Below are 114,309 nucleotides of genomic sequence, written 5' to 3'. Positions count from 1 at the left end.
CGACTGGTGTTTAAATTATTTTTTAACCTGTTACCTATGGATGGCTATTATTCGTGTGTTTCTATGTCCTATGTTTTCTCCCATTTATCTGTTCATTTATTGTAACCCTGTCGTGTAATGTTGTAATTTTAATGTTATAATAACACTGCCATTAAAGCGGGAGGTTTGGCATGCCACAAAACCAGCTTCAACCCACCATTTTTTTCATAAAATGCCATGTACCAAGTCAGGAAAATGGCCATTGTTACATTATAGTTCGTTTCTCTGTGTGTTAAGTTTCAGTGTTGTGTCTCTGTTGTGTCGTAGTTATCTTATATTTAAAACGTTTCACTCAGTTTTAGTTTGTAACCCGGATTTGTTTTTTTCTCTATCGATTTATGAATTTTTAACAGCGGTATGCTACTGATGCCTTTTTTTAAGATATAAGATTTGATTGGACATGTTGGGTAGACGAGATGTAAGTATTGCGAAGTATATATGATGACTTTATTTCCAAGTGTCCATCGCAAGTTGCCTTTATGGCTTCTCACTAAATATGTTCCATCCTTTCAGAGGCTTAAGCTTCATACTAAGGATTCTATATTTAAAAGAAATAAACTGTATTATCATCTTTAGGTTTTATGGCTGTTAATTGAATGTATCCCATCAAACTCGAAATGACTAATTAATATTTCAGTACTAATTTATTCTAATATAATACTGTTTCTTTATATTTTTGTTAACAAACAAACAATGTAACGTACTTCATAATATTATCATTTGATCTGAATAAATGGGTTACTATGCCCTTGCATAAGATATTATCAAGTTGGTTCTTCGTGATTAAGACATACACAGAGGTATCATTGACAATAAAAATCAAGAATATGTCAAAGAGAAAACAATCCCATCAAAGAGCTGACCGAAGTCAACCAATGGTTATTAAATGCAGCGAGACCCCTAAATTCATTAAAACAATAAGAGTTAATTGATTGGTTAATATACACAATTAATTGAAGACATGTACAGGCCAAAATTAAATGAAAATCAAATAGAGTTACACCATCACACGCCATGGTAATCCAGACTCATTACACGATGTTGAAAAAACCAAATTAACCAATCAGACCACCATTTTATTTAATTCTAATTCTAAATCAATGAGTTATAACAAGATACAAAAGATAAACTTCAATTCACACGGGCATTTTAATTGTTCTGCTGGTTATATTTCTCGAGAAGTGTTTGCTTAATGAGAACCAAACATATCCAAGATATCAATGATGTCCATATAATTTGAATATACACATATGTAACGCATCAAACGAAATGAAATCAAAATTCAATTTGTATAAACTATTTTAAATATTATTTGATAACTTTCATCATTGCATATTCAAATTACACAGACGTTTGCTTGATTGTTGATTACATACTTTGAGGGTCTGTATTGAAGGGGCTGGCCTCGAATTTGATTAAAAGATTATATACATTCTCTTGTCCAAAGCCGTGATGAAAGAATCCTCATATATTTGTGTCGTTTCTCCCGATTGTAATTATACAGTGGAAGCATCAATGATTTCCTCACTCAAACAACACAAATGAACTGGCCATCAAAGTTGCCTTGAATTGAACCCAAATAAACATCCAAGACACGAACTTAATAGAGGAGTATATCAACCACATCCAAAGTATTGAACATTTCACAATCATAATTATTTTATAAGACAATAACAATCAAAACCAAGGAGTAATTAAAGACTCACAAAACCAAGTGACATTTACATCAACAGTTATAAATAATAAATAAGAAACAACCCGAACTCCACTAAAAACCGGGAGTGAAATCAGGTGCTCCGGAAGAGTTTTCAAAATTGTTATTTTATAGTTTGAAATAATCTTGTTTTAGTCTTTTATATCTTTTCTACTTGTCATGATATACTATATTAATATTTAAATATTGTCCGAGTCATGCATTCTGTCCATTATATTCACTGAATGTAGATAATAGTCTTATAAAGTTGGAGGAAAATCACGGCATTTCGACAAATATTGAACGGAGAAAATGATTTTGCAGTGGGAAATTGGAGTAGGTCTCGTTGTTGCCTACATTATTGAATGACAAACCTGTTTATCACTATGTTAAACAATTATGTGCAATGTTTGGTCCTTTTCCTTTGAAACATGTCTCTCCTTCTGGTTAGGATAATTCATTTCAGTATTACATAATATTATACTTAACATAATTGATGTTCAAAACAGTCAACTGAGTTGAATAATAATAAAATCACATTGCATTTTCAATTTAAATGAGGTCTGGAGCTGGCATTTTAGTAACTGCTAGTAGTCGTTTGTTAATTTATATATCATAGTCATTTTGTTTAGTTTCTTTTGGTACCTATTCTGACATTGAACTATGACTTCTTTTAAACTAAGTTTAACTGTACGCATTGTTGTGTGCTTCTTTTCTATATTGGTTAGAGGTATAGGGAGAGGGTTGAGATCTCAAAAGAAATTCCGCATGTCCCAAGTCAGGAGCCACTGGCCTTTGTTAGTCTTGTATGATTTTTAATATTAGTTTCTTGTGTATAATTCGGAGATTAGTTTGACGTCCACTACCACTAAATAGTATATTTTTTTTATTTAGGGGCCAGCTGAAGCACGCCTCCGGGTGCGGAAGTTTCTCGCCACATTGAAGACCCATTGGTGGACTTCGGCTGGTGTCTCCTCTTTGGTCGGGCTGTCTTATCTTTGACACATTCCCTATTTCCATATTCAATTCAAACTTGAGATACGTTAGATATCCGAATATTGAATCTTAAAGAAATGCCACCTTAATGCTTTTTCATAAAAATAAATGGATAATTAGATTCTAATAATGAAACGAGGTAAATTCTAATCTTCATGCATTCATTCAGAAAAGGTATGCAAATAAGAATAACTTCAATATCCTAAAAGCAGGGATCTAAAAATACTAAAACTATAGGTGAAGGCAAACAAATGGTAGCTAAACACAAGAAAAAAACATATAAGGAAAGCATTTATTTCTCTTTTTATGCTTTGAAGCAACAACTAAAACATGAAATATAAAACATGAGTAACTAAAGACACCCAGGATTGTGAAAATAGCTTATAATTTCAATACAACCATTTCTCAAAGAGTGTTTCGAGTTAAATTTTATAAATAAAAATCAGTCTAATCAAGGAGCGATACGAAAATAATATTTTCTACCGAATGTTATAAATGCCACAATGTTCTATCCCTTACTTTTAAAAGCTGCTACTCTGTCGTAGAATTACATACCCGAGTTCTTCCATGCAAAAAAAGAGAAAAAAATATGTATAGCATTCATCTTGTAATGTGTATCTGTTTGCAAAATCATTTAGCAATCGCTTAAATGTTTTTTTCTTGATAAACATTATATATTATAAAAGTCTAACACCAGAGAAAAAAGAAAATGAATCATCATCTCTATAGAAAGTAGGTAATATTTTGTCATCGACTTTTCTCTGTGGCATTTAGTGAAAACTAGTTAGTCAGAAAATATGTTTTTCGTATCTCTACTTGATTATTTCAGCAATGAAGGCCTCGTAACGAAAACGACGAAATCATACGAGCTAGATCAGTAACTAGTATTAGAAGCCTGTTTTATTAGTTCTAATATAATGTATTATAGTACATAACAGCAGCACTGTTACAATGTTAAAATGCAAGTTAAAAGTTTGGTAAGGTTTAAATGCATATTTTACATACATTTCTAATGATATGAACTATATAACTGTGTAAAATGTCTTTGTTTAATTTTTTTAAATTACAGTTGTGTTCAACTCAAAACAAAGTTACAATCATAACAACAATCAAAAGATCAAAGAAATCTAACAAAATGTATGTAAGGATAATAATGTTAATGATAAGCTGATATATGAAAGACTTTCAGAAAGTTTCCTCTCAGTAACAATTACCCAAATAACAATGCATTACAATAGATGATATATACATTTAGATAAATAACAACAAAAGTAATTCACCTCATCCTTCCTGAAAGGGTGAAGCAGAACAAATAACGGTTATCACAATAATAACTTGTTAATTGTAAGCACTGACCAGTCAGGCTTTTCAAGGACAGTTGCAAGAGACAAATGTCCATTATATGTCATATGGTTTCATTGCACAGTTTCGTATTGCCTCAATTTATGAAAACTAACCCTAATCAATAGAAAAGAGCTGTCACGGAATAAAAGTTCCTTCATAACATAAGTTCCAAAAGGAAAATATATTCTGGAATATTATTTCCACAGGAATAAATATTACAGTATATGTTCTTAACGGAATAATTGTTAAAGAATATTTGTTCCAACAGGAATAGATATTATGACAATGTTTATAACAAAGATTCCATTGGAACTTCTGTTAGGCGGAACAAATATACGTTGACAGCGCCACGTGATTTCTTTTTGGGATAAAAAGAAATACCTTACCCATAATAATCAAAATTCTTGAGTGGCGAATTGAATGGAGCTTAATGTCTAAATTGATTGATTGATATTTTTTTCATAAGTAAAACCATTAAATGAAAGACAGCAACAGTGATAATTCAACATATTTCGAAGAACTTATTCCTTCAATTTATGTTTGTCATTTCAGATGTATTGGAAAACTTTTGGGCATAACATTAATGAAACCTAAAATAGTCGACATAATAATATCAAGGTCATTGCACTAAATATTGCACGAGCTTGAGAGTGCAGTTCATTTTCAAATATTTTTGATGTTCGACATTGTGTAAACACTCTTTTTGTATGCAACACAATAAAAATTTCCTTAATTTTTGCTATTGTTCACCAGGCAATAACAGGGAATATAATTTACAAGTTTTCATTTATGTTCTTAGGTGAACATTATTTTTGCAAAACAATAATAAATAAAAATTTACAATAACTTAATAAACAGTATTTATCACAAAATAAAGAATGTACATATAATTCAAACCAACACTATTTCCAACATCATCCAACAACTTAAGTCTTGTACTTAAACATTTTTTTTCTATTTACATGACTGTGGCAATTGATTCTATATTATGTACAGTAATTATATAAAATTAGATAAAGCTATATTTTTGCAAATAAATATATGTAACACTATTAACAACCTATTGCGTAGAATGAGCATATAATTATTTTCTTTGCTGAATACTGTACAATAAAGTTTATCTTATAGCTTCCTAGATTTATGCTTTGCAGATCAACATCCAAAGGACCTGAAATTCCAACCGATCATTCGGATAGTTGGTGTAGCTCAAGCTACATATTTTAAGGAGTGTTCATCTTTTCTTTTCCGTCCTTTTTTGGACATGGTTGTGTCTTTTTCTATTCAATATTTTGGGTTTTTATAGCTACCTTGGTAGCTCTTGATTTGATCTTAAAAGTAGATTATCTCAAAACCAAACATTTGATTCTTCACAATCAAAATAGATAAACCAAAGAATGAAATAAATTGGAAGACTATTAATTGCACTATTGCGTAATGAAAATTTGACACAAAAATATTAACAATATTTACACCAAGTTCAAAACAATAAATGCTTGTAACCGACCCATGTATTACAATACTAGGTCTCATACCCTTCATTAGTCTGAAATATGATATGTTTACCAGTTTAAATAAAAATGATATTTGTACATGTGTTACATTTAACAAGTGTATGATTGATGCACATAAATATATGTATATTCCAAAATGTCAACGTCCGCAGCATGCTCTTTTGTCTTCTGGTTTTTCATGCAGCTGAAGCCCAACTGTCTTGACCTCTAAGTCCTCGTTTGCTCGCATTAACCTAAAGAGGAATAGTTATTCAAATAATATTTTACTGTGATGAAATATTGCATATTTGAAAGAAAACATATTTAAAAAGAGTTTTGATTATAGTTTAAAAGCTAATATAATGTGCTTCTGGTCATTTTATCATAATTACCATTCAACGTCAAAAACAATTATATCCTTTTCACAAATCATTCAAGTTAAATTCAAATGACAATTTCTTACCTTGTTAATTCGGTTATTGCCTCAGTTATGTTAGAGCCATCTTTAGCACTAGTTTCTATGAATAAAGCACTGACATCCTACAACATAAGATTTTATGAGTGAAAAAGTAGGTAACGAAATCATGTACACTGAATAATTATAGCTCAGTTTTGTGTACTATCTCATTATATATGATCATCTTAAATAATGTATCTACCCAGTTTTGAAAACATATCCTAGCAAACATGTATGAATTAAAGGCAATGTTGGGTTCTCGTAAACGAAACGGTAATCCACTATCGATTTTATAAAGACATCGCTATTAAACTGCAGGAAGCCACAAACCCTTTTCCACAATAGGGTATTATATACCTAAAAAAAGTAACATTCATTCTCCCGGATGATATTATCGGAGCACATATACTAAAACTTAATAACATCCACGGGTAAAACAATATAAATAAAGCTCGTCTAGAAGTTCTTCTAATAAAATTGAGAATAGAAATGGGGAATGTGTCAAAGAGAAAACAACCCGACCATAGAGCAGACAACAGTTGAATGCCACCAATGGGTCTTAAATGTAGCGAGAAACTCCCGCACCCGGAGGCTTCCTTCAGCTGACCCTTCAACAAATATGTATACTAGTTCAGTGACAATGGAATTAACCCATTTGGAAGATCTACTTTTTCTCGTTAGACTTTTCTTTTTCTATCAAAAATGGAAATCGCATATAAACATTTTTATCTTAAGGTTATTGAAAATCTCTAGGTTTAATGAACAAAAACAATTTTGTCGGAGAAAATATTACTAAAATGCTCGACTTTATGATCCACAACATATATGTCGAGTTTGGTAGATTGTTATTTCAATAAACTGTCAGTTGTCAAAAAGGCACTTATTGTGCCTCACTACTGGCTGACCTACTACATTCATATACAGCAATAGTCATATAAAACCCTTTCTATACTGTTGTTATAAACTAAATTAGGAATATGACCATACAATTGACATTTTTTTAAACTTTGAATTTAGGAAAGTGGATGAATTTGATTTGTGTATTTAAACACATCTGAATTATAAGTAGAATACAATTCGTCTAAATATCTGTATGTATCATTGAAAATACTTTAAGGAAATCAACACATCATCGTGATCAGCCGTAGTATTTCCTGTCTGTCAAACTCTACATTTTTCTAACCATTTTTTGCATCTTCATCAGAAATTATTTGTTTATAAAATTCATTAGCATACTCTCTCCTCTTAACTACACTTTGTCCAACACCATGAGGAAACATGTTTTCGTGTCCGTTTTTCTTACTACACAGAAAAAACAGGTTTCCAGCAGGTTGAAAACAAAATTAACAAAATACTGAACATCAAAATATATTGACAAGTTAAGATGTCGATGAAACCTAACAAAGTCAAACGCTAAGCAGTATAAACCAACGGAGCAAATGGAAATTAGCTGAAATATTCCTGACTTTTCCCGAAGATTTTTTTTGTTAAACCTGGTTTCATTGCTAGTTTAACCTCCCACATACATGACAATTATTTGCAGTAACATGTATTGACATAATTGGTTAACTTTTCAATAATTGGGATCCAGCAACCAAAAGCAGGCATACAACACAATTGCCTTCAAAACTCCATTAAGGATTATGTACCCTTGTGTTGCTTCAATGATAAACATATGGAAATATTATAGAAAATCCATAGCCTTCATCCTTGTTCTATCATATTTGGCAATTAGATGACCGATAGATATAGGGTTATTGCATACAGTGCTAGCATTGATTTCCTTAAAACAAAGTTTATTAATGTAGTTATTGGTTAGAACAAATAAAAATATGGACCAAATCAAGTACACCTTTTAGAGTGCGCTCGACTTTAGTTACTCTGCACGAGGTATTTTGGAATTTACAGGTTGGTTAGAACTTTTTGTAAAAAATAAACACTAGCACATCATAGAAAAGCAAGTGAGTAATCTATGTTTCAAATTTTATAACAAAAATCTCTTTATTAAAGGCTGTGGATTTTCTATAAAAATCTTGGTTTGTTTGCCACAAAGTACTCGTTTTCTATTAAATGCAATGCAACAGTAAATAATAATGCTTTGCATCAAGTTTCCCCCTAGTATATGTTCAAAATGGCCTGTCTCTATTATTCATTATATCTGCAGTTTTGATGCAATTGATGTTTAAAAAATTCGTACAAAAATGGCTACAGAAGGGTACATAAACCTTAATCATACAAATAAATCTAACCAAGACACCAACAATTGAGTGTTTGTAGTTGAAAGTACATACAGTAAAGTAAAACAATGGCATACAAAAACATACAAAAGATTATGGCAAAATTCAAAACAACAACACCGTAAAATACTTGTGTGCCAGCAGTTTTTTTCATGATCAACTTCGTCGATTTTTGTTATCCTTGTCAATTTATGTAAATATTAATCATGGCTAACCATTGACTACTCTTTACTGCTAATTTACCTTTGCCAACTTTTGTCCAACACTGGTAGTTACCACACGTCTTCCCTGTTTTTCTGCTTCTGGTCGCATGTCTGTTTTATTGCCAATCAACATTATTGGGATTTTCTTTTGAGCACCATCCTATATGTATATAAATATAAATTACTTTCAAAATAATATCATTATTTCATCAACTTAGTGCTTGAAATTTCCATTTTTAATTTGATAACTATCTTTTAACACTTGTGTGATAAATCTTAATCAAAATTTAAGAAGTTCTACTAATGAAAGCTTCGTGTTTTTTTCACAAGTAAAAACATAATTTAGAACTAAATAGTTTCAGATATCTATAGTGTATCAATTGTATTGTTACTTTTTAAAATACACTTTTACACAATTGAATTCATAACTTTACAAAGACACACGTACCTCGATTGCTTCAACCCACTCCCTGATACTAAGAAATGATCGCTCATATGTGCAATCATACAGAAGGAACACACCATCAGCTCGACGGAAATAAGATTTAGCAATACTTCGGAACCTGAAATAATAACATTAAGCTATATTTATTTCTTTATAATAAATAAACTACCAAATCAAGGAAATTACTGGAAAAGTAATTTAGATTAGAACTGCTGCTGCATATGAACATATTTCGATGTAACTATTTTCTCATTTATTATCCGCCTCACTATTGCCATTTTATCTAAATCTGTTGACAAAAACTCAACTTCTTAGACCTTGTTACTTGTATCAGGATGTGCAATTTCTTATTTTTTATACCTTTTAAATTTGCATGCGACTACGTTAGTAATGTGATATCGTCTATATATTTGTTCTTTATGATGATATTTTACAATGCAACTTTTGTAATTTGTAATAATCATAAAATTGACTATATTTTTACATTACCTTTTTTTTAAATATTAAAAGTGGTTACCTTTCTTGGCCAGCAGTATCCCACAGTTGTAAAGCTACAGTTTTATCATCTACCTCTAGAACCTTTGTCTGAAAGTCAACACCTGTGAAAAAGGATGTCCATCAATTATAAGTTAATGTATTTGAAATAACTATTATCTTTTTAAAAAATTACTTATTGAAACATTCAAAATACAGGAATATTCAAACTTTGTGTATAAATATACATTCAAAATACAGGAATATTCAAACTTTGTGTATAAATATTTAAGATCTCTTACAATTCGTTCCGTTGAAATTTGTTGTAAGATTTTAAGTATCAAAGAAAGAGTATAAATAAAGGCAACAGTAGTATACCGCTGTTCTAAATTCAAAAATCGATTGAGAAAAAAACAAATCCGGATTACAAACTAAAACTGAGGGGAACACATGAAATATAAGAGTAGAACTACGACACAACAGAAACACAACATTAAAAAGTAACACACACAGAAACGAACTATAATATGGTAAATTTTCCTGACGTGGTACAAAAAATGGTGGGTTTAACCTGGGTTTTTTTTGGCATGTCAAACCTCCCGCTTTTATGGCAATGTTAAATATAACAATAAATGACAACATTACATGATAAGACTACAATACAAATAAATGGGAGAACATATAGGACAGAGAAACACACGAATAATAGCTAACAAAAGGTGCAAGGTTTAAAATTTCATATGCTAGACGCGCGTTTCGTCAACACAAGACTAACAAGTGACGCTCTGATGAAAAAAAGTTTGAAAGCCAAAAAAAAAGTACATGAAAATGTAGAGAAGTCGTTCTGTGAACATGCTAAAAAATCATAATAAACATATAACACCCATCTTACCATTAAAGAAAGTGAATCTTATATTAATATACTTAACCTCGGGCAAAACATATAGACACAATCCCCCAAGGGTGACTGGGGTATAGAAATATGGTCACTTGGTCTTCTCCCGACCGGCAGTAAAACGCTGTCCGAAGTGGGGCGTCCGTTTGGCTGTGCGGGATGTCTCAAGTTCGCAGTCACGTCCGGTCAGAAGGGGGACGTTAAATCCGATGCCTCGTGTAAAGAGAGTGCCACGCTCTTTGCACGTTAAGAAACCTTGCAACAACTCTTTGAGGGGTCCGTAGGTGGCCTGTTGCAAGGCAAAATTTCTGTCTCTATCCAATATACCCTCATTTTCCAGTAGCAGTCCAAATTTCCCAGACCATCATCCCAGATGGCCTCTATTGTATCAACCTACCTATTGTATTTATTGTGAACTTGTTCTCGTCCTGAATATGCATGAAATATTTGCCACTGGACGTCAAGCAACCAACAATCAATCAATCAATATAGACACAAAATATAATGGAGGACGCGAGTAATCTCCAAACATAGAGCATTTATAAAACAAAAGCAAAATGTTTATATGTTTTGTTGTGTTACATAACCATATCAAATAATGAATACGATTTACTTACCTAATGTAGAACTGAGATTACTAACAAATTTTCCTTTACACAGCCTCATTATGAAACAAGATTTTCCAACAGCTGCATCTCCAGCCAACACAATTTTATACATTCTATCTGGGTCTCTATTTGCACTTCTCTGTGAAAATAAATAAAATAAAACTATAGTATTTAACACCGAAATGTATAATATCTATGTCATTAATTGTCTACTCATAACTGTTGTTATGTATTGTTTGAGATTTAAGTTTTGGTAAAAAAGAGTACAGAAAAAATGCATTTCATTTAATTTAGGTACCTCTTGAGAGCCGTTGCTGGTTTTTCGTATCAAGCTGTGTCTATGAATGGCGGGTGATGATCTGCCTCCATGGTCTGCATCCCTATCCCTATCCCTGTTCTTTGACCGTGTCCGTGACTTCCTGCTGCTATTACTTCCGGAACTTAATCTGACGGGATCGTATCTTCTTATGGGCTTAGAATGTAACTGATCCATTTCAGATTCTGTTTCGACCTCATCATGTGAATCATTTTCCTATTAAAAATTCAGATGCTTTTGGTTATATCTGAGGGTTATATTTTTCTTTTTAAATTTTCATTTTTTAGTTTTGAATTCTGAAAGCAACAGATACGATTTAAAGACAAGATCGTCATATGTAAAAAAAGAAATATGAGAAATTGTAAGCATTGCTGTACTTGGGTTTTGGCATTTCCTCTGCAATTCAATGAATTTGAAAAATAACAAGAAGGTTCTTACAATCCAAAATCATTTCACCAGTTATAACTCATTACTGTCAAAAATATATGAAGTAACTTGTGTTGTTCAGTAGTAACGGAGAAATTTGCGAAGAAAATAATAAGTTCGTATTCGTTCAACATATTGAAAAAAATTGAGCAAACAGTTAGTAAATGTGTTACGGACAAAAATTTCTCGCACTTTACAATTCATCACTGTTTACCAAATATAAAGTCAAATAGTACCTAGCGGTCTATTATATATTTAACTACTTGATTACCTCATTTTTTCGTATATAACTAGATTCTCTCCGATGTCTTCTATTGTTATGTGATCGTCTATAGTAATCGTCATCAGGATTCTGACCTTCAGGATCAGAATCATCATTTAGATCTCGAAGGGTAGAATGCCCACTGTCTGCTTAACCAGATAAAATATAAAATAAACAAAAACTTGTACCATACGTTTATTAACACTTGTCGTTTCATTTGTGTTTAGTTTGTTTCCTGTGCAGTATAAATTATTCAAATTGTCTTTGACTAAACATAAACTCATCACATTTTTTTCTATCTATTTTTTCATATATTTGGTTTTAAAATGCTTTAAAGAAAGATTATGGGTTTTTTTTTCAGAGATAAAAGTCACATTTTTTTTATTTGAAAACTATTGAAATTCATCAATTATTTGTATGGAGGACTAATATTCAATTACCAATTTCATCCGCATCATCATCCTCACAAGTCTCGTCACGTGGTAATATAGCCCTGATGACACGTGGTGACTGTCCTGGTAGTGAGAATGCATTTACTGATACGTTGTTTGTTTGTTGTAAATCCTCGGCCAGCGAGGGTGTGGGGCTTATGTTTAATGATCGTACTCTGGAAAAGAAAATAAACACGGTGTATTGAGTTAAACATATGGTAAGAACGCTATTAAAAACTGACATGGTACTGGTTTTCTATAAGAGTAAATGAACTTAGAAAAGATTGTATGCGTATAAATCTTTTTTCTATGAAATGTATGATTATAGTTTTCTCTGCTAATACATCATATTACCTCCATTTTTATTGATGGCAATTGTTATCATATCTGAAATTTTTAAGGAATATTAAGGACTAATTTTTAATCTTTATGATCCTTTTAATTCAAATAAAACATTTTCTTCTTCTAGAAAAAAGTATGTCCTTGTTAAAGTAATACTATTAAGTAAGACGATAAATGATGTGTTTAAAGGAGATGGCATGTAAACTGTACCATTAATAGCACTTGACAAGTGTTAATAAACTTAATCACTGTGGTTCAGGTCAAAAAGTCGGAGTATGTGATGTTGAAAGAATAACGGCATGAGAAATAACATGTTCAATGCATACTATTATGCAAGAAAGTCTAAATCAATTTCATCTTGCTTAAAGACAAACTCTCTATAATTGTTAAAATCAAAATAAGGGACTTATTTCGATGTGCAAATCAGGACTCATCTCTTGATTTTATTTTATGTTTTCTTATCACAAGTTACTGTATATGTAAGTTTGATTAGTATGAATAAAGAAGCAAATATTCCAACGGATACAATTTATAAGCATATTATTAATTTAAAAATTGCCTTCAAATTATAAGAAGTTATAAGTATCTACGTAAATACATACGTTTTATTTTCTATGTATGATAATATGCTATATGTCAAATAACCTGTCATTGTGAGATGTAGGATTTCTCCTAGATCTGTTATATGTGAATTATCGTTAGTTTGGACTAAGCTTGTTCCTTGCTCTCTCTTTTTAAATTTTCCTAATCGTACTGTTTGTCTTTTAGCTTAACTTTGATCATTTACATCCTCCACTAACTACAATTCTCATCAATAAGACTACTATTCGTATTTTAATCACGAAAACTAGTTTACAGTAATCAAATGATCGGTGTATGTCAACGGAAATGATTAAACCCAAGGTAAAAACAAAGCCAAGTCGAATTGACTACTGGAGTTAACGCAATCTGAAACTGTTTTTAAAAGGCAATAAGAACGATAATGGTAATTTGAAGACGTCTGCTTTTTGTAATCATCTTATAAATATGAGTACTGACAACTATTCTGTTATAACCGAAGAATTTGAATAAAATAGCTAAGGGTTCTTGTTCAACGAAGTTGAAGCGGCGATCTTTTAACCAGAAGAAGACATCTGAAGACTTTTTATCTAAATGTCGGAAATCGCCTAGTAAAGACAGTTTATTAAACGATTGTTATTTTTGACATTATGGCGATAAGTGGTTAGAAAAGGTAAATGATAAAATACTTCAGAAGTGATACAATCTTGTATTTTTTATCAAATCATGTCTTCGGAAATATATTTTAATTGGAAATTCTGAAAAACGTTTCAAATATAGAATAACTTAGTTATATTCCCGCTTATCTCCACGCACTTTCCATATACAAATGGAAAGATGGCATTTGCACCCAATTAAAGTAAACAAAATTGCTTAACTCCGGTATCTATACACTTTCAATATCATTACAAAAGGGAAACAGCACTCACTTTAAGTTTTAATACTTTTCTTATTTAGAAACCACTACCGTTTAATTTATTAATTTACCGAGTAAATGTATCACTTTGACAATATTTTGACATAAAACGAAAGACTAATTATATTCACTGTTGGAATTTTCTGGTAACGCATTGTCCAACGTAGGCGTATAAAATGCATGCCCACATCATATTTTTAACCAGAAAAAACCAGCCAGGATTGTGTTCTTTACTTTTCTGTACATTAGGTTTATGAAAATAACAATAGATATCAATTTTAATCGAGCTGTTGCGTAACCACAAAATATCATGAGATAGATGGAAGAAAAAGATATGATAATTGACTTTGATTAACTTCCCGTTCAAAACATAACTTGCTGTTCAAAGCAGAAAATATATTTCATTTGATATATAAAAGCAGATTATCAATATAACAAAAATGCCTCGTCTACCAATGTTATGTGTATATGTGGTTAAATGTCTATAAGCAGTGTTATTTAGTAAATATTAATCCAGTACATTAAAACATTACCGATAATCATAGCGGTATCCCATTAAGTAATTGTGTCTGCAAAAATAGTGTTCAGTTATAAACGAAAGGCTTATTTTTTCGTGTTATTGGCCGATAAAGTATTGTAATATATGCTCACTTTGATTTCATGGCACGACAGATGCTTTAATTGTTTAACATTCAATTTTTAATAAATATTTCGGATTAAAGAAAAAGATGTACTGCTGTTTTATAGATTATGAAATGCTTTTGACCAACTAAATAGAAATCTTCTTTCTTTGAATTTGATTGATGTGGTATTCATTGTAAACTATTCTTAATCTTAATTTCTTTTTTGTAAGCTGCTGTAAAGTTAAAAGAAAACTTTGCTAGCATTTTCCCTGTACAAAAAGGTGTGATACAGGGAGAACCATTATCACCCATATTACTTTTATTGGTTTTAAGAAAACTAATGTCATGTTAGATTCGAAATTTTAGAACTTTCATTACTTTTATTGATGTATGTAAACGCATTTGTTCAATGATTGTCAACAAATGAGAAAAGGAATTGTCTATATTAGGAAAAGATTTAAAATATGGTAAAATTGGCATGATGATGTTTTTAATTGCTTTAGTATGTCAATTTGAAGTCTTGCCTCTGCTCGTATTTGAAATAAATTGTTATAGTTTCTAAATATAACCATAGCATTGCTATTGGTTTTGAATAAACTATTAAATGGCTAAGACTGATACTCGTAGGTGTCATACCACCAATTACTCCCTCAAATTTAGAACGTATGTGAAAGTATGCCTACTCGGACAAAAAAATAGTGCATTTGATGTCATTGTTTACTTACACTAACCAACAAATTGGCAGAAATGAAACTTTTGGTGAATGAGAAATATATTAAGACCATTTTGAGCTAAAATTTACTTGTTTATGAGTTTGAATTCAAAATTGAGGATTAATGCACTCCATAGTAGACTAATTTAAGATTTAAGCTGATACATGTACAATTCAGGATATACATGGTTTCTATGAAGTTAAACTTAAGGTAAAATATTTAGAAAGCTGTAAAAATTGTAAAATTTGGTTGAACAGATAGGGACTTTTAATTGGTGGTATGACACCTCGTATCCAAATAGTAACGACAAACTGACATGACTGGTGTTTTAAACACAGGTATATAAAAACGCAGAAAAACTAAAAGCGGACGACTTTCTATGTGTGATTTTTGAGAAGTGAGATAGGTGTGGGGAGGCAAAAACTAAATTAATTAAAAAACAAGTATTTGTAATGAATACATACGATGATGGTCCGCTAGGTAGATAGTCACTCATTAATGAGCCTCTTCTGTCACCTGCTATTGAGTTAGGTAATGACTGAAAAGTTCAAAATTATTATAACCACTACACAATATATTTTTTTAATAAAAAGTAAGAAATAAATCATTTTACAAACGTCCTTTACAAGTATGAAACTATTATTCAGAATCAACTGGAATTTACATGAACATTCATGATTTCCGAGCTACTTGCACTTTAATCATATTTAAATACAACAAAAGGTAATTTTTATGATTTGAACATTTTGAAAATATACCGCCATGTAGGTTTGCACATACTTAAAGAGAATGACACGAAAACATAGTACTTTACATGAACAGAACAAAGCGTTATTATTTTAACTATCACTATATTTGAACAGAACAACGCACGTTTCTTTCATTATCATTTTACTTAAACAAAAAAAGACTAATTTTTGTTGAGTGGAAAAACTTCAAATATCTATCAATCAGTATCTATTACTATAGACATTAATTGAAACAATGTACGTAATTTTACTTACTACAGATGACAGCTGTCTGTTTGGCGCTCGCTTCTCGAAAGATTCGATTAAATCATCGTTATGGTCATGTAGTTGTTTGTTAGCATTGCTGAAATGTAGTTGAAATATCAAATAATATGTAATATAACTGACTTTTGAACTTAGTGTTTATAGAAGTAAGAGGTAACAGGGCCATCAAAAACAGTCAATGAAAGGACAGACCATCAATTAAACTGAAAAATAATACTATACTCTGAATATGTATTGGTTTATGTCGCCTACAATATCGAAATCTAGCGACAAATTAATCTCAATTAAAATCATTTGCAAAACAATAGGTATTTTTTATGTAGAAATGTAACAGAGATGTATAATGCAAAGGGCTTCTGTGTGACCCAACAGTAAACTATACAATATTTCATTGGAAGGAGAATTTAATGAAGCCTATTTAGCAATTCAAGCGGTTATATGTATCATTGCTTTCTTTAATAATAAACTCATCATAGATGCCAGGAGAAATTTTGTATATACGTCAGACGCGCGTTTCGTCTACAAAAGACTCACCAGTGACGCTGATATAAAGTACGAAGTTGAATAGCATTGAGGACCAAAATTCCTAAAAATTTTACCATATACAGCAAAGGTAATCTATGCCTGAGGTAGAAAAGCCTTAGTATTTGAAAAAAAAATCAAAATTTTGTAAACAGTTAATTTATTAATATAACCATATCAATGATAATTCATGTCAGAACAAAAAAGTGCTGACTACTGGGCTTGTGATACCCTCGGGGAAATACATCTCCACCAGCAGTGGCATAATAAGTGTCCCTCTTTAAACATGAGGAGGCCATACTTACTGTAACAAGTGTAACTGTCGTGTCAAGTTGTCTTGTTCTTTTATAATATCTGCTACAGTGGCTTTTTCCCTTTAAGACAAAAAAAAGCAGATATGACTCTTCACTATATAATCTTAATTGTCATAATAATTAACGATGGACTTCTTCTTGTTTTCAGGCCTTTATCAATCTGGTTTCATTTATTTTATGCTTTATGCTTAGCATGTTTTACTTGTGTCTAATCCTTTTTGCTTTGAGAACATAAATATGCCAAAACATAGTTTTTAAAATAAATAATAGATTACTAAAATACTGGGTTTTTTCAAGCAGATGTTCTCCACTTGTGATAAAAACAGTGTATTTGGATTTTAATACTGCTGACCCAAGTGAATACTTACAAGTGTAGTTCTCTGACTTTTTCATTGTATGACTGTTTATATGTTGACAACTCTGTCCGCACCACAGCCATATTTGTTTTATTGTCTGTTAATTCACTCCTTAATTGTCTATTTTCCACTGATATATCATTTAATGATTTCTGTAAATTCAAAAGTTGTTCTTCCATTTCTTTGTTTTCTTTCCCAAGTCCCTCCTGTAAAGAAGAAGTTTTCATGTGCATAAATTCCAAAAATATGGTAGGTTTGGATACAAAATGAAGCTTTATTAACATTGTAATCTGTAATCAACCCTTTAATATCTAAAGCATATACTTACTTGCTTCTTCATAATGATATTGTCTATAAGTGAAATTACCGAAGTACAAGTACATGTTAATAAAATTCGGTATGTAATACATGTTGACTATTCAACATAAAAGTTAGGGAAATAAAGAAAACACATAAAGCAATATTACAAACTGTAAATTTCTGCACTTTCTTATCGTTCTTTTTCATTTAAATAAAATGTATATTAAAGAATATTTATTTTTGAAAGTAAGAATGCTGAAACGAAAAATCCTATTTCATGAAATTCAAACCCACGTTAATTGGTTCAGTATATTAAGAAGCTAAGATTAATTGCCTTTTTCACCTGTTGCATGACATTGTAACTTTGTTGACATGTTAACAATTCTGTCTCTAGTTCTTTCTTCAGTTGAGCTTTTTCTTGTTGCACTTTTCTTTGTTCCTGTTAAAATCAAACACTCATGTGTTATATACATGTTTGAGGTGCATACCTATATATTTTTAAGCTAAACTCTTATATATGACTTTCAGCCGGGTAAGATGTCATTATTTATTAGTTCTCAAACTGTGAAGAAGAAACTGATCAAGCTCATTACAGTATGACAATGATATCATTACCATACGTTTTCTACTACCTAAGCGTCGGCGACGTTACCAGTATACTATCAATCCCTGATAGTACTATCTGAGTAGTAACAAAAAGTAAAATCACTCCGAGGAGTATTCAAAAAGGAAACTCCATAATCAAATGGCAAACTCAAAGCCCAAACACATCAAACGAATGGATAACAACTGTCATAGTCCAGACTTGGTAAAGGCACTTTCTTATGTAGAAAATGGTGGATTTAACATGGTTTTACCTCAGGCATAGAATACCTTAGCTGAATTTGGCAAAACTTTTAGGAGTTTTGGTCCTCTATTCTCTTCAACTTCGTACTTTATTTGGCCTTCTTAACTTTTTTGGATTCGAGCGTCACTGATGAGTCTTTTGTAGACGAAACGCGCGTCTGGCCTATATACAAAATTTAGTCCTGGTATCTATGATGAGTTTATTTAAATCTAGCTAATCCTCTCACTTTTATGACAGTCGTTTCAAATTCCATTATATTGACAACGATGTGTGAACAGTACGAACAGACATAATAGGTACAAATGTCAAAAATAGGGGTTCATAGTCAACATTGTATTATAATCTTAATCGCTATAAAACAAACAAATATGTAACAAAAAGGCACAAAACGGTATATACACCAACTACTTCGTTCATGATATAAAGATACTTGGAACATAAATTATGTAAATTACTAACCCTAATCCAAATTAAGATACAAGACCCATAAGGAATGTCGCCTTAGTATCAATTTTTTTTCAAATTGTCATTTTCAGATAATTTCTGAGATTCTCAACTTTGATTTGTTTTCCACAAAGACGAGACAAGATAGAACAACAACTCGATTGTTTTTGTGACAATACTATAATTCAAGCATCAGTGCGATTAACAGACATTTTGTAATACAATTAATTGGATCCTTTTTGTACTCGAAAATATCTATGTTCTCTCCCCGCTTGTTTTATTTTAATTTCAGTAGTATCAATATCTAATTTCATTCATTTATATAAAAAAAAAAGACACCTCTAATAATATCTGCTCCTGAATTCACAGCTTTATTTTAAACTTACAAATGACAAACAAATTTTTTGATTCAAATTAGAAAACAATCATATAAAATCAATGTTATACATATTCCATATACAATGTACTACTGGTTGTTAGGTAACATGTGTTTCAAAGCTTATAAAAGGTCAATTGCAAATTTTTTTCTTACCTACGGATAGTTTTCCTATGAATCATAGACGCCAGCTTGCAATGCAATAGTGTTGATGTTTTGATAATATATATGAATGGCAATTATACATGTAGTGTACGACAAGATAAATAGCTAATTTCTTTTATATAATACCAGATAAGGCGAGACTGTTGTTTAATGGTCCCATGAATTTTAGCCATATTTAATGTGCATTGTACATAGTTCCCTCTGGTACTGTTTATACTGATTCTTATTGTAAATTCTATATTCAATCTTTTGGAAAATTGTGGTATTTTTTTTTTTGATAAGACACAGATTTTCACACACTTATTCGTATGAAATGAACAAATTTAGGCATCATTGTGCTAAAGAATCAATATTTATTAATGATGATATGCATAAAAGATATGAGGTACACGTAAATGAGATTCAGCACACCACTCAAAATTCAATAGAAACTTACTTTTTCCCTTATTCTTTCTTCCATTTTTGACATTTCTCTTTCCATTTCTTCTTCCAGTTGTCGTAGATGTTTGTCATGTTGGATTTTTTCTCTAAAATGGAGAAATTAGATAAAACATTAAAATGCAAATCTCATATGCATTTTAGGTTTGAAAGACAAATCAGAAGTTTGAAGCGTTCATAGATATTCAGCGTTTACTGAATCTCTTACTTAATTTACTTTTCTAAACGTGTAAAGACCTTTCAACGTAAGCCCAAGTTAGAACTACATGTGTTTGTAATAAGTAAAATAATGACTATATGCTTGATTTTGTAAATGGGTAATTTTTGTTAATTGCCAAGCAGTGTTAACTTAGTTGTTAATAAAATTGAAATAGCTTTAACTTATTGCATGTGAGTACTCTTATACGAGTTCTGTTTGCCTATCGTCTTCGTGTGAATAATTTATGTGCCTAATACCAATTTTTTGAGTCAAGCCATTTCTAGATAATTATTACATATGTTCTGATGTTTTTCTCGTTGTAGGAACTTTACAGTGAAATAAATGATAACTATAGAAGATGCGGTATAATTTCCAATGAGAAAGCTATAAATTAGAAACCAAATGACGAAGACGTTAACTTTAACAAAAAGCAAGTTGTAATGGATAAAATCCGCTTCATTTGGCCTCTTTTGAATAGCTGTTACATTGACGATCATACCGCATCATCTTATGTTATATACATGTTCAAAAATTGTTAAAAAGTCTTACTTGAACTCAAAATTAATTTATCATCATTAATAGTTATCAAAGGTATCAGGCTTATAATCTAATTCGCCAGACGCGCGTTTTGTCTACATAAGACTCATCAGTAACGCTCAGATCAAAAAAGTTAGAAAGCCAAACAAGTACAGAGTTAAAGAGCATTGCTTAACAGTGATTTTTGCTCATCTTTCGGTATTTATTTAAGGGGAGGTGGTACAAATATCTGGGGTTTTTTTTCGTGTGTAGTTAGAAAAGTAAATGTGCGAAATAGTATTAATAGGATATCTAAGCTGAAAGGTGTGGGTACTATAGGAATGTTACAAACTTGTTATTTTAGTCATTTAATGCCATGTCTTTGGAAAATTAAGAAATCAGATATTCGGGAACACTATCAAGTCTACAAAAATTAAGTTATATTTTCTCTCAACTTCTTGCACTATACATATTTCATGGAGGAAAGACCATATGCACGCAATTAACGCTTAATTTATTACGCAATTTTAAAATAAGAAAGCACAATCGATCAATTTGTTAACTGTACAGTTATCATTTATGATATTGGTGCTTTTGAAGCGTTTTTACAGTTGGTGATTTTTCTTTCTGAATATATGCTGCATTTTGAGTATCTATGACATAAAAAGAAACCCTAATTATATTCACTGTTGGATTTTTCTGGTAACACATTGTCGAATGTAGGCGTATAAAATGCATGCCGATTGAATCATCAAATGTATTTTTATCAAGAAAATACGAACGAGGATTGTGTTCTACCATTTTCTCTACATTAGGTTTATGAAAATAACTAAGTAAATATCAATATATATTATATATCACTAGAATTGTTACGTAACAAAATATATACGTAATGCTTAAGATGAAAGAAGAAATGACAATTGACTTTGATTAACCTGCTGTTCAAAGCAAATAGTATACATGTATTTCAATTGATATTTGAAGGAAAAAAATCTCAGTAGTACAAAAATGTCTCGCCCTTTGATAAGAAAATCATTTAGTCATTTAGTTATAAGTAGTCGTTAAATACATTTAGTATCTCATAAAGTTGATTTTTATTCAAATTCTCCAGAACTCTAGTACTCTCGTCACTAGTACAAGACTTACACGGCTACATCCATGTACATTAGGACATCTAGTTCATATGTATCTATATTACAAGAGTGCCCTATCAAATTGATGAATGCATTGACAAATACTATACTACCATGATTATCTGTGGAAGGTAGTTTTATAAACGTCTGGCCTTCTTAAGTAAAATACACACACAAACACTCACTACATACACGCACAAAATCGCAAAAAAAAATCGTATAAAGTTTAAATATTGTCTATTTACAATTTTGTTTTTCTTTGTTGACATATTTGTTTGGTTTTGTAGTGACTAAGATTGTGAATATCCCTATTTTTGACATTCGTATCCATCTTGTCTGTTTGTTTTGTTCACACATAATTGTCAAAATAATCGAATTTTATGCGACTTTCATACAATTGACAGGTTTAGCTAGCTATAAACCAGGTTTTTCCAACCATTTTCCACATAAGGAAATGCATGTTTCAAGTGAGGAATATGACATTTATCTTGTTTTCCATACACTTGATGTGTTTGAGCTTATGATGTTGTAACTTAACAAGGGATTTTTGTGATTTGAAGTTTTCTTGGAGTTCGGTATTTTCGTTAATAGTACCTTACGCTTAAGTTAGCGTACGTCAACAAAATGCATGATGAACTAATCATCGTCGCAAGATAATTTCAGTTATCTCTACTCTTACTTCTTTTGTTTTTTTATACACTACATTTATACTATCATGATATTAACAATTACGAAGTGTCGGCGCAGAATTTGATTGTGCTATATACTTGCGCACGCATCTTACTTTTTAAATGTTTTCTCCAGTCGTTGGTTTTCCACTTTGTACGTACTGACATCTTTTATAACACCGAGGATGATTGATTCGAAATGTTGGAGTAGCTCTGGATTGTCTGAGGCGTGCAGTTGTTGGTAAAGATCACACACTTGTTCTTGGCTGAAATAGAGAAAAGCATTTGTCACGCGTTCATTTACTTAATAGAAATGTAAGATTGAAATAAATGGGAAAATCGAACAACCCTAAATACCTTTCAACCTCTTGTACAATGACCTTTACTGAAGCAATAGACAATGTGTAAAACATAACATATTCAGCACCTGTTGTGGTTATAACGACAAAACATGTACAATGATTGTATTGTTCTAATTTGATCATGAAAATCTGGAGCAAACATTAAATGTAATCATTAAAAGAGAGACGAAATGTACCAAACGGACATTCAAACTCATAAATGGAAAACCAACTGACAACGCCATGGCTAAAAAACAGATAAAGAGACAACTTTAAAAACTTAAGACTGAGCAACACGAAACCCACCAAAAAATGCGGGTGCTCCGGACGGGTAGGCAGATCCTCCTCCACATGTTGCACTCGTCGTGTTGCTCCTGTAAGAACAAGCGTGGTTATAAGTCTAATTTGGTAAGTCACATTCGGGGGAAAGGGGGACGGGATTGTCATTACGACATTTCAAGATTGAACACACTATTACAGTGCCAGCACACTCAGTGGTCAAAAGGTATTACTAGTGGGACATAACAGAGGAAAAAATCATTACAATATAAATATATCGTTGTTTTGGTTTAAAAAAAAAAATTAAACACTGCACAAACATGTCTATTCTATTTATTGCTATGATTTACATTCTTTATGTATGTTTTTTTTTTATGTATTTAATTATTGCTACTATGAAAATTTATCTCATTAGATATATGATTTATAAAAAAATGAAAAAAAGTATTAAACAGCGAACCGATTGATGACCTATTTAAATATATTCAGTCATATTGACATACATTGGTGGTCTCATTTACATTGACATATATTAGTGGTATGATTTACATCTTACAAACAGATGCTCAGTCAGGGAAATTATTTTTAATTTAGAAGATTACGTTATAAATATTCCAGCTCAAAGCTGTGATGATCATATGATTGTTTTTTTTTTTTGTATAATACCTATCAAGTATTTTTTCTTTGTTATGAAAGAGATTCTTCGACGAAGCAGCAATACAATGAAACAACAAAAAAACACATTTAAAGGTAAACATGAATAAATTTTCAGCAGTGATTTTTCAAGACCAAATTTCCTAAGCGACAAAACCATAATGACTGCCACAGACGAGCTACCTGACTTGGCACAGGCACCTGCACATGCACATGTGAAAGCAGACTCAGCCTGATAATACAAAAAGTGATGCTGTCTTGTTATCAGAATGACAGCTATACTTTTGATTGTATATAGAGATAATGTGGTTGAGCATTATTGTCTAAAGCTGGGGTCACACATTCACGATTTGTACTGCCGTCCTTGACAGGACCATTCCCGATTAAAATTTGTCAAAAGTCTGATCAAGATCCTGTGAATCGTGGATGGAAATTCGATTTGTATCTTTCGCCAGGTAAAATTCGACCGAGTCTGTCACGACTGCGTCCCGATTCTACCGAATGTAATCCGACAGAGATCAGATAGTGACAAGACAGTGAACCGACGCTGACGGAAGTTATCCGTTCGAAAACTGTCGGCATAATCGGGATGATCGGGTACTGTCGGAACGTAATCCTATCACGGTCGGCTCTATCGCATTGCAAACGGCTTTGTCTGGTCTCAGTCGTATTGTATTCTGTTATTGTCGGGACTTCTCCAGATCATTCCCGTTCCACAGGACACCGTCCCGAATACACAGAACATTGTTAGGAATTCGATCCGATACAGCAGAATCTGTCACGACATAGGCACGATTGTAATCCGACTAGACAAAATCGGCTGGGTTTCCCCGAATGTTACGGGACGCACCTAACTGTCGGGGTGCTTTGCCGAACTATTCGGACCCTTCCCGACCAGTAGGAATCTGTTACGAACTAAAACGACTGCGTTCAGACAATAATAGGACATTCCAGATAATTGAGGATACTAATCCGACTTTTTCACTTTTCGTGTCGTATCGCTGTCTTATCTCAAACGGGAGCAATAATCGGCAATGTGTGAACCCCGCATTACTACAATTATCCTTTCAGTGATGAGCTCATTTCATTTTTCATGTCAGGGCCTTTTATAACCGACTATACGGTATTGGTTAGTTATAAAAACCTCACAATTATCAATTGTACACATTATATGAAGAAATATACGCTTTTGTCATTATATGGAACTTAAAATATATTTGCAATGTGTACATATTTCGCATAGAATGATTATCTCGATTCAAAATTTTATTCAAGCCATTACTTGCAGTTGACATTTAAAATAAGCATGTACTTATAATAAATCCTTTTTTACAAAATGTATATTTTACCGTGATGGATATGATTGAAATCTGGTTGCAATCAATTAAACAAATCACATGTTAGCGAAAAGAAATATTTAGTATGTATGTATAGAATAGATCTGATTTAATGGGGAAATAATATGTTAACTCAAATGGACGGCTACTCATGAAGTAATTTCAAAAAGTTAAAAATATAACTTTTACTCCGAAACCTATATCTTTATTTTTGGCACACTATACCAAACAAAACAAACAACAAACAACTCATTTGGAAAAAAAAGAAAATAACATTATTTGACTCAATTTACATAAGATCATTAATGATAAGTTATTAAAAAGTAGAATAACCAACAACAAAAACACGAACTCAAACACGAACACGAACACGAACTCAAAACGGAAAGTCCCTTATTAAATGGCTATAAGTTTTAAAAAGTCAAACATATCCAACAAATTGAAATTGAAACGAATGTCATGATTCTAACTAATGCACAAAAATGATAACAGGAATTTCCAACAAATATTGAACTGCTCAACATACAAACAGACAACCAGACATCGAACACAACATTGTCCAGATAGTCAGACTTGGTAATGGGTTGAGGTTAAACCAGTAAAACATATGTCGTATAAACAAAGCATACGAATAAAAACCAGCACAGTCAAGATTACAAAAGAAGGTGGCCATTTACAGAATTAGGGTGGAAAAGTCGGCATATGATTGAAAAATCGTGATCAAATTGTGCTCTCTATTGTTTACCAACAATAACTTGAACGTAACACAAAGGTCAAGCCGGTGGTAAGCATTAAAACAATGACATACCGTACCACAAAAGAATATCGTATAATGGTCACATATGGAAAAAACTAAACAAACATTTCGAACAATATAAATAAAATGGAACAACAGGTCGTTTATTTGTTTATCTCTGGTGATTGTTATTTTCTATATCTGCATGTATAGTTAATCAGGGCAGATGTCCTAGACTACTTTATGTAGAAGATTACGCCATAAGCTTTCCAGCTGTTAATAGTTATATATGATATTTAAATCAGCAAACAAATAAAAAAAAATCGTGTTTGTCCATCGACATATTAAAAATAAATACATATTAACCATACGGTTAATTTGATATGCTATAAAAATCCTATATGAAACATACCAATTGAGTAATAACAGAATATATGTATAAAAACAATGAGGTATGGTATGATTGCTAATAATACAATTATCCACCAAATTTATACTTTATTCACCTGAACGGCCTTCAACAATGAACAAAACACCCACCGAATAGTCGGCTATAAAATACCCAGAAATGAAACAATACAATCGAGAAAACTAACGGCAATATGTATACAAAAAAAGCAACCCAACAATACAAAAAAAACCCACAAGCACAAACAAACAAACGACATCACACGGAATTTAACAACTGACGAGTATCAGTACTACACAACAAGTTCTAATGTATTTTAACAACAAACCATTCGTATTCCATGGTCACTGCTTGAATTTCATAAGTTCATACAATGAAACATTATTTTATATAATCGAACAAGTTTCCTCTTTTTTTAAATGAAAATTTAACTGTTTTCAAATGCAACCTTCACAGACACCATGCTTGTGTCATAATTACTCCGTAAACTGTAACAACGAACAAATATGATTCACATATAACATGTAGTGACAAACAAGTTTTGCTTGATTTTAAATCAAAATGCCAAATAGGATCAAATCAAATATTGGAAGATTAATTGTCGAGAAAATTTAAAAAGACTCTTACTGTTTACACAAATAGTATAGAACCATGACAGGTGTACATTCTCGGACTGTTTTTTGTTTTTGTTTCATAATCTTAACAAGAATGTGTCCATTATACACGGATGCCCCACTCCCTCTATCAACGTCTAAGTTTAGTGGGGTCAAAACTCTAATTTGGCATTAAAATTAGAAAGATCATATCATAGGGAACATGTGTACTAAGTTTCAAGTTGATCTCAATTTTAACACTACATATAAATTTCCGGTGTTCTAAGCACTTCTCTTAATTTACCTGTATCAGGAAAGCTCAAAGACAAATTATTGAAAGCCAAGGATAACAAGAACCTGAATCAGTTGAATATCTCACTGACTATAATAACAAACAAATAGGCAACAAAGACTCACAAAAAAGCATACAGACAAAGCACATCAGCAAAAATTAGACAAGAATACAAAAATTTACCATATCACAATAACACAATGACGGGATGTTTAAGTACAGAGCCACGCCATATGTATCAAAGAAATACAAAACGCAAATAGACAAATAAGTACAGAGGCACGTCATATGTATCAAAGAAACACAAAAAGAACCGAAACAGTCGAAGAGCTATGTGACCCAAAAGGAAATTATCCATCGAAGGCTTTGGGAGTTGAAAACTCAGTTTCTTAATAATATATAAATTTACAAAAGGGCAATTTTAGAGAGGTTTGTTATAAATCATGTATGAACCGAAATATTGACTTCTGAGATGATGAAACCCTCTAGTGTATATTTTGTTTCCAGTTTAGCAATATTGTACGGTCATCAATAGCACATAGCAATTATAAAATAAGTGGGCTTACTTACACATTGTTAAGAAATGCAATTTGCGCGTTGAAACATTTATGCATACATCGAAACCGACAACATAACATATATCGAAACCGGCAACATAAACATATATCGAAACCGACAACATAACATATATCGAAACCGACAACATAACATATATCGAAACCGACAACATAAACATATATCGAAACCGACAACATAACATATTTAATTTAAACATATTTATTTATAGTGGATTGGGAAACAAGTTTTGCAACTTATATTAATCCCTTTCCACTTTGCGGGTGCGAGTGCTGCCTTGTAGCGGCATTAGCCTGCTCTTTTTCGAAATCTACAAGGGTGTCTTTAACGTGCAAGAGATATGGCTCTCTCTTAACACGGGTCAGCCATTTATCGTCCCCTTCCGACGGACTATCATCGTTTCCTCGAGACCATACTCGCAAATGGTGTCAAGGGAGAGCCGAAAATTCAGTTCCTGAAATTTTCATCCCAGACGGGTATCGAACCAGGATCCTTTGTGTTAGTAGTCCGAAGCACTAACCACTACACCACGGCTCTCTATATATAGAAACCGACAACATAACATATATCGAAACCGAAAACATAACATATATCGAAACCGACAACATAAACATACATTTGTATATCGAAACCGACAACATAACATATATCGAAACCGACAACATAACATATATCGAAACCGACAACATAACATAACATATATCGAAACTTAAATGTGGTTGCTGTGATGGAAAATGAGCTCTGTACAAAGAAAACCTGACAATGGTATGACTTATACTTAGATACAATATACAAGGACGAATTCTCAGGAAACAAGGTATAAGTTGTCATAGATTTGGGAAAGATGCAATTACCTTTTCTCAGACAAAACATCTAAATCCGTTTTAATCGTATCATTATCTTCTAGTGGGGGTAACATTTCTGATGTTTGGTCACCTTTCCGTCTTGGACTTGGTGAAGGTGCACATAGGTCTTTCTTAGTAATGACGCCATCATCGTCACTGTCGACTGCTGAAAAGATTGTTTGAAGTTCGTCCGACGACAGATTTAGACGATCTGCCACGTGTCGAAATGAATCGATTGTATACGATTCGTCCTCCCCAACATCAGAAAACACTACTTCAGGGACTTTCTTAAACATGCTTTATCCATTAGGAATATATGTCCGAAATGCTAGATGATAACATAACGTCTAGTTGCACTGCACAAAATTTAAAAATAACATAAAACATAAAGTTTCTTTCTATTCACTGTGATCCTATCTTTTATTTTTCCTCTTTCACGGTCTGTTTATTGGTTTAAACGTTATATTAAATCCTATTTTATTTTATTTATTCTCCTTTCATAATAAATGTCACAATATTTTGGTTCCCAACAGCTGTCTTTATGTCTTCAGTATTTACAGGTGTATATATTTCTTATTTTCTCTAAACTGATAGCAGGTAATTGACAATGTATAGTTTTGCAGTTGTGGGCGTTCATCTTCGTGTGTAATCTCAAATATCCTGGTAATACGTTTTAATTTTAATTTTCTTTTTAATTAACTATCCACTGACACGATCTCCAACGTCCGAATTTGTGTCCACATTACATGTACATTGTTTGTTTATTATCAAAGGACCTCTATGTTTACAGGTGAAAGCGACTTTTGACAGATTGTTTAGTTTATGAACCTACAATCAACACCCTCTATCTCTGTCACGATCGGTTAAGTTTGTCGTTTGGGAACTTTAAACATAACGAGGTAAAGTAAATATGATTTTTCAATTATAGTAAGACGACCCATTTACTATAATAATGGAACATGCAAGCTTTTCTTTCAGAACAAAGTGTTCGTGACAGTCGTTGTGAACTTCTATTTCATTGATGAGATGACTTTACAACAAACCTAGACGTCTACTGTACTCTGAAACAATTACACGAAGTACTCCATGGAATTTTTAAATAATGAAAAATTAGTCTTTGTTTTGTACTGACGTTTTTGCTGCTGCAAGCTGAATTTATAAATTTCAGAAATGGCTTTCCTGAATGTTCTCCAACACGCAATGCACTTAACCTACTTATTCAAAGTAACATCATGTGCGACAATCTCAAATAAACTCTCCGGTTAACTATGCGTCTCTATTATGTTCATCCGTCATTTCTTGATTATATTCACATGTATATCTGGGTCCAAAGATGGTATAATTGAACCAGTTATATGTTGTCCTTTGTCATAATATTTTACTCACCTTATCCCTGATAAATGCTTTATATAAACTTATGTGTTTTTGTAACTACCTTTTATTTGAATTGTCCCAAACGTAAATATTATTACAATATTAGTTCCTTTAAGGGTCATGCTTAATGTCCTAAATGTTATATGATTAAACTTAACTAAGCAGAACTGACAGGCAAAACATTAAATTAAATTTTAAACATAAATATTTATAGTATATCTACAAATTTTCCAATTATAAATAATCTTCGTGTCAAGTTTAACTAGGCCTCTGTCAAGCTAAAAGAGTCATTTTTTTTTTTATCATATAGAATCATGTCTTGTCTCATCTGTAGCTATACATATATTTTTTTTATTAGACTTAATATTTCGTCGAATACTGACCAAGGTAAGGGTAGATAATGTCAATGCAACACACATATAACCAATGTTTGTTCTTCTCTCACGACATAAGTAGAAAGTAAATAATTAAAATCGAGAATGAGAATGGAAAAGAGGAACGTGTCAAAGAGACAACAATCTGACCAAAGAGCAGAAAACAGCCCCCCCCCCCCTTTTCCCCCGTGTGTACCCATTGCAATACAGTCTTCTTATATATCAAGCCATTAAACGAAAATGTGCTGAATTTAGCAGATATAACCAATAAGTTTTCTAGTCACGGGTGATAGAATCTACCCAAAATTCGTATCAAGTGAAGTTATACAGACAACAGATACAATAAGACGGATCAAAATGAAGGTAATCTTTAAGCTGCTAACTAAATAGTTCACAAAGGTTATATCACTTGTTACTTTCCCTTTGGCAAGAGACTATTACAAAAGATTATAATACGCAAGTGTATAAATATATGTTTTCTTCTTGTTTACACGATAACATTATGTATTGAAAAGTAACATCTTACACAACACGTACAAAGGACTATCTCTATTGAAATATTTAACTTCATACAAATATCATCGGGTATACAAAGGACAATCTCTATTGAAATCTTTAACTTCATACAATTATCCTCAAATAACAAAGGTGACGTTTTATTTGATCGAGTCATTCTAAGTACAGGAAATTAAAGGAAAATTTCTATTTATACCATGCTTGCTCTTTAAAGGTAAAGCGTGTACAAAAATAGAGGTGATACGGTAACTTTCAAAGCTGTTTACTTTCCCGAAGTACGTCATACAATGCACAAGATATCATATATAACCTGTTACGTGTACATTGTAAAAATTACTGAATTAAATTATTTGCTTATTATGCTAGGTACATGAAGCATAATCATAGGGAATGGTGAGGATAATTAATGTGACGTTTAAATGCTTACATCCACGTCTTTTGGACTATGGTAGAGAGTTTCATTGGCAGTATTTTATACATATATACTGATAAGGACATATAGTGACGCTATCTTGTTCTAAGTCTATATGTGATGTACTGTATATAGAAACATAATAGACGATTTACTGGATAAACTTTATTGGTTTTTTTCAATGCTTCAAGTTTGAAAACCAAAGACAGATGAAAACTTTGATATTAAATTAAAAATTAATGTTAAAAGATTACGGATAACATTATCTTTATATGTCTACTCTACATGGAGAATTAAGTTGTGACATTAGTTTAATTAAAAATTAATATGTGTTACCAAATATCATTTGTTTTTTTTAAAGTCTAAGTGACTAAGAATTTACATCTTAATATATAAAATGTCACATATAGGACTGTGGTCTTTCTAACTAGCAAAATAAAAATATGAATGTACTTTTAACTTTTGTTGATTTATGAATGAAGATTTAGAAGAATGAATAATATACATTTTCATCATGGTTTTCAAATCAAATCCAGATTATAATTCCGTTCTAATATTAAAGTTGAATTAGTAAACATGTGACCAATTGTTTACTTATAATAGGTTCTATATTAGTCTACAACAGTTGGTATACATGTCCAAGGATCGGTCGGTGATTTTATGTAAATAAATTTAGACAATGGTTTTAGCAATGTATTCAACTGTTGATAAATTAAAATAATAGCAATATTTGATTGTGCAGTCAACAACATTACATACCAAAAAGATATACTATGCGGTCTGCGTTTTACTCATTGTTGAAGGCAATTGTGATAATCAATGATTGTCAATTTTTGTCTCGTTTGGTCTCTAGTTGTCTCATTGGCAATAATATTCCATCTTCTTATTTTTATATACTGCAGATGCAGTCGGTCAAAGAATGCAATATCTACTTGCACAAATGTATTGATGGTTTTAATACAACTATAAGTAAGAACAAATATTATTTTGTCTACATAAATGACCATTAATAAAGAGGTCTGTAACATGTGGCCTGTAATCTCTGTAACAAAGAGTTAGGTTCTGTAGTGGGAGGTTTACATCAATCCTATAAACCTAACCAAGTGAACACTCATGTTGTACTCTTAAACTGTTAAAATCGGTAAGAGTTATTGATAAAATCTAAGAAAAAAAGGCGGCTTTAAAGACTGGACAACATTAGCTTGTAACTCCGGTATGGTATTTGGTAAAACTGAAGAAAAAACTACGGCTTTTAAGACCGGACAAGATTATCTGGTAATACAGGCATTGTATTGAGGAAATTGTAACATTCAATACTTTTCTTGCCAAACATGCAGTGTCTAAGTCAAAGCCAACTGAAATCTGATTTCAACAGTAATATGCCTGCGAATAAGGCAAAGAAATACATTAAATATTTTGATTCTATAAAAGAAGATGCGGTATGATTGCGAATGAGACAACTCTCCACTACACAAGAGACCAAATGACACAGAAATTAAAAAAACTATAGGTCACCATACGGCTTCCAACAATGAGCAAACCCATACCGCATAGTTAGCTATAAAAGGCTCAAAAATGACAAATGTAAAACAATTCAAACGAGAAAACTAACGGCCTAATTTATGTATAAAAAAATAAACGAAAAACAAACATGTAACACAACAACAACGACAACCACTAAACCACAGGCTCCTGCCTTGGGACAGGCACATACACAGAGAATATGGCGGGGTTAAACATGATAACGGGATCCCAACCCCCTCTACTCTGAGACAGTGGTGTAACAATATAAGAAAAGATGAACGAACTATAAAAATCAGTTGAAAGAGGCTTAACTCATCAGATGGATACAAATAGAAATACATCTAACAAAAGAACTTAGTTTAAGTCAAACATGGGTATAATAATGAACCACGATTTAATGTAAGAATCAATATATTTAAGGTTAAATGCGCTTACTATTGCATACATACATATGTATAAACTAAAATACATGTTGATAAAATACCTTAAACATGTCAAGGTGACATGATTGACTCATTTGGATAACCTGTCGCAAAAAAAATACTTTGCATATTTAATCAATAATTATCGGGTTTTATATAATTTTAATGCTTTTATTCCAACACCTACATAACACGGCTATATTAATATAGACCATATCTGGGCTGAATATTTCGTGTGTATCAGATACTGTAACAGGTGCTTGATAATAACAAAATATCCATAATGATGACTAATACAATTCACACTGATCAATACTGTTTTTCACCAAATAAAAACTAATGCAAAATATTAATTCCTGTCCAGATTGTAATTCCTGTCCAGATTGTAATTCCTGTCCAGATTGGAGAAAATAATAAATGATATAAATGTTCAATTGAAAGTTATTATTCGTGAACTTTATATGACACGCAGTTTATGATTGAATTCATCCAAGGTCTCTCTGTAAAACCACAACAGATCTTAGAAAGGACTACGAACTTTATACATCAAAGAAAAAAATGACAAATGAATTGAAACAAACAAATCGAACAGTTTTCTGGTCATAAACCATATTCCGTTTACAGCAGATTGCATTGAGTATGGAGGTTAAAGCAGTCTAGCATTGGACTTCTGGTAAAAGTAATATCTTTGGTTAGCTTGCTTGCTGTCTGGACCGTGTACATACATGTTTTAGAGGATGCAAACTTTTGCGTGTTCTTATTACAATTAATCTGTAGAGTTCTTTGTTGCTGTATTCCAAAAACAGGCTTCACATAATACATACTAAGGTATGTCAATGCGCTGTATATGTAGAAGGTGTTTTTAAAGTTACAAACTGTTTGAAAGAACTATTCTCCCGTTATTTAATTTTTTTTTCAAACAAAAATACTTTATCAGTAAAGTATAACATTTAGAAATACAACTAGTTTTGATAGACTACCTCACACCTAGCAAGTAGTAGAAGATAAAACACTCACCATGTTAATGCCTTCAGACCCTCGTCTAGTGAACCAACAAAATCATCTAGAGCATCAAGATCAGGTACGTCATCTGCCGAGGCTTTACTGGAATGGCGGCGTCTTTTTACATTTTTATAAACATCTTTAAATCCAACTTTAAATTCATCATGGCTAATTTTCCCGTCACCGTCCTTGTCAAGTTCCTGAAAGATTTCTTTGAGCTCGTCCAGTGGTAAATCGCCACAAATCTGTGCTAATTCTGATTCGTCAATAAACCCAGACCCGTCCAAGTCAATAATACTAAATAATTGTTCGGCGTGGTCATTGAGATCCTCATACATTGTTCGTGTTTCTGTACTTTTGTTCGTGTGTCTGTACTCTAGTCAGTGATCACGGCAGTTTCATATTACCCTAAAATTCAACAATTTAAATCTTACTCAAATGCATAGAAGTTCCTAGTTATTATACACACACAAAACCCTTTATTACAGGATGGAATACGCAAATTCAAAGAAGCAGTGTATGTCAACAACCATGGCCCTATCTGACACATCTGACGACTGCTACATTCGTATGACATCGCATATACTGTTGAGAAACTTGAAAAAAACATCGAATACGGAAAGTAAAAGAAGAGATAAAATGAGGATAGCGAATAAATTGAAAACGGGACAAATCAATGCATTCAGAAGATTAAGAATTGATTAAAAAACAGAAAAAGCAGCACGAGAAAATGATAACACAACAGTAAGACATCATATGTGAAACGTCGCTTTCATTATATGTACTAACATATGAGTGTTAACTTCGTCAGCAGACAGAAACAAGAAGAAAAAACTCTAAAGTCTGTGACATTTGTATGGCACACTGAGCTAACAAAACTGTTGCAGTACATCATGTAATTCCCTATTGTTTTTGTTATTAAAATGTAATTTCAGGAAACATCTCATGATTTCTAATGCAAAGTTACCCTACTAAAATTACTAACACAATAGAACATATGAAATATGCATTAACGAAGTTGAATGAATCTAATGAGTAATTGATTGAAACATATTCAAATTTGCTACATTCGAGGAGCTTTTTCTTCATTGATAAGCAAAGCCCTGGACCAGTTGTAAGAAAGTAATCTTGTATCAATAAATGAGAGCAAATTGTCAAAATGAAATCTACAAAACAAAACAAAAATCATCGCCGAAATCTAGTTTTGCTAAGATTTTATCAATCATTCTAACAATGTTTGTACAAGCGCGATTCCACACCCTATATCGATGTATGTTATGATCATATATATATGCTCTTATAAACAATTGTTGTTGGTTTTTTTTTTCCTGTCGTTTACAACAGATTTGTTCCCGATTGTCATTGCAGTACAGTATATTTTGCAATAGTGTACAGCAGACCTATTGCATATGTCGTACCGATAGCTGGAACATTACGTATTACAAAAACACACATTTGTTTTAAAATACCGTGTAATGTTGTATTAATTAAAATTACACGTTCTATAACTAACGGTCCATTAAAAAAAATATGATTACATAACTGTTAACTAACAAAATATGTACAAAACTATCCTATTATCAAAGTACTTTAACTAACCTTCCTGCATATTGGTACTATTTCAATGATCTCCACACACAAAAAATGGAAGAAAGAATTGCCGCGAACAGTAAAATTACAAGTATTTAATCCTTTAAGCCAATATAAAAACAGTAATTGAAAAAAAACTGTAATTTCTTCGGCTTGCACTTGACGTATGACACAGAGTAATTATAAGGTTTTAAGGTAGATTCATGGTATACCGCCATCTTGGATTGAACAATCACAGTAAAAAATCGGTCTAGTTATTTGCCTAAATCTGCAAATTTGGACAGATTTGCAATTTGATGGTAAGACTGTTTAATAAATATAAAGAAAACTTCGCAATTTATTGTATAATTCAAAATAATTAACCAAATATCATTTTATTTTGCTTTTTGAATCATTTTTTTCAAATGAGCCATTTCAGGGAAGATAACTCTTTTAGTAAAAAATTTATACTGGACAGATAGGGAATTTTTTTCTTCTAACTTGTAGCAAGAAAACAAGTACGGTGACACCATTTTTTCTTTTTATTTTCTTAAAACATATGACAAAACCTATCTTTTTACAATTTATTTCAAAATTCTATCTCATAGATTATTTTTTATGCACACAATTGTGTTTTTCCATGAACAATCTAACCAAATTTAGGCAATTTTCAACGACTCATAGCTTGAAAAATAGCACGGTGACCCCTACTTTTTATTATATTTTTGAAAAGAGCATATTAAAATCTTCATTCTGGCTAAGTATAAGAAAATTCTGTCTCAAAAAAGATTTACTTATGATCTACCTTAAGTAGTAAACACTAATTGTTATCAAAATATTCTTGTATTTAAGTAAACAAGGGGATTCGGGCATTATTCTTGTGTAATATATGAAGATTGTATTATGTTAAATACGATTTTGTTTTTGTTCAACTAAATATTTATCTTTTGAAAAATACCATTCTAATTATTTAAGTTATGCTCAAATTGAAAATTGCGAATATCGGTTCAGTAATATCGTCATCAGCTTGAATATATATGGGCGCACTACATTTGCGCGCATTTCGGGATTAAAATGTTTTACGTTTGCGCGCAGCTTTTGATTACATTTGTGCGCATTTATCTTACAGGTAAACTCAGGTAAAAAAGGGTATATAATGAAATATTAATGATACAAAAATTCATTAAATTTGAAAATATACTTCAATCATACATTGTTCATATGATATCGTATTCTAAGACAAAATATAAAGTGTGCATGCTAAATTCTGTTATAACTTAAGGAATACATGTACTTTTACTTAAAAATAATTGAATAAATTTATAGATAAATAAGAGTTATTGCCTAAGCTTACCTGAGTTTACCTGCCAAATAAATGCGCGCAATTGTAATGAGAAGCTGCGCGCAAATGTAATGGTAATGCGCGCAAACGTAATGTACCGAAATATATACTCCTTATGCAGGCGCTGCTTTAATTTTACTACATAGAAAATAAAATTTTGCCATTAGATACGGAAATGTTCTCTTTTTTTCCGTAATGTTTTTGTTCTCAACCGATACCTGATGTCAATTTTAATGTGTAAGTCAAGCTTTGAGGCTTTTTTTTATTTTTTATTTTAAGTTCAAAAGGATCGATGAGTTCAATATGTTTTTGATTATTCAGTGAGAGCTAGGACATCAACTATGTAATGGAACTTTAAATTAGGGGATAATGCTAGTTTATTTCTAGTGTTACTTAGAAGCTCCAATATAAAGTCTGCCATCAGAATAAAGGAACAAGTCGAAGAGAGGTGGACAGCTGGTTCCCATACGAATACCGATTGTCCGTTGAAACATATGTCCTTTAAACGTGATCTTTAACAAGACATTTGCATCTATGTTGGCCATTCTTTTTGTCATAAATAATAAAAATCAATTTGCAAAAAAAAAAAACAATCTTAGGGAAAAACTTCTGATTTTTCATTTTTCCGATTTATCTCCCTTTTCATCAGTGTCACGTGAAAGTGTAAATTTCATGTGTGGAGGTAATTTTCAATTAATATCATGTTGAAATCTTTAATTCTGATGATTTTTCATCAATTAAAATATAATTATCGGATACCTATAGTAACAGTTGGCCGTGTCAAATGTATTTTACCAAACAGCGTTCGACTTGTAGGTCTGGGTCGAGAATAGGTCTGGATCGAAACATACTAGTACGAACAAATCGATGAACCAACAATGACAAGATGCGATAGACCTAAATTTGCTGGAGTAGCGCATACCATCTTTGTTCAATGTAATATCTTAATAAAGATTTAAAAAGGATTCATATTGTTTGCAATAAAAAAAATCCAGGTTTATATATGACTCAGCTGATTGCTATCTATTGATTCCTGTTGGAGGTTGAAATAGTGAACCATCTGTCCAATACCACTCCACTATACACCAAATATCTCATTCATCAAACAAACATTTCAAGGAGCAGTTTATTAGTGCAAAAATGTGTATGTCTCTATCTTCCGGTACAATTTAATTAAGATATAATTAAATATAAAAATCTCATGATCCGTATACTATCAAATTTGAAATTGCCACATAAAGGAAATTGCCAGTTGAAATTGAAACTGTTTAGAAACTAAACGTTAGCCATGTTCTTTCAAAAGAGTTTATCTTAAAGTACATATTATACAGTGTGCTGAAATTTAAGGATTAGAATGGCCGGGGTATCCAACAAATCGCTTTGCAGTAAACAATCTGTGAGAAATTCACTTCGAGTTTAGGAAATAAGTAGATGTGTCAACGAGACAACTTTCCACCAAATTCCACAGGAAGATGATGTAAAAAGTAAAATCACAGTTGAACCCCCCCCCCTCCCTTTTTTTTTTTTGGCCGATCAATGCATTTGAATGGGGACATATAGTTGTACCCCCTTTTGTCCTGGGTTGGACCCCCCTTTTTAAAACGGCTGGATCCGCCTCTGGCACAATAACACAATGACAGGATGAACAAGTACAGAGCCACGCCATATGTATCAAAGAAACACAAAACGCAAATAGACAAATAAGTACAGAGCCACGTCATATGTATCAAAGAAACACAAAATAAAGACATATAGACAAACATTAACAAAAATGAAAGACAAGAGTACAAAAATTATCATAAAATAATAACACAATGACAGGATTTATAAGTACAGAGTCACGTTAAATGGATATCGCCAAAAACAGACTAAACAGTATAGGTAATACTCATAAAGACAAATGAAAGAATTCTTTAACATGTAATTAAGAAGATAAACAACGTCAGTACCCATAATCTATACTTCAATACCATCGTGTAATAGTTAACTATGAACAAAATCTGCCGTACGGTATCCCAAAGTAATAAATTTATAGCGTATGTTACCATTTTTATGTTGAAAACCATTGTGGATTATTTCACATGGGGAATGGTGGTATACAGGATTGAAAAATCAATAGTTTTGATAGAACTAATTTTAGAAAAAAATCGAGATTTAAAATTACCCAGAACATTTTTTAAACGTTTTTCAGAATTAACATATGGTTAATACCACTACGCGAGTGAACAACACTGGGTCGAGGCCACTGCTGGTGGACGTTTCATCCCCGAGGGCATCACCAGCCCAGTAGTCAGCACTTCGGTGTTGACATGAATATCAATTATGTGGTCATTTTTATAAATTTCCTGTCTACAAAACTTTGAATTGTTCGAACTAAGGATGTACTTATCCCAGACATAAATTACCTTAGCCGTATTTGGCACAACTTTTAGGAATTTAGGATCCTCAATGCTCTTCAACTTTGTACTTGTTTGGCTTTATAACTATTTTGATATTAGCGTCACTGATAAGTCTAATGTAGACGAAACGCGCGTCTGGCGTACTAAATTATAGTCCTGGTACCTTTGATAACTAATTTCACAGTCTTTTCTGAATACTATCTTTCACAACACAATTTTTCAGTCATTTCACTTTAGATGAATTTGGCTGATAAATCAATAATTTATTAGAAGCAACTAAGGTTCCAAAAATTACTTTACATTTATCTATTTTTTTCCAGTTGAGTCATATATCTCTTCACGTGTCGAGGTTTTATACACATTTGACTTTTAATTGTTTTTGGTGTATGCTTTTCTTTTGAAAGTAAATCCAGAAAGGCGGTTCGGACGCACGGAATTACTATTGTTATTTTCATTTACACGTTATTCGCATTCAACAAAGAACAAGCTCATACTGTTTAGTAAGCTATAAACGGTATAGCGCATGCAAAATGTAAAACAATTAAAAAAAAATAAAACAAACTGTTAGATGTATTATAAAAAAAATAACGAAAAAACTTTATAAAAGACATCTTACAACCAATGGATTACAGGCTGGAGACCTGGGAGAGACACATTAATAATGTTGTAGGGTTAAACATATTTGTCCGTGTTCAATCCTCACCTAACGCGGAAAAGCGGCGCAACAACGCAACATAAGAACAAACTAAAATCCAATGACATTCCTAACCTAAACAAACTGAAATAAGGCCATTTAAAAATGGTACTATTAATTTTTCTAAAACCATTTTGCTAATTTTATTTACTGTATAACGAATTAAGAGATCAGCTTTAAGTACGAATAAATGCGTTGCATATTACATGCGGTGTTTTGTAAAATATTTAAACAACAAATATGTTTTTAACTTGTGTCAATATTTAACTGCTACAGCACTATAAAAAAAAACTCGGAGGGAAACTAGGGCGGCAACACAGCATACTTATGACGATAGTTGGGGTAAACGCCATTAATTAGAGTGACAGATGCAATCCATATTTATATTGGACCCCTAGTCTTGTGTGTATTTCTTGATATTGCTTATTCTATTAATGTAATCTATGCTTACAATTTCAGAGAGCACGTGTTTTTCAACAACGCAATACAAAACGCAGAAAACCAAAAAACAACATACAAACAATAAAATAAGACAAAGACAAAGAACATCGAATACCAACACACAACACAAAACTCACAAAAAAAATGAATTATTTCACACAAGACGCGATAAACAACACACAAAACATGAACATTAAATTCAAAATAATGTACACAGGGCCGAAAAAGCCGAGTTCTAGACCAATAAAATTGAGAAAGGAAATGGTGAATATGTCAAAGCGACAACCACCCGACCATAGAGCAAACAACAGCCGAAGGCAACCAATGGGTCTTCAATGTAGCGAGAATTCCCGCACCCGTAGGTGTCCTTCAGCTGGCCCCTAAAATATGCATAATAGTACAGTGATAATGGACGTCATACTAAACTCCGAATTATACACAAGAAACTAAAATTTAAAATCATACAAGACTAACAAAGGCCAGAGGCTCCTGACTTGGGACAGGCGCAAAATTGCGGCGGGGTTAAACATGTTTATGAGATCTCAACCCTCCCCCTATACCTCTAGCCAATGTAGAAAAGTAAAACAATAACAATACGCACATTAAAATTCAGTTCAAGAGAAGTCCGAGTCTGATGTCAAAAGATGTAACAAAAGAAAATAAATAAAATGACAATAATACATAAATAACAACAGACTACAAGTTTTTTCTCTCCTGTGAAATCAGTTTTAACATCGATTATGATGTCCAGAACTTATAATCTGCTTTAATACATCATAAATAATAGAAATGTAAAGGTCTGATTAATATTGGCCTCTTGTTTAATTGATAACCACTTAATTATGCATTTGCAGTAATCTGTTAAATTGGTAAATTTTGATAAAGAAAGCCTTAAATATGCTTTATGTAAGATACTCCTGAAGGTTACAATCCTAACTCGTTTCAGATTTCAGATTTTCAGGGAAATGATAAATAAGTGAAAACACATATTATTCATGATTCATCATCGTACCTCCGACTGGTTTTATTGATTGACAGGAGCCATTTATCTTTAGAAAATCAATCTGTTTCAATTTATGTTGCATCGCCATTTCCTAAAGGATTAACCGTTCACAAATCACATAAGGACAAAGTCCTCTTTCTACAGATAACAATGTATCATCGTATAACACCAAGTTCAACGACTCTTTCACGGGATAATTATTTCCTCGTGGAACATATTGCACTTGTAATTGCATTCAACAATAACAATGAAAGAAGTGGGTACAACCATAAACGTCAAAACTTTCAATTATGAAATGCACAATCAATAAAAGCAATTGTTTGTCCACTGTCTGGGCACATCCTTGTTGGTATTTGTGTGGAAACAGGCACAAGATGTTTCCATAACAATCGACCTCCCACCTCATGTGATCTTAAACTGGGCTGTATTCACGATATAGGATGAAATGACAATCAACTGTATGTGCTCTCGTCGACAGATTTTCTAAAATTCAATATTCCCCAAAATATCAAATATTTCTATCACAACTATGTCACATAATATCTTTATTTTACAACAAAAAATTGAGAGAGGAACAGTATGTTTATGCGACAGAATTTCGAAATCTTAAAACGTCTAAATCAAAGCAAATGCTATAAAGCAAGAAACAGAATATTAAAAGAAAAATAACGAGTCAGGTTAGGTGCAAGAACCAAACAGAAGAAAAAGAGACGCACATCAACATTGAACATACACATAAGAACTGAAGTTTAGAGCAATACACCTTCAGAGTCTTATATCAACACACTAATGATAAATAAAATAAAGTTGATAGCTAATCATAACTTTCCATAAGACCGTTTTTCAATTTCTAACCCCAAACTTCAAAGGACATTTTTTTGCTCAGACTAAAATTTTGCCAGTTTTTAGAATGCACCTGTCTTCCGAAGATAAAACGATAAACTAATGCCAAATAATGAAGACTCGACAGCAGTAGGATACAGAAATGCCAAATAAAACTGAAATTTGAAATTGTCCTTGAAACAACCCAAGTCCCTTTAAATGCAAAAATGCTCCAATTGAAATGTCGTTGCCTGCACTCTACAGGTCTACAGTAGACTGTACTAAAGCTAATTGGAAGTACATTTAAGAAGCATTGCTTTAATTAAGTGAAATATAGAACTGAGGTCATGTTTTTTTTTTGCTATCTTTCCAAAGGTAAGTACTCTTAAAGGAAGATAATGCATCGAGAGGTAAATATGATCTATATAGTTATATACATGCTATATTTTAGTGCATAAAGGGTCACCATCACCGTGAAGTGTACCATAACCATGGAAAACCACCACCTTCTTAATTTACAGAACTTACTTAACGATCTTCAAAATTGTTTCAAATTGCAAATAAAACAAAATATATAATCCGTAAGTTGTCCACGTATAATTTAAATGTCTTTTTCACCTGATCATGTAAATAAACTGTCTGCTGACTGTTAGAGATATGCTGAAATCAATAGAACATGATCATGTGATCACAGTGGCAGGCGACACATGTTGAAACTCTCTATAGTGACGTAGAAATTCCTCTATTTATTAACAGTGTGACGTAAAACGACTCAAATATGTTTCTATTAAATTTCAATATATAAACTTGTTTATGTTGTGTTATGATAATTCTTCAAGTAGGTCGACGTCACCTATAATGAAGTTAACTCTCCGTGTTAACTTGACATAACTAACAGTAATCTAAAAGAAGCACTCAGTATAGTATATGGGGCTCATAGTATATAAACGTCTTCAATCTCTTGTCAATATAAGTTTGCAATTCATTGATAAAAAGTAAAATCACAAAAATACTGAACTCCGAGGACAATTTAAAACGGAAAGTCCCTAATCAAAGTGTAAAATCAAATGACAAAACACATCAGACAAATGTACAACAACTGTCTCCTGGCTTGGTACAGGCATTTTTAAATGGAGAAAATCTAGTTTTATAGCGCTAAACCTCTCACTTGTATGAGATTAATAGATTAATCCAAAGCAGTATGAAAATCTTTTTTGTTATTATATAATGCTATTTGATATATACCTTACTGCATATGTTGTTTTTCTTTAAATACTAAACATTGTTGTTGTAGCAGCAGCATGAAAATCGCATTTTGTTTAGAGATGATTTAAATGTCATGCTGTCAAAAGGCTGACAAGTTAGATTTATCCCCATTAAAAGACAACTGTGCATTGTCTAGACAGTTCTTGACGTATGAAGACCATACCAGTGGAAATAATTTTGGAAAATATACAGAAAATTTCAATTAAGGTAGATCTACTAATACGGGTGTTTGAATAACCTGACTATCCATTAAAGATAACAGAATACAATCGGTTTTGATATTCAATGAATTATGCTTATATTATATCTAGGAATACAACTCATCTGTATTTTTTTTACCTAAATGGGACGGACGAACGGAATGACGGACGGACGGACGGTGAGGGGTAAAACAATATGCACCCCCAATTTTCAGTTGCGGGGACATAAAAATAAACCATTTTGATTCTAAAATATGTTTCTATTGGTGAGTTTTGAAAGACATGAGTGGTATCTAATTCTTGATAATTCGTTAGCTTCCATTCCATTCAATTCGTTCGCGGGTCCGAATTCACTACCATCAGGTTTTATGACCTGAATCCACTTTGGGCCCTCAAATCTCTGTCCGAGGTTCGTGCATATACGTTAAAATGGCCTAGCTACGACTATCAAGTTAGGCAATTGAGGTGTGTATGCTTTGCTTTGAAGTCTTTTCAGTTTTTCAAGATACTCTATTAAAAAATTAAAATAAATTCACAAGTAAGTGAAACTATTAGTGCACCCGAAGCTTTATCATCGAAATCCATAAAGTCAAAAAGTCAGGGGTGTATAGTTACTTGAAAACATTGAGCGCTATATGACCAAAAAGGGAGACAACTTATTCTGCTTACAAAAATGATGAAGTTCTAAAACAAACGTTTAATATTACAATTTTGCTACTGCTGAATTTTCTATCCAGTTTAAATATCCATGTAAATACGTAACTCAAATGTAAATGTAAAACTATTCAAGCAAACATATGCATATCTTGACATTTTCAAAATATATTTTTTATTCATTTCATTTGATACAATCTTTGATCCAAGTGGCATGTGGTAACCTACATGAAAGTCTATCTCATTATCATTAAAGTAGAGGTGGGAAACATAAAGAAATCTGATGCCTGAAGTAGACCAACGGTTCTTTAATTTTCATGACTACAAAATAGCTGCTTCATCCCATCATCCCTGTCACCAATATTGTTTTTGTTGCCTGGGTTGTCGAGTGGTCCAATTAGTTCATCTGCAGGTATTACTAGCTTACCAAAACTAAAAATCGGATTACATGTAAACTGTGATAATTATTTCATTTCTAGTATATTTCTAGTAACTAACAGCAGCGAACTTCATATAGGAAGGGAATGCTGGTTGGAGATTGTAGCACCCGATTTCAGCGGGAGCTTGATACACGATTTAGGTCTTGGTCACGTGTCGAATGCCTCACGATAATCTTTTAATGCCTATGTGTAGGTTAATATCTGCTGTTTGGTACTGTCTATTCAGCGGCAGATCCGGGGGGGGGGGGGGGGGGGGGTGTTCCGAACCCCTTTTTTTGGCCGACCAATGCATTTGAATGGGAGCATATAGATGGACCCCCCATTTTACTCTGAATTGGGAACCCCCCTTTTTTAAATGGCTGGATCCGCGCCTGCTATTTGGGGGTTCTATCCCCACTGTTGACAATAAATACATTTTTTTGTACAATCGTTTGTAAAGGAGCTAACATGACGTCCATACTGAGGTATAGTACGTGGCAGTTGTATTGTGCTTACTATATTAACTTTCTAAATGTATGTCAAAAGTGTATTTACTATTAATTTTTAAACACAATATAACCTACTTTAAATTTGAAGCCTACTTACTTTTTCTGAGCCATATGATAACAACACATTTCTGGAAATGATTATTAAGTCACTTGTCTACATTTGAAGAAAATTAAATGTCAAAAATAAATAAGAAAACCTGCAACGTGGATTTGTCAATAAGATATTTAAATCATTATGCCTCGTCGCTCTTAAAAGGTATATTACACGATTTCAGCTGTATATAGACATTTTAGATTAATTTTATAAACATTAAACCCGAGTTAATAACGAAATTACCCGGATTTGTAAACAAATTCTTTTTCCTTCACTCGTATAATATAGCTCACATCTCAACGTTTGTTATTTTTTATAGGTTGTTAATATTACAAAGGACAAGTCAAAGTTTTAAGGAGTACTGGATTCAAACACAAGAATGGCCACAACCGTCGCATGAAACATTAAAAACTTTATTATTAAAGTATTATTATCCAACTTTATAGTGAACATTTTACGGTACAAATGTATCCATGTGCGATATTCCTTTTGATTTATTTTATAATGTGTTGTATAAGCATAAGCGGTTGTACTGCGTGATGATATTTATACCGTAACTTTCATATTTTAATTTTATGGTAAAATATGTTGCTAATAGGGGGAAATCAACTGTAACTTCCGTCTCCAGGTTTGTTTAATGTTATATTACTGGAGGATAATATCAAACATGAGTCCTATACCTGCCATACCGAAATAAAATATCCCCTGTTAAATTTGATCCCTGGACAGCAGTAAACAAAAATATGAACTAAATGATGAAATGAAACAGCACATTAGGTATGCTGAGAAATACAAGCATCTTATAACCAGGAACAAAAAGGTCAGTAAACGTGAATAACAGAACAAAAATGTTAACTGACAAGTTTACCCAATAAAATCCCAATTGATCATAATTTCGTGTAGAGTAATTTCTCATCTTTTAAGAATAATATAAGTCTCATCTCTCAATCTACAGTCATTCAAACGAATAAAAATATTATTAGTACCACAAACAGTAGCCGAATCCCAGTCATTAAGGGAACAGTAAAGCCAGAACCGTCGTGAACATCTAGTTTGTTACATACATTACAAGTTAGAATCAAGAGAGAACATGAAGAAGTACTCTTTATTCTTATGAAGTAAAAATGTGGGCTCACACAAGTAGTAATGGTTAATGTTTACTCTTTTCCACTTTTTATAAGAAAAAAACAATGTTAACAGGCTGACAAATTGATCGGTTGCAATTTTCCATCCAGTGGTAAATACTAAGAGGTATGTTCAGGACAATGGCTACCAAATGGATCTCATAATGACATTTATGTAGCTTATTTCAATCAAAGAGCTGATAGCTCTGAGGTGGAAGAAGGTGAATAAAAGGTTACTTGAACTACCATAAAAGCAGCCCCACTAACCCAGCCTCCTTTGTTCCAATATAGTTATGACGTAATTGTTTTTCTTCAAACAAGAATGTGTCAAGTACAATGATTTCCCATCTGTACAATCATTTTCTATGTTCAGTGGACTGTGAAAATTAGGTAAAATCTTTAATTTGGCAGTAAAATTAGAAAGATCATGTCATAAGGAACACATGTGTACTAAATTTCAAGTTGATTGGATTTTAACTTCATCAAAAACTACCTCGACCATAAACTTTATTCTGAAGCAGGACGCCAGGACAGACAGACCAGAAAACATAATGCCCATAAATGGGGAATAAAAATAGTAAGACTTGTTATATACCCGCAAACTTTTGAAAGTTCCCATGGAGGTTTTTAGTGCGCGACAACAATTTTAAAGGTTACAATTTTTAGTGAAGTATTTTGCACGATCTGGATTGTCTAGAAAAAGTGTCATATTTGTATGATGAACTTACATGCCTTTTTCTTAAGTCAGTTTGCATGATTCTAGTTATTGAATCGGTAGAAAAGATGAACATGTAGCTAGAAGACCAGGGTTTATTTTCTTGTGTAAAAATATTAGATGCTTGTTGAAATTTTCAATTTTGAATTATGCACAAAGATGGACCTTTAACAGGTTGGGATCATCTCTCCAAATGAGGCGCAACCCTCATTGGAAGAACTCATTAGAAGAACATTACAACCCACTGTAAAAAATGAGCACCTTTATATTCATATTATTTGATGAATTTCCCCAAGAACTACATGTATGCATCTATAAAGTATAAAATGGTCAAAATATGTCAAAAGAATTTTGTGATGTTTCTTAACTTCTAACTTCTTTATTAATCTGACCCCTGAGCCTCATTTAGAAAAGTTGTTCCAAATATAATGAATTTTCCCACTTTTGAGTTAAAAATCTTAAAAATTTTCTTCCTTTTTTTCAACAGTAAAATGACCACTTGTTTTAGGGACAGTCCCTCATTTAAGGGGCACCACTCATAACACCACTGATAACGGGGGTCCAAACCTGTTTGTTGGTCTTTGTGAAAAAAGAATAGTACATTGTCCTTTAAATGATTTAATAAATTAAATACAAAAATAAAATATGTTACAAGTATTATGTCAATAAATTAGTGAAAAAAAAAAAATACTATTCATTATCTTTATGATAGTACTTGGTAGTACTGCAACATTGAATTTTGTCAATCAGCCATGCTTTTATCCTAAAAGCTGTGTAAGAACGATTGCAGATGAAAATTAAAATGTCAATTGTTCTTGAACAATTGAGAGGTCTTTCCTTTTGTAATGTAAAATATATGTTCCAAAAGTCGTAGAATGCATTGAAAAGCTCTCAAACACACATAAAACCGTTAAAATATGACAAAAACAACAAATTCGCTTTTTAGGACATGACCTTGACTTTTGACCTTGTAACCTTTGTAAAGGTCATTGGTCCATTATAAAAGACCCCATGGGTCTAGGACCTTTGGTTCAAGAGTTAAAGCTAATTTTGTCTTTTCAGAAACCATTAACGGGGGGTATGCCCCTTAAGGGTATGTCAAAGCTCTTCGGTCAACATGTAAAAAAGTTGCGCCTTAGTCAACTCAACATTTTTCACTATTTACTATTTCTGTAAGTATAATCGTTTTTGAGATATCCAATAAAAATTTGAAAGGTCAAAGGTCAAGGTCAACCTTAAAAAGCTTGAAAACAAACTAAAAATCCTTTATATAAGGTTAAAAACACTAAATTCGCTATCTGGGACATGACCTTGACCTTTGACCTTTGTCAAGGTCATTCGTCCCCAATGTCATTGCTAAAGACCCCATGGGTCTAGGACCTTTGGTTATATAGTAAAAGCCGATTTTGTCTTTCCAGAAATCTAAAACAGGGGTTATGCCCCTTACAAAAAGGTCAAATCTCTTCGGTCAAAATGTAACAAAGTTGCGCCGTAATAACCCAAACATTTTCCACTATTTAAAACTTCTGTAAGTTTAATGGTTGCTGAGATTATCCGGTAACAAGGTGTTAGGTCAAAGGTCAAGGTCAACATACACATTTGACCTTGAGGTATTTTTCAAAGTCACATGAATTGATGATGAATGGTGAAGATCCTAGGTGTCTACGACTTACGGTTTCTGAGTTTGGGTGGCCAACCGACACCGGTTAATTTTAATAGGGGCATAACCCTACCAATGAGTCGTTGAATCCTTTCGATCCAAATGTGACAAAGAACCGGGGTCTGGTCCTGAACAAATTTCACCCTTTGTTTTTTTTCTACCTATTACGGTTACGGTGTTGGAACGGTAACAAGGTTTTGGGGTTTCGGAGGGATTACTCCGAACCGACAAAATATTTTGACTCACAGGGTGAGTTCCAGATAGGTATTCATGACACCGATACAAAGTGTGAACATGAAAGCGAGACGTCTTACGGTTAAGGCTGCTAACTTCATCAAAATTTGGCTGAAGAATAATAATAAACAGAAGAAATACAGTAAGGTCTTTCCCTTTTGAAAAAGGAAAGACCTTAATTCACATTTTACAACTAAATGAAAACAACACAAGTTGAAGTTCAAAATCTAGCATGTTAGAATAATCTTCAGAGAAAACGTTTTTGATTGGCTTATTAATTGATCATGAGAAACACAGATTTGATTGGCTGAACACGATTCTCTAAACTTGGGAACAAAATAAGGAACAGATGATTTTCACTAAATCGTGTTTTAGAGGTTTTTAACGATACCCTTAATATTAATATTTTTTAATAAATGCAAGGACGTATTATAAAACGTCCTTGATAAGGCAGCAACCATTTGATTTTCTGGGGGGGGCTATGGTTTTTTTTTCTGGACAAATTATTTTTTTCGCCTGTGGCGAAAAACAATCTATTTTTTTCGCGACAAATCGAAAACAATTTTTTTCTTTCAATTTTAGCATTACATATAGTGGCAGCTGAGGGTGAAACAAACAATTTTTTTTTCTCAGAATCAAAAACAAATTATTTTTTTCTCCAAAAACTGGAAACAAACTTTTTTTTCCAAAAAAAACCATAGCCCCCCCCAGAAAATCAAATGGTTGCTGCCTAAAGAGTAAAGAGAATGAACACAGGGCAAACGTACTAACCGGGCGAAAGAACTCAGAACGAACAGACCAAGGGCGAACATGTAAACAGGGCGAGTTGTACCTATACCAAATTCACGCATGTGTACTACAAAAATATACAGTAAAAACATCCGGTTACAAGTAAACAAATAACGTTCATGAAGTTGAGATGAAATCTATAAATAATTTATATAAAAGGGTACATATTTACGATAGTAATTGTTTCTAATTTACAAATTAAATGATTCAGATGCTTAATCATGTGTAAAAATCGGTGTCAGGATTAAGAAGTTTTAACTGGCCACCCGCTGATTGATACTTCGACACAATGTGTAGATAAGATTGACACAACAGCAGGGGTCCAGTTAATAAGAAGTTGTTATGAAATTGTAATACACAGAAACGAATGCGGCATACGGAGGCTCAATGAATTTAAAGTCGGCACCATTGGCCTTCAGAAGACTTCAAGTCTTCTTCCACCAAAAATTGAGGGAACAAATTGGATATACTCAGAAATGACACTGCTGTCTTCAAAACTGTCTACTCTTTGTTCTAGTTTTATAATAGGTACATGTGGGATTTCTAATAAGAATCATTTTTGCCTTAATCCTCATACCTAGAGACAAATCTTTTCTATAATTTCTCAGGTGTTTATTATTTTGTCATATAAATCTTTCAGTACTAAATTCATTTAATATGTTTTTAGTAATTATGACATATCTTGGTAAAAAAAACCAGGTGCTCCGCAGGGCGCAGCTTTATACGACCGCAGAGGTCGAACCCTGAACAGCTGGGGCAAGTATGGACAAAACATTCAAGCGTGATACAGCTCTGAATTTGGATTGTGATCAAATTTTTGACATTACATGGTTTTTTTTTACACAAAACAAATGTCAAGATTTTACAAATCAATTAAAGATTTCTTCTTCAAACTTTTTAAATCTAAAATTAAATAGTTGATCATGACACAGCATAGGTTTCTGACACAGAACGAATGTGGTCTAATGAACTTAAAAGTTTTTTTTGCCTTTGAGCAATTCACTATGCTGTTGAATATTAATCCTCTCAAAAAAATGTTTGAAGAAATTTTCTTTTTATTTATGAAATCTGAAATGAGAAAAATTTAAACCCCCCCCCTTTTTTTCACATCCCCGTTTCCCTTTTTCCAAAACTGATATCAATTCAAATTTCTAATGGAGTTTGCAACAATAACTACTCTTTTAAATACATCATAAAATATTAAAATGTAAAATAAAGTGCTTGTTATCACTGAATGGTAAAGATTGGTTGGTAGTAAAAGTGAATATACATTGTTTATTGTATAAAACAATAAAAAAAACTTCATCAGCAACATTTTATATTGGCAAATTTCCAATGAAGTTATTTACATAAAGTTATTGGCAAATAAAAATAGAAAATGACATCATAGTCATGTCTGGCAAATGTCCAACATACATTATCTAAAAACATTTTAGATAAGATAAGGAAACCAGATGCTCCTCAGGGCGTAGCTTTATACGACCGCAGAGGTTGAACCCTGAACGGTTGGGGCAAGTATGGACACAACATTCAAGCTGGATTCAGCTCTAAATTTGGATTGTGATTAAATAGTTGACACAGCATAGGTTTCTGACACAGAATGAATGTGTTCTAATGAACTTAAAATTTTTGTTTTCTCTTAGAGCAATTCACTATGCTGTTGAATATTAATCCTCTCAAAACAAGAATGTGTCCTCAGTACACGAATGCCCCACTCGCACTATCATTTTCCATGTTCAGTGGACCGTAAAATTGGGGTAAAAACTCTAATTTGGCATTAAAATTAGAAAGATCATATCATAGGGGACATGTGTACTAAGTTTGAAGTCGATTGGACTTAAACTTCATCAAAAACTACCTTGACCAAAAACTTTAACCTGAAGCGGGACAGACGGACGGACGAACGGACGGACGAACGAACGGACAGACGGACGGACGGACGGACGCACAGACCAGAAAACATAATGCCCCTCTACTATCGTAGGTGGGGCATAAAAATGTTTGAAGAAATTTTCTTTTTTATTTATGAAATTTCAAATGAGAAAAATTGAACCCAATTTTTTTAATCACATCCCCCTTTCCCTTATTCCAAAACTAATCTCAATTAAAATTTCTAATGGAGTTTGCAACAATAACTACTCATTTAAATACATCATAAAATATTAAGATGTAAAAAAAACTGCTTGTTATCACTGAATGTTATTTATTATAATTTATCAGTTGGTAGTAAAAAGTGAATATACATTGTATATTGTATATAACAAAGATTTAAGTTGATTCTGGACAAAGAAAGAAAACTCCAATTAAAAAAAAATCTTGCTATTGCACAATATTTTGCAATTAGATATTTCTTGCTTACTATTCTGGACAAAGAAAGATAACTCTAATTAAAAAAAAATTTGCTATTTCACAATATTGTGCAATTAGATATTTCTTGCCATTGCGCAATACTGTGCAATTGAAAAGACTTGCTATTGCACAACACTTAATATAATAATTTTAGATCCTGATTTGGACCAACTTGAAAACTGGGCCCATAATAAAAAATCTAAGTACATTTTTGGATTCAGCCTATCAAAGAACCCCAAGATTTCAATTTTTGTTGAAATCAGACTAAGTTTAATTTTGGACCCTTTGGACTTTAGTGTAGACCAATTTGAAAACAGGACCAAAAATGAAGAATCTACATACACAGTTAGATTTGGTATATCAAAGAACCCCATTTATTCAATTTTTGATGAAATCAAACAAAGTTTAATTTTGGACCCCGATTTGGATCAACTTGAAAACTGGGCCAATAATCAAGAATCTAAGTACATTTTTAGATTCAGCATATCAAAGAACCTAACTGATTCATTTTTTGTCAAAATCAAACTAAGTTTAATTTTGGACCCTTTGGACCTTAATGTAGACCAATTTGAAAACAGGACCAAAAGTTAAGAATCTACATACACAGTCATGACAGTTAGATTCGACATATCAAAAAACCCCAATTATTCAATTTTGATGAAATCAAACAAAGTTTAATTTTGGACCCTTTGGGCCCCTTATTCTGTTGGGACCAAAACTCCCAAAATCAATACCAACCTTCCTTTTATGGTCATAAACCTTGTGTTTAAATTTCATAGATTTCTATTTACTTATACTAACGTTATGGTGCGAAAACCAAGAAAAATGCTTATTTGGGTCCCTTTTTGGCCCCTAATTCCTAAACTGTTGGGACCTAAACTCCCAAAATCAATACCAACCTTCCTTTTGTAGTCATTAACATTGTGTTTAAATTTCATTGATTTCTATTTACTTAAACTAAAGTTATTGTGCGAAAAACCAAGAATAATGCTTATTTGGGCCCTTTTTTGGCCCCTAATTCCTAAACTGTTGAAACCTAAACTCCCAAAATCAATCCCAACCGTTCTTTTGTGGTCATAAACCTTGTGTCAAAATTTCATAGATTTCTATTAACTTAAACTAAAGTTATAGTGCGAAAACCAAGAAAATGCTTATTTGGGCCCTTTTTGGCCCCTAATTCCTAAAATGTTGGGACCAAAACTCCCAAAATCAATACCAACCTTCCTTTTGTGGTCATAAACCTTGTGTTAAAATTTCATAGATTTCCATTCACTTTTACTAAAGTTAGAGTGCGAAAACTAAAAGTATTCGGACGCCGGACGACGACGACGACGCAGACACCAACGTGATAGCAATATACGACGAAAAATTTTTCAAATTTTGCGGTCGTATAAAAAAGCTTCATCAGCAACATTTTATATTGGCAAATTTCCAATGAAGTTTTTTACATAAAGTTATTGGCAAATAAAAATAGAAAATGACATCATAGTCATGTCTGGCAAATTTCCAACATATATTATCAACTACTATTCTATACAAAGAAAGATAACTCCAATTGAAAATTAATTGCTATTGCACAATATTGTGCAATTAGATATTTCTTGCTATTGTGCAATACTGTGCAATTGAAAATTTCTTGCTATTGCACAATACTTGATATGGAATCCTGTGACGAAGTCATTAATGGATAAATATATTTTATTACGTAATTACAAAGTCAAGAAAGATTCTCAAGTTCAAATGTTCGAATGTTCACAAACTGTCTTAAAAGTTAAATTGTTCGAATGTTCAATATCTCACATGGGCACGTGATCGTATGGTTTCAATCCTGATGGAGTACGTTTGGATATTAAGCGTATATGTTCCAGCCTACCCACGAGGGGGGGAGACCTTGGCGGAATCTCCGGTACCAATCTCTTGTACCAATCCGTCTTGTCTGTCCCCCTTGTCCAAGTCCAAAGCTGGATCTTATATAGTCCAGTGGTCCATAAACATTGGCCCATAGCTGATGGCCGGTTACGTATTAGTCTCCTGATTTGGACCAACTTGAAAACTGGGCCCATAATCAAAAATCAAAGTACATATTTAGATAAAGCATATCAAATAAGCCCAAGGATTTAATTTTTGTTAAAATCAAACTTAGTTTAATTTTGGACCCTTTGGACCTTAATGTAAACCAATTTGAAAACTGGACCAAAAATTAAGAATCTACATACACAGTTAGATTTGGCATATCAAAGAACCCATTTATTCAATTTTTGATGAAATCAAACAAAGTTTAATTTTGGACCCCCATTTGGACCAACTTGAAAACTAGGCCAATAACTACAAATCTAAGTACATTTTTAAATTCAGCATATCAAAGAACCCCAAGGATTCAATTTTTGTTAAAATCAAACTAAGTTTAATTTTGGACCCTTTGGACCTTAATGTAGACCAATTTGAAAATGGGACCAAAAATTAAGAATCTACATACATAGTTAGATTCGGCATATCAAAGAACACCAATTATTCAATTTTTGATGAAATCACACAAAGTTCAATTTTGGACCCTTTGGGCCCCTTATTCCTAAACTGTTAGGACCAAAACTCCCAAAATCAAACCCAACCTTCCTTTTATGGTCATAAACCTTGTGTTTAAATTTCATAGATTTCTATTTACTTATACTAAAGTTATGGTGCAAAAACCAAAAATAATGCTTATTTGGGCCCCTTTTTGGCCCCTAATTCATAACCTGTTGTGACCTCAACTCCAAAAATCAATCCCAACCTTCCTTTTGTGGTCATAAACCTTGTGTTAAAATTTCATTGATTTCTATTTACTTATACTAAAGTTATTGTGCGAAAACCAAAAATAATGCTTATTTGGGCCCTTTTTTGGCCCTTATTTCCTAAACTGTTGGAACCAAAACTCCCAAAATCAATCCCAACCTTCCTTTTGTGGTCATAAACCTTGTGTCAAAATTTCATAGATTTCTATTCACTTAAACTAAAGTTATAGTGCGAAAACCAAGAAAATGCTTATTTGGGCCCTTTTTGGCCCCTAATTCCTAAAATGTTGGGACCAAAACTCCCAAAATCAATCCCAACCTTCCTTTTGTGGTCATAAACCTTGTGTTAAAATTTCATTGATTTCTATTTACTTTTACTAAAGTTAGAGTGCGAAAACTAAAAGTATTCGGACGACGACGACGACGCAGACGACGACGCCAACGTGATAGCAATATACGACCAAAAAATTAAAATTTTTGCGGTCGTATAAAAATGAAAAAAAGATAAATGTGGAATGTGTCCATTGGACACAGATGATGCCTGCACTTGTCATTCAAAAAAAGGGAGATTAGTGAAAAACGATAATAGTGACGCTACCTAAATTTGAACTTGATCAGAGTTTTGTGGTAATAACAATTGTGCACAAGTTTCATCACATTTGGTTGAGGCAACTTTAGTTAGAGAGAGGAAACCAATTTTGGGACGTCCAGACAAGGTAAAACTTGATGCCCTCTCCCTTATGGCGGGGGCATAGAAAGGAGATAGCTATTTTAATATTACTGACATTTCTGATGATATAGACATATATATAGAATGCATTAACCAGTCAACTTTCCCTCAAAATTGTATTAACAATTAAAATCTTAAATTTAATTATCTATGTTGCTTTTTTTTGACCAAGTACCAGAATGTCCAACCACAAAGATAACCGGTCAAAAAAATATAAATTCTGGAGTCAGAAAGTCAATAATATGAAAATGGTCTATTGTATCTGGCCTTAAGCAATCCAGCTATCATTGTTCTACCAGAGAATTTATCTCAGCCCATAAAGTTCATCAATTATTCAACTTACTTGGCAAATTGGGGGACTGAACAAATATATTCAGACTTCTTTGTCCTTTATCCTTTTTCATAAAGATATATGGAGTATATATGTACACATGCATCTTCTATCTAATCAGCAGTAATTGGGTCTTCAAAATTATTGTACTTATAGAAAAGCTGGGCATTCTTTTTCAATACACAGGTATAAATTTAGTTTCAATCCTTCTTTGAAGCACAGTTAAAAGTCCAACATTCAATTCACATTCATATGTATAACTGCTGTTCAACAGGTCAATCATCAACTTTCTACTCCATTTAATTCACATAGATTTGTTTCATGTTCCCAATAATGATTTCTATGCCAAACACTGCTCTGGTCTTTTGGTACTTTCATAAGTTGTCTTTTGCATTGGGTGAAGCTAATGACATTTTCAGAATTATTTCCAATTGGAATTCTATGTAGCTGTATTCCTAAAGCAATATTCATTTGTGTAATTGTGATGTAATGATATCTATATGCATAATATTTTTCATTTAAATTTCATTGCTAAATAGTTCATCTGTCTGGGAATAAGTATAATTATAAGCAACTTTCTCTTCATTTCTTTCAAATCATGCCGTTCTTTGTGAAAATAAACACTTTTTTTGTCAAAGTTTCACTGATTTTTTCCCCCATTTATATATGTTGATGTCTATACAATTTTGTCCTTAAAGTTATTAATTTTCAAGTTTTCTAGACTATTTTATCACCATCTATTTGGTAAATGATGACTTGTAGATCCTAAATATAACAAAATGCTCACAGAAATAGTGGTATAGTTCTCATTTAATATGTTAACAGCTAGCAAACATGATATAGCCAATAGCAAATATCTCAAACTGGCTCATTTCTTTTATTTTGGCGCTGTTAAGATCAACTAGAGACCACATCCACATTCTTTTTTTTTCTGAAGGACTCCTAATCTAAGATTCTTGTTTACCTGTATTGACAGAATTGCAGTCTTTTGTCTGGATTCATATATCTATGTAGGTTTAAAATTTGTTCTGCCTTACGTTACATTATGGGTCACATCGGGTGCACCAAATAATCCCTATCCTACACTGTATTTACTATACTTATTTGAATCCCTATCCTACACTGTATTTACTATACTTATTTGAATCCCTATCCTACACTGTATTTACTATATTTATTTGACAGGCAATACTTGATTATTAAATAAACAGCAGCAATTACAGTGATAATACTTTTGGTTAATGAATCTCATTCTGATTATGTGAGGTCTGTAGAAGCTCATTGGTACAGATATTAATACAAGTCCCTTAACTTTTGACTTCAACAAATTAAATCATATGGAATTTATGTATTTATTTGGTAACGAAATTCTTAGTACATTATAGTACAATTATTTCAGTGTTTTCCAATTCTTACACCCCTCCCCATTTTTGCTTCCAGTACGTCTTCCTAGTTGGATATGAATGAGTAGTAAAACAAATGATAACCATTTTAATAATTTATTCAACGCAAGCACTATGACTCTCTCTCTCTCTCTCCCTCTCGGTCATTATCACACATACAGTACTGATCACTAACGACATATAAAGTTCTCAAGCTTCGTAATCTGGATTCTTCTTCAGTATAACAAAACCTTCCATTATAGGACTTATTGGTAGATCTGTAGTCAGAGTTAAGGAGGCTGTAATTATTCAAATATTATAAGAAATTATAATTAATGTGAAATATATAAGAAAGTGTAATATGCATCTGTTTGTTTGTCAGTAATAAATATGCCAGTTACTAGACGACTTCCAAAGTTTGTGCACTTTCCTTGTAAATTTCAAATGTCACTATACTTATATAATTACATCAGAGTAAATCATATTGTTCAATGACATTTTTTACGCTGATCAATCATAAAAAACAAATTGAGATTGGTGTATGTAAAATCTTAGCCTTCAGTATGATGAATGTATTGAAATGGTATTATGTGATATATTTTGGTGTGTAACCTTTTCATAGACAATATTGCTTTATCTGGAGATAAAGATTCAGACTGTCCTATTCATTAGAATGAACAGAAATAAGTATAGAATAATTCTTGGTAGATCAAAGAAAGATATTTTCCTTGTTACGAACTAATTCTATTTGAGTATTATTTTTAATGTTGAGAAGTCTGCTTCAATTAATACAAATACCTGCCAACTGTCACTATTTGCGGGGATTTCCCCCATGGAGATTCCCAAATTGAATTATTAAAGAGCAATTATGTCCACAATTTTAACAAAACAATTAATTTTACAATGAATTGAGGCTTATAAAAGTATGAAGAAGCCAAATCAATATTACATTGTATTTTGCCCCTTGAAGGTTTTTTAGAATTATGGCAGCCATCTTGCAAGCCAAACCCCCATGGGCATTTTGAAAACTTGGCAGGTATGAATACATAAATATCCTAGTAGTATGATTCTGAAAGAATTCTGAAATGTGAAACAAGTCCAAATATTCAATTTATGAGATCGATCAATAACTCAATTTCAGCAGAGTTATCACTAATATATCACTAAATATGATATTGAGTAAAAAGGATACATTCTTCTGTAGCTAACTCTGCCCTTTCCCCATAAGCCAGCAGTACTGGTGTTGTATGAGTCTGGAATCCTGTTATAGACTTAGGTTTACCGGCTTGACCTACTACATCTACAGCCTACAAAATAAGATATTGTCATTTGTTTAACAACTTTGTCAATGTTAAAAAAAAAACCTTTCAGTTATTGTTCAGGTGTAAACAAATGAATTCAATAGATTCTTGGTCAATTCTGGCATTCTTTTGAGAAATTTTTATTTTTCAACTGTCAATTGAGATTTTCGCACACTAGTAGCACATTCTCAGTGACAATTGTTACATTTTCTACATATTATATAACCGAGTTGTTTTTTAAATGATTTTTCTAAGTCTGACATGTGTGTTTCAAAACTGAAAAGAACCTTAAAATTCATTTATTTAAATAGGTAAAATGTCTGACAAACAGATTTTATCTTTTTTTCTTACACAAAATACTTGAGCTGGCAGATTAGCACAAACCATGTGACTTGTTACTAGTTAACCCCATCACATATCAAAGAACCATGTCAGTTGTTGTCTTTAGTTATATCTAAATGATTTTTGTATTTTAGTGAACATGGAATTGAGGGTAGACCTTTTAAATCCTGTTAAATCTATTCATAAGTATTTCAGTCTTAGCAGAACTTAGAGCTTGCCATATTGTACAGTATAGATTGTGTGTTGTTGAAAACTGAGCTGACCTCCAGATTTGTGTTTTTTTGTCATTTTGTTACTGTCTCATTTATGTATCCCGACGTCTCCTTTTATTTTTTACAAAATATGTATCATTTCAAAACTTTTAAATGTCTTGCCTGTCCAACTCTGACATGTACAGGTGTTGGTCTTAATTCCTCATCAAAAGTGGTCAACATTCTGGGCTGCATGGCTGACACAAGGTGGTACAAAATGTAGTGAGATTTTCCTAAGATCACTGTAAAAAATATAGAAATATTTAAGTTTTGATAAAATATTCAGACATATTGGTCTTTTAATTTTCAATAGAATACATTTACATTTAAACTGGTTTGTATTGTATTGTTTTACTTTAATCTTTGATCTTTTGGTGATTGAAAATTGTTAGAAGCTATACACAAATTTTACTAGCTGTATAATGCATTGCCTTTCACTTAACTTAAAATAACTAATTACAGGATTTCCAAATAATAGCTTCATCCACTCAAAATCTTACTAAATAAATTGAAAAAATTTCTAATAGTTGTGAAAATTTCAACAAACCCCTCTTATTCGATAAATTATTTCATATCCAGATAATACTTTAGAATTCTTTCAGCATTTTTATTCACTGAGCATGCAGTTTGTAAAATAAATTTCTTTAATATAAACTTACGATTTTTAACATCAAGACATGATACACAGACAGCCAGGAGTCCAGCAACAGCTACAGGTGACATGAGTGCCTTGTCACTATGGTATGGACTTAGTGTCAGGGTACCTTTACCCAGATGTGTTAGTCCCTGGGCCAGTCTTACCATGAACAGATTGTTGGCATCCTTACCATGGTACACAGCTAATTGTCTCAGCATGGCAGCCAGGCGTGCATTGTTTGTTCCTATTAATAAACAAACCATATTGGTAAGGCAGGAAAGCATGATGTTTATATATAAAAAGAGACAACGATCCTGGATATACATAAATTCTTTTTTGTTAGATCACTTCATAAATATACTAGTTAAAAATAAAACATCCTTCAGGTTATCTGAATTTCAAACAGTATAAAATACCAGCTTGCTCACCAGTTGTTAAAAGATGTGTCACAAGTACAATGAACTTACAATACTATAAATGTAAATCTGGATGCGATATATTTTTAAAGTTTTAAAGCCTATTCAATTTAAAATAAATAAATATAAGATATTTTAAAACATCAGTCAACACTATTAAATGGAATCATTCAAATTAAGAAATTCATGATAAATTTTACTGACCTGCACCAACCAGTCCCATTGCCAGGATAGCATTGTGAGCTACCTCTGGATCATTGTCATGAGAAAATTTACTAAGTGTGTCAAGGATCTGTAGTTTAGGGTTAGACACTGATATCAGACCTAACGCTACTGGTACGGCTCTCTTGATTGCTACCTCTCCATACCGTAACTACAAATATAAATAATTCAATTACTGCTTGAACATCAATTACATATTATACTGCAATCAGCTATTTTACTATACAGATAAAGCTATACGTATAAACGTTAAGCTTTATACGTCAATGACCTCAACTCACCAATAAGCCCCGCCTACTTACAACGTCACGTCACAACCATGACAATGTGTAGTAACAATGGTCAAACTTTTATGAATTTAAACTTGTTATGTCTTCAAATTGGTAATTTATATACCATGTTTATCAAATGTTATTAATTAAGTTCATTTTTCCTTTCTAATTCCTTAAAATGTCAATGTCCTACCGCCTGTACTACGGTCATGGGGAATTACCCCAAAATGTTACCCCCAGAGGGAAATTCCAAACACTTTTTTTTTAACAATATTTGTTACATATTTTTTTTTTTTTTTTTTTCATTTTTTATCGATTTCAGTATAATAACAATATACGTATAGTGTCTTGAAATATAAGATTTATTTGTATTCGGCACGAAACAGGGGAAATGCTCGGTAGAACCTCGCATTTCCCCCTTTTCTAAGCCTCATACAAATAAATTTCATATTTTAAGACACTATACATATATTGTCTAATTGTCAGTGTGTCCATTCTTAAAAAGGATCGCCCCCGACATTTAAATATCAATTACATATACAATGTATGCCAGTGTGTCCATTCTTAAAAAGGATCACCCCCGACATTTAAATATCAATTACATGTATTTAAAAATTTGTCATGCTGTTATATTATATTTCCCATTTGCTTTACACTGAATTCTTCTTCCCAAATAATGGGTTACTTACTTTCACATTAAATTTACAAAACTATGGAAATTTATGAAAACAGTACTTACCAAATGTCCAAAAGCTCTGAAGGCCATCTCTCCACCAATATCTTCTCCCATAGCTATCAAAGCTATACCTAGTACTGCTATACCTAATAAAAGACAAATACGATGAGTCCTTATGTGTATTTTCCAAGAAATGTTTCTGTATTATGGTAGGAAATATGGTGTTTATACATGAAAATCAGCAGTCTTCTGGTGACTGTTCAGTTGTTTAATTAAAATACACAATATTGTCTCAATATACATTATATCAAATTTATTTTCAGGTTTTTTTTAAGAAAATATTTTGGTGAGATAGCATCAACTGTTTGTCATAATTATACAACTGCATTCCACATTTTGTTAAGAAAATATTTTTATTTAGATTCTCTTAAACATAGATGAATATTCAAACAGGATATTCATATAAATAACCATCATCTATACAGTAACTGCTTACCAGGAAAAATTAATGTACAAAGTCTTATATTCCCACATAAAAAAAATCTTTGAAAACTGAGATGTACTCCTATCTAGATGAGATAATATTAGAACCTTACTTTGTTGGGCTGACAGATCAGAGGTTGCTGTTTCTTTTGATTTGTCTTTTTCCTTTTCTTTGTCATCTTTCTTTTTCTTATCATCTTTCTTATCATTATTATCCTACAAAAATTAAATTCATTTACTTTATGAAAATAAATCAACAAAAAATTATTCAATATTCAATGGTTTATATTCAAAGTATAAATAGAAAACAACTTTTTATGTCACTATGAAGGTAAAACCAATTCCCTAGAATCAGTTCACTCTAAAAGAAACCTTGCTCATTACTTGCACTGTTCCTTGGTTTAGTGAAAACATTTTATGGCAATACTTCTAAAATAAATGCTATTTTCTGTATCTGTATCTGTATTTCACACTTCTGTATATGGATACGTATGTCAAAGATTCCTTTCAGATATAATATTTCAAGAGTCTGATGTCCCATTCAAAATACTAACTTTTTAAATTTTCTTCACATAGGAGTCTTTAGATGCTTGTTATCTAAGCTTAAAAGAAATTTGCTTCTAAATAAACTATTATCTTTTAACAATAGATATATCTTAACTGGATATGAAAGTTGTAAGCACAAATCTACAGTCTACAATATTTAACGTTTGTCATCATGACCTTTAAGCAAGAGATTCATACAGGGTGCCCACTTAAGGTAGCACAATACAAAGATTTTGTTACTCCCAATCAGACAACTTTAAACTGATGTAATTCATGTCATCCTTCTTTATATTTTATAAATGAGGTACCAAAAGAAAGAAGAAAGATTAATCTTTCAAATTGTGATAATTTCATTATGACATAATTATTACATAATTAATTATTATGTAATTAGTTGCTATATTGTGATGTCCACACTTGAATGAATTTAGCTTCTTTGTTCTTCATAGCATCCCAAAATATTTTATATATTCTTGTACAACACAGCTTGACCTCCAAAACTGTGTCTCAGATTTCCAAAAACATCAATAGAACAAATTTTATACCCAATTGAATTTAGTGGTCTCTTATGAATTGATGTTGCAAACTTCATTGAAGATTTATGAGAGAATGAAATACAATAAGAAAAATCTGAGACACAGTTTTGGAGGTCAAACTGTGTTGTGCACAAATCTATAAAATATTTTGGGATGCTATGAATAACAAAGAAGCTAAATTCATTCAAGTATAGACATCACAATATGGCAACTAATTACATAACAATTAATGATGTAATAATTATGTCATAATGAAATTATCACAATTTGAAAGATTGGTCCTTCTTCTTACTTTTGGTAACTCATTTATAAAATTTAAAGAAAGATGAGTGGAATTACATCAGTTTAAAGATGTCTGATTGGGGATGAAAAATCTTTGTATTGTGCTACCTTAATATATTTAAATATTGATCCCTAAATATGAGAAAACCCAGTGTTCCAAAGTAACTTTGGTCATATAACTTTTAATTCCTCATAGAAATACCCATACCTCATCTTTCTTTTCATCATGCTCAGAACATATATGTTGTAGTTTCTGTATCTTTAACACATTTCCTGTCCCTGTATAAACAAAGTATTAATGATTAGGATTATCTTGAAATTAAAAAGACATTAAGATACCTACATTACATAACTAGAGGCTCTCAAGAGCCTGTATTGCTCACCTGAATCTACTTGGGTTTTTGAAATCATATAAAAAAAGATAAAATTTGGCTACAAAGTAACAACTCTTGGCCACCATCTCATTAGGAAAGGAACATTTATGCTATGTTTGATTTCATTCAATTCAATGGTTCTCTAGAAGGAGACTTTTGTATGCATTTCCCAAAGGGTCCTATGTTAAACAAAGTCACCCCACTGGCGGCCATCTTGGATGTTGGATCGGCTACAAAGTAACAACACTTGGTCAGCACCTCATAAGGAACATTCATACTATGTTTGGTTTCATTCCATTTATTGGTTCTCTAAAAGAAGTCATTTGTATGAATTTCCCATAGGGTCCTACGTTAAACTAAGTTCCCTGCGGGCGGTCATATTGGATGATGGATCGGCTACAAAGTAACAACACTTGGTCATCACCTCATAAGGAACATTCATACTATGTTTGGTTTATTTCCATTCAGTGGTTCTCTAAAAGAAGTCATCTGTATGCATTTCCCATAGGGTCCTATGTTAAACAAAGTCCCCCCACTGGCGGCCATCTTGGATGATGGATCGGCTACAAAGTAACAACACGTGGTCAGCACCTCATAAGGAACATTCATGCCATGTTTGGTTTCATTCCATTCAGTGGTTCTCTAGAAGAAGTTCAAAATATAAAATGTTAACGCTGACGCCGACGCTGGACGCCAAGTAATGAGAAAAGCTCACTTGGCCCTTTTGGCCAGGTGAGCTAAAAAATATGTACTTATGAGATAATATGCGCTAACAAAACTGGCAAAGAAGGTTTAAAATCTTTTATAATCACCACAACTTGTACAAGAACATTACATAGAACGAAGAAGCTTTTGTGGGCAAGTTTACATACCCCAGGCCCCCAACATTAAGGACTCATATTTATCTGCTGGAATCAGTTGATCAATTTACTACTGAGGATTCTTTTTCCCCCCTAATATTTGATTTTGTTGTTTTTTTAAAATCTGCACACAAGGAAAATGTGTACATCATTAAATATTTCAATTCTTAGTTCACCAGTGCCCGCAAATCTGACACACATTTGTATCATACAAATAATAATGAATCCACTGTATAAGGTATTGTTCTAGCTAAACAAAATAATCAATACAGGATGTTTTAACAAACCCTCATTTTGGCAACAACTTAGTGATAATGGTCAGACAGACAGTTCAAAAGTATTATATCCTTAAAATTTGTTTCGCAGTTATATCAATTGTTATTGCCACTGGTCATATTGACTCAATGCAAATCTTGTAAGAAGTATAACATTGCTTTGTCTATCTATTTGTCTTTCTTTAATCCCTCTATCTTTCCATTTTGATAGTTGAGATAAAAATATACCTGCATATGCACAGACTTCTACTAACAACATGGCCATTGATTTCAGTGGCTCTGCAATAACTTCTAATGCCATTAAGGTGGCATCTACAGCTTCCTGTTTACCTGTAAAAAAAAATAATATGAATTATTTTCTGTAATAAAATTTGTTTTAGTTCATAAAGAGAAATTTGGAAATCAGGGATTTTTTCTTTTTTTCCCTATCTTTTATCAATATCAAGGCAATTTTCATTTGTGACTGACTATGAGGTAACCTGCATATTGGGACTTTTGGAAAAAATTCAAATTTCTAAAAATAGTCTTAATTGTTGTTTTTGTATTATTTAAGTAATACTCGACAACAAGAAAAGCATCTGGATATTACCATTTTCTTGCAAATAGCCTTATTAGTCAGACTGTGGAAAGGTTGTGAGTGAGTATTGTGGCATATCTTGCACTCTAACAAATATAAAGCCATTTCCCAAAAATGAGCAAGTTTCACTGGATTTTGTAATTTTTCTGTCAGTTCTCATTTCAGTTGGTATTCCTTCATTATTATAAACACATTTTTAAATGTCAAGAAAAGTTCCTAAAACATCAATTTTAGTATATACAGACATTGCAGCCACAAACACTGCAACCTAGTAGAAATGTACAATCTGTAGTTGTGGGTTGCTTTGACCTTTTTACATTATGATATTAGCAGAACTAATAAGCTTCTTTAATAAGCCAAGATTAATCCACAATAGTCATAAACCTTGATTAAAAGTTAAGTTTTTGCAATATGTTACTTACCAAGATAAGCCAGTGCTAATCCCAAAGCTAGATATCTGCCGTGTGTATCTTTGAGATCTGTTACTTACCAAGATAAGCCAGTGCCAATCCCAAAGCTAGATATCTGCCGTGTGTATCTTTGAGATCTGTTACTTACCAAGATAAGCCAGTGCCAATCCCAAAGCTAGATATCTGCCGTGTGTATCTTTGAGATCTGTTACTTACCAAGATAAGCCAGTGCCAATCCCAAAGCTAGATATCTGCCGTGTGTATCTTTGAGATCTGCTTCACTTCTCTCCATCATGGTTTGTAGAATGGTGGATGTTACATCAGCATTACAGCTTCCTACTGCTATCATACCACAGGATAAAGCAGCCATTCCTATCACCTACAACATTAACAACACATTAGAGGGAGGATTCTATAATTTATAGACTGAATGGTTTTGTTAATAATGTAAAATTAAAAAAAAGAAAGAAATTATTGTTACAGCCGATTGCATTGAGTGTGTAGGTAAAGGTAATATCTTTTGGTTAGCTTGCTTGCTAGCTGAACTGTGAAGTCATTAGGTTAGGTAAACCAGGGCTCACGCTACCAGGCGACTTGGGCGAAGAAGTCGCCCTCCCGACCGTCACTTCGCTTTCCCCGACCCCCAAAAGCGAAAACAAGTCGCCCTGTTCTTGACGATAGTCGCTTTCAGTCGCTTCCGTCATCGGACATTTTCAATTTTTACCAAGTTGATGAAACATCAATTTTTTACTGATAATTAAAGAAATTCAGACATAAACTATTCATTATCTTTAGAAAAGAGGTTGAAGCATTGTCTTCGCAGTATGTATCAGGTTATTTGATAAAAATACAACTTTTTATCACTTCGTGCATTTTCGCAAGTTCCGGTGCTTGTTCCTCGAAAACGTACATCAACCTAAATTTCGGCGGCAAAATAAGTTTGTTACTTCATTTAAACGTGATAAAAATTGCCTCCAGTAAATGTTTAATCCATTTATTGCATTAAAACCGTCATGTTCCTTTCCAAATAACTTGTCAAACATCGTTTATTTTTGTAAATTTTCTTGCATTAGTCCGCCATTGACCGATTTCTTAACTACGGATCTGAACCGGACCAGCTATGACCGAAATCCGTACTTTTACAATAATTACTACGGACGCACGGATGGAACAGCTGACAGAAGAATATTGATCCCAAAGGGGAAAATTACGCATCCCACACGCATTAAGAGACTTTTGGTTACATCTAATTGATTGGTGTATATAATTCCCTATATTTTTTATGAATGTTTCAAACTATTGATTAAAGTTGCTTAACTCTGAGACTATTATACTAATATCAATATATTATGGCCCAGCTTAATAACTTTTATATTTTTTCATGAGAAACACTGAATTTCATACACAAGATAATTTTTAATTAAATTGTAATTGATATAATTTCTTTACATTTTTTAAAATAAAATTTGTTTTTTTAGGGCTAGATATTTAGTTGGTAGTTTCTCACAAGAACCTTAGTAAAACTTAAACAACTTTTAATTTCAAATGTTACTTTAATTGTAATTTTTTACTCATATGAATTGAACAACATAAAAAGAACATTATTAACATATGGCCCTTTATACTATTGTAAAATCCAAACATTGTAGCGCACCCGCGCGAATGAGCACTTCTCTTTCAAATCTCACCACTTCTCCCTATCAGTTTCAAAAAGAGAAGTCACTTCTCCCTATAATTCTGAAGTAGTGTGAGCCCTGGTAAACTACTCTCCTTTAACAGTAGACTAGTCTAACAGATAACAAATATATCTGTCTGTAGGACTAGGCTACTTTGAAAGGAGGGTAGTTTACCTTATCTAATAATGACTTCTATCTTCTGACATACAATGAAGACATATTTCAACAGCAAATCACAATCAATGAAACACAATCATAACATAATTTAAATATCCTTAGCATAGCTACAAAAATGACTACAAAGATTGGCCTTCCCTAAACCAATGGCTATTTCTGCAAGGGGGCAATTAATTTTATGTTATTACCTACACAATAACTGGTAGCTATTTTTAATTCAAGCTGTTATGTGTACAATTAAAAATCTTATATTAAGCTCATTTTAATAGCTATGTTAGGTATTCTTTGAGAAATCAATTAAAGCTCAGTGATAGTAATTATCCATTAGTACAACAAATATCCCTCCCTCACACACACAGAATCATTACCAGTACATTTTGTTAGACCAGAAGCAAGGGGGGGTCTAATTAACTACAAACTTACTTCCATAGTACATTTAGTATCTCCTAATACAGGTAGAATTATTGCTAGTACATCTTCTCTGTTAGATCCAGCATAGGCTAAACCAAGTCTAAAAGAAGTCAATTTTCTAATCCATTAGAAAAAGTGTAAAGTATAACTTGTTGCATGTTCATAATTAAGAATTCAACTGTTTAGATTTTTGTGTTGAATTTTTCAGTTTAACTTATATACTTTTATTTCATTCTCATAAAGTAAGAAATACAATTAAAAAAAAAATACTAAAGGCCAAATATTAAAATTTTGAAGTAAAAGTATTTCCTTAAGATTATTAGTAAAGACTTGATTATAAAGAACTTTGAAAATATAATCTTACCAATTGATTTTTTTATATATAATTTTATGACTCAAATTTTGACTAACCCAACTATAGCACCAATTCTCATTATAGCTGTATTGTGCATTACATAATCTGACAACAAGGCAACAGCTGGATCACATTCATTCCTAACTCCAGAGTTAACAATACCACAAGCAAGTAATGCCCCTGCCTGTAACAAAAATAAAACATTGTAAAGTTGAGATATACAATTTTTAAGAAATGTTTTCTTCAAAATCAGTATTTTATTATCTGTAAATGAAACACATATTTTTTAACATACAATATATATCTGTTGATCACTTTGTTAAATCTAATCTGGTTTTAATTCTTTACTTATAAGGACATAACAAAAAGTTTTGTCATTTTGCTTTTTTCTCCAAAATTTTTAAGGTGTGTTTCATTACAACAAAACTAGAGAATCCTAAAATGTTTTTTAAAAGGAAAGCAGAAAAGATTCTTTTAAGCAATTAATAACTTTTAATATTGTCCGTGTAATATAAGCCCATCGTCTTTTAATATATGCAATTGCGTTTTATACTGTGATATAATAAAGTGATTTAAAGTGATTAAATCCGTGTAATATAAGCCCACTGTGTATAATCAAAACATTGATGTGCTCCTAACCACAGGAGGAAGTTACTGAAAGAAGAAGAAGCAAAGCGTGCAAACATAGTATATGTTTCATCAAGATTATTTTAAATCTAGTTTATTTTTTAAAGTCGACTCAGTTTGATTACATAGTATACTTATAAATCTTACCTTAATAAAATCTTCAGAAGAATATAAATATTTATCTATCTGTGTTAATCCTCCATCTACATCCCATAATAATATTAAACCTAACGATGCTGTAGCACTTAACATACCTGCAAAATATTGCAATATAATAGAAATCTAAAAATTTTACAACCTATAGTTTTTCACTAAAACATCATAAAATGTAGGCATATTTGTTCACTTAGTTTTTATCCAAACTTTCGGTTTAGGTATAATTGCAGCTTGCATGGATTTTTTTAATAAACTGTAATTACCTAGAGGTGAAACTGAATTATACAGTATTCACAATGCCTTATTATAGTTTATAATTTTTTTATCAAATTAAAACTGAAGTAATTTGCCCTAAACTCTTAAATTTGAAAAAAACCCAACAAATTCATCTATTTTGTTTAAGTGCCTTAAAATACTATGAATTATTGCAAAACCTTGTATTTTATTCCCCAAATGTTGTGCTAGTGCTTATTTGTATAGAAATTTCTACTGAGTTATCACAAATGCTACATAAACTGTACATATCATAACGTGTGCAAATGGTTAATGACTTCAGTCAATGACTGGATTGTATCCCCATTTGCACATAATATTTATAAACTATAAATAATTTACCATGTTCCTTATTTTTATACAACCATGTATTTCCATCCTCCATTAACAGTTTATCCTGACCAAAAGCAGCATTAACAAAACCATTAACAAAGGATGAAGCTAGATTTTGTCTTGCTGAATCTACTGTTGTACTGGGTAAACTACTTCCTGTAACACAAAATAAAAAAAATATTTAGTTCAAATTTCTTGAAACAATGTTCTTTTCTTGTTCTTCAACCTGTATCAACAAAGCAGTCTATTTGTATGTAAAACGGCCTTTGTTAGTCTTGTATATTTTTTAATTTTGGTTCATTTATATGTTTCAGAGTTTAGTGTGACTACTATTTTTCAGTTAACAAGTACTTAATATTGATTTAGTGGCCAGCTGAAGCCTGCCACAAGGTGCCATATTTTCTTGCTGTGTTCTCTTTGGTTGGGTTGTTCTTCTCTTTCACATATTCCCCATTTCTATTTTCAATTTTATTGATGGATAATTTTTTAGTGTTAAAATTAAATATACTTCTGACTGCTTGTCTTTAGTATTCTTATCCAATATACTTTTAACATTAAATAAAAGTTTGCAAAATACACCATATTCTGAAATTGTCAATTCTAACATCAAATTAACTGTCATTGTTTTATACTGTCACTAAGCACTATAAATAAGGGACTTACTGCTTTGTTCTAGATGAGATTTATAAATATCTTCTGGTACTTTTGGTTCCATGATATCCAACTACAAAATTAAATAGTTTCTATATATTATAGGTGTCAAAATGTAGGATATATTTATAACAACAATATCTAATCATCAGAAAAGAAATTATTATCAAACAAGACCACTTCTGTGTGTTTATATACTTTACATTGCAAACAATGTCTACTCATCATTTTAAAAGGACAAAAAACAGACCTACATGTATAACTTACCTTTTTTATGAAATGTTATTATTTAATTAATATGATTTTGTTTATTTTGTTTAGGACAAATGATCCAACCATATTCTTCTTTCATGAACACTCAGCTATATTCTCTAATCATGATTTTATATAACTATTATTTCTGTAAATGATATAAAAAATGTTTTATTTATACAGCAACTAGTTGTGTTTATTTCCTAAATATAGTAAAACAGCTATATTTTGTGCAATGTCAATTTCATCATTGAACACTTTCTCCACAATCAGGGGTCCATTAAGCGATGAAAAAAAGTTTGAAATGTGTGTTCCAATTTAAATAGCTGTCAATGTATTTAAAATTTAAGTTGCAGTATAAAAACATTATTAGGTCAATGTCATAAAAATATAAACTTTTTTGAACTCGGTAGAACCTCGCCTTTCTCCAGTATCTCAGTCTCATACAAAAAACTTAAAATTTTTCTGACATTTACCTAATATTGTATATTTATTTGTCATTTCAATTATATAATATTTTTGATACTATGGAGTTAAGATTGAGCTTCATGCTATAAATCTATAGATCAGCCCTTACCTCTCTAGCTAAAGCTAAGAAGTTATTATTCAGATGAGCATTAGACATAATTTCTGTCAATTCATCAAATTCTTCTATATCATCTGGTAGTTCTAAAAATATCTGTTGTCTTCCTAACATGTAGGCTAACTGTTTCTGTACCAATCTGGAAAGAATAAAACATTAATTACCAACATGTATAATTTACACATTGACTTCATATTTTATTTCTCTAGACTAATTTTAAAATGCACTCAATAAAATACTTGCGAATAAATGGAGAATGTGTCCATGGGACACAAATGATGCTTGTATATAAGTTTATTAAGGGACATAACTAGAGAACTCTAATTTAAAGATGATCTGTGTTTTATGTAAATAAGCATTGTGTTCAAGTTTCCTAACATTTGGTTGAGATAAACTAATGTAAGAGAACAGAAACCAATTTTGAGACAAATGCATAAAGAGACAGACACAGGTAACACTTCATGCCCATTTAAGCCTAGTGGAATTGTCTTTTTTTTCCCTTTTAGGCTTTTTGGTATGCTATCATCAGCATCTCTTAGACTACTGTTTTAAATTTCTCTACATGTCTTCAACCTTTTTTTTCATACCAAAAAAATTATTCTTGCTTTCAGTTACTATAACTTCAGTTATTTCATATTGAAAAGTAAATACAGTAAGTATCTGAGATTCCCATTATCAAATTTAACAGTGCTAAAATTGACACACAATTTACATATTATCATATCCTATAATTTCGACTTACATATCTTTACAAGACATAAATATTTCCTCTACTAGCTTCATATCATTTAACTGCATAGCAAATCTAATGGCTTGTGGAAACTGGTTAAATTTACGATATAAATCTACAGCTGTCTTCATAAGGGTGATGTTCTCTGGGTCTGGTACATAGGGAACACAACTGAAGTAAAAGCATTGATGTTTAATTGACATGAACTATCCATTCTTTATACACAAAATTTATAATCATAGAATTATAATCATGTTAATTTGGCTAGTAAAAACACAACTGATTTTGTTTCTTTTGAATAAAATCATTAATCATAACATTTCAAATGAGTACAACTTCAGGAATTCTGCCCTTCATCAGGTCATAGCGAAGTAGCAGATATTCTCCATTCATGAAAATATACTATTTTCAAATTTGAAAGAATGTCAGTGATTTTATCATGGCCTTAAACTTCTTTCAGACTTTTGAAAGAGTAAGAATCCTTCCCTTATAGAAATTCATACTGTGATGTTTAGTTCATGCTATAAGTTTTTGCCTACAAAAGAAAGTTATGTACAATTTATAGGACCATATGATATATAAAGATACAGATGATCTTCTTAAAAGAATGAAATAAATCAATAATATGTTTGACTTTAAACAACCTTTGCTATATTACAGCGACCTATGTTTTTTACTGGTGACAGATGAGTACCTAGAGAGCACCAGCAGCCTTCTGCCAGTCTGCAGGGAAACTGAAATTCTTGTCAATTCACTGAAACCATCGTATGCAGCTTAATTAGTATTACTGATCATGAAACTTGAGAATAATCTTACCTAGTCAAATATAAACAAACTCTAGGATAAGCATTTTCGTCAACATAATTTTTAAGAATGTCTAATTTCTCTATTTCCATTAACAGATCACAGGCCTCTGCCTCAGCATTGTGGTCCATATGATACGGGACAATTTCTTTGGTCATTGTTAACAATTTGTCTCTCATTTCTGTGTCCTTTACCTCCAGATCACTCCATTCCTGTGCAACCTGACCAGCAATATGTCTATAAACAAAGTAAAAATGCATTTCAAAAGAATTTTTACTCTTTTATCTAACAATTCCTAATAGTCTTCTTAAGGTTGCATTATATCTAAAGCCTCTGATGTAAGTTTTTAACATAAACTTTTCTCATTTATTTAATTAACCAAAGATTATAAATTAAAATGTTATATTGACTTGATAATTTCTGTCCTTTTTATATGATTACTAAGGCAAAGAAATTAATGCTTGTGTTTCCACTAATGTGCTGTAAAAAATAGAGTTGGTAGGTAGGCAATATCCTTTTATTTTACAAACATTTTTTAGCTGGGGAATTAGTCTGACTTTAACAGTGCTTGATCCAAAATGGCATAAAAAGTGTTAGGATAGGCACTAAAAAATAAGGGAATGTAGGGTTTGCGGAAACACATGTATTATCTCTTTTGACCTAAACTTACCTGACATATTCATGACCCCATGAGCCTATTTCTTCCTTTGATCCCAGTATTCTGTACTTTAAGCTCTCTCTTGTATCTGACGTTGTCATTCCTAATACTGATACAATGTCAGCACAAAATCTCTACAAAAGTACAAATAAAATAATACCTTCAATTATTCCTCATTCTTGATCTCAACTTATACATATCAGTAACAATAAGTAGACCAATAACACTGCAAAATGTAACTTATCAATTCCATGCAATATCTCTATTTTTGAATTTGAAACAATAATCACTTACATGCAAATCATAATTTAATGATAAGATGTTAATTCTTCATTCAAATAGGTTTGCAATACTATATTTTAGAAAAGTAATATCTTCAGCTATGTACATGTATAATATACTTATTATTAGCCTGGGCTAGATTTCAGGGAAGGGGTGAAATTTAAGCATGTCTACAGTTTTAAGTCTTTTTTTTGGGAGGGGTCTGAAATGTATTCAACATCAGACCAGGGATTTTCATAGAAAGTTTTGAATGTAATTTGTTTTTATAACAAATATTACAACCATTCAATAACCTTATAATTATTTTTTTACATATAAATAAAGATCCAAATCTAAATACTGATCATTAAGCACAATCAGTGTATTTTTTCTCATTTTTTTAAAACTTCTCAGACAAAATAATATCACATAGTAAAGCCCAAGGATGTATTCATATTGATGAAGGAACGAGACTCACTTTTGTTGTATCATCTTTGATCTTTTCATACACTTCTTTCAGAGATTCATAATGAGGTCGAAGGAACTTCAGTGGCTTAGGTACAGATGTCATTGATGTTGTTGATGCTCTTATTTGTGATCTCAGACTTTCTAATGCTGGCTTATAAAGTTTTTGATCTGATTCCTGTAAAATTGAAATAATTGGCTTAATCATTCCAAGTCAAAAACAATATATACATAATACATATTTTCATAAATATTGACTTTACTATTCATATTAAATAAACATTATTTGATTCAACAGTCAGAAATTTATGAAATGAAAGTTGGATTTATATAAATATATATATATGTACAAACCTTTAATCTTTCTACCAACATGTTTAATTCTTCTTGTAACTGCTTATCTTCTTCTGACTGAAATGAAAAAAAATTTAAATTTCTGTAAAACAACATTCATAATTTAATTGTCAAAGAATGGGATCAAATATTTGTGTTTGTTTTAAAATATAACAGTGCACATGGATAGTGAAAAAAGAGCTTTTAAATTGTACTTCTTTGCATCTTAGAGGGTGCAATAAAAATGCTTCAAAAATTAGAACCTTTGCAGATATATTTGTCTAGTGAGAATAAAACACTTCCTTGTGTACAACTAGCATGATCAGTAACAGTAATTATATCCATTTTCCCATAGAACTTGACTACATGTTAGTTCACCAACATTATTAGAACCTACTTGTGTGTCTTCACAGATAATAATATAAAAGACTTCTCAATCTCATCTTATTCCTTTTCTTTTTTGTGTGTGTTTGATATCCAATACATTTTATCAATTTCATCAGGCATTATATTCAATGGATTTAAAGGGCAGCTCATCAGATATTTAAGATAATATTTACATAATTTTCCTTGAAGGATGTACCAGATTAAGAGTCTTGTTTTGCTAAGGTTGGAATTCTATTGATGGCTGACAAAAACTGGAAGAAGTGTTAAGGTAAATAATTTATGTTTGCTTTTTCCCTCTTTCCCACCACCTTCGTGACCTTAATTTGGTGTAACTTTTGAAAATAACTATGGGGAATAAGTTTGTGACAAAAATTTTAAAGGTTACATTTTTTTGCATGTTGTTCTGAACAAAAGATTTAAAAAAAGTGTCAAATCTTACTTAAATGGTGATGAATTTGAATTTACCAGCGTTTTCTGTTTATTTACATGATTCATGTATTTGTTGTGTAGAAAAGACAAACATGTTGCTAAAATACCAGAAAACATTTTCTTGTATAGAAATATTGAAGAATCTGTTGACATTTCTTATCTTAATATATGACCTTAGAATTTTTATCTGATTCCTTGTGAAAAATAAAAGAAAGTACAGCTTACTTTAAATGTTGAGAAATTAACACAAGAATGACAACATGTTTGTTTTGTTCACAGTACACCTTATCGCTAATTTTCCGCCATTACTGAACATCACAAAAGTTTCCCTTAAATTTTAATGTCATATCAGAAAACATGTGACGCCACAATGAAAAAGTTATTGTTGTATGACATCAAAAGTTCAAGCAGAACAGATTCTCAAGTCAAGCTGCACAGATTTCCAAATAGCGATTAGGTGGAAGTATAATGTCCATAAGCTTAAAAATAAATATTTCTACAGTATTCCAGGATTATTACAGTGCGATCACTTAAGAATTCTAGTCAAATCGGCACCTGGTATAGTCAAATTGGCACCTAGTCAAATCGGCACCTAATGTAGTCAATTCGGCACCCATTTTAAAAAAAAAGTTTTTTAAGAAAAAACATCAATAACTACCTGTTTAGGATTAAGACAACAAACATGTTAATTATTTGATTGATATAAGTGATTACTTAATTAATGAACGGAATAGTTTAATCAAAACATCAGTCAAAGAATGTTGAGAAAACTTCAAACAAATTACTAGTAATAGTTTATACTATAATTATTCATATTATATCAATTATTATCAGATGCTGATTTGACTATAATTAGGTGTCGATTTGACCAGGTGCCGATTTAACCGGGTGCCGATTTGACTTTTTCTTTAGGTGCAGATTTAACTTGTACCCTCACTTAAAAGGTAGGTCAGTAGTGGTTTTTCTTTTAGCGATTTATGAATGGAATGTGAAAAACCATATCTCGAGTGAACGCGATTGATAGTTTAGATTATTTTTACCGATAACCACTACGAATTTCAGCTGACAGCGACTATAAAGCTTAATATATGTGTTGATTACTTTTGCATATTATGGGACGAAGTCCCCAATTACGGTAGAAAAATCAATAAAAAAAGAAATAAAAAAAATCGGGAAATTTCCCGAATTTTTCATTCTACTAATGAACTCAAAATCGTTAACTTTTTTTTTCAGATCTACTTCCTGTTCCGGTTTTCTCCGCTTTTGCACAGATATCTGTCTTGTTTGCATGAGACTTTGAAAAATTTATATTTATCAGTTTAGTAAAATATAAGATTGGATCTCAATACAAATTCAATTTTAATAATTGTTTGATATGAAAAAACGTTACCTGATGAAAGCGTTTCTTTTGTTTACATCGAATATGACGTCATAACTTAAAGAACGTCACAGCTAATTCCCTAACAACAGAATCAAAATCGGGAACGTTACATACGGTATTTCGGTTTCTTTTATCAACGTGATTGAATTAAAACAGAATTTCGTCCCCATTCACAGGTTATGCCTGCCTCATATTAAAGCCAATAAAGGGGGAGGGTCACATTCTATGATAAAATTGCTCACTTTGAAATAAATGACCAGAATTTACACTTACAAAACTTTAAGAGTCTGGAAAATCAATCAGTACCCACAAAAATCTAAGCCTTTGAGGCATGACATTATCCGACAGCATTGCACATGTTTGGCATTAAAATGTTTATGACAATGCAGTTTTGGAAATTTCGACGTCCCTGAGGTTTGTTTAAGACAATTTAACGACATAAAAGATTATCGAATTGTTTTTCCTACTAAATTTCCTATTCATTAGGTTTAAGATTTGTTCTCTATTACCAATTCTGGTTCTTTATCGCCTTTTTTGACTTTCTTTTCATCCTTTTTCTCCGGTGCTACCGGTTCCTCTTTTTTCTTGTCAGCCATGTTTGTTGGTCTCTTGAATTCTCGTTAGATAATAAATTCAAATTAAAGATAAAAAAAATTATAAAATGCGGTGATGACCTTTTAAAATTAATGAGAAGAAACAAAACATTTATAAAAATAAAAAAATAAAATATAAAACTAGAACTGTTTCGAAAATTTTGTCGTCGTTTCCCGTCATGCACTGCAAAAATATTTCTAAAGAGGAAGAAGATATTCCAATGAAATTTTGTTAAAATGTCTTTAAACTGCTCTGCATAGTTTAATTTTCGAACTGCAGTAATTTCATAGCTTTTAATTTTAATACAGCTTCAACTCATATAGTTGGTACGACATATATTTTAGGTAATATATGAAAATTTCAACTTGAAACTGGATAGTTTACATAGTTTCCAAGGAAACATTTTCTTGAAATATAGTAATATAACTATAATATTGAAGTTAATTGTAAATTATTACATCGAAATCGCTTTCCATTTTTATGCCTAGTTCTTGAGACACATTTTATACCATACCCTACCCAAAAAAAATAATAGTGACTCTTCATACCTGCCAAGTTAGTTAGATTTTAACCTCTGAAACTTTAAACGAGGAAGACCCCTCACCCCAGTTATAACAGCTGAGGGGGAGATTTTGAGAGAATGACATTTTCAAATTAGATATAAGACCGGTTAACGTTTTCATCTACAAAACACCAATAATAGTTAATAAATAAATGCTTTATTTTCAATTTGTGGGGATAATCTTTTCAAGGTAGTGAAGGTGTGTTTTCATAGCCCTTTTCAATACACCTTTTTACTATTTGTCGGTCTATCCTGCACATCACAAAAGTTCATGTTAAATTTTGACGGGGTTGTTCCCAACCTGATAAATATGAACAGGACTTAAAATGGCTAACTGTCACAGAAGGATATTTCTGTTCTGTGTGCCGTAAATACAGCACTAAAACAAGGAACAGGACAAAAACTAGGTTCTATAGGCCATGCATTCACAGGTGGCAGTCCTGCAAAAGCCATCATGATCAGATTGAGATATTCGAGATGCACAAAACTAATTTGTCAAATGAAAGGCTAGCAGTATAAGCAGAAGAATGGTTCAATTTCATTTAATGTGAATACAATACTAATCCTTCTTTTTGTGACCCCCACCCACAGCAAAATAATAGACCAGGTCGTATGTATTAAAAAAAAAATCACCTGGTTGCAAGTGTTTTTTTCTTCAAAACAACCACCTTACCTTAGTTAAAAAATTTGTAAGGGTTCCGTGGAACACAGTGTTTCGCCTACTTTTGCTGTTAATCACAAACTCAACAAAAATGATGAAAGAAATCAATAAAAATGTTCCTCTTGTGTACAATATCTTTGTATAATATCTTTATATGTAACCTTTAGTGAGACAGGATTCAAATGAAGATTTTTTTTTATAAGAAAGAAGTTTTCCTGTTCATTCAAACATGGATATGACTAATCAATGTTAGCCTTATTGTAACTTTCAGCAGTCTATAAGTTTTGAAGGTTGAAAAAAGTAACATGTTATTTTCAATATTGAAAGAAAGTAGACATATTATGATAAACATATTGATATAAATTATTTTCAAATTTCAGAAAGATGAGTGAAGGAGAGTGTGTAAAGGTCATTGTGAGATGTCGTCCCATGAATAAAAGGGAAAATGACCTGAAGTGTAAACCATGTCTCTCTATGGAGTCAAAAAGGGGACAATGTACAATAAAAAATCCTGGAGATCCTAAAGCTCCCCCTAAAATGTTCACCTTTGATGGTTCATACTACACAGATTCAGTTACAGAGAATATTTACAATGAAATAGCCTACCCATTGGTAGAGGTAAGATCTTACAGAGAATATTTACAATGAAATAGCCTACCCTTTGGTAGAGGTAAGATCTTCACTTTCTATATATAATTTGTAGTTTATAATTCTAATACAACATAGTTTGTAACATTCATTTAAATTGGATTATGTCACTAATTTATGGCACCACTTCACAAATGATAATATGCAAGCAATCTCAGACAACATATGAAAGATTTTAAATGTACGATTTAATTTTATCTGTCAGTTTCATTACAATGGTAACTATAATATTGTATTGTAAGCTTCAACGGCACCAATTGGCCATTTGATAGTCACAAATACCTGTTTTCTGGCTTTGCTAACATGTTGTCAGTAAACTTAAAAAGCAACCATCTTATCACCAATTGGTGCCATCAGAGCTTAAAATACAATACAGTTATCTCCTAATTGTACAAAGGGAAACATTTAATTAAATGCAAGATTTGAATGCTATCTTCACTGATCACACTCTACCTAAAGAGGATGTTTCAATACTAAAAAAAGTACTTATGAAATGTTATGAAATGATCAGTTGATGTTGCTATTACTATCAGTGTGCTTTGGCTAGATTATTGAACATCTGATAGGAAGAAGCTTGCCTTATGACATAAACAAAGGAACAGTATTGATTTGATGTTATATTGTCTTAAAAGATGCTGTCTTTACACCTAATACAATCAATATTAGGCAAATTTATAACATTTGTACATCATTGAAATATGTACATTATTTCTTACTTCAACAAACGAAGACAAAAGAAGAAGAAAGAAGTTACCTTTGTTTTCAGGGTGCATGTGAAGGATATAATGGTACAATTTTTACTTTGTTTTCAGGGTGTATGTGAAGGATATAATGGTACAATTTTTACTTTGTTTTCAGGGTGTATGTGAAGGATATAATGGTACAATTTTTACTTTGTTTTCAGGGTGTATGTGAAGGATATAATGGTACAATTTTTACTTTGTTTTCAGGGTGTATGTGAAGGATATAATGGTACAATTTTTACTTTGTTTTCAGGGTGTATGTGAAGGATATAATGGTACAAATTTTACTTTGTTTTCAGGGTGTGTGTGAAGGATATAATGGTACAATTTTTACTTTGTTTTCAGGGTGTATGTGAAGGATATAATGGTACAATTTTTACTTTGTTTTCAGCGTGTATGTGAAGGATATAATGGTACAATTTTTACTTTGTTTTCAGGGTGTATGTGAAGGATATAATGGTACAAATTTTACTTTGTTTTCAGGGTGTGTGTGAAGGATATAATGGTACAATTTTTACTTTGTTTTCAGGGTGTATGTGAAGGATATAATGGTACAAATTTTACTTTGCTTTCAGGTTGTGAGTGAAGGATATAATGGTACAATTTTTACTTTGTTTTCAGGGTGTATGTGCAGAATATAATGGTACAAATTTTACTTTGTTTTCAGGGTGTGTGTGAAGGATATAATGGTACAATTTTTACTTTGTTTTCAGGGTGTATGTGAAGGATATAATGGTACAATTTTTACTTTGTTTTCAGGGTGTGTGTGAAGGATATAATGGTACAATTTTCGCTTACGGTCAGACAGGTTGTGGTAAATCATTTACTATGCAGGGTATAGTTGATCCTCCTACACAAAGAGGTGTTATTCCAAGGTAAATATAGTCATTGTAAAGATTAAGTCACAACTGATAGTTCAAAATTAAAATAAAACATAGACAAAAATGCTGTACTACATACATATGTAGAGATAACTTTTTTTATTTATAATGTTCTGCTAATGTTTTATTTATTTTGATATGTTGAATCAAATTAATTTCCCAGTGAGCTGATCAGTATAACATTTCTGATGACCTTTTTCTTCACCTAATGTAAGCATGCTTATCTTTGTGTAACCAATGCAGTTCTGTGTCCCCACCATAGGCTACAGGGGCATAGTTACCCTTGACAGTCTTTCTGTATATCGTTATCAATTTTTTTCTCACACTCCTAAGTTTACTTTCTGCAAATTTGATGAAACACAATGGTAAGAACCAAAACTGACTGACAGAGTTTAAATTTGGGCAGTGAGTCATTAATCATTTTTGAGTTATGCTCCTTTATAATCTGGAAAAATAGCAATAATATTGGTTTCTATACTATTTCTTTAGTTTGCATCATACAAATTTTATGAAACTCATACACATTGCTTAGAACCACATCACACAGTGACAGAGTTCTAATTTAGGCAGGAAGTCATTTTACATTATAGAGTGTTATCTCTTTTTAACTTGGTAAAGTGGGGCCAGCGTGTCCTCAGACACTTTCTTGTTGTATTATTTTAAAGATACCCTTACTTAATCTTTTTTCCCACAGCTTGTGATGATATATGTTTATTTATATTTTCAGAACTTTTGACCATATATTTGAAACAGTTTCGGTTATAGAGGGTACAAAATTTCTGCTGCATGCATCCTACTGTGAAATCTACAATGAAGAAATCAGAGATTTATTGAGTAAAGATGTAAAAGCCAAGTTAGACTTACATGAACATCCAGATAAAGGAGTTTATGTCAACGGTAAATAATGTGCATTTATATCATAGCATCATTTGGTAACTTTTAAAGATGTTTAACTTGAAAGAAAGGGAATTGTTTTAGTGACAATCTTTTAAAATTGAGTTATTACCCTTAGGCTACATTCTATTAAAAGTTGGTTTCAGATTAGCCAGTGAAAATTTGCATACAGATAATTCAAAAATAAGTATGTTTTAATTGTACTTTTGATTAAGTATAAAGGCTAAAATGTTTCTGATATGCAGATATTAAATATATAACTAGAAAAACAGACAAACTTTTATTGAATTTTTATTTTATTATGTTTGTTTAACAAGAACAATTTACTGTGTCAGTTATATTAAACAAGTAATCACTAGTATCTTTGACCATCATGTTTTCATGTATGTTCTCATACTTAAACCTCTTGGTTACCTACTATTTAAGGGGAACATATTTGAACATTTTTTTTAAACTAAGCATAAGAACTTGATGACATTGACTGATAAATTATGATATGTTCTTTTCCAGGATTAACTATGCACCCAGTACACAATGTAGCAGACTGTGAGAAAATCATGGAAAGAGGTTGGAAAAACAGAGCAACAGGGGCCACATTGATGAATGCTGATTCATCACGTAGTCACTCTATATTTAGTGTCATGTTAGAAATGAGTCAACAGGACGAGGCAGGAGAAGATCATATCAGGGCAGGAAAACTCAACTTAGTAGATTTGGCTGGTAGTGAAAGACAGGCAAAAACAGGTTAGTAGATTTGGCTGGTAGTGAAAGACAGGCAAAAACAGGTCAGTAGATTTGGCTGGTAGTGAAAGACAGGAAAAAACAGGTTAGTAGATTTGGCTGGTAGTGAAAGACAGGCAAAAACAGGTTAGTAGATTTGGCTGGTAGTGAAAGACAGGCAAAAACAGGTTAGTAGATTTGGCTGGTAGTGAAAGAGGGAAAGACGGGCAAAAACAGGTTAGTAGATTTGGCTGGTATTGAAAGACAGGCAAAAACATGTTAGTAGATTTGGCTGGTAGTGAAAGACAGGCAAAAACAGGTCAGTTCATTGGATTTGTAGCATCACCTAGAAAAAAATTGAAATGAATAAAAGACAATTTTCACGTTTACATGTACATTTCTAATGTCACAATGCTTATGTTACTACATCGCATACAAAAAATAAACATTTTTTCAACGATTGATTTCAAATGTGAATCCTGAAATTTCTAACAAAATGTTAACAGTGATCCACATGATAATTATCTATTTCTTAAACTCAAAAATTTTACAATGCATAACTATAAATAATTATCAAACAGAAATGATTGATCCAGAAAAAAATGTCTATTATAGAGGACCATTTGTTAAAAAACCTCAACAAAGTGTATTAAATTTAGCAAGATCTAATGGTTTTTGTAAGTGACTACTCCATTCTTTATATTGATGTACCCAACATACTTAATTTGCCATTTTTCAGGAGCTACTGGTGCCAGGTTAAAAGAAGCAACCAAAATTAATTTGTCATTGTCAGCCCTTGGTAATGTAATTTCTGCACTTGTTGATGGAAAATCTAAACACATACCATACAGAGACTCAAAATTAACTCGTTTGTTACAAGACTCTCTTGGAGGTAACACAAAAACTCTGATGATAGCCTGTCTGTCTCCTGCTGATAATAACTACGATGAAACATTGAGTACATTGAGATATGCTAATCGTGCCAAGAATATTACAAACAAACCTAAGATCAATGAGGATCCTAAAGATGCTTTGTTAAGACAATACCAGGAGGAGATTGAGAAGCTGAAAGCTATGTTAGCTGGAAAGATACCAGTAACAGCTTCAGATCCAAGCTCATCAGGTAAGCTAACGATATTTAGTTTTTGAAATTAATCAAAAGTATTGAAAGGTCTTAAGTATTTTAACCCTGAAAAAGTAACTTATTTAAAGCAAGGGTACACTCATTCAAATCAGCTACATACATTTGTAAGAGCATAATCATGCCAGTTCTTTAATTTCAAATTAGTTTTTAAAATAGGACAGTGGCAATATTTTCATGTGAAATCATTGTCTTGAAATATATATTAGTATAAAGTCTTGAAACTTCTGTATTCTTATGTCATGAATGTTGTCACCAGTATTATAAGCTTGGAAAATAAATGTTCCTAAGTGATATGATTTTCACCAGTGATTGACTGTAATAATACCTAAATTAAAAAAATCTGTCTCCTTGATACCAGATATGAATGATGATGATGATGATTATGATGGTAAGTTCCTCTTAAGAAACAATTCTAATCTTCATGCACAAATTAACTTACAATGCATGGACAGAAGTATTTTCCACTATTATAATTTATACATTTGTACTTCATAAGAACCACATTTTCTAAAAATTAAAGTGTACTCAGTGTTCTCCCTAGATAATTCAAACAGGGGAAATTGAAATACCATCTTGTTTCAAAAAATTATAGCATCACATCCATAAATTAAAATAATCTATAGGAAAACCATTTCAGATAGCATCACATTTAAGATTATAGCATCACATTACCATGATGCTAAAAGGCTCTTGGGAGAACACTGGACTACTGTATAATTTTTATTTGGATTTTAAATAACCTGGTACCTATAGGTCCTGAATTCGCTTGGGTTTATTTTTTTTGCATCATCATGATTTTCTTCTGAAGACTTTTGTAATGATGTGATCATGTAAGCAGTTTTCATTTTTTTTTGTAAGGAAACTATTTCAACAAAAATGAAAGTGAATAATTACCATGTATGTCATCATGAGGAGAAAATGAAAACAAAAGATAAAGAAATAAATATGTAACTTCAGACTTTTCTTAATCTTTCATGATCTTGTTTGTAAAGATCCAACTATAAAAACCTTGTAATTTTTAGTGTTAATATTTATTAATGCAATATGTAGCCAAAAATTGTAGGTTGAGAATACTTCTGTCCATACATAGAACCTGAAATTGAAACTTGTGTGAGCAGCATGTCCTATTTTTAAATCACATTTAAATGCAGTATGACTTGTCATGCACAGCTTTACTAGAATTTATGATCAATTTAATTCTATAACTGAAACATTATTGAATTCTTTTGAGTTTCATGACTTTTATCGAGAAGTACCTTATCTAGGAGAAATTAAGGAAACTTGTATTTTATTTTTGTTTTGTGTTATATTTCTCTGCTATTTTCTAGAAGTGGAACATTAAAATTGTCTTTTCTAATACTGTGGATTCATTATTTTTCATGGAAAACTATTTTTGTAAATTTCATTGGTATAGGTTAACCATGAATTTTAATGTCCAATGTCCAATGTAGAAATTTTCTATAGATCTGGTTTGGGAATTCGGCTAAACCTCTTAAAAATATCCATAATTTCCAATAAAATTAAAGAATCACAGTAGTAAATATTTTCAAGTATACTGGTTGAAAACTATCATTTCAGACTTTTTTATGATATCTATGCTAATGGTAAATATTTGTGAAAAGTTGAAATAGTACACAGATGATTTCATTGTTATAAGAAACACTGTTAACCAGACAATTAATGGACCCTCAATTCTGTTACACTTTAACATTGCACTTAACAAAAAAAAAATTGCACACAAGAAATTGTTTATTACATGTATTTTAATTATTGTTAAAACTTTTTAAAAAGATAAAAGCACAATTTTGAGAAAGAAATTTAAAAAATATTGAAATCTAGCTGACCCTCATTTTTTGAAATTCAGAATTCTGGGGATAAATAGATGAATTTATTTATTTAAGTATAATGAATTTTATTTCCTTTCTCTGTTCACATTTCTGTCTTACCTGTAATAAAGTCACAAATTAAAACAGATCTATGTCACTTTTCTTTGTCATCACTATCTGATGACAATGTTGTTAAGTTTTCTAGGTAGATATATTTAAAAATGATTTTGACGTGATTCATATTTGTTACACAGCTGAATTTTGTCACTGCGCTTCTGTATTAAGAAATGATTTGATATTTGCTTTTGAACTTCATATTGCTGTGTTGGAATGTGATTTTAAGATCAGCAGTCACTTCCTGTTTTTCTTAACCTTTAATTTTTATTATTATTCCCACTGAGCATAGAGATTTTAATAACACTTTTATTAACTTCTGAATTAAGGAATTATTTTCCCCTGCACTTTAATTGCAATGTGTAATAAATTTCAGATCTGACTGGCAGTTACTTTTTTTTAATGATTCTGTTAATTTTAGTTATACTGACTGAGCATTGAAGTTTCTGTAAATGTCTTATAATAAGTAGGGAGCATACTTTACAAGACACCACATGTGTTGTGGAGTTATGTCCCTTGTTGCTGTCCCTAAAGCATGCTCTCTATAGTGTTTCATTATTTCAGGATCTAAACAACAGGCAAATAGACAGGACTTGGAGGAGGAGAAAGAAAGAATAAGAGAGGTATGGAAATTGTGTTGGATTGCTGTCTGACAGATACTTGCCCTAAATCTCATATTGTTCATGAAAAATAAATGATGAAAGTTAGGTATTCTGACGTTTAGTACGAAAAAAAAAGCTTTCAAGCAGTAGTCATTTACAATGCAAATGTATTAATATTAACTTATGCAATTACCAATTAGATAGCTATCAACCAAAGATAACTGGGAAAGAAAATAAACATCTAAAGTATACTGCTTTCAACATGGTATTATCAATCTTCTACAGAATGTGATAATTTTTATTTGAATTTTGCTTTATATTTTTTTTATTCTCAACATAAATTTCAATTCCAAAAACAAATAATAATAATTTGTTTTGTCATGTTTGTAGTAGTTGTGAGCAGTGGCAACATTTACCGTATTTGAACATATACAAAGAATAAATAATTTTGTATTCATTTAGGAATATGATGCAAGACTTGAAGATATGAAAAAAGAATATGAGAATGAGAAGGTTTCAAAGAATAAAATACAGAATGATATGGTGAGACTGAGGGCTTTCTACGACAACAAATTATCTAATGTTGATGGACAGATTGCTGACCTACCACCCACTGCTGCAGGTATTAGACATTACACTTATTATATAGTATAGAACTAGTCAGTTAATCTCTTTTCATACAATATAATTGTGAAAAAGAATTGTAACATTTGAGGCTTTTGTGGACAATTGCAAAATGAGGGGAATTTTTATTGTGAAGATGGCTTTTTCAATAAAAAAAAAAAACAACACTAGACTTATATTAAAAAGAAGTATTTAATAGTACCTGAGTTATGCACATATTCTCTTTTAATTGTATACTATAACAAAAACTTAATCATCTGAACATTTGAGTTTTGAAATTATATGAGTGAAGTCAATGTTCAGACACAACCTATGCACGAAATTCTTAACAGATGAAATCAAAACAGAGTTACAACCAGTAATTATATTCTATTTTCGGGACAGACATATAAATATTGTAGGGTCTACAATAAAGTTTTAAATAGTCGCTCATTTATAACTCAAATGTTACAATACTAAAATTTCAAGAGTATAACTGATATGAAAAGTTTTATAAAATAGACAATAATAAAGCTAGAGAAATAGAGATAATTTAGTCCTATTAAAGAGCTTATAATATCTTAACTAAATCAATAGTTTAGTGTTGGCAAAAAATGAAATATAAATGCCAATTTTATTTTATAACGCATGTTTTGTGATTTGAAAATTGTGATTTGCTAATTTAATGTAGCTTGTTTATTTTTAAAGTGTATTTTAGATAATCATATTGTTGTTATTGACATATTCTATATTACATCTGGGTTTTTTCATGTTCCATACCTGAAATCATCAACCCTGAATCATCATCCCTAATCTTGAGATACATTAAATTAAAGCTTAACTTTTAAAATTTCAAAGCCCCAGTCTAAGAATCAACAATATTTTCTCTTCTTGATTTTAAGATGTGAAAACTTCAGTTCTAATCCTTAGATTCTAAATCTTTGAATCTTTTTAATTAGATCTTTAATATTCCTAGATTGTCAGACTCAAACTTTAGCCCTTATCTTAAAATTTCCAAATTTTCAGCCATTCCAACATTTAAAATCTTAAATATCCTTTTTGTATTGGAAATTTTTAAAGGCACTTTATAGGAACTTTTCCAATGATTTTTGAAAATTTATAATTTGTTGACTGTTGAATATTGATCTTGTTTTCTGTTTTGGTTTTTTAACACATCAAATATTTAATTAAGGATTTATATAAATCCATTTTCATTTTATCGACTTTTGAATCTGAATTATATGATTTTCAACAGGTTACCTACTCTGTGGTTGAACATTCTGCAGGTACTTGGTCAAGTCAGTGCAAACAAAAAAAAGATTTATCATATAACAGGTGCAGTTTTGGGAGAAAGTTTACTGATTTCCGACAATTTTGTTTCATATAGAAAACTTAAATAGTGAATTCTCTCCCAGAAACCTATTATGTGTAAAATATTTAATTACAACCCAAATTCCCCCGTATAAATGGGTGAATATTGTGTCCATTTTTGTCCCAATGGTTCAGGGTTTGACCTCTGCGGTCATATCCATCTGCGCTTGGTGAGGCAATTTATTAAAGATTAATAGCCAGAGATTTCTTTAAGTTGCTTTTTCTTGACTAATAACCAGGATGTCCTTACACAGAGATGATAACCTGTATAAAATATAAACTCACGAGTCAAAAGTGGGTGAAATTGAAAAAAAAAGTAGTCTATTGTCAAGTTTGATTGACCTATACATTAGTTATTATTGAGATGTGACAATTATTGCAATTAATTTTTTAATTTATCTGTCTGTATATCATAAAATTGCATGTATTGTAATGTTTAAAACATAATGAATGCATTTCTATGTTGCACAAACTAATTGTATTACAGAAGTAGTTAATTAAAAGGTAGAGCAGTGCAGTAGCTGCAGTCACTAGCCTTAGTTCTTAATCTCTAAAATAATGGATTCATCATTCAAAATGTTATTCAAGTCTATATGTATAAGACTTTAATTTACAACAACTTGTTATAAGGTTCTCTGATAGTGGGAAGAATGTTATTTAAGGAACACACATGATACCAAAGGAAGACACTTTAAAATAACCTTACCACTTATAGAGGCTATTTTATAGACTTTTTAAACCTGTACAACAATATTTCATCGCCCACACATAGGGACAAATTTAAGTTACCTCCCTTAGTCCTTGTAAATATTGATGGAACAGCCATGAGATGTGACATTTGCTTTTCAATAAATTAAAGATTGTATGCAGATTTTATATATAAGGGACTGGTTTCTGTTTGCCCCTGCTCTGAAATAAGGGGCATACTGTTACATTTTTGTTATGCCCTTCTACGATAGTAGAGGGGCATTATGTTTTCTGGTCTGTGCGTCCGTTCGTCCGTCTGTCTGTCTGTCTGTCCGTTCGTTCGTCTGTTCGTTCGTCCGTCTGTCCCGCTTCAGGTTAAAGTTTATGGTCAAGGTAGTTTTTGATGAAGTTGAAGTCCAATCAACTTGAAACTTAGTACACAAGTTCCTTATGATATGATCTTTCTAATTTTAAAGCCAAATTAAACTTTTGACCCCAATTTCACGGTCCACTGAACATAGAAAATGAAAGTGCATGTTTCAGGTTAAAGTTTTTGGTCAAGGTAGTTTTTGATGAAGTTGAAGTCCAATCAACTTGAAACTTAGTACACATGTTCCCTATGATATTATCTTTCTAATTTTAATGCCTAATTATATTTTTTTATCCAATTTCACTGTCCATTGAACATGGAAAATGATAGTGCGAGTGGGGCATTCGTGTACTTTGGACACATTCTTGTTTATCCAATTTCCTTCATGAAATTTTGGGATTAACCTTCATGAGAGCCTGCCTTACTATGTGACATGTGATGCATGCGACACATATATCTCATCAACTTCCTGTTTACTTTTTACATGTAATGGCCATTTATGATATTTTTGTCACTTTTTCTCAGGGACTATGCATCAGAGTTTCTTGAAATTTGATAGCTGTATGATATGTACTAATGTTATTTTTCACTTATGGATAAAGTTTTCAGCATCATAGATCCATTTTAGAGATTAAGTAGTTTATTTTTTGCTCTGTAATGCTTGAGAGCTTTAATATAGTAATTGTATAATAACCAACATATATATCATGTAGTCTTAGGCGAGATAGAATGGAAAGATGAAGATGGGAACAGTGAGTTTAAAATTCTCCTTAATTATCACATTGCATGGACAAACACTGCTCAATTCTTGTACAGAAATAAAGGATGAGTGTTCACATAAGTCGCCCTTCAAACCTTTATCATTGGTTATATGTAATGTTAATTGAATTGAATTTTAAATGGAAATCATAAATTATGTTCAAAAATGATCATAAATAAAGAAAATCTGTTTTTTTCTGATAAATTTAAAACTAAATATGGTAAATTTTACAGTTCAACTTTAATTGTTTATTATTTGATTATTTTATTTAACAGAGAGAAAGATATTTCACATTTAGATATTCTTTCTTGTACAGAAATAGAATTGAGCAGAAAGTGGGCACAATGTTAACAGCCAATATTTCTGTTTTGTCAATGATTATAACAGAAATATTGGTTGTAGACTGAATCCTTAGCAGGTGATCTGAGATATAATTGTCTGGTATTAAAGATTTATATCCATTCTCTCAAATCACCTCTACTATTATCCCTTTCCCTTTTTGGAGTTTGGTTATTCTAGAAATAGTATCACGATTTAATATTTATTGTTGTAAGAAATTTATAAATAAGTCTAACATTGCATCATGGCTTTCATTTTAAAGTGAAATATTCTTTTGTTATATGATCTATTTTTATAATCATGATACTATTTCTCATTTCTCAAGTGTTTGACATATATAAATATATATACATATTTATTTTCAGAATCTCTTAAGGGAGATAAACATGTTTTATAGCTGTTATCATTTTGTCGAGCCTTCGACTTTAGTCGAAAAAGTGAGACATAGCGATCCTACATTCTGTCGGCGTCAGCGTTGTCGTCGGCAACATCCACAAATATTCACTCTGTGGTTAAAGTTTTCGAAATTTTAATAACTTTCTTAATCCACCTTGGATTTCTACCAAACTTGGACAGAAGCTTGTTTATGATCATAAGATAGTATCCAGAAGTAAATTTCGTAAAAATGAAATTCCTTTTTTTCAGTATTTTACTTATAAATGGACTTAGTTTTTTTGCAGGGAAACATTACATTCACTCTGTGGTTAAAAGTTTTTAAAACTTTAATAACTTTCTTAAACTATACTGGGTTTGTACTAAACTTGGACAGAAGCTTCTTTATAATCATAAGATAGTATCCAGAAGTAAATTTTGTAAAAATAAAATTCCATTTTTTCCGTATTTTTCCTTTTTAAAAGCTGGTATCTAGAAGGAAATTTTGTACCTGTATAGCTGTATTTTACTTATAAATGGACTTTTTCTTTCAGTTAACATTGCATACAGTGTGTAGTTAAAGTTTTAAAACATTTAATAGATTCATAAACTATCCTTGTTGTTTTTACCAAACTTGGACAGAAGCTTCTTACAATCAAAAGATAGTATCAAGAGGAATATTTTTCATTGATTTTTATACGACCACAAAAATTTTCAGTCGTATATTGGTATCACGTTGGTGTCGTCGTCTGCGTCGTCGTCGTCTGAATACTTTTAGTTTTCGCACTCTAACTTTAGTAAAAGTGAATAGAAATTTATGAAATTTTAACACAAGGTTTATGACCACAAAAGGAAGGTTGGGATTGATTTTGGGAGTTTTGGTCCCAACATTTTAGGAATTAGGGGCCAAAAAGGGCCCAAATAAGCAATTTCTTGGTTTTCACACTATAACTTTAGTTTAAGTAAATAGAAATCTATGAAATATTGACACAAGGTTTATGACCACAAAAGGAAGGTTGGGATTGATTTTGGGAGTTTTGGTTCCAACAGTTTAGGAATTAGGGGCCAAAAAAGGGCCCAAATAAGCATTATTCTTGGTTTTCGCACAATAACTTTAGTATAAGTAAATAGAAATCAATGAAATTTACACACAAGGTTTATGACCACAAAAGGAAGGTTGGGATTGATTTTGGGAGAAGAGGTCCCAACAGTTTAGGAATTAGGGGCCAAAAAGAGGCCCAAATAAGCATTATTCTTGGTTTTCGCACCATAACTTTAGTATAAGTAAATAGAAATCTATGAAATTTAAACACAGGGTTTATGACCACAAAAGAAAGGTTGGGATTGATTTTGGGAGTTTTGGTTCAAACAGTTAAGGAATTAGGGGCCAAAAAAGGGCCCAAATAAGCATTATTCTTGGTTTTCGCACAATAACTTTAGTATTAGTAAATAGAAATCAATGAAATTTAAACACAAGGCTTATGACCACAAAAGGAAGGTTGGGATTGATTTTGGGAGTTGAGGTCCCAACAGTTTAGGAAGTAGGGGCCAAAAAGGGGCCCAAATAAGCATTATTCTTGGTTTTCGCACCATAACTTTAGTATAAGTAAATAGAAATCTATGAAATTTAGACACAAGGTTTTTGACCATAAAAGGAAGGTTGGGATTGATTTTGGGAGTTTTGGTCCTAACAGTTTAGGAATAAGGGGCCCTAAGGGTCCAAAATTAAACTTTGTTTGATTTCATCAAAAATTGAATAATTGGAGTTCTTTGATATGCCGAATCTAATTGTGTATGTAGATTCTTAATTTTTGGTCCCGTTTTCAAATTGGTCTACATTAAGGTCCAAAGGGTCCAAAATTAAACTTAGTTTGATTTTAACAAAAAATGAATCCTTGGGGTTTTTTGATATGCTGAATCTAAAAATGTACTTAGATTTTTGATTATGGGCCCAGTTTTCAAGTTGGTTCAAATCGGGGTCCAAAATTAAACTTTGTTTGATTTCATCAAAAAATGAATAATTGGGGTTCTTTGATATGCCAAATCTAACTGTGTATGTAGATTCTTAATTTTTGGTCCCATTTTCAAATTGGTCTACATTAAAGTCCAAAGGGTCCAAAATTAAACTAAGTTTGATTTTAACAAAAATTGAATTCTTGGACTTTTTTGATATGCTGAATCTAAACATGTACTTAGATTTTTGATTATGGGCCCAGTTTTCAAGTTGGTTCAAATCAGGATCCAAAATTATTATATTAAGTATTGTGAAATATCAAGAAATTTTCAATTGCACAGTATTCAGCAATAGCAAGAAATCTTCAATTGCACAGTATTGTGCAATAGCAAAAAATTTTCAATTGCACAGTATTGTGCAATAGCAAGAAATCTTCAATCACACAGTATTGTGCAATAGCAAATATTTTCAATTGCACAGTATTGTACAATAGCAAGAAATATCTAATTGCACAATATTGTGCAATAGCAAGAAATTTTCAATTGGAGTTATCTTTCTTTGTCCAGAATAGTAGTTGAATCAACTTAATCATTGTTTTATACAATATACAATGTATATTCACTTTTACTACCAACTGATAAATTAAAACAATCTTTATCATTCAGTGATAACAAGCACTTTATTTTACATTTTAATATTTTATGATGTATTTAAATAAGTAGTTATTGTTGCAAACTCCATTAGAAATTTGAATTGAGATCAGTTTTGGAAAAAGGGAAAGGGGGATGTGAAAAAAAATGGGGGGGGGGGGGGGGGTTAAATTTTTCTCATTTCAGATTTCATAAATAAAAAGAAAATTTCTTCAAACATTTTTTTGAGAGGATTAATATTCAACAGCATAGTGAATTGCTCAAAGGCAAAAAAAATATTTTAAGTTCATTAGACCACATTCATGCTGTGTCAACTATTTAATCACAATCCAAATTTAGAGCTGAATCTAGCTTGAATGTTGTGTCCATACTTGCCCCAACCGTTCAGGGTTCAACCTCTGCGGTCGTATAAAGCTGCACCCTGCGGAGCATCTGGTTTATCCCTAATTTTGTTGAGCCTGTGATTAATAGCAGAAGTAGGTGAGACACTGTGTTCCGCGGAACCCTTACAAATTTTTTTCTTAAACTTTCCAAATTAGCAATGAATGTAAACAAGATCCCCATGATTTATTTTTGGTAAAGATTCAGAGAATTCTTTTTCTGTTTTGCATATTTGGGAATTTATAAATCATATAAGACAAAAAAAAAGTTACTCAAATCTTACAAGATACAATTCAATGTCTTAAGACTCTTTTTGACCCAAAATATATTTGAAATCTTTGCTGTTAGACAATAAAAGTCAACAACTATAACCAGACAAAATATTACAAGGCTTTGTTCCAGCTTGAATCACATATTTGCATGCTTCTATTTTTGCATTATACAAATATTTCTATACAGCTTCTTTCCAGAGAATTTAATTAATATTCCCACAGCAGTGAATCCTAACCAGAGAATTTAATTAATATGCCCCAAGCAGTGGATCCTAACAGTATGAGAAATACATTCACAAGACTTTGTTGTGTTATTTTTCGCTTTTGCACAACATATTTTTGCACATCCCAGCTTAAAACTGTGTGTGTTCATACATTGACAAAATTTGCTTATTCACAGAATTATATTTTGAAAAAATTTAAATTCCCAATTTCCATTCCCAACTTTATTTAATGAAATGATCTTCATTTTGTTTGACCTGTTATTGTTACAGTTTAAGTCAATTTACTACATTAATCAATGAATAGAAACAACTATTATATATTATATGAATAGCAGTCTGTTGATTAAAAAAAAAACATATTTCAAACCTTTATCCAAAAGCTGTAATCTGATAATTTTACCTAAATTACCGTACATTTGTAAATCAACGATAAGATTTAAGGAACTTAAAAATATGTCTTTTCTCAGAATCATCATAAGCAAATTTATTTCAGAAGTCTTTTTTCAGTTTGAGAGGGGTAATAACAGCTTCCTGCAACAAGGTCACTCTGACCTACATTATATGCTTGACAGATATATGTCTGAATGCAGATCTTAGTCACAATTTTTAGTTTCTGTCATACTGAAGTTGAAAATCACAGTGATAACAGTTTCAATTATATTAGAACCAATTTTGGAACAAGACCAACTTTTCGATATTAGATAACCTATGTTTAAAATTAAGTCCATTTATCAGATAGTATATGGTGACTTACAAACATATGACTTGGTGATCTCCTTGCTTCATCTTACTAAGTTGAACCTCATTTAATTCCAAGTTCATTCTCAGATCAAGTGATCTTCTTTTCAGTCCTTTTCAAACTATTTTAAAGTTCAAGTTTTAAGTTAAGTAAATTTCCTATTGATAACCATTGTAATTATTATATAAATTACACAGCTACATTAGGGGAAAATCTTATCACATAAGTTCTTACTATTCACTTTTTATTCTCAGTCCAAAATAAAGAACACATGTCTAATATCATGGAAAGTAGCAATAATCTTACACTGAGTCATGTTCTAAAAGCATAACATTAGAAATTTTTGAAAAAAAAAGAAATAGTGAGATAGACATTTATGTAGTAAAGTCTGACCCAATGTATTATAGTTCTTAATTAAGTAAAGAGTATTCAATATAATGGAAGTGTTTATTTTTGTTTAAGTTCTGTCCCACCCTGATCTGGAAAGCCTTGGTAAGTGTACTCTGCCGTTCTCTCTCTCTCTCTTTCTCTTGTGTGAACAAAACTTCATATCACAGAAATACATAGAATTGCTTAATTCTTCATTGAATATTCATTGAATACTGATATTTTTGTTTATAATTTGTTTATAAATAAATTCATTTATTCCATTGTTTCTACTTCAGTTGGAATTTGAAAGCAAAAATGTTTCACAAATTTAACTAGATTATTATTAAGCTTAAGCAGTTCTATGTTTATTTCTTACACACAAACATACACATCATTCATATGGCCTTTGGGTTTACACTTTTGTGGGTGTGGTTTCAACCAGTTTGATTTGCATGTAACATTTCTACTTTGGTCTTTACATGCTAACAAAGTGATTTAAAAAAAGGAAATGGAAACTTGAACAAAAGACTATTGAGGTTCTATTCTTTGTTTTATTTAACCTTGGACATTGACCTATACACTTAATTTTAAACCATTGTGTTGGATGACTTTTGTTGTTGAAAAAAACAAAATTGATGATGAAAAAAGAACAGAATAAATGACAATGTAAATTAATAACTAAGAAGTTAATTGATTACAAAGAAGTAAATAAATTACAAAGAAGTAGATAAATTACAAAGAAGTAAATAAATTACAAAGAAGTAAATAAATTACAAAGAAGTAGATAAATTACAAAGAAGTAAATAAATTACAAAGAAGTAAATAAATTACAAAGAAGTAGATCTTGAAGATGGCAAGGTATGCATATTAACAGGTTCCTGTTTTGACTGTTTAGCTTGTGTTTGAGAAAAGCTTAAACGCTTGTTTCTTATTTGTGCAGTGAATGGTCATATTTCCACTTAAATCATAAAGACAAAAACCACTAGATATTCAACATCTGTAACCAGATTGACTGGTTTCTTGTTTACTACATAGCACTACACTAGCACGTTTACATGTACTGTCACCAGCTTTTCTAAAATTGTTTGAATATTCTTTTAGCAAACTATGTCAATGAAATAAAAGTTAAACTTTGTTTTAAAAAAAGATCATTTTTTGGGGTCACAAATCTATTTGTTTAATCTTAAATCTTGATTATGTTGATGGTTAAATGGGATAGTTTGCTGAAAGAATGTTAAATTTAAAGGAAAAGTGTACTTAACAAGTAAGACTATTTCTTAAGATGGAATTATTCCATCAACCTTTCTTCTTACAATCTGTTACACAGTGTGTTATTATATGGCTTTCCCATGGCTGCCCCATGGCTCTGCAACTTTATATCGCAAAACATTTTTTAGATGTGTGGAATTAAGTTTTAAGTTTTAAGTTCAGATCATGTTGATACTACTATTTCAGAATGTTTATCTAGTTGAGATTAAATTACTTAAGTTGAATTTAGAGAATATACACACTTATTTTAAAACTTAAAGGAAATAAATTTCACTCTTTGCTACAAGTTTTTTTATAATAAATAACAATAACAAGGATAAGCTGTGAAGTAACTTCAAACATAGCTATATATGGTAAACTATCACTTTTTTTATATCCCATTATTAGTTGGTCATGTATTAAAAGATGTATGAAAAATATGTCCAAATGTTTACTTTTGATTTAGAAACGGAACAAAAGCAATCAGGAGGAGGAAAAGTATCACAAGCAAATGGTGAAGTAATCAGTGGAGAAGTCATCCAACCATCAAAAGATGGAACAACTACCATCAAACAAGCAGACGGCAAAGTGGTTGTCATTCCACCAGGTGTCACAGCTGTCAAACAAGAAGATGGCACAATTGTACAGGTTCCTGAGGGTAAAACAGCTGTCAAGCAGCCAGATGGCACAGTTGTTGTGGTTCCACAGGGCACTAAGATTGTTTATAAGAATACAACAAATACAGAATATATCACAAAGACAGAGTATGTGGAGAAAGAAGGAGAGGAACGACCATCTTCTGTGATGGGGCAAGCTTTACCTGTTGGACCAGGTGAGTAGAATCTATTTGGGGTATCTGGACAACAAAGACAAATAAGCTTTAAGAATAAGATGTTCAAAGATAAGGGATTCATAAGCCACACTGGAATATATTATATCTTCAGAATAAAATGCTTGATATATGTATTTCAATAAAACATAGATAGCTATTTATTTTCCGCTTCAAAAAATAGATAAATTGACCCATTAGTTTTTGATATTTTTCATAATTTCTTGAGGAATTATATTGCATGTCCATGCTAATTAAGTAATTACTGTAAATTCAGAAAATATTGTGAGGTGTTTTTCAATGCAAATAATGTGTCTGGGTGAGTATCTCTAAACAAGCAATCAGAACTTACATTCTGATATCAGATACACATATCTTTATTTAGAATTTCCTTAAATTGCAATGTTTAACCTTGCATTGTTCTCTTTTCTTAAAAAATCACAATTATAGACATGCACATGATTATTTCTGAATTTACAGTAATTTATAATTGTTTAGAAATAAAGAACAAAAAGATGCCAGAGAAAACCTATAAACAAAATATCTTATTGACAAAAAATGTATTCTTTCAGATGCAGGGGAAATGAAGATTATAACCATGGTAAGTTTAATCACTACATGGCAAGTAATTTCTAAATTTATAGAAAGTTATGGCATTGTTTTTGCCATCTATTTTTGTAAGTACATCAGCTTTTTCTGGGAAAAATTGGATGTTGCAATGCAAACATTTTTCCAAATGACTCCAGCTCAAATGGGGCAGCTTTTTTTCATAAAATCTAAATTGGAGGCTCATGTATCGCCATGCATGTTGCTTGTCACAGAAAGGTCCTGAATTTAGACCCTATCTATATAAAGCAAACGAAAGAAGTATTGTTTATTTTATGTGATCTGACAGTAATTTAGACTCTGCTTATATATGAAATATGTATTCATGGTAAAATGAGGGATTGCAATCGGCTGATTATTGACCTTCTGTATAAATCAAAACATTTAAAGAGTTCAAGGGTAAAATGTAAAAGCATGCTTATAGCAGGAAAACTAGCCTTCTATATCAATAAAGATTGGAGTAGAATGCACCTGCCACAGGGAGGGTTGGTATTTTCAACCTCAGTGCTGACAGGCTAGTGATTACTGTAGGGTAACTACTTAGACCACTCAGCATCTGAGTTCCCTTAGAAATGGACTATATTAAAAGAAAATTCAGCAATTGCCTAAGACTTATATTTATTAACACTTTAATTCTCTATGTTTTATAAGTGTTGTTGTATTACATGCAATATTCTGTTTTATAGAACCAGAATCTAGAGCCTGGAGCAGAGGAGGAAGTGACTGCAGTCATGATAGATGGTGTTCCCATGTTAAACAATGATGAGGGTCTGGTGGCACCTAGTTCTTCTCCAACTCAAACAAACATGCAGGACCAAATTAAACACCAGCAGGAAGAGGCTTTAAAAAGGTAAGGAAAAGGTGAAGGTCTGGTGGCACCTAGTTCTTCTCCAACTCAAACAAACATGCAGGACCAAATTAAACACCAACAGGAAGAGGCTTTAAAAAGGTAAGATAATGATGAAGGTCTGGTGGCACCTAGTTCTTCTCCAACTCAAACAAACATGCAGGACCAAATTAAACACCAACAGGAAGAGGCTTTAAAAAGGTAAGAAAATGATGAAGGTCTGGTGGCACCTAGTTCTTCTCCAACTCAAACAAACATGCAGGACCAAATTAAACACCAACAGAAAGAGGCTTTAAAAAGGTAAGGAAAAGGTAAAGGTCTGGTGGCACCTAGTTCTTCTCCTACTCAAACAAACATGCAGGACCAAATTAAACACCAACAGGAAGAGGCTTTAAAAAGGTAAGGAAAAGGTAAAGGTCTGGTGGCACCTAGTTCTTCTCCAACTCAAACAAACAAGCAGGACCAAATTAAACACCAACAGGAAGAGGCTTTAAAAAGGTAAGGAAAAGGTGAAGGTCTGGTGGCACCTAGTTCTTCTCCTACTCAAACAAACATGCAGGACCAAATTAAACACCAACAGGAAGAGGCTTTAAAAGGTAAGGAAAAGGTAAAGGTCTGGTGGCACCTAGTTCTTCTCCAACTCAAACAAACATGCAGGACCAAATTAAACACCAACAGGAAGAGGCTTTAAAAAGGTAAGGAAAAGGTAAAGGTCTGGTGGCACCTAGTTCTTCTCCAACTCAAACAAACATGCAGGACCAAATTAAACACCAACAGGAAGAGGCTTTAAAAGGTAAGGAAAAGGTAAAGGTCTGGTGGCACCTAGTTCTTCTCCAACTCAAACAAACATGCAGGACCAAATTAAACACCAACAGGAAGAGGCTTTAAAATGGTAAGGAAAAGGTAAAGGTCTGGTGGCACCTAGTTCTTCTCCAACTCAAACAAACATGCAGGACCAAATTAAACACCAACAGGAAGAGGCTTTAAAAAGTTAAGGAAAAGGTTAAGGTCTGGTGGCACCTAGTTCTTCTCCTACTCAAACTAACATGCAGGACCAAATTAAACACCAACAGAAAGAGGCTTTAAAAAGGTAAGGAAAAGGTAAAGGTCTGGTGGCACCTAGTTCTTCTCCTACTCAAACTAACATGCAGGACCAAATTAAACACCAACAGAAAGAGGCTTTAAAAAGGTAAGAAAATGATGAAGGTCTGGTGGCACCAAGTTCTTCTCCAACTCAAACAAACATGCAGGACCAAATTAAACACCAACAGGAAGAGGCTTTAAAAAGGTAAGATAATGATGAAGGTCTGGTGGCACCTAGTTCTTCTCCAACTCAAACAAACATGCTGGACCAAATTAAACACCAGCAGGAAGAGGCTTTAAAAAGGTAAGAAAATGATGAAGGTCTGGTGGCACCTAGTTCTTCTCCAACTCAAACAAACATGCAGGACCAAATTAAACACCAACAGAAAGAGGCTTTAAAAAGGTAAGGAAAAGGTAAAGGTCTGGTGGCACCTAGTTCTTCTCCTACTCAAACTAACATGCAGGACCAAATTAAACACCAACAGAAAGAGGCTTTAAAAAGGTAAGAAAATGATGAAGGTCTGGTGGCACCAAGTTCTTCTCCAACTCAAACAAACATGCAGGACCAAATTAAACACCAACAGGAAGAGGCTTTAAAAAGGTAAGATAATGATGAAGGTCTGGTGGCACCTAGTTCTTCTCCAACTCAAACAAACATGCTGGACCAAATTAAACACCAGCAGGAAGAGGCTTTAAAAAGGTAAGAAAATGATGAAGGTCTGGTGGCACCTAGTTCTTCTCCAACTCAAACAAACAAGCAGGACCAAATTAAACACCAACAGGAAGAGGCTTTAAAAAGGTAAGATAATGATGAAGGTCTGGTGGCACCTAGTTCTTCTCCAACTCAAACAAACAAGCAGGACCAAATTAAACACCAACAGGAAGAGGCTTTAAAAAGGTAAGATAATGATGAAGGTCTGGTGGCACCTAGTTCTTCTCCAACTCAAACAAACATGCAGGACCAAATTAAACACCAACAGGAAGAGGCTTTAAAAAGGTAAGAAAATGATGAAGGTCTGGTGGCACCTAGTTCTTCTCCAACTCAAACAAACATGCAGGACCAAATTAAACACCAGCAGAAAGAGGCTTTAAAAAGGTAAGGAAAAGGTGAAGGTCTGGTGGCACCTAGTTCTTCTCCAACTCAAACAAACATGCAGGACCAAATTAAACACCAACAGGAAGAGGCTTTAAAAAGGTAAGGAAAAGGTGAAGGTCTGGTGGCACCTAGTTCTTCTCCAACTCAAACAAACATGCAGGACCAAATTAAACACCAGCAGGAAGAGGCTTTAAAAAGGTAAGGAAAAGGTAAAGGTCTGGTGGCACCTAGTTCTTCTCCAACTCAAACAAACATGCAGGACCAAATTAAACACCAACAGGAAGAGGCTTTAAAAAGGTATGGACATGATAAGGGTATTGTAGTTCAAAAATATAGAAACTGATGAGAGATTGGGGGACCATAGTTTTTCTCCAACTGAAATGGATATAAAGTTAAAACAGAAACAGACACAAAAGAGGGTTCAGACTAGTGAAAAGAAACATACTCTCCAATTTTACTGCTCTCTTCAAGTGATACAAAAAATAAAAGTGAGATTAAATTAGGAATTTAAACATTATGTAGTAGATCATCGCTACATACTTATATAGATCTAATAATAATACATCATTCTAGAATGGATATAATGTGTTTTAAGAAGTGTATGTATTTGAAGGTTGGTTGGCTTTGAATGTAAAAATGCAATTCTATTAAAATTTGAGTTGATGAGCTGTTAATAATATGATTATATTTATGGTATTGCTGCAGATTACAAGAGTTAGAAAGACAGATGGTAGGAGGTGAACAGAGTGATAATGCAGAAATGAAAGAAAGAAGAAAAAATAGACAGTTGGTCGCAGATGAAAGGAAGGAAAGGCTTATGGGTAATTATTTGAACAGAAACCACAACTAAGGCTTTACTAAGCCACTATGGCCTACTTGTCATAATTGAATGACTTAGGTTATGTTTTATTTATAACTTTCATTTTCTCAGATACATGTTACTTTTATATCAATTATATTTATTCAATCCTCTTTCAATTTGATGATCTTTGTATAATATACATCTAATGCTTGAGTGAGTTGTTGTTTGTGGTACTGATATATTTGTTCTTGTCAACAGAGGCCATAGCTAACATGGATGATGACTTTATCATGTTGGAGATTTATGATGATACGCAGGCAGAGTTACAAGCTAAAAATAAAGTTTTAGAGAAGGAAAAAGACAAGGTATAGTAAAGATGTATTTCACAAATTGATGTTGTCAGCTCATAGATATAAGAATATATGGTATGAGTGCCAATGAGACAACTCTCCATCCAAGTAACAATTTGTAAAAGTTAACCATTATAGTTCAAAGTGGTGTTCCAATAATCCTTGGCTCACATCAAACAGCAAGCTATAAAGGGCCCAAAATAACTAGTGTAAAACAAATCAAACAGAAAACCAACCTTCTAATCTAAATAAAAGACGAGAAACACTTATCGACAAATGAAACCAAAGAACATCAAGTTCCTGACTTAGGACAGGTGCAAACAAAAATACATGTATTTTTCATTCTCTCTATTTTATGTAACATATTTATAAAGAATTTATGTGAAAACAACAGTGGTAAACTAACATTAAGATTATCTATAAAAAAAAAACCTGAGATATATGATGTGGATATTTGAAACTAAAATTCCTCATAAAAACTAGAACCTGTACAAACCAGTGTTCTCCCCAGGCCCTTTTAGCGCTGTACTTTTCAGCGCTATCACAATTTCCCGCTGTTTTATTGCTCTGACGGCAGCGCTATCCAACGCAAGCGCGTCGCTATATTTTTTTCGTAATTTTTCAAATTTTCAATTTATTTTTCACTTTGGATCACGTGATCGACTGGTTTACTATTTCTGAATGAATTATTTCTGTTGTATTAAGTAACTCCGCAGGACCAGTCTAATATATTTTACCAAATGGTGACTTTGTAAGATCAAAATAAACAAAGATTTCAACATTGACATCTATTGTTTTAATTAAAAGAATATATAGAAGCATATATGAATGAAATGAGATGAAATAAATTGACTGCATTTCCCGACGACACTCACAAACTTGTTTTACTAACTTTGAGAACAAATGACGATTTTAAAAACAATCAAACACAGCCACAGGGGTTTGTTACACAGGCACTTGTTTCTGTCAATATCGGGTTAACTATCCATACCGGTATGAAAACAGGGATTTTTCGTATGGGTATGGATAGTAAACCCCATATTGACAGAAACAAGTACCCGTGGTTTGTTACAATTTGCCGGGATTACTATCCATACGAACCCTGAGAATGAGCACGTCTTTGAAGTATTAATTGTCACCTTTTTGAACTAATAATTGTTTAGTGAGCAATTCTACAGTAATGAATTTACCATTTGAAAACAATTGAGAGGATATGATTAGAAAAATGAACCCCAAGCTCATATGACTTGAGAAATTCACTTTCTCGATGTCCAGCTTGGATGAAGCCATTTGAATATTATAAAATGTTAAGATCAGAAAAATGAGAAATCATGCTAAAAAATGTCAATTCCTGTCAAACATCGTAAGGTTAACAGTACACTGCTACAGTGGGTTACAAAACCAAACACAGAAGCTGACAATTACCGTATTGTTGGTCCTACATGTTCTGTTAGTAATAAGAAATCTACACATAGGCAGTCTGGTATACCCCCAATATGGAACAAGACTTCTCCTTGGGTTTTATACACAGATAATATGAGGATTATATGAATTTACAATGGAGAAAAAAAGACTCTTCTTCTATATCCAGACAATAAAATTTAAAACAAACAAAGGGGTAACTTCCATGAGCATGATGAGGACATCATTACAAGGGAAAACATCAATAGCATTATATAAGAAAAACACATAACAAATTAATTACAAACAAACTGTGCGCTGCGACAAAGATATTGAGAATTGTCGAAAATTACGCGCTTACCACAGCGCTATCCAAAAATCCTGGGGAGAACACTGCAAACCATGAGAAAAATAGGAATTTAACATGTATACCACTGTGATATAACTAATAGAAATTATGCTGAAGTATAGATCAAAAGTGGTTTGTTCTTAATTTCTTAATTTTTCAATATCACTTGTCAAATATTTATTTTTCCAAGTATGCAAATTTTTGTTTCTAAAATAAGAAATACACATTTAACATGTTATATCATTTCATTTACTATTACTGTAATACACATTTACATTCATTTAAATTTAGTCTTACTGTATTGCGATTGTTATGTTACTTTTCTGTAGATTGAATCATTAGAAAGAGATATTATAGACATACAGTCAGAGTTCCAATTTGAGAGAATAGATTATCTTGATACAATCCGAAAACAAGAAAGACAACTCTTACTATTGGAAGGATTGATAGACAAAATTCATCCTTGTTTGAGGAGGGATTGTAACTATGCAAATATTGATAGAGTTAAGAAGGAATGTAAATGGGATGAAGACAATGGAAGGTGGATATTTCCCAGGATGCAAATTAATAATACAGCACTTCCTGTTGCAGGTTATTATCTTATTTTTAAATTTCTGTAACACATAGGTAATCATTAGAATTCCAAATATCAATATACATATTCCTTAAAATTTCAATATTACATATCATTACCCTGAGTCACATGCTAATTATTGATAAATAACTCAAATACCATCCATATATACGTAGAATGACAATTATTATCACAAGCATTCACTCCATGCAGCAGGCCTCTACATTAACATTTTTTCTAACTTGTCCCTTCGGACAAGTGGCAAGAAAATCAGCTTGTCCGAACTCTTAACTCACTTGTCCGAATTCATAATTGAAAATCTAACATATTGATGATTTATGCAATAATAACACTTGGGCTTTGATTGTCATGATTGTACCTAATAAAAGGAGCATTTTGTAATGTTATATGAATACCGCATCAAAATACATTTCATTATTTCAGAATGAAAGTTTATTTGCAAGACTGTGTTCTCTGACTCAATGTCACTATCATTTGTCAATCATTAAATCATCATTTCTTCCCAAACCACTACGTTCCCCTATGGACCTATTCATTCTTTAGTAGTGGTATGGGTTAAACCAAGGATGTAAATACACCTGGCCACCTTGAACATGTATATATATATGAGTAAACCTTTTTAATTTATTGATGATGTCAAAACAAGCTTTTACAATTTATTTTGATTTGTATATACATTGATATATGATCATGAAGTACATACACATTTCACTAAAAAATCTGCCTTTTTAGATTTTTTTTTTTTTTTCATCTAAAATTTTTATATCACATGTCATAGATCTTATCAAATAAAACCTCTTTTAATGTATTGTTATGCATAAAAGCAAAATCAAATGAAACATACTTTAATTTAATATTTTAAAGTTTAGGTAAAACTCCATATGGAGGTGCTCCTAATTCAAGGAAGCTTATACTAAGAAGATACATTAACATTGGTTTCTTTCCCCTTACTTATATCCCCCTGGTCAATGGCTGCCAGCATGTTCAATACTCCAAATCAGAGACATATTATACAAGTTTTATATGTATCTGGTTCAATCAATGAATAATTATTTCATTAAGTATGATCAATAAAACAATCATTCATATTTTTGGGAATGTATAAGTCTTGAATCTGATCTATTTTTATCTGACCTTGATTTTTCACTTGTCCCATCGGACAAGTAGTATGGTGAATCTACTTGCCCGACACCTGTGTGCACTTGTCCCGGACAATCGGACAAGCGTTAATGTCGAGCCCTGAATGCATAGTATTTACAATCACAAAAGCTATGATGCACATATAACATTGAATAACAGAAAAAAAATGAGAACAACATCCATTATCTGTTAACAATCTTTGAGTAAAGAGCAATGGAAGTTATGCTGTATTTTTTCTTTAAATTTTTTCTATGTTTTAAAGTTGAATTGATTTTATTAATAGGAAATAGCAATAGTGTAATGGATAGAAGAGGTAAACTACAAAACTATTGTGCTGCTTGTAGTCATAAAAACTTTTACTTTCATTTACATGAGATTAATGTATAACTTTTATGTGAAAGCAGGAGACAAAAAAAAACTAAATGTTTCAGGTTATATTATATATTTGATTACATGAAATCTAGATTTTCTATACTGAATGGTTGATAGTATTTCTCAACACATAAAAATTGGCTGTGAAGTGATTGATACAAGGTCATTTGAGCCTTTTATTTTCATATAAACAGAAAAACATGATTGTGAATGGTTTGTAAAATTCAAAGTTTAGTTCAAAAGTATAAAATAATTGAATGAAAGTAAAAGTTTTGATATCAAGTAGTATATGCTGGTGTTGTTGCTAGATATAACTAACAGTGTAATTAATTATATTATAACATGGGTTTAAGATCTAGCTCCTTTACTCTAGTTCAAGGCTAACACCTATGTCATCAGGAAGAGTTTATGTACTAGGTGTGAGAGATTTAATACAAATTTGGCCTAATTTTTATGATTTATTCCTTCTTAATCAAAAACCTATGTTCTGCTGCATTCTGGTTTTAAGGTTCAAAGGATGAATTACTATTTGAAAAATGTAATGAGGAATTAATTTTAGTACTTCTCAGTATTATTATCATAAGCTAGTGCAAAGTTTAATGTTAAAAAGTATTTATCTAAATTGATCATTTAAAGGCCTGACAAGTGTGATTTATATGTCCTAATTTTGTAAACAAAAAATCATAAAAATCAGTATGTTATGACCCAAGTATATGTCTTAGATTGTAAAGGTATAATAATAAATTCTGGTGTTCTCTCACATCACTATAACCTGGTACCTACATTTTTCCTCAGCCCATCATTAACATTGATACAGTCTTCATGTTGTATGTGTACATACTATATATTTTTTATGTTACATATTTGTAGACTGTGTTAACTTTCAAAAATTTCACTTTAGAAAAATGACCAATTGCCAATTTGTGTTATCCAGTATCTTTAAAAACTGAAAATCGTTTGTAATATATTGATAAAAATTTACACTTATAAACATTATTTTAATTTCCCCCCAAAAAACACACTAAACAATATAAGTTTTCAATATTTTCAACATTTCACATGTTATGCATGTTAAAACAAAGGATTTATTTATGCAATCATTTTTATATAAACAAGATTTTAAAATCATTTCTTATGGAACTTTAATTTAAAAAGTAGCGTTTTACTTTTGCTTTCCAAAATTTGCATCATCTTACTAATTTTTTCATACAATTGGCCTTTTAAAACGTGTTTTAAAGATAAAAAACAGTTTTCAGTCTACAAAGATAACTACTATAGATTGTAAGTACCGTAGATGTTTTATTTGTTAGATACTGAGTTCAGATCTGGATTAGAAAGACAAGGTATACAGTTGACAAGTTTCTTGTTTTAAGTTTTTTTACTAAGCATGTTTATTTCAATTTACAGCAATGCCAGGAATGCCCGAGCAAGGTCATTTTAACTTTACTATTTTGCTCTATGTTTCTGAAAACTTTCTAGCATCTTTGTATAATCAATATTTATCATAGGTGTTCTTGGGTATATAGAAGTGTACAATCGTGTTTACAATTTTCTCTTGCACTGACCTATTACTTTTGCATTTTGGAAGGGAGAGTATTTGTTTACTAAACATTTTTTTCTAGAACAGAAAATAATCCTCAAGAAATTACTTTTGGACTAATGTGATAACTGAATGCAACGCTGGCTTTTTGGTGGGGGTTGTTTTGCTCTGTAGTTTTCTATATATTTTTGTTTGGACTTTTTTAATAATTATTTTGTTGCCATTGTGCTGTTAGTTAATTGTTTTCAATGACCTGTTGGAACTCTCTCCCTCTTTTTATAAAGAAGTACTTATTAACTACTATTTCAGTAGCATTTCTTGAATATAAAGATAAGGAGATGTGGTTCAATTGTCAATGAGACAACTCTCCACCTGAGACCCCAACGAAAAGGATGATAATTGAATTATCTATAGGTTGTAGTATACCCTTCAACAATGAGAAAACCCATGCTGTATAGTAAGCTATAAATTTCCCCAATGTCACAAAACATAAAACAATTCAAAAAAGAAAATTGATATCATGATTTTTGCTAAAAGCTTTAAACATAAAGATTATGGCAGACCCAACGACAACACCTAAATTACATGTTCCTGATTTGAGACAATCACATTATTTCTGCTTAAATATAAACCAGATTTTTGTCAATGCTAAAATATCAATAAGTACTCCTCCAATGGATCCATTGTAAAGATGTAATAAACAGTCTTCTAACATTTTTGTATACTCAGGCAACTTATTATGATAGAAAATTGTATATAACTAATTTAACTGTATATGGAAATATATCTTATAGAATTTCTCTTGCGCTACCTGTTAAAATTAAATGATATTTTCCATTAAACTGAATTTGAGAAATAAAAGCAATTCCTGAAAGTAATTTAATTTCTAGTAAAGTATATATGTTTTCATTACCGTTCTGTTGGCAAATTCAGATTTATTACTTTTATTTTATTTTGAATATAAAATAACTAAGATGTTTTTTTGGTAGCAGAAATTGTGTTTATTGAAAATAATGTCTTAGAGATTTCTTTAAAATATAGTTCGTCAATTAAAAGTTTTTACTGTAAATGTTATGTTTCAGAAAAATTGTGTTAAATCATCTTGAATACTTGAGCAATGAACTAAAGTTTCATAACACCGTGATTTATTGAGAGTTTTACTGTATAAATAAACTTTCTTGTTCTACAGAGGGTGTAATGCCAGGAGGAAGGGTCAGTAACAATACACATGGTCGACCACGACCTGTAACTAATGGGGAGGTCAATGCTAGTATCTATGACAACGAAGAGGATAGATATGCACAGGTCAGTAGTGTTTAGTATATGTTTCTTTTTTACCTTCATTTTAGTTTTATCCTTGTATGTATACGTCCAGACGTCTCAAAATTGGTTGCCTCAACTAAATGTTTTATAATTTATACATAATGATTATCGGTCCTACTAAAAAGCGCCCGGGGAAAAGAAAAAGCGCCTGGGGAAGGAAAATTAGCGCCCGGGAGAATAAAATAATAATATTTTATAACAATAATTTTTTTCCTTAAAAAAAAAATTTGCTTGTTTTGTCCTTTATATTAACAATGATTAATGGGGATATGTACGATGCTACATCGAAAGTGTTGTTTATATCTTTTTATAAAACTAAAACTTTGACTGTTTTAATGTCTATGCTTATCAGGAATTTAATGCTTAGTTTTGAATTAAACCAAACTCCTGCTTTTTACCCCCTTCATTTAACTACTGTACATGTATAGTACTGCTTTATTTGCTGATTTATTATGTGTAACTCTTTCAATTTTGATTAGATAAATATTTATCTGTGAAATTTAAGTTGTTTAATAAAAAATTACATTTTTCATTTTACAATAATATTGTTTTTGAAAAACATGTCTTTTGAAGTTTTACATTTTATAAATATTCCGCATAAACTGTGATCTATTATTATCTGTCTTTCGAAATAGTATTCATATATTATTGTTATAGAAATTCAAACATTCATACTTGTTTTTGTGCTTTATTATAAATGTCTATTATCTGAATTTGCAAATTACTTGTCTAAAATTTAAAAAAAAAATCAATGTACATAACTTATTTCATCGACACAAAGTTGTCTCATGCCAATAAAATATCTATATATTTTCCCCGGGCGCTATTTTTTCTTCCCCGGGCGCATTTTAGTAGGACCCATGATTATTACCACAAAACACAATGAATTTGGGTAGTGTCAATTTTACCTTTCTAGAGTTATGTCCCTTTACAAATAGAAACTTGTTGAATTTTTTGTTTCCATTCTCCTTCTTGTTTGCCACAACCAAATGTTTTGAAACTTAAACATAATGCTTATTACCTCAAAACTCAGACCATGTTCTAATTTAGGTACCATAACTTTTATAGTTCTTTAGTAATGTCTTTTTATACCTTTTTATGCATACAAGGGCCTCATCTTTGTTCCAGGGACACATTCTTATTAATTTATGTTTATATTTTTATGAATACAGGGGTAGACAAGATTTGAGGTAAACATTAATGAGGCAGCAAAAAATATAGAAAAGATAAATATACAAATCTATAGCATTATGTGGTCTACATATCACTTTTTTTTATTCAAAAGGTAGAATTTTATTTCCTAATCAACAGAAAAACAACTGATTTTTGCTGATCTTTAATTTTGAACTAATAGCTCCTATAGCATAGACCTATCTTTGTGGTCGCTGTTACCCTTATACTTATCATAGAAGAGAAATGTTATAAGCTTTCTGTTTCATATTTTACAGAGTTTATACAACAAGCATGATTCTTCATCAGACTATTTTGAGAACAAGAGAGTGAAAAAATATCTGAACCAGCCAATCAGTCGAACAAGTAAGTAATAAAACATCAGAGACCAGTTGTTACTGATGGCAAAATTGTAAAGTTTTAAACCATTGGACTCAGATTATTTATTTATTAAATGCTGGCATAGTTTTATCGTAAGAAATGTTCTATCTGATGGATAAGGTCTAAGCTCTTAGATATAAGAAAATGTGGTATGAGTTCCAATTGTTTATAATGCATCTTTGCTCACCGTATGTTAACCATGTTAAACTTGAAGTAAATAAACCGTGAGTAAGATAAAAAATAGAAAGGATGTTTAAATTCAATTATTGTACTACATAGCAAATAACAAATTCTCAATTTAAATAAGTTTAACTTGTAAGTATTGAACAACTTATCTTAAAATTGTTTTCAGTCCTATATTTAGATGTAAAACCTTCCTATCTACTGACTGGACATATAGCAAGTAAAAATTAGTCAATCTTAGACCTTCATTCCATGTATGAAGAACCAATAATTGCTTTTAATTGTAGATATGTCTGAAGTAAAACAAAGTATTCAGAAGCCGGCTCTAATGCCAGTGTCCAACGGTGTTGGTAAACACGATCAGATGAGCAGTGGTTTACGTGCTGCTGCTGTCCACGGTCAACTCATGAGTCAAGAGAACGATCTGTTGGTCCGTAAACCAACACGTCTGGAAACATTACAACCTATCAGCAAGAAATCAAAGAAGAAAAAGAATGAATTTTGATTACAACTTTAGTAGATACAAACTGGGTACTGATGCAATCAACCAAACAATTTATTAACTCTATTGTTACCAGCATAATACTAAATATAGTGAATAATCCTATGTAATTAATGGTTAAACAGCTATTGCAAATTATTATTATTGGTGTTAAACAATATTTGTTTAGAGAGAAATTACATGAAACTACTGTACAATATGATTCTTAAAAAAACATTTTTTATGGATTTGAATCCTCTTTAAAAGACTAGATTGAAATATTCATGGAAAAGCACTTGAATTTAACCATTTTCTAATTATCCCATATTGTACAAGTACCTCATCTCTGAACTGATGATCAAAAACAAATTTTTGTTTATTAAGCATTGAAAAGATAAGAAAATTACTATATCAATTTTCCAATTCAACTTTTAGATGTGCAATCAAACTTTGTAAGGAATTCTAGAAACTTTAATTACTTTTTCCTACCCTGTCATCTTTGTTTTGAATAATTACAGCAGTTTTTATCCATGTTAGTATGGAATATTTTTAAATTGAAACTGACAATCCAATACACAGACATCTGATATTTGTTTAAAAAATAAAATGTAAGTACTTATGAAACTTAATTTATTATTTTAAGGTATTCTATCAAATATTAGTATTTTAATGTAAATAAAATAACATTAATATTTTTCAAATGCTGGTTAAATATATTTCATATATTTCAGATTTTGGTAAAAATATCATAACTGTTTCATGATATGGCTTATATATTTGAAAAATTTAGTGGTTAGAAAAAAAGAAAAACTTTTAAAGTGAAATTTTATCTATTGATATTTAATGCTTTTATAGAATCCATTCCTGGTATAAGAAAATATTGATGTAGATAAATTGTGTCTTCACCAGGGCTTCCAAAACGGTCATATATTCCGGTCATTTGTATAATGTCCGGTAAAAGTCCGGCTGGTCAAAGCATGAAACGGTCATATACTTTTTAGTTTTCAAGGCTTTTTTCGGTCATTTTTAAATAATTCACGATCTTTTTGACCCAACCTTTTGCCTTTAACATCATCACATTTCCGGTCATAAATGTGACATGATGATTAATTACTATCAAAACAACACCTACAATACTTTCTAATTTTAATCAAGGCTAATTAGTAGTTGGACAGCTGAAATCTACCTGTTCAGGTGACAGGTGATCTATGTTCAGTACCGGACATCGTATAAATTGATTGGTTTATTCACAATTTTTTTCTTACTTTTCAGTGGGTTGTTTCTAATTGATTTAGTCCAAAAGATTAAAATTATTAGAAATTAGTTTATCAACATGATTTGATGAAAAATTTAAAAAGGTTTTAAATGAAAAATCGTCAGAACTACGTTGTATGAACTAGTATACGTGTGCGCATGTGCACAGGTGGGAAATTTAATTATGCATCCTACATTTCTTCAAAAATGCTAAAATTATCATTGATACATGTATCTAACGTTCATTTCAAGTATTTTGTTGAAGAAATAACGTGGAAAGAGCTTCTTCATTCAGTCGTGCTTTGTATAAACGTACACGGATTTTACGTATCCATTTATTGTCCATGTTTTACCATTGTCAAGTCAACATCCGGTTGACTTCTCCGGTTAGAACAATGTGAAACGAAAGTAAAGTTTTTGACAATGTCATTTTGCACAAATAAAAAGTCTAAGGCAGATATGAGCACGCTGATGTGCACACTTTGAATGATGCACTGCCAATTTAACAGTTACATCCGTACATCAAATTCATATCATATCAAAGTAAAGTTTAAAATCGTTTTTTTTTTAATGTTATGTCAATCATTGGAATGGCCATCTGATTACCATAATTGCCTTTTGTGACCAAGTCTTAAGGGATTAAAATCGGGATCAGATATGAAATGTCCGGCTGGCTCAAATATTTTTTGGAAGCCTTGGTCTTCACTCATGTACTGAAAATTTGTATTTTGTTTTAGTGAGTGATATTTTTTCATTTTTTGTTGCAACATATTCCTTAAAATTGCAATCAGCAAGTACTTCTCTGAAAAAAGTTGTAGAATCATATCATTTAAAATGTTGTTTGAGACATTCCATTAATGTAAAAATATTGTTTGAGACTTTCCATTTATGTGAAAATAATGTTTTAGACATTCTGTAGAAAGCATTTGAAGTGCTTGAACTGTGTGATATCATTCATATTTTTATTTCTACTAATTTTACTTGCAATATTAATGTGATATTTTCATGAAATTTTCATTTTAAAAATTAAAAAAAAACATTGAAATAAGAAAAAAGATTGTTGGGCTGATATCGATGTTATCACATGCAATATCATACCTTTGATTGTATCATACAGAGGTGACAAGCGTTGGCCTGATATCAATGTTATCACATGCAATACCTTTGATTGTATCATACAGAGGTGACAAGCGTTGGCCTGATATCAATGTTATCACATGCAATACCTACCTTTGATTGTATCATACAGAGGTGACAAGCGTTGGCCTGATATCAATGTTATCACATGCAATACCTTTGATTGTATCATACAGAGGTGACAAGCGTTGGCCTGATATCAATGTTATCACATGCAATACCTACCTTTGATTGTATCATACAGAGGTGACAATTGTTGGGCTGATATAAATGTTATCACATGCAATACCTACCTTTG

The 114,309-nt window shown here is 31.7% G+C and overlaps 3 protein-coding genes and 1 long non-coding RNA gene across 11 annotated transcripts; 2 read left to right on the top strand and 2 right to left on the bottom strand.

Moving 5' to 3' along the window:
- Window positions 1-3,006: 3,006 nt before the first annotated feature.
- LOC143082311 (ras and EF-hand domain-containing protein-like) lies at window positions 3,007-43,978 on the bottom strand. Of its 8 annotated transcripts, none has more exons than XM_076257945.1 (19): window positions 43,961-43,978; window positions 34,461-34,853; window positions 22,876-23,025; window positions 20,242-20,332; window positions 18,317-18,412; window positions 17,686-17,879; window positions 17,309-17,377; window positions 16,473-16,560; window positions 15,933-16,006; window positions 14,666-14,701; window positions 12,326-12,492; window positions 11,895-12,034; window positions 11,180-11,413; window positions 10,891-11,020; window positions 9,422-9,503; window positions 8,908-9,022; window positions 8,500-8,619; window positions 6,026-6,102; window positions 3,007-5,816 (listed from the first exon to the last, which is right to left on the bottom strand). In XM_076257945.1, exons 2-19 carry the CDS (start codon window positions 34,781-34,783, stop codon window positions 5,723-5,725), a joined length of 2,280 nt encoding a protein of 759 aa, XP_076114060.1. In that variant the 5' UTR covers window positions 34,784-34,853; window positions 43,961-43,978; the 3' UTR covers window positions 3,007-5,722. The 8 variants fall into 8 exon arrangements, with proteins under 8 accessions (XP_076114060.1, XP_076114059.1, XP_076114058.1 ...); XM_076257944.1 differs by lacking the exon at window positions 43,961-43,978 and adding an exon at window positions 43,244-43,401; XM_076257943.1 differs by lacking the exon at window positions 43,961-43,978 and adding an exon at window positions 36,045-36,147.
- On the top strand, window positions 29,604-35,382 carry LOC143082313 (uncharacterized). The gene is made up of 2 exons (XR_012980341.1): window positions 29,604-29,720; window positions 34,934-35,382. It is a non-coding gene; the product is annotated as an uncharacterized LOC143082313 (long non-coding RNA).
- Window positions 43,979-58,045: 14,067 nt separating the features above from the next.
- Window positions 58,046-77,973, bottom strand: LOC143082310 (26S proteasome non-ATPase regulatory subunit 2-like). Its single transcript, XM_076257942.1, has 22 exons — window positions 77,854-77,973; window positions 75,169-75,225; window positions 74,828-74,992; window positions 74,101-74,222; window positions 73,443-73,667; window positions 72,639-72,797; window positions 71,891-72,035; window positions 71,074-71,134; window positions 70,420-70,566; window positions 69,796-69,902; window positions 69,078-69,205; window positions 68,679-68,766; window positions 66,619-66,781; window positions 65,644-65,745; window positions 64,115-64,185; window positions 62,656-62,758; window positions 62,123-62,205; window positions 61,094-61,262; window positions 60,496-60,717; window positions 59,960-60,078; window positions 59,135-59,249; window positions 58,046-58,220 (listed from the first exon to the last, which is right to left on the bottom strand). The coding sequence occupies exons 1-22, from the start codon at window positions 77,938-77,940 to the stop codon at window positions 58,153-58,155; spliced, it is 2,706 nt and encodes a 901-aa protein (XP_076114057.1). The 5' UTR covers window positions 77,941-77,973; the 3' UTR covers window positions 58,046-58,152.
- A 150-nt stretch (window positions 77,974-78,123) lies between these two features.
- Window positions 78,124-113,408, top strand: LOC143082309 (osmotic avoidance abnormal protein 3-like). Its single transcript, XM_076257941.1, has 22 exons — window positions 78,124-78,282; window positions 79,542-79,779; window positions 81,312-81,427; window positions 82,161-82,330; window positions 82,838-83,071; window positions 83,787-84,170; window positions 84,550-84,579; window positions 86,696-86,754; window positions 87,196-87,355; window positions 90,478-90,516; window positions 95,918-95,947; window positions 97,539-97,904; window positions 98,474-98,502; window positions 99,194-99,357; window positions 102,239-102,354; window positions 102,594-102,700; window positions 104,765-105,026; window positions 106,454-106,483; window positions 107,853-107,885; window positions 109,272-109,387; window positions 110,854-110,941; window positions 111,427-113,408. Exons 2-22 carry the CDS (start codon window positions 79,546-79,548, stop codon window positions 111,642-111,644), a joined length of 2,985 nt encoding a protein of 994 aa, XP_076114056.1. The 5' UTR covers window positions 78,124-78,282; window positions 79,542-79,545; the 3' UTR covers window positions 111,645-113,408.
- Window positions 113,409-114,309: the final 901 nt, after the last annotated feature.

The sequence above is a fragment of the Mytilus galloprovincialis genome, chromosome 7 (genome assembly GCF_965363235.1).
Source record: "Mytilus galloprovincialis chromosome 7, xbMytGall1.hap1.1, whole genome shotgun sequence".
In the NCBI taxonomy this organism is placed as follows: Eukaryota; Metazoa; Mollusca; class Bivalvia; order Mytilida; family Mytilidae; genus Mytilus; species Mytilus galloprovincialis.
The sequence above is the reverse complement of the archived record's forward strand: the minus strand, read 5'-3'. Positions and strand labels throughout refer to the sequence as shown.

What these genes read in the sequence shown, in the direction of transcription:
- LOC143082311 (XM_076257945.1), bottom strand. Translation starts at nt 34,783, where the DNA reads ATGTATGAGGATCTCAATGACCACGCCGAACAATTATTTAGTATTATT. An exon ending in CTACCTAGCGGACCATCATC is followed by an intron (nt 14,702 to 15,932) that starts GTATGTATTCAT and finishes CTATTTTTGCAG; the next exon opens with ACACAATTACTTAATGGGAT. An exon ending in TTGGACAAAAGTTGGCAAAG is followed by an intron (nt 6,103 to 8,499) that starts GTAAATTAGCAG and finishes CTTATGTTGTAG; the next exon opens with GATGTCAGTGCTTTATTCAT.
- LOC143082310 (XM_076257942.1), bottom strand. Translation starts at nt 77,940, where the DNA reads ATGGCTGACAAGAAAAAAGAGGAACCGGTAGCACCGGAGAAAAAGGAT. An exon ending in TGTTGGTAGAAAGATTAAAG is followed by an intron (nt 74,993 to 75,168) that starts GTTTGTACATAT and finishes TCAATTTTACAG; the next exon opens with GAATCAGATCAAAAACTTTA. An exon ending in ATGTCTTGATGTTAAAAATC is followed by an intron (nt 60,079 to 60,495) that starts GTAAGTTTATAT and finishes TATTTTTTACAG; the next exon opens with TGATCTTAGGAAAATCTCAC.
- LOC143082309 (XM_076257941.1), top strand. Translation starts at nt 79,546, where the DNA reads ATGAGTGAAGGAGAGTGTGTAAAGGTCATTGTGAGATGTCGTCCCATG. An exon ending in TAAAGGAGTTTATGTCAACG is followed by an intron (nt 82,331 to 82,837) that starts GTAAATAATGTG and finishes GTTCTTTTCCAG; the next exon opens with GATTAACTATGCACCCAGTA. An exon ending in AAGGAAGGAAAGGCTTATGG is followed by an intron (nt 102,355 to 102,593) that starts GTAATTATTTGA and finishes TCTTGTCAACAG; the next exon opens with AGGCCATAGCTAACATGGAT.